At 38.7% G+C, this 129,726-nt stretch overlaps 4 protein-coding genes and 1 non-coding gene across 5 annotated transcripts; all 5 read right to left on the bottom strand.

Annotated features, from left to right (window-relative positions):
- Positions 1-2,202: 2,202 nt before the first annotated feature.
- Positions 2,203-5,004, bottom strand: LOC141655533 (cucumisin-like). The gene is made up of 7 exons (XM_074462609.1): positions 4,878-5,004; positions 4,545-4,788; positions 3,768-4,382; positions 3,454-3,675; positions 3,204-3,315; positions 2,885-3,098; positions 2,203-2,801 (listed from the first exon to the last, which is right to left on the bottom strand). The coding sequence occupies exons 1-7, from the start codon at positions 5,002-5,004 to the stop codon at positions 2,281-2,283; spliced, it is 2,055 nt and encodes a 684-aa protein (XP_074318710.1). The 3' UTR covers positions 2,203-2,280.
- A 50,007-nt stretch (positions 5,005-55,011) lies between these two features.
- Positions 55,012-59,979, bottom strand: LOC141655536 (cucumisin-like). Its single transcript, XM_074462610.1, has 9 exons — positions 59,875-59,979; positions 59,678-59,769; positions 57,689-57,795; positions 57,356-57,599; positions 56,577-57,188; positions 56,269-56,490; positions 55,951-56,062; positions 55,636-55,849; positions 55,012-55,552 (listed from the first exon to the last, which is right to left on the bottom strand). Exons 1-9 carry the CDS (start codon positions 59,977-59,979, stop codon positions 55,032-55,034), a joined length of 2,229 nt encoding a protein of 742 aa, XP_074318711.1. The 3' UTR covers positions 55,012-55,031.
- A 1,563-nt stretch (positions 59,980-61,542) lies between these two features.
- LOC141657559 (uncharacterized) lies at positions 61,543-119,143 on the bottom strand. The gene is made up of 4 exons (XM_074464831.1): positions 118,313-119,143; positions 109,038-109,537; positions 108,642-108,682; positions 61,543-62,445 (listed from the first exon to the last, which is right to left on the bottom strand). Exons 2-4 carry the CDS (start codon positions 109,497-109,499, stop codon positions 61,653-61,655), a joined length of 1,296 nt encoding a protein of 431 aa, XP_074320932.1. The 5' UTR covers positions 109,500-109,537; positions 118,313-119,143; the 3' UTR covers positions 61,543-61,652.
- Positions 85,068-85,176, bottom strand: LOC141658314 (small nucleolar RNA R71). The gene has a single exon (XR_012549206.1). It is a non-coding gene; the product is annotated as a small nucleolar RNA R71 (small nucleolar RNA).
- Positions 119,144-126,257: 7,114 nt separating the features above from the next.
- Positions 126,258-126,782, bottom strand: LOC141655537 (uncharacterized). Its single transcript, XM_074462612.1, has 2 exons — positions 126,715-126,782; positions 126,258-126,654 (listed from the first exon to the last, which is right to left on the bottom strand). Exons 1-2 carry the CDS (start codon positions 126,780-126,782, stop codon positions 126,258-126,260), a joined length of 465 nt encoding a protein of 154 aa, XP_074318713.1.
- Positions 126,783-129,726: the final 2,944 nt, after the last annotated feature.

Here is a 129,726-nt window from a genome sequence, read left to right on the forward strand (position 1 = left end):
CTTCCCTCTCCTGTCCAACCCCACCACGCACCACGCTCGCCACCTCCCGTCACCACCCACAACAGCCGTGGCCCCACCACTCCAGATCCGACCACCACCACCAACCACGCACTCACGGCCTCACCTCCCTTCCCCTCTCCACCTGACGGCAGCCCATCACCACAACCACCACCGCACTTCCACCACCTCCTCTACTCACTGCCGCACTTCCACCACCTAGATCTGTTTTTCTTTTATCAATTTTTTTTTTTTTTTTTTTTTTGTAAGTTGAACGAAAGAAACAGGGAGTCCTCTTCTCCCTCATTTCGTCCGTTTTTTTTTTTTTTTTTTTTAGGTTGAACGAAGGAAATAGGGGGTCCTTTTTTTTTTTTTTTTATGTCTTGTGTTTTGTTTTCTTGTTTTGTTTTCAGATCTAAAAAAAGTTTATGTTTTGTCATTGAGTGGGTCGTTTTTTTTTTTTTTTCTGATTTTTTTCTGATTTTTTTTTTCTTTTGTTTTTACATGTTTTGTTTTTTTATTACGAAGTAGATAGTTTAAATTTTGAGATCTCACATAATATCTAGTTTTAAAAATTATAGATCTCAAAGTTTTGTTGATGTTGTGAATTATTATTATAAATTATATTTTGATTTTAATATTAAATCTACTAAATATGAAATATTTTCTTTATATTTTTTTTCTTAGTTCTTATTTTTATTTTGTGAGTTATTTTTATTTTAGTTTTAGATCTACTAAATAGATCTAAGATTATTTGTTGATTTTAATCTTAGATATATTTAAAATATAGTCTTATTTTTAAGGTATTACACTTTTTCCATTAAAATTACACTTTTTTTAATTAAAATAACACTTTCTTTTGCTAGAATAACACTTTTTTCGGCTAGAATAACACTTTTTTCTGCTAGAATAACACTTTTTTCGACTAAAAATACACTTTTTCTGCTAAAATTACATTTTTTGTTGTTGTTAGAATTACACATTTTTCTGTTAAAATCACACTTTTCTCCATTAAAATTACACTTTTTTCTGTTAAAATTATACATTTTTTTGCTAGAATAACACTTTTTTCGGCTAAAATTACACTTTTTGTTGTTAGAATTACACTTTTTTCTGTTAAAATTATACTTTTTTTTTTTTGCTAAAATAACACTTTGTTTCTCGTAAAATTACACTTTTTTGTTGTTAGAATTACACTTTTTTCTGTTAAAATTACACTTTTTTTTGCTAGAATAACACTTTTTTCGGCTAAAATTACACTTTTTGTTGTTAGAATTACACTTTTTGTTGTTAGAATTACAGTTTTTTCGGTTAGAATTACACTTACCTTTATTGGACTAATGTTACACTCTCCATGGACTTGGTCATATTCTCATATTCTCATTGGACTAATGTTACACTCTCAATGGACTAAAATTATATTCTCAGTGGACTGAAATTATACTTTTCTGGACTAAAATTACACTTTTCTGGACTAAAATCACATTCTCCTTGACTAAAAATAACAATCTCATTGGACTGAAATTACACTTACCTGGACTAAAATAACACTTTTTGTTATTAAAATAACACTCGTAAAATACTAAATTAAAATAACTTGTGATAAAATGACAAAAATTCAAAATATTATTCGTTAAAATCACTCGGAAAAGATTGAAGTTAAACTTGTAAAACGCTAAATTCTCGAAAATATTTCTTAAAATTACACTTTTTGCTGTTAGAATTACACTCGTTAAATCCTAAAATGTCGAAAACTTGTCTCGAAAAAAAAAACGAAAAAAACGAAACAGTCGAAAACTTGTCTCGAAAAAAAAGAAAAAAACGAAAAAACCGAAACATGAAAAATGTTATCAAAATTTTCATAAACTTTGAAGTATAAGACAAAATATGGTGTTAATTGTGTATGATAATGAATTAGTGAATGTATTATTAAAACTAGAGAGAGAAGTGAATTAATTAGTGTTAAGTGTGTTTTTTGCTTTCAATCTCAACCTTCCACCATGCATGATCCAAGGGTTGTGGGAGGGACTTATGGACTCAAAAAAAAAAAGGGACTTAGAAGAACTTTGCTCTATATATATATATATATATATATATATATATATATATATATGTACATCTTGTAATCTCTGATTATCGATACAATTATACACAATCGTTTCATCCTTCACAGAACAAACCAATTATTATTCCATGAGATATGAATCACATAATAAATTAAATTACACACTTTTTCTTGAATAACAAATTAAATGCATCATTTATCACACCCATATATATGTTCTATGACAAATTATATACAACAATTGGACTTCTAACTTGATGTTCACCATCATTCCAAACTAAAGAAGCAGATATCAGACCTCTCAAACCGATTCTCCCGGTTACTTTAACACTGAAGGACAATTTTTCACCTATAGACTTAAATACCAGAACACTTGGTTGCACTGTGACAGCCAATGCCTGCCCTTCTGGAGTAGTCACTGAAGCACTATAGGTCGAGTTTGAAGATCCGACATTAGTGACTGTCCTATAAAACACGGCATTAAAGGCGCCTGCACTTGTAGGGACTGCCATCGAAGGGTAGTTGAGATCCCAATTAGTAGTGTTACTACAATTATTCCTTGTTCCTGATATTAATTCTATTTGAGTTGCAGTCAACCCTTCACTGCACAAAAAGTTGATATAATCGGCTTCTTCAGCATCGTAGACTAGGCCAGGATTTACGGCTTTCAATGGGTTTATATGGCCGGACCCATATGCAAATTCAGCTTCTTCATTGGATGCGCTACTCATCGGAGAGGCTGGTAAATTTGCATACACATAAGGTACATATTAATTAATAGACGCCAATAGGACATTACGGATGTTTGTCTGTAAGACGTACCAGTAGTCATGAGAGCAGATTTGATAGCAGCAGGAGACCATGTAGGGTGAAATGATTTGATATATGCAGCAACTCCGGAAACGTGAGGGCAAGACATGGAAGTTCCAGAAATGATGTTATACTTCACAGACCTTGGGTCATTCTCTGCTCCGGACACTACGGCAATAGGTGAGTATGCCGCCAAGATGGTTAGCCCAGGTGCAGTCAAATCCGGCTAAATTGTTATCCAATGCATATAATAATGTCATTTACATGAGGCTTATATTTCTCAACTCTGAGATTGATTATATTAATAGAATTTATGGTAGATGGTTCGTACCTTGAGAATTCCTGGTGAGATTGGATTTGGGCCCCTGGAAGAAAATGAGGCCACTGTTGGGGAGGATGCGTCTTTTATTGCAACACTAGTTAGTATTGTTCCATATGGCGTACTACATATACAAATGAGAATGTAGTTAATTAATTTCAATACAAGTACCGGAAATAATGTTACTGATTAATAGATTGATTATGAAAATAAAAGTCGGATTGCCACATGTGACATATGCCTCCATTCGGTAATATAGTACCTTGTTAAGTTTCTAGCGTAAGAGAGAACACGAGCGCCATCTTCTGGCTTAAGGTAAGATGCTGGTAGAGGAAACGACTTTGGAGAATCGTGTGAATCTAAAAACTGCATGATGATCCCAGCGGCGCCAGCAATGAAGGGTTCTTCCCCGGTGATCCGAATGTCACATAAAACAATCTTGCCTTCCACCAATGTCTTATCCAATGTGTCTTCACCACAAAATCTATATATAATTGAGTACATAAACATCAAATGTCAACGGATAAGCAAAATGACAGACAAAGTTACAAAGCATAGTAAATATAGTTTTGTTACCTTGAGGGTGAATCACTATTGTCGGATAAAGGATTAGGTGCATCGCCTCCATAAATTAAAGGAAAAGTCTTGTTTTTGGGATCAAAAGTGTTTAATGAAATACCCTGGACGACCATACCATTGCCAAGCTTAACCTCAGTGATAAATTTGCGATCAATGGAACTAGCTGCCACAGTTAAAAACCAAGGAGCGAAATTAAAGACTTTTCCAAGGACGGGCCCATCATTTCCAGCTGAGGCAGACGTCAAGATGCCTTTCTGCATCGCGTGAAAAGATCCGATTGCCATTGTATCCACCAAGTATGGATCCCACCCACCTCCAACTGAAACGGATATAATGTCAACTCCATCTGACATAGCCGTGTCAAATGCAGCCAGAAGATCGGCGTCATCACAATTGTCTGACCAACAGACCTTGTATACTGCAATTCTAGCTGATGGAACGCCACCACGAGCCGTTCCTAAGCCAAGCCCTAAGAAGCTTGTCCAGGCCACTGCTTTACCTGCTACTGTTGAGGCTGTGTGTGTACCATGCCCACTTGAGTCTCTTGGGGATGCTATGTCAATGTTGCTGATGTTGTTGTCTGCTCTGAAGTATTGCGCCCCTATTATTTTGCTGCATCGATCATTACAGTATTGATTAATTATGACTTGTGAGATATCAGAGGCTCCCAGGATTTGAACCCGTGATCCTTTTGTCACGCTAGCTCTGATACCATGTTGAAATATTTCTGCTTAACACAACCTTATACATATTATACAGAGTGAGGATTCTTACTTGTTACAGGTAAAGTTAAGTGAAGTATCACAACGACCCTTCCATTTGGCTGGCGGTGGACCAAATCCTTCATCACTAAAGCTCTCAGATTCCGGCCAGATTCCGGAGTCTATGACCCCCACAATAACATCACTTTCAAGACTACTTCTCTCGACATCCAAAGGGAAACCCATGAAATTCCATGACCTTGTTGTATGAAGCTTCCTCTTTCGACTAGGAAACACGGACACCACTCCAACCATTTCTAGGAATAAAAATAACAGTCTTATAAGAATATCAAAGGAAAGTGAAAAGATTATTAATTAATAGACGTAATGGGTTGAGGCAGCTTACTTGAGAATATCTCTGCTTCCTCATCAGTTATATGTACAACAAATCCTTTGAAGTTCTTGAAAGAATACACAAGATAGTCCGCAGCCTTCTTGAGGTCTAGAAGATTGCTGAAACAAAAAATTGCCATCCGTACTTGTTAATATATACTCCCTCTGTCCCGGTCATTTGTTTACTTTTCCATATTAGAGCTATTTTAAGAATGAACTTGATGGATAATTTGATTATTCTCACTTAATTTGTTCCACTTGTCAATTGGTAATTGACCCTTTCCTCTTTCCTTGGTCTTTGTGCCAAAACCAAAGGACAATAATTGACTGGGATAGAGGAGTAATATATTGATGCAAATGTCAGCTAGCTTTGTTAGTGTCTCGGTGAAGTTATGAACAGTAATACTCATGGTCTGGATTCAAATCCCGTCAATATCAAAATCACCCTTGTACCCCTTTAAAAAAAAGATTAATATCGAGGATTTGAATGATACTTGTCGACAAAAGCCACTAGATGACAAAATAGTAGTTTGTTATGTAAGCTGTAAAGTAGTTAAGGTTAGTTATAACCTGAAATAAGAGGTCAGTTAATGCCTCTATGAAATAGGAAGTTTCTAAACATAATTAAACACAAGTCTATGAGATAACACAAAAACATGCAAGTTGTAATTGACTCCCTTAACTTTATTTAAAAATCTTTTGGGTCTCTTAATTAATGGCTTAAAGAGCTTTTATAAGAGTTTGTATTAACAGTACACGCTGGTTATTACAACAATAACATACAAATATTAAGCCTTACAACTTTTTTATTTCATTAACAAAGTGTTTTATCTTTTATTTTATTTGAAAGAGATATTTTAATCATATTTAAACAAATAATTAGACATAGGATGCAATATTATAACTAAGTTAATTAGCTCGTTACAACACACGGTGTCAAACTAGTTATGCACTAATAGCAATCAAGCCCAATAAATTTAACCAAAAGTGATATCAACCCCGTTTTTTATGTTTCATTAAAATAGTATCGAAAATTCAATTTATATTGATATTATACAACTTATAACAAACTCAAGTAAACAAATTTTTTTTCTCTCTCTTGTGTAAAGAGCTTTTCTCCCAAAAAGGGGAGCTTCTTCACGTCTTTCAATCCCTAGCCTGAAAAACTTAGGCGTCTTTTAATTTTCTCCATTTGATCTTGAAAAATCAAACTTTACTAGCTTATGATTAGTAGTAAGCTCAATTAATTGGCTGTTTTTGGGAATATTCTCTAGAACACCCCTTTTCTGGAAAATCTTTGCTTTTTATCTTTTTTGATCTTTACACTACCCAATTAATTGCTTGATCTTATTCCCTTAAGACACAGTTTTTCATCCTTGTGATTGGGGGTTGAAGGCCCCTAGCTCTTCCGTTTAAGAAAGCTGCTAAAATCATTACTTCTGCATTTTTTCAATTGGGGATGGAAACCCTAATTTTTTTAGGATAAGCTGAAGGGTCGGGGCTTAGTGCGTCTTAATTTTTTCAGCAGCTATCAATCATTACATTAAGTTATCTGTTTATTGGGTATCTTTAAGTTTTTGGTGGCTCAAGGTGTGTTTAATGTATTGATTGGTGGTTTGGAAGCATTGATTAGCCAGACGCTGCTTCTTCCGTCTTGTAACGTGTGCAACCTCCTTCAGTTTTCCCCTATTTAAGCCACTCCTGATGGCTGTTGGTTCACCATCTCAATCGTCTCACTTCATTAATCTGTTACTTTCAAATAACAAGTCAAGATATAAAAATCATTCAAAAAAACCATCTTTTTCGTCATCAAATTCTTCGTGTCTAAGTCAGAATATGGAGGGTGAGTTAGTTACGGGTAACAATGGGAGTGCTCAGGGGTTGAATGGAAATGGTGGTAATCATCACTTGCCTGAGGATGTTCACCCCTCTGAGTTTCATCCCACCAATCCTCTTCATGCTAACTTATGGAGGTACCCACGTTCAGGGGGGGTCATCAACATTGACCCGGCGGAGTTAGGTAAGTCCAGGGAGTTTTGGGGAAGCTGTGTGTTGGGTTTTCTGGTCGATTATCGACTGTTTGAAGCTGAATTGCTGAATGATGTCATAAGACGCAAGTGGACTACTACTGGGACGGTTACGGCCTTTCGTATGGGGGAGGTCTACGTGTTCCACTGTGCTAAGGTGGAGGATATGGAGGCTCTTTTGAAAAGGACTACTGCTACCATTGATGGGGCAGTGATGGTCTTTACGAAGTGGTTCCCTGATACAATTCCACGCACGATCAGATTTCCATATGCTGAGATTGGGGTTCGGGTCTGTGGGCTGCCCTTTGAGTATCTAACGATGGAGGTGGCCCAGATTGCAGGTAAGCTTCTTAGTCATCAGTACCAGATTGAACCTTTCCATCTGGTACCTGATGAGGATTACCTAAAGTTGAAAGTGTACTTAAGATTGAATGAACCGCTTATGCCAGGATTCTTCTTAGCCATGGAGGGGGGATACTTGTTATGGGTCCAATTTAAATATGAGGAGGTTTTTAAGTATTGCATTAGGTGTGGTAAAATTGGGCATAAAGGTTCACAGTGTAGAGAGTCCTTAATGACTGTGGTATCAAGTGTGAATGGTATGTTGGATAGATCAATAGCAAAAGGATTTCCTGTGTATCAAGCAAATAGTAACCATACTATGTTCAACCTAGACCTCAGAGCAACACCTTCCACGACTAAGTTTCTGTCATCCAGGGTTAAACTGGGTACTGGGAGGGGTTTGCCTAGGAGAAGAAGAAGATGGGAGTCCCCTGAGAGGGCAGTTGAGTTTGATTTAGGACTTACTCCAGGGGGTAGGGTGGTGCCTGGGATGATGTTTGCTGTAACTGCCCAACCCTTTGCTGGGCCGGTGGTCTTTCAGGCTGGTAATGGAGGGGGGGATCAAGGGATTGATGTGAGTGGACATGGTGTTGATGCTGGTGGGGTTGGAGGTGATAGGGGTAGTGGGGGTCTGGCATGTAGACCTCCCAATGCTACTGTTAATAATGGGATTGGTACTAGTAGGGATGTTGTGATGATGGAGATGCAGGGAGGGGGAAGTGAGGCACGGGGAGGAGTAAATGTGGAACTGTCACAGGATGTTGAGATGATTCCTGTGAATCATGTTTCCTCTGGTGGGGGTGTTCCTGGAGCAGGGGGGTGGCTGGATGAAGACAACCTGAATAATGAGGAGTTTCACTCTGCAGGGGAGGAGTTGGAAGGGGCTGCTGAACCTAATCTGCTGCAACAAGGGGTGCTGGTGCAATTACAGGCTGAGGACCCCTATGTTGTTTATTCAAGGCAAGATTGTTTGAGTGGCTTGGTGGATAGGGACCAGAGAAGGCAGGATACTATCTTGAACCGAATTGAGGGGGATTTGGACTGGGCAAGGATGGAAGATGAACAGAGAGGGTATAATCAGACTTTTCATTTGCCTACAGGGGGGCTGCCTAGTTGGTACCATCATCCAAATGGCCATACAAGTAGGGAGGTGGGTCAAAGTTCTAGAGCTGTCAAAGTAACCACAACTGAAGAGGAGATGATGGGTATGCTTGGTGGGTCTGAGGATGCTGATATGTCTCCTGCAAAGGCTGAAGAAGGAGCAAAGAGTGATGCTGATGATATGGTTGAAGCTGATGATGAGGCGTCATCAGGCTCTGAGAGGCCTGTGAATCATGCTCTCACTTATAGTGGATTTAACTCCACTCAAGCTTCAGAGTCCAATCAAGACTCAGAAAATGATAGTGATAGGGAGATTATTGTTATCTCCTCTGATGACACGACTGGTGTATCATTGGCTGAGTCTGAGAAGATGCAGCTGTCTGTGGGTGAGGGTGCTGAGGCTGGACAGCAGGACTCAAATGGGACTGCTTTTGTTTCTGACGCTCCTATGCTGACCAATGCACCTCCTGTTTTCAGTTCAGCGGCTATCATCAAGAAGGGGAAGGAACTGGATGAGGGATCCTCTAATCTGGTTCCTTTGGAGGTCTTAATGCAGAATGTCCACTCTAGGGAGGAGGAGCAGATTCAAGTGGCCCATGGTAGAGGTAAAAAGCTGAGAATGTTTGATATTCCGACTGTTGGGAATAAAGCTAAGTTATTTGCTGAGATACCTGTGGGGAGCAGCTCTGATGGATGCTTGGGCTTGGTTGATGCGTATCATTTATCTGACTTACGTGAGGATTATAAGGAAGAGATAGTGGCTGCAAGAAAGAGGAAGTGTTGTTCTGATGCAGGGGACTATATCCTTCCAGAGGAGGCCAAGTTATCTTTGGGAAATGCAATAGCTTATCTTTATAGGCTAGCTAAGAAGAGCAGGGTGTGCAAAGGAGTACCAGGGGCTGAACAAGGCAGGGACAGGCCAGGGGCAGAAGCGTTAAGGCAGTCCTGGGGTTTCAGGGTCAATGTTGAAGATGTGGTAATGGTGGATTCGAGTGAGTCTTCAATGGCTTCTGTAAATGGTGGAGCTGGAGCTGAAGAGATGGATGGCTTTGCGGAGGTTGGGCCTTCACAACCTCCTCTATCGCCATGAGGGGCCTTGTGTGGAATTGTAGGGGTCTCAATAATACGCTCTCCCCTACAATTCCGAAAATAAGAGCGTTGTTAGGTAGTAATTTTTATGATTTTGTTTTTCTTATGGAAACTAAATGTAGTTCGAGTCATGTCTTTCCTATGTTTCGGTCCTTTGGCTTCATAGAGAATTTTGGGGTGGATGCGGTGGGAGATGGAGGGGGTTTGTGGGTAGGGTGGAGAAGGGAGTCAAAGATGAAATTAATCTCGGCTTGTAATAATTTTATTATCCTATTAGTGGAAAAATATAATGGACGATTCTGGTATATTGTGCTCTTTTATGGTGCCCCGAGTGTCCATATGAGGGCATCGGTTTTCTTGAATTTGGAACAATGGATGGATACGTGTAAACTTCCCTTTCTTATAGTTGGGGACTTTAATCAAGTTGACTACCGGTGTGATAAGCTAAGTACTAGTCAACGACCAATTGAAGGTGCGGAGGAGTTTAATCTATGGAAATTACGGAATGAGATCGTGGACATTCCTTTTAAGGGCCCGCGATTTACATGGTGTAATAATAGAAAGGGAGAAAAGAGGGTGTATGAAAGATTGGATAAAGCTATGGGGTCTAAGGATTGGCTCTCTCTTTTCCCGGATACGGGTCTCAAACATTATCCGATTCAAATATCGGATCATGCCCCGGTTGAGATTGATCTTAATCTCACTTGCATGACCGGAAAACGGCCTTTCAAGTTGGATGCCTGGGCATTGGATTTTGAGGAGTGTTTGGAAAAGGTTCGGCTTGTTTGGGGCACCATGGATGGTGGCTCCCCGGCGTACCGTCTAACGAGGAAACTAACTAGAGTGCGGAGCTGCGTTAAAAAATGGACCTTGGATAAGAAAGAGGAATGGAACGCCAAGTGGGACGACTTTGATCGACAATTAGAGCAAGGGATGAATATAGCATGTAACGGGGGAGGGGAGGAGGAGTATATGAGAGTGAACGAGGAGCTTCGGGTCTATGCGACTGCTGCAGCAAAATTTTGGAAGCAACGAGCAAAGATTAAGTGGACAGTAGAGGGGGATACCTGTACAAAGTTCTTCTTTAATTGGGTGAAGGGTAGGGCTGGACGAAATTTTATTCATGGGATAAAAGGGGAAGATGGCCAATGGATTTATGACGATGAAGTCGTCAGTGGTGCTTTCCAAAGCTCGTACATGGATTTATTTCGGGCCTCAAGCAATGGAGCCAGTCCGAGGGAGACAACGGAACTTGATCGTATCATAGGACGATTAAAGTTCCAGGTGACACAAGATGAGGCGGATAGGCTTTCCAGGCCATTCACTGCAAAAGAGGTACGTGGCGCTGTTTTTCAAATGGGAGCCTTTAAAGCTCCGGGTCCTGATGGTATACCTGCTTGTTTTTATCAAAAATGTTGGTCCTTGGTTAAGCATGATTTTACTAAGGCGACGCTCTCTATTCTCAATTCGGGGATGGTCTTGAAGGAACTTAATAGAACTTTTATAACTCTCATCCCAAAGAACGATGCTCCGGAGGGGGTCTCGGATTACAGGCCAATTAGTTTATGTAATGTGATCATGCGGGTGATTACTAAGTGTATTACCAATCGACTTGCAAAAGTTATGGGTACACTTATTAGCGAAACCCAAAATGCTTTCCTTCCGGGCAGGAGTATCAGCGATAATATCTTGTTAGCCCATGAAGCAGTTCACAGTGTTTCGCGTTATAAGAAGGGACTACAAGGGCGATGCGTGTTCAAAGCAGATATGAGTAAGGCATATGATAGAATAAGGTGGGATTTCCTTGAATCGATTCTGGTCAGAGTTGGTATTCCGTCTAAGATGGTGAGACTTATTATGAATTGTGTTACATCTGTAAGTTATGAGATTCTCTTTAACGGAACGCCGCTCCCACAATTCAAGCCTAAGTGTGGGCTAAGACAGGGGGACCCTCTGTCTCCGTATCTCTTTCTTCTTTGTATGGAGGTTCTCTCGGCTAATATTGAGCATGCACAGGAGGTAGGCAGAGTGCACGGGTTTAAATTATGCAGAGGGGTCCAACCCATCACACACCTGTTTTTTGCCGATGATGCGGTTTTCTTCTTCAAGGATAAAGGAAGGTCAGCTTCGCATCTCATGAAGGTTATCAACGAATATTGTGAGGCTTCTGGACAGAAGATTAACCCGGAGAAATCAGGCATCATCTTTAGCCCTAATATGACGCTTGCGAAAGCTCAGAACATTCTCAGAACCTTCAATATACGGAGGAATAAAGGTATTGGCAAGTATCTCGGTATCCCGGCAGAGTTTCAGGAGTCGAAGAAGGATATCTTCCAAGCTTTGGTGGAGCACATAACAAAGAGGATCTCTTCTTGGAATGGCATTTTTCTTTCACCGGCGGGACGCTTAACCCTAATTTCTTCAGTCCTATCCAATCTCTCAAATTATTTTCTATCGGTCTTTAAAATTCCGGTAAGTGTGGCGAAAAAGATCAATTCTCTTTTGGCACAATTTTGGTGGACGGGGTGTAAGTTGGGGAAAAATGTTCACTGGTGTAGTAAAAACTTTCTGAGTCTTCCGAAGAGTGCAGGAGGCTTGGGGATCCGTAACATTGAATGCTTGAATCAGGCGTTGCTGGCTAAGCATGGGTGGAGATTAGCTTCCGGGGATAAATCGCTCTTCAGCAGGGTGTTCCGGCAGAAGATTTTTGGTTCGCAGGTTTTTGACCCTGGGAAATTGCCGGGTAAAGGGACCAGTGGGTCTTGGGGTGTACGTAGTATCCTCCATGGTTTTCATAAGATCAAGGAATTCATTGGATGGAAGCCAGGGCAAAACTCGAGTTTAAATGTCTGGACTACACGATGGGTGGGAGGTGCATACCCGGAGCCTAAGGATAATTGGCTTGGTCACGAAAATGTAAACATGACCAACTTGCAGGTAAGGAATCTCTTAATACCAAGTGGGATGTGGAATGAACTCTTTGTCCGGGCGTTGTTTCGGGAGGAGTTTGCTGAGAGGATTCTGGCAACGCGGGTTAGGCCAACTCCCTTAGGTGATGAGATTTATTGGCCCTTCACTAAGGATGGAGCTTTTACGGTTAAGAGTGGATATGGTCTGATCTTTGAAGAGTATATGACTAGGAAGGGTACGATAAAAGATAAAGCTAGAATTGGCAATCGTGGGAAGAACTTCTGTCGAAAGCAGCTATGGAGCCTTCCGGTCCCTAACAATTGGAAAATTCTTCTGTGGAGAATCGTTACGAATACGCTCTCTGTGGGGAACGAATTTCGGAAGCGAAATATGGATTTGGATGTGTCTTGTGTTTTGTGTGGTACTTGCAAAAATCAGTTGGAGACTATCGAACACTTGTTTAGGGATTGCGAGGTATCCGCTAGAATCTGGGCGGGAACTGACTTAGGTATTAAAGTGGATGGGGCGAAGTCTTTAACCATGTCTGATTGGATCATTGATTGGATTCGGTACCTGGCGGGACAGGAAGGAGGGGTTAAAAGGGTCATCTTTTTCATAGCAATCCTCTGGGGTTTATGGACAATTCGTAACAAAATTAAATTTGAAGGATTGGCTACGAACCCTCACTTTTTGATTGAAAGGCTGTTTGATTTGATCAATGAAAAGGTCCGCATTCTATGTGAACAGGTAGATGGCAAGGGGTCGAAGACAGGATCGTCAAGGAATGTTGGGGTGCCATTGGAAGAGAATAGCGCGGAGTTAAGAGACGGGCACCCTTTTCACATGATTGGGTTGTCGACTCAGTGTATGGCAGTAAGGGTTAAGACAGATGCTAGTTGGGAACGATCTTATAGGGCGGCTATTGGTTGGGTGGCGTATGATGGGTCGGGGAACGAGTTTTTTCGACGGCAGGTAAGAACTAGAGCGGAATCAGCATTGCAGGCGGAAGCGAGGGTATCCGTGATGTTCTTGGGTGGGCTGTTTCGGGGGGTTATCTCCATCTGAGCATATCGTCTGATTGCCTACAAATTATCAATCAACTTGCAGGAGTAGAGAAGACTGATCATTTAGTTTCCAGATTGTTGGAGGAAATGCGTAGGCTCGCGAGTTCTTTTCATTGTTTAAGTTTTAATTTTATTCCGAGACATTTAAATAGTGTCGCACATGGCCTGGCGCGGCAGGCCATTCGTATGTAAAACCCTTTCTTTACAGTTGTCAAAAAAAAAAAAAAAAAAAAAAACAAAATTTTTTATAGTAATTTAATTTCAACTTTATTAATTACCATACAATAATTAGGTGTATATATCTAAGAAAATTTTACATCCATTTATAAAAAAAACTAAATAAAAATTCATGAAATATTCGTACATACTCTCTCCATTCAAATGAATTCCATACACTTGTTAAATAAATATGAGGTATATTTCAATCAAACATATGAAATTCATTTGAAAGGGCGGAGTATATAATAACTTGTCAATAATTGCAAATTATTAGAAACAATAATTCTTGTATGATATTGTTTTACACAACTGATATTTACCTAAATAAGTAAATAACATTACGAAGGTGTCGTTTGGTTGTCCATTAAAAGTGGGTGAATTGGAAAAAATGGAGACTGTTTGTTTACCAAAAATTCCATGAATTGCATTTTTTAAGAAGTTCCCAGTTCCACCAATAGTTTAATTACCTAGCCTCCCCCAGCCCCCAGGTAATTGAAAACTCACGCATAAATCCAACTCACGGATGCCAATCAAATATGTTTTGGCAATTCACGTGTATTAATCAATTCACATGTTTTTTTTAAAATCATGGGAAACTAATTCCCGCATGGCAACCAACACAAACCACCATTTTTTCACTATTTATAAAATTGTAAAAATTGAGGAATTTATTTTTTTGATTGGATTGTAAATTGACTTATTTTTGTGAAATATTCATTAAAAATTAAACAATGGGTTGAATTTCACTTTCGATTAAGGTTATGAAGCTTAATTGTTAAAAAAACTTGATGGGGCCAAATTTCGCCTTTAAGCAAAGCAAAGCGTCTTACTTGTAGCTTGTGACGGATAGTAGCCCTCTCATAATATGCAAGTGGGAGGGCAAGTAGGGCGCTCCATTTTCGTCCAACTTGTCCTCCCACTCGCAATTGTGTGAGAGGGTCAGTATCCGTCATAAACTTTTGACGGAGGCGTTAATGTCCACTTTCTCAAATAATATTAATTCATACATAACAATCTTTTCTCTATATCAATAATTGAAGACTTTTACCGAAGATATCTTAGTCGAGTAATTAAGACGGAGGTATTGTGAACAATAGGTCTCAAGCTCGAATTCGCGTAACCTTCTATTATTGCGCGCTTAGTTAGATAAATGAAAAAAGTAATTGAAGATTTTTGCTATAATATTCCTTCATACATAACAATCTTCTCTTTATTATTCATTCCGATGTCATTTACTTCTAGTATTTTTGACTCTGTCGTTGGTTGGCGCAGTGGTAGCATGGGGCTGCGCTTGGTAGGGAGGTCTGCGGATCGATCCCCCACAACTGCGATTGGGAGGGGTTTAAATACCGTAATCCTTGGACACGCCCCGAAATCCGGCTTAGTCGACCCAATGTGGTTCGGATTACCGGATGGTTTAGACCACACCATATAACCATGGCTTCTTCCTCCTCCACCGCCCCTTGTCGGGCTGGTGTGAATTTTAAACTACCACCTCACCTTTGTGTTGACCTTACGGGGTTAGATTTCAATAAAGTCCTAACTGCCCGGTTTCTAGACCAGCGATATCTGGATATTGACCGGATTATGTATCAGATTGGTATTCACTGGAGGTTAAACGGGTCGATTTCAATTCGACCCATGCACCCTTATTACTTGTTTTCTTTTTCATCTTTGGCTGATTACAAGTACTTCCGCAAGCGTCAGACTGTTAATATTGACGGAAGTTTGCTGGTGCTTCGTCCATGCTCTGCAACTTCGTTCCCAGATAATATGCTTTTTCATATTGTCCCTGTTTGGGTTCGTGTCCTGCATCTTCCATTTCATCTAATGCACTCCTCGGTTGCGGCTTACCTGTTGTCTCATGTGGGAGACATTTGCGAGGAGGAGGTTGTGAACTCTCTAACCCCCTCTCGCTGCTTTGTTAGAGTAAAGGTATGGGTGGACCTCTCGAAACCGTTGATCCCTGGGTGCTATTTGGAGATTGATGATAGAACTCATCAGTGGATTGGGTTTTCGTACGAGGGAGTGTTCAGATTCTGTAAAACTTGTGGAGAAGTGGGTCATAGAGTATCCTTCTGTCCGTCTGGAAAGTTTCATGGGGCTCGCCGGATTCGGGCCCGGATGGAGGAACTAAGTGCAAGTGGGTTAACAGTACTCCATGGCCCGCCTGGTTCTCGCTTTTACACGCCGGAGATTATGGGGCTACCTTCAAGAGTGAAGTACTTGACCTCTAACATTGATATCGCGGACCCTGATGAGTCTGCTCAAGTTGATTCAGGAGGAGATTCACCGGTTTTTTCGTTTTCTTCTTCACCTTCTGATAATGGAGGTGATGAGGAAGCTCCTTTTGCTGCGCCGCCACCTGCGTTTACGGTTCATGAAGATGAATCTCGAGAAGTCTTGCTTGAGACTCATCCTTTGAAACGCTCGCTCCCTGATCTTAATGGCGCTTCAACCTCTGCTGTTCCTGTTTCGCCTGGTTTTCGTATGATGGCTCCTGAGATGGATTTGGATCCTATCATGGATCTTGGACTCCCTGACCCACCTACTCCCCCACGCCATGTGGATGTGGGTATCCTTTTTCGTGACCCTCTGGCTGCTGGGCCTAGTTCTGGGTCTGGCAATTGTTCCGTTCCTATGGACTCGTCTGGTAGGAAATTGAAATTTGTTTTCAAGAGGAAGGTAAACAACGAGCTGCACCATTTGCGTTGTCCTAAGTTTAAACGATCTTTTCGTCCCAAATTTATGGACTTGTCCTTGGATTCGTCCTTGTCTGTCCTTGAGCCGCGTGCACTCCCCCCTGAGTGTCTATTTGTTTTTCTGGGTTTACCAGGTTTCAGTTACACGAAACCTAAATCGCCGGATTTATTTCATGCTGGTGTTTGTGGGCCGCATAAGCGCAAATTTATGGACTCAGATTCGGCCCTGGAGTTTAGTTCCTATAAACGTTTTAGATTTTCTGTTTGCTGTTTGTGGGACTTCCTTTTTCCGTCACTAACTGTTTTTCCGTCTCTTTTCCTGTCTTCTCACAGCGCTGAAGATAGGGTGGATCTGTTAGGTCAGGTGGTGGACCTTAAGTCACCACCAGGGTATCCATGACTATCTTTTGTTGGAATTGTAGGGGCTTTGGGGAAGCGGATGATCCTACAATTCCGTATCTACATCAGTGCGTCCTTAAATATCATCCGCTGATTTTGTTTTTGCAAGAGACTCATACTACTGTTGACATAGCATCTACGAAGACTCACCATCTTGGTTATCCTAACTTCTTTGGAGTGGACTCTGTTGGTCGTAGTGGTGGTCTTCTTTTGTACTGGGATGAATCTGTAGATATCCAAGTTATAAGTAGTTGCCCCCGTTTTATTTTTTGTAAAGTGGGCATAGTTGTAAATCAAGCTACTTTTAATGATATGTATGTAATGTTCCTGTATGGGGAACCTGTTTTCCAATATAGGTCTTTTCTATGGGATAACATTTCTAATCAAATCTCTGGTTGCTCTCCTTTTCTGGTTATTGGCGATTTCAATCAAGTGGAATTACATTCGGACAAACTTGGTGGTTCTTTAACAATAAGGGGTCAAGCTGAGTTTACAGCGTGGAAATTTCACAACAATCTTGTGGACATTCCTTTCTTTGGTCCTCGTTTTACCTGGATGAATGGCCAGCTTGCTAACCACTGTATTATGGAACGACTCGATCGTGCATATGCAACCCAAGATTGGATTGATCTTTTTCCTGCAACCTCAGTCCTTAACTTACCTATTCTTATTTCGGATCACTCGCCAATTATGTTACGTTTTCTGCCGCAACCAAAATCACGTAGAAGACCGTACCGCCTTGATAACTGGTGTCTTCAAATACCGGAAGTGATGACCCTTGTATCTAATGCTTGGAATACTCCAGTTTGTGGCTCCTCTTCTTATGTCCTATCCCGCAAGTTAGCTGCGGCGCGCTTTGCTATTCTGAATTGGATTATTCAACACCGCATCCGCTACGGTATAAACTGGTCTTCGATTGAATATGATCTTCATCAAGCATCTTCTTCTCTTTTGGACTCGGAAGACGCCCTCAGGTATCACAACCTGCGGTCTTCCCACCTTCAGCTGCTCTCCAAGCAACATAGTTACTGGATTCAACGCAACAAGACCCGTAAAGAGATTCTCGATGGCCTTCCAACCCGTTTTTTGTTTAACCGTGTTAAACAACGCTCTTCCAAGCAACGGCTGATTTCTCTTCGCACTTCTCAAGGCACATGGATCACTGACCCAATTGAAATAGAGGCGGAGATTTGTTCTTATTTCCGATCTATTATGGGTAGTCAGCAGGCGTCTCAAGCTCCTCTTGTTCAGTCCACTGAAGATTTTCTTGATGAACTGGATATACCATCGCTTTCGTCTGCTGACTGCTCTATTCTATCTGCTCCTTTCACAGAAGCCGATGTTCTCAGCGTAGTTCGTTGTATGGATGGTTCGAAATCGCCTGGCCCGGATGGTATTACTCCCCGCTTTTATCAGGTTTTTTGGCCTCAGATTGGTCATCTGGTAACTACGGCCATCTTACATTTCCTCAATTCCGGCGTAATGCTGAAGGAATGGAATCAGACTCATATTATACTCATTCCGAAGGTGGAGCACCCTGAGTTGGTCACCCAGTATCGGCCTATTAGTCTTTGTAATGTTATCTACCGAATTGCGTCCAAATGTCTGGCAAATAGACTTAAGCTGGTGATCCCGTCTATTATATCTGACTCGCAACAAGCTTTTGTCCCAGGACGCCTGATGACTGATAGCTGCCTTGTAGCTCATGAGGTGCTGCACTATATTAACAAAACCACAAAAGGCTCGAACTGTTTTGCTGTGCTTAAGCTTGACATGAACAAGGCCTTTGATCGGGTTTCGTGGAGTTTCCTCATGATGGTTATGAAGCGCATGGGTTTCCCAATTTTCTGGCGAAATATTATTTGGGAATGTGTGTCTACGATCTCTTATAGGGTGCTTATTAATGGTGAACCATCTGCATCTTTCCAATCTGTCTGCGGTCTACGTCAAGGGGATCCTTTGTCTCCCTATCTTTTTATTATGTGTATGGAAATTTTGTCCCGCCAGCTGATCAGGGCGGAAAGACTTGGCTCCTTAACCGGCATCAAAATTTCAAGATATGCACCAACGCTTTCGCACTTATTCTATGCGGATGATGCTTTCCTTTGCTGCAAGGCAACACCTTTGTCCTTTGAGACTTTACGGGATTTGTTCAAGGACTTTGAGGTGCTTTCGGGACAGATGATTAATTTTAGTAAGTCCTATATCAAGTTCAGTCCGAATACACCTGCAGACTTCCGAGAGCATCTGACTTCGATTTTGAAGATGTCTCATGTTCCCTCTTTTGGTACATATTTGGGAGTTCCTATTGATATCCCTCGCAAGAGGTCTGCGCTTTTTCTTCCTTTTATTGATGCTCTCACTTTGCGTATTTCATCTTGGTCTGCTCTCCATCTCAGCCAGCCCAGCAAATTGATTGTTATTTCAGCAATCTTGCTTGCTTCTTTGAATCATGTCTTTTCTGCGATACCTATTCCTATTGGTGTGTGTCGCAAAATTGATGCCTTGTTGACGGCTTTTTGGTGGCGTAATGACTGGAATAAGCACTCCATTCACTGGACTTCCAAAAGTATACTGCAAGCACCAAAGGAGTATGGGGGTCTTGGTTTCAAAAACACCCATCTGCTCAGCCAAGCATTGCTTCTTAAGAATTTTTGGCGAGTTCATACCCAGCCGACTGGGTTTTTGGCCAGATACATTTCCCCGAAGTATGCCCGAGATTTGCCTATTCCTCTGGCAACCTCTCGCGTTTCTCATCCTTCTTTTATATGGTCTGGTATTTGCAAGGCTGTTTCTGCGGCTAATACTGGTATTTGTTGGAAGATTGGTAATGGAAGGTTTCTTGACCTTTGGTCAAGTCGTTGGATTAATGGTAAACAGCCTTTTGGCACACCTCCAGTTCCAGTTCCAGAGCCTGCGCCATCTCTCTCTGATTTCTTGCTGGAATCCGGTGACTGGAATCCGTCTATGGTGTTCAGATACTTTTCCTCTTCTTGTGCGAAGGAGATTACTGCTATGGAACCACCAGCTCAGAATTTTGATGACTTTCTCTACTGGAAATATACAGAGGATGGCGCTTATTCGGTAAAATCCGGTTACTCCCACCTATGGTCTGAATCTTCAGCTGCTCTCTGCATACGATCTTTTGTTCATACCTTTCCTTGGAAACGAGTGTGGCGAAAAGGATTTCCACCAAAGATCTCATTCATGTTATGGCGTTTGGCTCATAATATTATGCCAACAAATGATAATTTACTATCCAAACATGTGCCGGTTGACTCCAGGTGTTCTCTCTGTCTTTCTTCCCCTGAAACAGAGGATCATTTATTTCGTACATGTGCATCTGCCCAGCGCGTCTGGAAAGCATCCGCCCTTGGGATTAACGCCATAGCTAACCCATCAACTTCCTTTATATCTTGGCTTGCCGACTTCTTGTCTTATCTTCACAAACAAACATTGGTGACGGATCAAAAATGGCTCTTGCTTTACTTTTGCTGTGTTCTCCAGGCAATTTGGACTACTCGTAATGCAGTGATTTTTCGAAATCACAATGGTGACCCAGCAGTTACCTGTAGACTTATTGAGGATTTACTGCACTCGCATGTTCAGTTACCCAAGGTACGTCCTACACTATTGCATCCCTCTAATGACCTTGTTAAACCATGTGTTATCACAGATCCATCTTCATATCAACGGAGTGCGGTTTCCTTTTCTGTTTCCACACGATGTGTCCCAAAAACGAGCTGTTTTAGTTGCTGCATCATTAGTACTGAGTTAGATTACTCCAAGTCAAGTGTTGTACGCGCAAACTCGCCTTTTGACGCTTCTACCAGGGCCCTTCTATGTGCTATGCGCTACGCCCACTCTCTGAGCCTGAGTTCTGTTTGTTTTTTAGTCACTTGTTGTAAACTATCTGCAGTTCTGGCAACCTCTTTGCCAGTCCCAATTAGTGCACGGCATTCCTTTCGAGAAATCCGTGCCTTGTTTGTCATTTATCCTTACTGGTCTGTACGCCTGGCAACAGGCTAACAATGTATCCTAGCTGTGTTTCCTTTAATATATATCAGTTTATTATTGTCAAAAAAAAAAAAAAAAAAAAAATAAACAATAATAGTTGCAGGCTAGTACATGAACACTAGATTTAGCGAAACATAATATATAATCTTACCCTCCAAGAACATCCAATATCATCTTTAGGTAAATGTCTCCGACGACAGGGAGGTCAGGCATCTCCATATCACCCATGTACACAATATAATCCTATCATAAATCAAAAATTCAGACAATAAACTTTTAAACCATTTAATAATTATACTTGTACCATGGAGTATATTAATTTTTTTTTTGGGATATTCTACATGGTACCCCTTAATTTTTTGACTTTCTACATGGTACCCCTATATTTTTTAAAACATACATGGTACCCCTAATTGTTGTCATTATCACTAAGTGTACCTCTAAACTTTATTGTTCGTCAATTAAACTCAGTTTTAGGCGTTAAGTGATGACTTGGATGCGCAATCAAACATGTCATTTATTATCCCATGACATAAGGACTCTATTAGGCTCAATATTCATCTCGATCATAATAGTTATTGATATATATGGGCTAAATGAGCTAAAAAAAATTTGACGGAAAATTTATTGATTCCCTGCCAAATTATCACGTCCAAAGATGGATGTTGAGCCTAATAAAGTCCTTATGCCATGGAATGATAAATGACAAGCTTGGTTACGTGTTTACGTAATCACTTAACGCCTAAAACTAAGTTTAATTGACGGAAAATAAAGTTTAGGGGTACCCTTAGTGATAATGACAACAATTAGGGGTACCATGTATGTTTTAAAAAGTGTAGGGGTACCATGTAGAAAGTCGAAAAATTGAGGGATACCATGTAGAATATCCCTTTTTTTTTTTTGTTACAAACCACGGAGTATATTATAAATCAAGTCGATTAAACATCTCGTAAACATGATTACCTTTCTTTCAAGTTCATCAGCTTGTACTGGCGCGAGAAGGCATGCGTAAACAAAAAGGCTTAGGACTATAAGATACATTGCGCCAGGAAACCATGCTTTAGCCATCAAAGTTAAGCTTATGTTTACCTGGATAATTAACTTTGAAATATTTCTTGTTAAGTGGCTAATTAGTAGATGGCTTCGTACGTTATTTATACAAAAGTTCAGAAGCATTATGTGCTGACAAGTTGACATTTACATATTACTAGCAATGCAAGAATTTTTCGTATAATCTCAGCGGACTTTAAGCTCCGAATACTTGCATGTCTAAATATAACCGACAATAAATAAGCAAGTAGTCTTTTAAACAATTACGAAGTATTTTTTTGGTGCCAAGTCTTTCAAATAATTATGAATACAATATTCCATGGCTTTGAAGCATCATGATTTATGAATTGGTAGTCAATGTGATTTAGGACAATTATTCACGCACCGATAAGGTTACAGTTATGATCGTGAAATTGGTAGCCGTTGAGTTTATCGATCCGGTATTAAAGAAGGGGAGAGGGTGAATTAAGTACCCTTTTAAAAAGTTTAAACTCTAAAGCGAAAGGATAGCTCTCGTTGATACTAAAACAGTACACAGGCGAATTATACAATCTCGGTGACTGTTCAAACAATACGAATTGTGCTGTACTATTCTGTTCGTATGCGTGGAACAAGATCTATAAGAAAGAACGAGAAATAAAACAAATAAAGAGAAAAGACACGAGACACAAGATTTTTAACGTGGTTCGACCTACTCTCTAAAGGTCTACGTCCACCCTTTCTCTTATTAATATTTTCTTTATAACCAAACCTGATTACAAAGAAAACCCCCACGATCAACCTCGATCGTGCGACTCGAGTACAACCCCGTACCCCAACAAAAACACTCTCTCACAAAAGAAAATTACAACACGATTTGTCTCCTTATATGGTTCAAATGAATTAGAACAATGGAGAACAAAATGTCTTAACGAGTATGACGCTTTGAGTACTTGAAAACACTTTAAGAGACACGGTCATAGTAGTTTTTGCAAAACAAACTAATTTAAATCCACCATAAACACTTTGCTAAAACTACTAAGACTTTTAAAGTTTCTTGTATGAAAAGCAATTTGAAAAACAATGAAACTTGTGTGCTCTCCTTTTTCAATGAAAGACTTGTCAAAGCCTTGCTTTTTATATGAGAGGTTTGATATAATATCACAAAATCTCATTGAAGACGGGCGATATCCGTCACAAAGATGTGATGACGGATACCGCTTTCCTCTCATAAAATGTCCATTGAGAGGTGAGTGGGAAGCACATGGGAGGTGCCCCACCTTGTCCCCTCTCCCTTTTTGTGAGAGGTCACAAGCTTGTGACGGGATTAGCCCGTCACAAGCAAGACTAGTTGATATAATATTGCTTCTATAAGTTAAGCAACAAAAATATTTTGTTGATAAAATAATTTTGCAAATATTTGACCAAATGTTTCCGGAACTTCTTAACCACTTTGGAAGATCTTTTAAATCAAAATATAAGAAGTTGCTTTGAATAAGTCAAAAGTATATCATAAGAAATATTTGTAGAAAATATTTTAATTCAAAAATATTTTTGCCATGTCTTATAAAACGTCAAGTAACCTCAAGCATAATACTCTTACAAATAGCTAAACATGGACCATGACTTGAACCGAATTTCCATCCGTTTTTCGACCAAATGCCATGTCCTTATAAACCTGCTATACCACGTCTAGCATTTTGCATTAGTTAAGAAGGGATATAAAGATCAAGGACTTGTCATCATCAACATAATAAGTGCAACAAATTCCCCCTTTGATGATGGCAAGTCCCTTTAAAAAAAGTTCCCCCTCAACATAAGAATGTTTCAAACAATTTTAAGCAGATATATCAAGACACACATAAATAGAAAGAGGAAACATTAAGATCGGTATATAAATTAAACCACAAGTTTCCGGAACGCAAAAAGGAAAACAGCATAGTCAAAGGTCTAAATCGAAGTAGCTGCTAAGCACTATAAGTCCGCCAATATTTCCCCCTCACTACTACAAATCCGCCACTACAACGCCCCTTTAACAACGTTTATGCACGAAAATCACAATAGACGTAGAATGTATGGCGCGATTTTTACTAAACTTAATTACAACGGGTATGGTTATATAACCGTTGTTATAAGTTTTAACAACGGGTCAAATTTGCACAACCGTTGTTAATAATTTGGCGCAAAATTAGCGCAAAGTTAGTGAAAAGTAATCACAACGGGTATTTTTAAACCCGTTGTTAAAACTTATTTAACAACGGTTGTTGTTTAACAACCGTTGTCAATACTTTCCATACTATAAATCACACAAACACAGATCAGCTACAGCCACAAAACACATACATAACCTAACACAAACACAAACACAAACACAAACACATCAAACACACTTTCTCATCGTCTCTTTCTCTCTTTCTCATCGTCGCTTTATCATTTCGCCATCCTTTGTTGGTTTCATCGTCTCTTACTTTCTCTAATTATCAGGTAAATTTAAATCCTTCGTTGGTTTCATCGTCTTTCATCGTCATTGTTTTCTTTTTTAAATTATTTCATTTGCATGTATATATGATGGGTTTTTATCGATCATTATTATGTTATTATTCGCTTAATTAGCTCGTAAAACAAATTAAATAAAATAAAACAAAGAAGAAGCAAGATGATAGAGAGGAATGCATGATAAACTTAATTAATAATTCATTAATATATATATATATATATATATATATATATATATATATATATATATATATATATATATATATATATATATATATATATACAAAAATTAAAAAAAGAATTACATTTCTAAAAATGCAATTCTTATATTTTCATAGAGAGTCGATTCTCTACTATGATATCCCTCCTCTCCTCCTTAGATATTTGGAGGTTTCGTTCGTGATTGCTATATCGTCATATAGCCGCAACAATCGCCGCTTTCTGTCAAGCCATTTCTTTTGGCGTCCTTGAGTGCGGCTTGAGCATCCACAAGATAGCTCCTAAAACTGTCCTCGATGTGGAGCAACCGGCGGATGAAGCTGTTGTTGTTCTCGGTCATAGTAAGAGTTTTAAGTATGTAATCGTTCATTTTGTTGATGAACTTTGGAGTTGTTTGAAAGATTAATTAGGGTTTGGAGATTGTTTTAGCAGTTAGGGTTTGAAGATAGTGAGATAATGGAATGTTGGTTGAGATAATGTATGTATTTATACTAAGTAATGTGTCCTTTGAGTTGTTTTTTAATTAATATAATATATGCATGTTTAGGAAGTTGTGCCATAATCATCATATCTCCCTGCTTCAAATCTTATGTAAACCCTTCTCATTCCATATATTGTCCATTCATATGCACAGTACAGGGATGGCAGTAATAATGCATGCATCGGAATTATAACGGGCCCCGTAATTATGCATGCATCTAGTAATATTTATTTATTTTTTTTATTTTGTAAAAACAAACAACAACGGTTATGTAGAAACAACCCATTGTCTTTAGTTATAACAACGGTTCTTTGTAAAGTAACCGTTGTTATAACTTTCCCACCAAAATTGAGTCACACTTTCCACAACGGGTTTTGATACTTTAAACCGTTGTTAATAGTTTTAACAACGGGTTGCTTAAGAAAACCAACCGTTGTTAAAACCTTTTACAACGGACGCTTTAACAACGTCCGCTATTTTATATAACAACGGTTTTTAGCCGTTGTTACAGCCTGTATCTGTAGTAGTGCCTCTTGACATCATCAAAAGAAGAATGAAGGTAAAAAAGAGTCAATGCATCCATCCATTGTCAAAGAGACAAAGAAGTAGCTACCGGACACAGTCAGATAAACATCATCATAATAAGTATAAGACAATCTATGAGAGTACCAACAAAAACATATTTAACAAAATGATGTAGGCAAAATAAAAAGGGGCAAGGCAAGGTAAGGATAAGGTTAAGGTAAACAGGCTAGGATATGTGAATGGAGGTAAGTTGGGCAAGTTTGTTTTTGATAGCCACCATTTCTTTCACAACCATCCCGAGACCACAAGCCACTTCCTCCTAGAGAACCAAGCGAGAACAAACAATGTTAATAGTCCCATGAGATGCATCATAACTTTGTCCACGCAAGCCAATCAATAACTCGAATATGTAGCGTAAATAGAGCAATTTCCCCTAGAATACACCTGAGGAGTAATGGTACGACGAATGCAATTGAACACAAATTGTAAGTACCATCAAGGATCCGGGAACGAATGGATGATACAAGCATTTGGGTGAAGGACATTCATAAGCTTCAAGCCCACCCTTTTCACTTCCCCCCCTTTTTTTTTCACAGAAGATTTCGTTTTTTTTTCCAGCCACAAGTTTCTCAATCACAACCCCTTTATGACTTTGGCAAGCAAATAGTAGAGGCATCAGGATGTGTGTCACGATGTTAGGGCCCCTTGATTTCCGTAGCCAGTTTCTCGGGAATGGTTGCATGTGGGGTAGAGATGGTGGTTGGCACCGGTGATGGGTGTGGGTAAATGAAATGGTTTTTGGGTTGAGCTGTTGGGTTTGAGTTTTATGGTGAGTAAAGAGGGTTAGGGTTTGGAGGAGTGTTTAATTTGGGTCGGTAATTGGGAAAGGAAGAGGGAGGCTTAATATAGGTTTTAAGGTCGGTGGAGGTAAATAGGCTGGTTATGGAGATATGGGTAAGGCTAAAAAGAATGAGGTTATATATTTTGCCAAATTTGCACATGAATATGTAATCATAGTAACAACTCAAAAGACATGTCAACTTATTACTAGTCTATTTGAAAGAAATAAACGACTAGAGTAAGTAGACTACAACCAAGCTCAATAACGAAAAGGAGAATTTACCAACTCAATATCACAACTACTCTATTCTAGTCAATCATCGAGGAATTAATTTTAGGACAAAATTGACTATGAGCCACTATTCAATAGACCTAATTCTAATCGAATTTTCTCAAATTGTTCCTTAGCCAATGGTTTAGTGAAAATATCGAACAACTGATCTTCAGTTTTCAAAAATTTTAAGCACATGTTCCCTTTTTCTATATGATCATGAAAAAAGTGATGAACGGGATATTTGAAAAAAAAGATAAAAGCACTCGTGTTATCATATGAAAAATCACGCACTTAATAATCATACCTCAATCCCGTAATTGTTGTCTTACCCATAGGATTTAAGAACCATAATGAGTAGATGCATTCACTTCCTTTGGTGGCTATGGTTGAGCTCTTCTGATTGATATTGGTCAAGATGTTATCCAAAGGATGCGAGATTTGATGCTTCATACGTCGAGGAACAAATGTCTCTAGTTCAGGCGTATATTGAACAATACTGGTGTCTGTTTGGTTCTGCTCAGCTTCCCTGTTTGTGGTTCCTGATTCGCCTGAGCCACTGGTTGTCTGGTTTGTATCTGCATTAAACCGCCTGTTTGTTTGTTCATGATCAGCTGTGCTCGTAGATATCCCTTGATTGAACAGTTCCATGTTCTGTTCAGTTCCCTCTGAATTTGTGGACTCTTCAGCGCATGTTCATTCTAATGATGACGAAGGCTCTTCTTCTAAATCAAGGGGATCATGATCTACAAATCCAATCTCGAAATCATCATCATCCTGTAATTAAACATTAAGAACATTAGTTTCATCAAAGATTATATGCACACTCTCTTGAAGCACATGGTTCTCTTATTGTAAACTTTATAATCCTTGTTTTATTTTGAACATCCTATAAAAACCGCCTCATCGCTTCTTGGATCAAATTTTCTCAAATTATTTTAGCCATTATTGTGAACGAAACATTTTGATCAAAGCAGCGGAAATGTGATATGTTTGCCTTTCACCCTTAAAGAAGCTCATAAAGCGTTTTCTTAAGAATAGCTCTAATAGAAGCACGATAGAAAATGTGACACCCCGCGATAACGCGGAAAACATAACTTATAAATTCAAGCGGAATTTAAGAGATTTTTGAAATTTTCCAAATTTAAAGCGCGGGTTCATTAAAATTCAAAACATAAATAAAGAATGCGGAAATAAAGATTAAATTATACAAACGTGAGGGAAAATATATCCCTCGAATGACAATACAATAAAAGGTGAATCTAAGGAATCCTAATCAACCGACTACAAGGCCAAAGTGCTCCCTAGCTCACACATGTCTTCACCCCCATAGATGCACCAACTAATACCTGTCATTATTCATGTAAACATGAACGCCACATTCAGTGGGGAGTAACTCAATGTTCTCCCAGTCACAAATTGTCAAAATGAACATAACAAAGAACTAAAACAGGTAAATCTTATAAGATACTTACAAAGGATATGAATATCAAGTTTATATTTAAATATGACAATTTAATGAGATAGAACAAGATAGATCAACATTAGCATGATAACGGTTAAACTATTCATGTGAGTCAATTAAATAATATGGAAGAAAAGAATACGGTAATATACACCAAGGCACGTATTTCAAGGAAATATAACATAAATGTGAGATTAGAATCCGAATTATGTGAAACAGTTAAGTAGGGATCAATCAATGTAAATTACAAAAATAGAAACTGTAGCCATTATTTGGAAAACCACTTAGCAAGCATTGCACGGGATGTGGCTATTAATGTCACATTCATACTTATGGCTTGCATCTCACCATAAGAACGGATGGGAACATCAATCCCGACGATCATATCGCAACTAAAGGGCATATAGCTCACCCCTAGTGTCCGATAGGACCAAGACAAACAACACAAGGCATTACTCTTGCCTTGAAAGACAAATACCAATATCTATAACCAAGCAAGACCTTTACTACTCATATATAAATATATAATTCCCCCGGTAGGACGATAATGATACTCCCAAGACTCGGTCCTAGTCTAAATCGCCGGACTCTCGGACAAAGATAGTTCCCGATTCGACATGCGGCGAGAATAGTCCGCATCCAAGACCCGAACCCTAAATCGGAAATCGAGAACCCACAATCGCGGACAGGTCCAAAAGAGGCGGAAGATATGAGCTAAACCCACAATCGGCAGGACAGTCCGAAAGAGGCGTAAAGATAAGTCAAGCAATACGGTATAGCATAAAGGCATTATCATAAGTATACGACTTAACCAAGCGATACGAATCAACTTGGAAAGAGACTACTACGTGTAATGAACCGATGATAATCCAAGTGAGACATTTCATGCCAAATCATAATCATGAATATGAATAAGTAACCCATTTCTTCAATATTTGTCACTTGAATAAAAATGTAAACAAACGGAGATGATCCATTTATAATAAGCAAAACAAGCATCCAATTATAAATGACTCAATTTAATTAAACAAGTAGAATAATTCACTCATATTTGAGATACGATAAATAGATGAGAATGAACGGATTAAAAATTCATATTGTAGATAAATGAGACATTTCATCAAATTTTGACTTGAATAAATAATAAATTCCACATTTATGATTAATGTGAGAAAATATATGAATGAACGATATTTAACGAATTAAGTTATATAAAACACGATACGGCATTTAAACATTTCAAATAACTCGGAATTGGCACCAAAACATCCATAACAAGTGTGGCCCAAAAACATAAAATGCAAACAACCCAATCAAATGAACATTTCAAACCTAACTAATAAAACCTAACAAGCCTCATTGATGAAACATAACAAGTCCAAAAGATAGAGCATGACAAGCCCAATTACCAAAACCACATAAATCACTAAGTGGTGAAAGAAGGGGAAACAGGATGGCTACCCACTACTCAACCCGTGACCACCCTAGCCCGTGACCCTGCTGCCACTCATGCTAAAACGGGTACTAACACAGCCATTTCTCATCTTCAAACGCGCAACAATACCGTCCCAAAACAGCTCGCATAACACTCATAAAAACCCGTCCCACAAATAACCCATGTTCATCATGGGAATTGCTCCAATCCCGTCTAAAAGCAGCCGTAACTAGGCTGTCCACAAACAGTCCCAAAAATATGCATAAGGTCCGTCTATCACGGCTCCAACAACACCCCACAGTCAAAACAACCACCCGACAACCACCCAAAACGAACCTAACCAGGCCGTGACAGGCCATCCAACGACCACCAGTTCGACCACCAAAGATAGAGTATAAAATGTCCTAACACCAGCACTACAAACACCACATTTTACGCGTCCAAAACAGTCCACAAACAATCTGCTCAACACATTATAATAGTCCCAAAAATAAGGCACAGAAACCTCCACAAAACCGTTCCAAGCAACCCATAAAAACAATCAAATTGAGACGGAAATTACCATACCAAAAGAAAAATGTAAAGAACCAAGCTTTATCAGAAAAAGAACATACAAAACGACCCATAAGACAGAAATTTCGACATTTGTCGAGTAACCTATCACCGTTACCTTTAACCTCACGAATTTCAGAGCAAAACGTCCCTAAGTACGAACTGCTCTCGGGTCTTCAACTAAAAAGAGGAAAAGCGAGTTGTATGAGTCAAGGAGCCGAGTTGTCAAAAGACGCCATTTTCGAATCTTAACCAAAACCAAAACTTTCTTACCTTAAAAGAATGAGGAAGGAACGAGGAAGAGAATGGTGTGAAAATTATGCATTTTGGTTGAGAGACGGAGGCGGGATCGGGGTTAGAAGGTCGCGCAAAAATGGAATATGGAGCTTCTGTGTTTTGTTGGTTGTTCTTCATTGTGTTCGAAAAAGAAGAAGAAGAAAGAAAGAAAGAGGAAAGCAGGGGGTGGGGTTCACGGAAGCACTAACCACAACAAAGTATTAATAATAATAATAATAATAATAATAATAATAATAATAATAATAATAATAATAATAATATAATAATAATAATAATAATAATAATAATAGTAAAAGAATTATATAAAATATATAATAATAATGATTATATAAAGGTAGAGTGTAAGAGGGTAGGTGAGTGTGTTGTCGATATAGGATAGGTCGAGAAAAGATTGGTCTCACAAGTGGAAATGTGACGGTCTATAGCGAGACGGAAACTAAGAAGGGAATTATTATTATTACTGTCACTATTATTGTCCGACCAAAAATATGTATACATAAATTCTTATATAAGCTATGCCTCAAAATATAATTTAATAATACGTATTTTTATACAAATGAGCTTTTATATATTACCTTTATAAAAATCGTGTTTGAAATAAAATTAATTAAATTGAATAATTCAAAAATATAAAATAAAGTAATCAAACGGTTTAATAAATTTTAAAATGTTAAACCTGGGAAATTCGCGGGTGTTACGAAAAATATAACAAGTATTCAAGGCTTCTGCCCTTAATTAAGCCTTTTTCATGATAGAACTTGATTAAGTCATTCTATTTCCAGTTTCTTGAGAACAATGTTATCGAAACAGTTGTGGCCTGTCGACAGGCTTCAATCTGGTTTTACTCATCAAATCTTTGTAGGCTTTCTCTTCTTCTTCTTCTTCTTCTTCTTCTTCTTCTTCTTCTTCTTCTTCTTCTTCTTCTTCTTCTTCTTCTTCTTCTTCTTCTTCTTCATCGCACATATACTTAATGATGTTAGATATATCTTTATAACCAAGATGAAGAATACAACATAATAGGTAGTAAGCCAAGAGTTTAAGAATATACATACCAACTACCCTTTTATACTTCCCATGATATTTTTATAACACAAGATTAATAGTTGAGAAGTTCTTACCATCCTTACTTGAAGTGTGAATAAACTTGAAACACTTTACCAATTCATGTTTCACACCTCCACTTTTTAGGCTCTATGTGAGAGGCAAAAAAAAAAAAAATATCGTCCCATATGTATGCACCTTAAGCAACGAAATTTATTATGATCAAAGCATGTTGCTTCCTCTCACTTTAGCCTGCAAAACGAACTATACTTTGGACTTGGGCACCCAAATTAATTTGGGTCCCTTTTGGTTAGTCACTTGTGCTAATAAGTCCTTTCGAATCCATATTTTCTTGACAATCTTAAAATTTTGTTCCAAGTGACCTAACCGCTTCTTACAAGCATTAAATACATGTCCAGTTTTACCACAAAATTTGCACATTATGTACTCAGGTAGACCTACATACTTACGCTTGCGAAAGTCTCTTTCATTGGGTTCAGGTCTATTAAGCCCAGCAATACTAGAGTCATTCTGTTTTGAACAGCCCGGCGATATGTTTACTTTCTGTTCTGGGGCCCAAACAGTACGGTGTGGTGAACTGTTTTGTTTGAAGTCAGAACGAGAGTCATAACCTAATCCAATTTTATTAGTGTTCTTAGATTGATTATAACCAGAAAGTTCACAGTACCACTACCTTCCCATTTAGCAACCACATTTCAGGCATTACTCAAATCGGTCTCCAAATTTCTAACTTTCACAAGTAATTTCTTATTCTTATCAAGGAGAGCGTCATAATCAACATTGAGTCTATCAAATTTGGAACGAATTTCAGAATAAGTGGTTGAACTAGTAACATGTACTCTTTTAATCTCATCAAGTTCCTTAGTTAAATCATGAATCTTATTAACAAGAGACTCGTTATTGGCAGTACGTTTAGAATGAACAGTCTGGTCGGCTGTTCGTTTAGTTATGTCCTTCAGATCACGTTTTGACTGGAAGTTCTCCTCCGCTATACTTTCTATTTCAGATTGCATAGCATCAAGATGCCTTTTTTGTTCATAACTAGTGTCCAAGGTCTCATCAAGTAATCTCAAAATTTTGTTCTTAGATAAAGACCTAATTTGAATTTTAAGATTTGAGATACTTACCTCGTCATCGGATTCGCTATCCGATCCGATGCTTCAGAATTAGCCATGAGGCACTTGAAGAAGTCAACATACTTCTTACGTTGTGTCCTTGGTTTATAAGTAGATCTGAGACAAAGCTTTTCTTCTGATTCTTTAATGGGTTCATCGTCTTCTGAATCAGACTCACCCCAAACTGCAGCAATCATTGCACGTTTGAACTCTTGCTTAGATTTTTCACGTCTATCCTTAGAACTCTCCTCTTTCCATTTGGAACAATTTCGAACTTAATGATCTTGATCACCACATCAAAAACAACCCATTTTAGACTTTGGTCGTGGTGAAGAAGACGAAGAAACAGATTTTTTCGGCTTATAGCTTTCGAACTTTCCTTGATTTTGCTTTCTAATTATTTTAGCAATTCGTTTAGATAGCGAGGCAACTTCCTCCTCAAGATCACTTTCATTATCACTTGAGATGACATTCAAGGCTAGTCCCTTAGCTTTGGGTTTCTCATTGGCATCATTATCAAGAGTTATTTCGTGTGCCATAAAAGATCCCATTAAAGCTTCATAGGTGAGAGTGGTTAAATCCCTACACTCTTCAATGGCCGTGACCTTTTGTCGCCATTTCTTGGCAAGACTTCTTAAAATTTTACGGACAATGTCCTCAGTTTCAAATTGTCGACCAAGATTTTAAAGTTCGTTAGTTATATTTGAAAAGCGTGAAGACATACTCTTTATTGGTTCATCCTCGTGCATTCTAAAGGATTCGTATTGTTGCATTAAGAGATCAATGCGTTGTTTCTTTACTTGCACGGTCCCCTCATAGGCTAGTGCTAGACTATCCCATATTTGTTTGGCCGTTTTACATCCTGCAATACGACTAGTTTCGGATTCGCCAATTCCGGATTGCAGGAGTGATATGGCCCTAGCATTCTTCTCCGCCTTTTTGTAATCATCGGATGTGTAGTCCTTGGGCGCTTTTGCACTAGACACACCATTAGCATTGGTGGTAGTGATTGCTAGGGGACCATTTTCGATGATTACCCAACATTCGTAATCTGTTCCTTGTATGAAATACATCATATGATTTTTCCACCAGCCATAGTCCGTGCCATCAAAGACAGGGCATTTGACAAATTTGGAATTCATTGAGAAAAGAAAAAATAAAACGATAAACTCAAAGGGATCAAACTCTTTGCGGTAAGGCAATCAAGAGCACGAGGCTCTGATACCAATTGTTGAGTTTATCGATCCAGTACTTAAGAGGGAGAGGCGGTGAATTAATTACCTTTTAAAAAATTTAAACTCTAAAGCGAAAGGATAGTTCTCATTCGATACTGAAACAGTACACATGCGAATTGAACAGTCTCGGTGGCTGTTCCAACAATACGAATTGTGATATACTGTTCTGTTCGTATGTGTGAAACAAGATCTATAAGAAAGAACGAGAAATAAAACAAATAAAGAGAAAAGGTACGAGACACAAGATTTTTAACGTGGTTCGACCTACTCTGTAAAGGTCTACGTCCACCCTCTCTCTTATTAATATTTTCTTTATAACCAAACCCGATTACAAAGAAAACTCCCGCGATCAACCCCGATCGTGCGACTCGAGTACAACCCCGTACCCCAATAAAAACACTCTCTCACAAAAGAAAATTGCAACACGATTTGTCTCCTTATATGGTTCAAATGAATTAGAACAATGGAGAATAAAATGTCTTAACGAGTATGATGCTTTGAGTACTTGAAAACACTTTAAGAGACACGGTCATAGTAGTTTTTGCAAAACAAACTAATTTAAATCCACCAAAAACACTTTGCTAAAACTACTAAGACTTTTAAAGTTTCTTGTATGAAAAGCAATTTGAAAAACAATGAAACTTGTGTGCTCTGCTTTTTCAATGAAAGACTGATTGTCAAAGCCTTGCTTTTTATATAAGAGGTTTGATATGATATTGCTTCTATAAGTTAGGGAACAAAAAGATTTTGTTGATAAAATAATTTTCGAAATATTTGACCAAATGTTTCCAGGAACTTATTAACCACTTTGGAAGATCTTTTAAATCAAAATATAAGAAGTTGCTTTGAATAAGTCAAAAGTATATCATAAGAAATATTTGTAGAAAATATTTTACTTCAAAAATATTTTTGCCATGTCTTATAAAACGTCAAGTAACCTCAAGCATAATACTCTTACAAATAGCTAAACATGGACCATGACTTGAACCGAATTCCCATCTGTCTTCCGACCAAATGCCATGTCCTTATAAACCTGCCATACCACGTCTAGCATTTTGCATTAGTTATAAAGATCAAGGAATTGTCATCATCAACATAATAAATGCAACGGTAGCCATTTAGCACTTTGTGACTTCGGTACGTTCACGATTTGATAAAAGTAAAATGACTCATAGATATACTTGTTTATGTTTAGTACACCATATGTAGTAGTCAGTCGATGTTATTTGCAACTTAATTTTCAAAAATCAGACACTAAAATTTGTGAGAGTTTCGGCTGACGCACAGAGTGATAGCCCTGATAGGTTTAACATTGACGGGGTTAGAGCATACATTTTGGTTTGAATTGATTAATTTGACCTATTGTAACGCGAGAGAAGAATAATTACTCGGCCTTATGCGCTCCCACGCACAATGCCACTATTAGACTCTCAAGGAGCCGTTGCAAAGGATCAACATAAGGGCAATCAAATCCCACAAATCAAGCCCACAACATAATCCTTTCCTAGTTTGTCTACTGCACATATTTGCACATATTTCCAAACTTTGATAGATGAACCATCTCAACTAAAACCTTAAGGGGATGGTTGAGGCCCAACTATTATAAATATTCCCATTACGCTCCCTCACTCAAATGCCCATTAGGCTTGAAGAGTGGATGGTTTGCACCGGCTCCCCCGTACCGTGTGCTGGGTTTCCACTTCGAGTTTTTGAGGAGTTTTGAGGTTGCCAGGATTTGAACCCGTGACCTTAGGTCACACTGGCTCTGATACCATGACAGATGAACCATCTCAATCAAAACCTTAAGGTTTTGGTTGAAATGGTTCATCTATCATAGCTTCTGCAAAACGTTGGGTCATTCACCAGATGGACGTTCACAACGCCTTCCTCCATGGTGACCTCCAAGAAGAAGTTTATATGAAACCTCCCCGGGCTTTCTCCCCTCCACTGACGGGAAGGTTTGTCATCTCAGAAAGTCTCTATATGGCCTTCGCCAAGCCCCTCGGTGTTGGTACGCTAAGCTAGCTTCCGCCCTTCGCAAGTATGGTTTCAAACAATGCCCTCTTGATCATTCTTTATTTTCCATCTCACAATCCGATAAAGAAGTCCATGTGCTCGTTTATGTGGATGACTTGGTTATTTGCGGCAACAATGTCCCCTTTATTACGAAATTCAAGGAATACTTGAACAAATGCTTTCACATGAAGGACCTCGGGGTCCTTAAATACTTCCTCGGCCTTGAAGTTGCGAGAAATGACTCCGGCATCTTTATTTTTCAACGAAAATACGCGTTGGATATCTTAACAGAAACGGGTCTCATTGGAACTAAACCCGCCTCCACTCCTATGGAACCGAATCATCGTCTCGCCACATCTAAAGCCGCCTCTTTACAGGACCCGCAACCTTATAGACGACTCGTGGGCAGACTTGTTTACCTAACGATTACTAGACCCGAGCTCACATACTCCGTTCACACGCTTGCCCAGTTCATGCATGCTCCCACCACTGATCATTGGCATGCGGCTCTCACAGTGGTGCGATATTTAAAGAATTCTCCGGGACAAGGTATTCTACTTCGCTTTGACAGTGACTTACGATTGAATGCTTATTGTGACGCGAACTACGCTACTTGCCCTACTACTCGCCGGTCTCTCTCGGCCTATATCGTGTTTTTGGGCTCCTCCCCCATCTCTTGGAAAACCAAGAAGCAAGCTACCGTCTCACGCTCATCGCCTGAATCAGAATATCGAGCTATGGCTGTGACAATTTGTGAACTGAAATGGCTAAAAGCCCTACTCCAGACACTCGGCATAGCTCACCAACAACCAATCCTACTTCATTGTGATAACAAGTCCGCTCTCCACATTGCCCGGAATCCGGTCTTCCACGAGCGCACCAAACACATCGAGGTCGATTGTCATTTTATCCGTGACGAAATACAAAAAGGTGTTATCGCACCTAGCTACATTCATACTAAAGCTCAGCTAGCGGATATTTTAACGAAAGCACTCGGTCGGGCTTCATTCGATGACCTTCTATCCAAATTGGGTGTGTCAACTATCCACACTCCAACTTGTGGGGGGGGGTATTAGACTCTCAAGGAGCCGTTGCAAAGGATCAACATAAGGGCAATCAAATCCCACAAATCAAGCCCACAACATAATCCTTTCCTAGTTTGTCTACTGCGCATATTTGCAAATATTTCCTACCTTGTTTATACTTACCTTAGTATGTATATATATAGCCTTTCTACTATGTAATCAACACAAGTTTGAAAATACAATAAGATCAACTATTCTCTATATGCACCATCTATACGTTTCTAATAGCCACCAATCCACCATGCCGTTTATGTATGGTATAATGGTATGAATATCAAGTTGACTTGTCTTACGTTAAGGCACTTCAAAAATGAAAGGAATACTATTCCACCATTCACAATTGTACATAGTTTTAATCTGAGACGATTAGTTCTCTGAGTTCACTACGCCAATTGAATATAACCACGTGAAATTATGTGGTATTCTTGTGGGTTTTGCTATTTTTCAAACAGTATTCAAAATTTTAGGCTTTTCAAGTATAAATAAGTAAAGCCCTTATGGAGAATGGTTAGTTTGAAAAATAGATATGGACTTATGGAGAATTATTAGTTTGAAAATAGTATGATTACTCCGTTATTTTGATAAAAGACCTCCATTAATAATCTAACAATATAGCTCAAAATAAGAATGGAATACAAGTGATTGCTTAAATAGTGAAGGACGAGGTACGAATTATACATATCAATACATTAGATAAGTACACATAATTAAACACTAGATTAGTACACATAATTAAGACAATATAATAAAAAGCTCGTCATTTGTCGAGTGTCTCCTCTCTTTCTCCAACCCTTAAAGTTGGGATTCCAATTCTCACCCACGATATATGCATGACTATGTGTCATATTTATTATTTAGTAATAATAATAATAAATGCAAAAAAAAAAAAGAGAGAAGAATTAGAGAGGGAAAAAATCAAAGGAAAAAAGAACAAATTTCACAAGCAGAGCAAGTTTTAGTTACTTCTTTGTTTCACCAATAAACGCTATGAGATATTATGAAAGTATTGTAGTGAGTATGGAAATGGCGGGATGTACTCCGGTGGTGATGAGTATGTGAAGACACGACGTTTTGAGAAGCCATTAGATTAACCTTTGCGCATCATTGTTGGAGGAGACAACATAAGCAAGTATGCAACTTTTCTTGTGGGATTCGGAGAAGCAGTTGCCGTTAACTGCTTGTACAATTTCTAGCTTACCTCCTTGGCGAAATATCTATTTGATCTGCCATAAGACAAGTCGCGTCATAAAACAAAAGTCGGGTTCCAGTATTGAAATGCTAAAATCTTCTTCTTTAGCTATTCAAGAAACTTGGGGGCATTTGACACTAACAATGTTGATGATCCAATATGCGGGATAATTCAAGGAGAATATTTATGGTAAGATATCAAAGGTAATTCGGGGTGAGAATTCGGTTCTAAGTTTCGCCAATTTTAAGTATAAAGCGAGATGTGTTCGTATATAAACAAATGATTCGAACAAATAATAGCCTTGATGTCATTTTAGAAGGTAGTTGTTATACGATTTACAGAGATGAATAGCGTTGATGTCATTTTAGCTTTCTTGTCATTTGTTTATCTTTCATTAAAATTTAAAAGATAGACAAATGATTCGAACAAATAATAAACAAATAATAATTGGTTTAAAATAGATAGCAAAATTGCGGTCTCGTGGATGCTAAGGATGATAGCTGAGCTATGCAATTATTATCAACCTTCGATTTCATAGGCAATCAGGACCTTATCAAGCTTGATAGCCGCACGGAATCTTTGGAGATTTGTCGCACAACAAGAGAATATCACGCATCACATTTCGGGTGAGTCCATGTCGATATAACTACATGATAGTCCGTCCACGAAAAGCTACGATTGTTCGACATCTAGACATCTAGAACTGGAATTAGAAAGTACAGATTCAAACTCATAACAATCAATACTACAAGTCCATTTTGTCCGATTACATATAAATATAAATATATATTATACGAGTGGATTTCAAATGAGTTTATTTTAGCCTTACTTGAATTTGGTAGGGATTTGGAAATCCAAATTGAGAATACAATCTTTGTTCCCAAACACACCATAAGGAAGATCTCACAAAAAAGTAAAAGGATAAATACTTGTTCCTACTTCGGATATGACCTTAAAACCTACCTATGTTACTCCGATACTTTATTTAGTTTCCGTATTCAATACTTTTTTTTTATACGATACAATACATTTTTTTTTGATAGCTATGATACGATACTTTGATACCTCATTTTAGACAAAAATATTGAAAATTTCGTACAAAATAGCTGTATTCGATACTCCAATACGTATTTTGTAGAATACAAGTAGATGCGTCTGAGTAACATAGCTTAAAACATCTCTTCGATATTGTATCACGCTTATTGATCTCGAACTCTGCCTTTCCATGTATAGGTTCAATAACATTGTTAATCCCAAATGCACCTAAGTTTGCTTCGATAATAAAAGTTGACTTGGCTGGAACAACAACTATAGATTTTAACAAGGCAATTTTAGAACCCGTCTTTGATTCCACCGCATTGTCCAGTGAGCGGTCAATAAGCCTACTCTTGTAATATAACTTCTCGTAGCTTGTTGAATAATTATGACCACTGTAACAAGCAAGCAATGTCCCATACAAACTTGTAGGAATGTTAAGATCACCATTAGCACCCGGTCAATCTTCGTGGCATCATCATTTAGGGCATTCTTCCAATAAAATTATGCAATTTTTAAATTCCAGATTTAATTTACGTACTTCTAGTTCCGACAATTGTATTTCATGTCACCTTAATAAGAGTCATAAACTCCCTTTTTTGGTTTCTACTTTGCAGTCATCTGCTCCACTTGATTTAATATTTTCCGACTTATGGATATCTCCCATTTCCTCTCCCGACTCTTTTAAGTATTATGTTATATTTGTTGATCATTTTACTCACTATATTTGGCTTTATCCGATAAAACAAAAATCCGATACCGCTCCTACATTCATTAAATTCCATACTATTGTTGAAAAATTCTTGGGTTTTTTTTGTCAAAAACTACCTTATATTTAAGGGCATTTGTAAAAATACTACCTTATATTATTTTTTTTGTGTTCAACTACCTTTGTTTTCTTTATTTTTGGTCAATAACTACCTACGGTAAGAGTCTAGACATATTTGGTCTGTTTTCCGGTTTTAACCTATTTCACATGACTCTTTTATGTTGTAATCTTACTTAGGCCCGATTTTGGGAAGTCATGATGTACTTACACTTAACTTTAATAGATGTTTGTAGTTATTATTGAAATGTGAAATCCATAAATTTTGCTTATCTGAAGTTAAATTGTTGTTTGGATAGAGTTGATCATTGTTATTTGATGTTAACAAAGTCATGTAAGATAGGTTAATGTCACTAAACCAACCAAATCGCACCATACATTCGACATAGGTAGTTTGTGACCAAAAAATGAGAAAACAAAGGTAGTCTAAAACAAAAATAATAATATAAGGTAGTATTTTTACAAATAGCCCTAAATATAAGGTAGTTTTCGACAAAAAACCCAAAATTCTTTAATAAACCAATCCGTCAATTTTACTCCGACAATGGTGGAGAATTCGTTAAACTTACTCAACACCTTCATACTAATGGCATCAATTTTCTCACTTCTCCCCCCACATACTCTGGGACATAATGGTTTTGCCGAGAGACGCCACCGTCACATTGTTAAGACGAATCTCTCGCTTCTTACTCACGCCCAACTTCCGACCTCATTATGGCCTTATGCTTTTTCTACAGCTGTATATTTAATTAATCGACTCCCTACACTCACTCTACAACAACGCTCTCCATATTCCATTTTATTTCAATCCGAACCAAATATTCACAAATTGCATAGTTTTGGCCGTCTATCTTTTCCGTGGCTTCCTCCACATACTCGTCACAAGCTTGTACCTCGGTCAGTCCAATGTGTCTTCCTTGGGTACTCTCAAATCTAAAGTGCCTATTTCTGTCTTGACCCAGTCACTTCCCGAGTCTACACTTCCAGTCATGTTCGCTTTCTAGATGATCACTTTGCTTATTCCGACCTACTTAACCTTTCTCACGCCCCTTCCTCCATGACTCCCTCTGATTGGTGCTCCCTCTCTATTCCTGTTCTTCCCACCGCAACCCCCCTCCTCTGCTTCCTCTGTCGTTTCTTCCCCATCGACCCCCTCTATCGCTAACTCACCCAACACAGCAAACACCCAACCCACCTCCTCCGCCGACAATCCCCCTGAAACTGAACCCATCCGTCTTGCCTCCACGCCTCATCCCACCACTACTTCACATCATAACACTCGATTGTCTAATAATATCCGGAAACGGAACCCCAAATATGCCAAACTTTCCTCTGTTCCCTCCAATTATATTACAACTACCACTGTCAAACAAGCATTGGTCGATCCTCGGTGGAGAGCGGCTAAGCAATCTAAGTATGACGCTCTTCTCCGTAATAAAACTTGGACCCTTGTTCCCCCTACTCAAGCTCAAAATATTATCGAGTGCAAATGGGTTTTTCGTATAAATATAATCCTGATGGTTCTCTTAAACAACACAAAGCTCGTCTTTTTGCTAAGGGCTTCCATCAATGTCCTGGTCTTGACTACACCGAGACCTCCAGTCCCGTTATTAAACCTACTACCATCCGACTCATTCTCTCACTTGCTGTGTCTAATGGTTGATCCATGCGCCAAATTGATATAAATAATGCCTTTATTCAAGGAACTTTGACTGAGTCCGTATACATGGTTAAATCTCCGGGATTCGCAAATACTGATGTTCCGAATCACGTTTTTAAATTAAGTAAAGCTATCTACGGTATAAAACAAGCACCGCGTGCTTGGCACACCGAATTGAAGAATTATTTCTTCTCTTATGATATTCGAAATTCTATTTCAGACACCTCGTTATTTATTTTTGATTGCACTGACACTCGCTTGTTTGCTCTTGTTTATGTTGGCGATATCATTATTACAGGTCCGAATTCTACTGAAGTTGCTCGTTTTATACAAGCTATTTCAACCCGATTCTCGCTGAAAGATTTAAGACCATTATCGTATTTTCTCGGCATGGAAGTGACTCCCACTTCGACTGGTATTCATATCAACCAATTCAAGTATGTTTCGTATATTCTGGCTCGTTTTGACATGCTTGATTGCAGTCCGTCCAACACTCCCACGCTTTCTCATCCTCCACTTATTCGTCAAGATGATCTCCCTACTGTTAATGCTACGATATATAGAGATGCTGTCGGTAGTCTACAATACTTATCTTTGACTCGACCCGATATTGCCTTTCCGTTAAACAAGTTGGCTCAATTTCTTACTCATTCGACTGCTACTCATTGGTGTGCGTTAAAGCGTCTTCTTCATTTCTTAAAGGGTACAATTCATCAGGGTATTCATTTTCCCAAAAATAACGCCTTTAACTTTCAGGCCTACTGTGATGCGGACTTGGCCGGAGATCATAATTATTATTTGTCTACTACTGGCTTTGTTGGTCAGCCTCCTATTTCATGGTCGTCGAAAAAGCAACGTGTCTTATCCCGCTCCTCAACCGAGGCTGAATTTCGTGCTATTGCCGACACCACCTCTGAGGTGCTATGGTTAAAATCGCTCTTCTCTGAACTGCATATTCCGTTACCAAAAGCATCTGTTATATTTTGTGACAACCTTAGTGCTACAAATTACTCGATTAATCCCATTTTTCATTCCCGTATGAAGCACCTTGCATTAGCCTTTCACTTTGTGCGTGAGCAAGTTCAGCTGGGAACGATCCGTATTCAACATATTAATGGTGATGATCAAATTGCAGACACATTAACTAAACCATTACCAAGACCTCGGTTCAATTTGCTTGCATCCAAGATCGGTCTTACACTCCGTCCGTCCGTCTTGCGGGAGTGTGTTAAGAATATCAATATTACTAAGTCAAATGTGAAGTCAGAGTCCAGCAACAACAACTCCTCTGCCTTTCTTTCCTCCTAGTTTTACGAGTATGTTAATAGTTGTTGGGTTCCTTTGATTGATGATAACATGCCCATTTGATGTGTGCTTTCTTAGTTTAACTTTTCAGGATTTATGGTTAAATCAAGCTTGGATTAAGAAGTGTTGAGTTGTTGATCATCCAATTGTATTGAGTCTTAGGCGTCATCTTATGTACAAGTTAGAAAGTAAAGTATTTTAAAGTAATAGAAACAGTCAAGACCACTGTTACTTTCACAAGTAACAGCAGCCTAGACTGTTGCCTCAATTCGTAACACTTGAGCACTTTCTTATCTTTCAAAAGCCATTTACGTGTCTCATATTTTGAAAAATAACTTTCCGATTTTTACAAGGATTTGGCCTTCTAGAAAAAGTGGTTTGAGTAATTATCATTTTCAAATTGTTTCCTCTTTGTGCTATTTTGACCCTTTGGTCTTTCATAAAGAAAGGTTTGCTTTTTGCCATTTTTGTGAAAGTTTGTCATCATGTGACTTGTTTCACATCCTTTGTTTTCTGAAAACTTGTGGTCACTTTTGGATAATCTCAAACACTCTTTCTCTCTTTTGCCTTTTGAATAAGAACCTTCTTTTGTGCAAGTTTGGGAGGTTGTTGAGACTCATCACATGTGATGGTCTTTGACCCTCAAAACCCTAACAACCCCCTTGCTCATCCTCTCTATAAAAGGCGTGCCTCATCCTCTCATAACCCCAAGACTTTTTCTGAGATTTAATCTAAGTTTGCAAATTGTTTTCAAAGCTTAAAACCGAGTCTTTACTTTGCAAAACAATTAAAAGTCTTCAAGTGTTACAATCATGGCTACTGTTACTTTAATATACTAGACTCTCTCACTTATGAATTGTTGATCTTGTAAAGTTGTCCACCTCAATTCTTTTTAAGAATAAGTTAGTGGAAGCTTGATCTTTATAACATTCTTAGTGTGTGTGTAGAGTTTAGGACGGAGTAGTCTTCAACTCTTTGGCAACCGGAGTAGGTTGCGAGTTGACTTGTTCTAGAACGGAGTAGTTCTTGGACTTGTGTTACAACCGGAGTAGGTTGTTGTCCTTTTATTGTACGGTTTTTAGTAGTCGGAGTAGATCACTAAAATAAATCAATAAAAAGTAGATTGGACGTAGGCACTTGAGTTCTTGCTGAACCAATTCAAAAATCTCGTGTTTGATCTTCTTTGTTTTATTCCGCTGCTCTTTATTTTGTTTGCTTTGCTTTGCTTAACTTTTGAAGTAACAGTTCCATATACTGTCACATTTGGTCTGCAGTCTGTACTCCATAAACTGAGACAAATAGCTACAGTCAGAACAGATGCTACTTTCATACTTCAGCAAACATTCATTTTAATACTCGTTTAATCTTGCAATATTATTCGAAGTATTCTCTCATCTCTTTTGTTCCTACAACTCACTTTAAAGTAATAAAGTTGAAGTTAAAATTTTTTAAATAGTACCTAATTCACCCCCTCCCCCTCTTAGGTACTTGAATCCATAAACTCAACAATTGGTATCAGAGCCTCGTGCTCTTGATCGAGGCTAATCGCCTTAGAGTTTGATTCGTGGGTAATGGATTCCGAGAAAAACTCCAAGATCCCGGTCTTTACCGGTTCGAATTTTGGATGGTGGAAACTCAAAATGGAATATTACATCAAAAGCATAGACTATCAATGTTGGAACATCATCCAAAATGGACCTCTTGTTATTGAGGAAACCGATATCTTAAAAGGTTTCACCAAAACGAAAGAGGAAAGAAATTACAATGAAAATGACTTTAAACTTGCCGAAAAAAACTCCAAAGCAATGTCGATTCTTCAACGTTGTGTTGGTGAGGGGGAAGTTAGTCGAATCTCTGGATGTCCTACGGCAAAATCTATTTGGGATTCCCTTGTATTTGCCTATGAAGGGACGTCCCAAGTAAGAAAACACCGTGTTGACCTTCTCATGCAACAATATGAGATGTTTAGAATATCAAAGGAGGAGTTCATAAATAGTTTCTCTTCACGTTTTTCTTGTATTATTAATGAGCTTAAGAGTCTAGGAAGGAATTTCGAGTCCGAGGACATCATTCGAAAAATCCTTCGCAGTCTAACCTCTAAGTGGCAACCCAAAGTCACCGCCATAGAGGAAGCTAAAGACTTGTCAACCCTATCTCTTCATGAACTAATGGGATCACTAATGGCTCACGAGTTTAATCACGACAAGCATTCTAGTGAGTCCCCAAAGGGAAAGAGTCTCGCCCTCACATCCTCTCCAAGTGATGGAGAAGATGAGGAGGAAGACGAGTTTGCTATGTTCACAAGGAATCTAGCCGGGTTAGTAAATGGTTAAGGAAACAAAAGGTTCACTAATAATTACTCGAAAAAACGCTTTCCTAAGAAACGACCTAACTCCACCGTGGGATGCTTTAAATATGGTGATAAAATTCACCAAATTAAAGAATGTCCCAAGTGGGATGATATCAAATCAAAGGAAAGAAGAGAAAAGATTAAAAAGGACTATAAACATAGAGTCATGAGTGCTATTTGGGGAATGTCCGACTCCGAGGAAGATGAGGAACTCATCGAGGAGGAACTAGAGGCTAAAATGTGTCTTGCAAATCATCTTAAAGAAAAAGTCTCAAAAACCTCAAAAATCGAACACTTAAGATGCCTCATGGCTAATCCCGATTATTCCGAATCCGATTCCGACAATGAGGTAAATCATCTAAAGGCCAAGGCTAGAACTTACTCCAGAGAGAAAGTATCTAAGCTTCTTGACCAACGTTTTGATAAGTGTCGGTTTCATAATGATAAGCTTTAGATAATGCAAAATGAGATTGAGGAAATTGCTCAAGAGAACTTTAATCTTAAAAATGAACTAAAAGCAACAGACAGCGTCACTGTCACCTCTGAGGCTTATGATGAAGTTAAAAGAGTCAACAAGTTAAACAAACATTTGACTAAAGAACTAGAGCGTCTTAGGATGATCCCCACGGACATCTCTGACCTTGAAAATGTCAACACTACCTTGGTAATTAATGCAAGTTTCCTCACTAACCAAGGGACGTGATGATCTTTTGAAGGACAAAGATGCTCTCGAAAATGAAGTTTATGACCTTGTGGTTGAGATTGTAGACCTAAGAGAAAAGCGATCGGGGATGCGGGGTGTTGCTTCGACAAACACTTAGACAAGTCCAAAGAGAAAATTGAATGTTTGGTCAATGAAAACAAGTGTCTAAAAGATGAGGTAGCGTGTCTTAAGAAAGAAATAGAGGTTCTTCATGAAAGGCTTACCTTTCTTCAAAAGGGTATGCCCGAATGTAGCACTTTTAGATCTACTCCTCATCATAGATCCGATGAGTTCGTTGATCTAAGCAAACGTCTTGATGAGATGACATCTAAGTATGAAGAGTCCAAAGAAAAGGTCGGATATCTCGTGTCTAAACTCAACAACCACACCCATGACTTCATAGTTGAGAAAAAGTTGTCTTTAGAAAGTGTAAACAATGATGAACTCAAGAGGGAAAAAGAAAAGAATTTGCATCTCCTCTCAAGAGTCAATGACTTGACCAATGAACTTGTAAAAGCCAAAAACATCACTGAAAAATGGGAAGGAAGTCAAACCGTGTTAAACTTTCTCACAAGTCAAACCGAGAGATGTAACAAAGTTGCTGGTTTGGGCTTCAAATGGAACAGTCAGACTGACTGTTGCATCCAGAGGCCTAAAACTGATTTTAGAAGAAGGAAATACGTGGGTCTTTCCGAGTACATTATTTGCCACTATTGTGGTAAGAATGGTCATGTTTTCAATGGTTGTAGAAAAAAATTTGAGGACATTAACAAGAACATCAAAGTAATAAAGCAAATATGGATTAGGAAAGACACCGTAAGATATGTTGATCACAAAAGGGGACCCAAGTTTGTTTGGGTTCCTAAACTCAAAATCTAATCTTGTGTAGGGCTTGGTGAAAGGCGGCCGCAATTGGTACTTGGATAGTGGATGCTCTCGTCACATGACGGGTGATAGAAGCCAATTCCTCTCACTTAAAGCATACAATGGTGGCACGGTAAGGTTTGGTGACAACAAGAAAGGTGAAGTAATTGGCATTGGAAAGGTTGGTAAGTCACCATTACTTTGTGTCGACAACGTGCGGCTTGTCAAAGGTTTGAAGCATAATCTCCTTAGTATTTCTCAACTTTGTGATAAGGGTAATATTGTAGAATTTAGTGCTAATATGTGTCGAATAATTGATGCCACTACTAATGAACTAATACTCGAAGGAAGACGTGTACTTAACTAATTTGAACACTCTATCCGGTCATACTATGTCTTGCATGAGTGTAATGAACAATGATCCTTGGTTATGGCATAAAAGGTTTGGTCATGTTAGTACTAAGACTCTTAATACCCTTAAAAGACTCGACTTAGTTGAAGGCATTCCCAATATGAAGTTTGATTTTGATAAAGTATGTGATGAATGTGCTAGAGGCAAAAATGTTAGAAGTTCCTTTAAATCCAAAAGAATTGTGTGTACATCTCAACCTTTACAACTTTTACATATCGACTTGTGTGGACCAATGAGAACTAGAAGTAGAGGTGGTAGTCGTTATGTGTGTGTCATTGTTGATGATTACTCTAGGTTTGTTTGGGCACTCTTCTTATGCTCTAAGAATGAGGCATTTGATGAGTTTCTAATTTGGTTAAGAAAGATTCAAAATAAACTTGATTTAAAACTTGTCTCAATAAGAACCGATCATGGAACCGAATTTGAAAACTCATCATTTGGTGCTTATTGTGATGACAATGGTGTAGACCATAACTTCTCTGCTCCTAGAACCCCACAACAAAATGGTGTGGTTGAAAGGATGAATAGGACCCTTGAAGGTATGGCTAGAACAATGTTATTATGTAGTAAGTTGCCGAAGAACTTTTGGGCCGAAGCGGTAAATGCTGATTGCTACATTCATAATCGTGTCATGATAAGGAGTATATTGAATAAAACTCCCTATGAATTGCTACGTGGAAGAAAACCTAATATTTCATATTTTAGATGTTTTGGAAGCAAATGTTTTGTTCATAACAATGGTAAAAACAACTTGGGTAAGTTTGATCCACGTAGTGATGAAGGAGTATTTATTGGCTACTCCGATCATAGCAAGGCCTATAAAGTTTACAATAAACGAACCATGTTGATTGAAGAAAGCATCCATGTCATTTTTGATGAATCTAGTGTGCTTGGACAGGTACAAAACGTGGAAGATGATGATGATGATGACGATGAGTTTGAGATTGGTCTTGTTCGAAAGGACTTCGTGTTCGAGGATGTAGAAGCTCCCAACGCTGACTCGCAACAGATACAGGGACTGTTACCTTCAAAGGAAGTCAGCAGCTCAGGGGGAACACGTAGCACACCTGCTACTGTTTCTTCTCTGGATGCAACAGACCCAACGACTGTTGCCTCCACCTCCAGAACTGAATCAACCCAAAACAGTGATGATGAAGATCACTCCAAGCAAAAAGAAACAGTCACTGTGACTGATGCTGTTGAGGGGGAACAAGAAACCGTTGTTCCAAAGAAGTGGAAACATCAAAGCTCTCATCCACTCTCTAATCTCGCAAGCGATCTCAACTCGGGAATTCGAACAAGATCATCCCTCAACAATCTCGCTCATCTCAACGAATATTGTGCCCACAATGCCTTTCTTTCTCAAATTGAACCCTCAAATGTAACAGTCGCTCTGACTGATGCAGACTGGTTGCTTGCCATGCAAGAAGAACTCAATCAATTCAAGAGAAACGAGGTATGGCACTTAGTCCCTAGACCGCCTAATCGTACCGTCATTGGTACTAGGTGGGTCTTTCGCAATAAGCTTGATGACTCGGGAGAAATTGTAAGGAATAAGGCTAGGCTAGTGGTGCAAGGTTATAACCAACAAGAGGGTATTGACTATGATGAAACCTATGCACCGGTAGCTAGACTTGAGGCCATACGATTACTTACAGCTTTTGCGGCTCACAAAGCATTAAACTCTTCCAAATGGATGTTAAAACCACTTTCTTAAATGGATATTTGGAAGAAGATGTCTTTGTAGAGCAACCACCGGGTTTTGAGAACAATGATTTGCCTAACCATGTTTTCAAATTAGACAAAGCTCTTTATGGTTTAAAACAAGCACCTAGGTGTTGGTATGATAGATTGTCTAAATTTCTTATTGAAAATGGTTTTAAAAGAGGCTTCGTTGACAAAACATTGTTCTTAAAGTCACGGTCGATTTAACTGTTGGTTGTACAAGTATATGTTGATGACATTATATTTGGTGCAACAAATGAACTCCTTTACTTATATTTTTCGGAACTAATGAAATCGTAGTTTGAAATGAGCATGATGGGTGAGCTAGGATTTTTCCTTGGGCTCCAAATTAAACAATCAAAGGATGGAATCATGATTCATCAACAAAAGTACATTAAGGAAATGATTAAGAAATTTGGGATGACAAATGGTAGGTCACACGATACACCTATGGTAGCCGGGTCCAAATTAGACAAAGATGAACTCGGTAAGAATGTTAGTGAAAAGGTGTATAGAGGTATGATAGGCTCACTTCTCTACTTGACCGCAAGTCGTCCCGACATTCTCTTTAGCGTTTGTTTATGTGCTAGGTTCCAAGCAAATCCGAAAGAATCCCATTTTAAAGCCGTTAAACGAATTCTTCGGTGTTTTATTGGAACACAAAATCTCTACTTATGGTATCCCTTACATTGTCCTTTTGATCTCATAGGCTTTTCGGATGCGGACTATGCGGGGTGCACGGTCGATAGAAAGAGCACCTCCGGAATTGCAACATTCTTGGGTCCTTGCTTGATCTCTTGGGGCTCAAAGAAACAAAATACGGTAGCTCTTTCAACGGCCGAAAGCGAGTATGTTAGTGCCGCACATTGTTGTTCTCAACTCCTTTGGGTAAGACACAACTCTTGGATTTTGGTATTATTTTTGACTCTGTTCCCATAATGTGTGATAATACGAGTGCAATAAATATTTCCAAAAATTCTATTCAACACTCTAAAACCAAACATATTGATATTCGTCATCATTTCATTCGTGATCATGTGGAGAAAGGACATGTTAGACTTATCTTTTGCAAAACCGAAAATCAAATTGCCGACATTTTCACTAAGCCACTTGCAAGAGAACATTTTGAGAAATTTAGACTAGAAATTGGGTTAATTAATTGCTTGTGATTTTTAGTGTGAGTTTTGCTAATTTCCTTAATTGATTAAACTAAAATGGACATATGTTATTAAGTGTTCTAAGTGCTTTCATTTTATTTTTAGACCAAAAATTGACACCGTATTCGTGAGTCGATAATCACTCAATCTCATATCTAAATTTACGTTTATTTTATGCTATCTTGCTTTTTATTTTGAGTGATTAATTTAATTAAATTGGGCCAACTACCCTTACTTCCCTCATTTATTGTTTGGGCCATTTACTCCCTCAACCCACCGTCCAAAAACTCCCATAACCCACATATCCTTTCACCTCCCAAACTCCCTCCATCTCACCTACCCTATAACTCTTTTATCCACCATGGTCAAAACATCCTTCAATACCACAATACCCATCAAAACCGTGAAAATGACTACCCCATCCATCACATCTGACCCACCACCTACCTCTCAAACCATGTCATCTCAAAAAGATTCCTATGCCTTTCCTCGCCATCAAAACCCATCCACAACTCCATCACCTACCCCTAACCCAGAACCTGTAAACCCTCATCCAACACTTCTTGCCACTATTCCACCAACCACGGTCCCATCTGACGACGTTCCAATCCCCACCATGGTTGGACGTCGAACCAGAGGTGGTCTAAAAAAAATACAACGGTCCCCAGCTCCTCCGTCGAAACTGTGAATGTGGATATTGATGAAAGTGAAGAAACTCCGGTTAGTACAACTGAGAATCCGACTATGTCTGCCGATCCCACTCCGACTCCGTCAAAGAAAATAAATAAAAGAAAGGATAAAGCTTCTTCATTGCAATTACCCCCTATTTCCGAAAGTGTCGAACAAAGTGAAATTGAAACCCCAACAATCAATCATCCTGTTGAACCGTCTCTCGAACCCCCTTCCCAAAAATAAAAACCTTCAAAGAAAAAATTGGTATACCTCTCTCCTTCTGATTCTATATCCCTGATTTCCAAATGGGACATGGCTAGTGTTTGGCAGCAACTCGAAAACCTGGATCTCCCTACCTCCATCTACAAAAATTGTGAAAAATTGATGAACCCCAAAGCCATTCACTCCCCTCGAGTTTATCATCAGTCTTGGTACGAATCTCTTGCTTTTCATTCCGTCCGAGATATGATTGCTGCTCAAGGTTGGGAAAACCTTCTGGAAATTCGTGAACCTGTGTTTGTAAGTGAAGTGGTTCAGTTTTTCGCGACTGTGCATATGGACAAGTCCGGTGATTTCCTCATGACTAAAGTAAATGGTAAACCCCTTAAACTCTTTCAATCTGATTTTGCCACTGCTATAAAAATTCCACCCGGAGGTTATGACAATCTCCTAGCCGAGTCTTGGGTTCCCTTACCATATGCATCTCCTTTATCAGTCGCAAAAGTCGTGTTTCCCAAAGCTGTAACTTGTGGACCCGTGAGTAACACCACTATACCCCATTCTCTTCGCCTAATCTTCAACATACTGTGTCGCTCCCTTTACCCTTCGGGTGATCGGGGCAAATTATCCATAGCTCAACAATACCTCATTTATCACATAGCCACTCACAAAAAGGTCAACCTAATTGGGCTAATGTTCAAACGCTTTGCCCTCATCTCGGCTAAACTCCGAAAACCCTAAAAAAGTGTCCTTCATCTTCCCTATGGTATGTGGTTGTCGGTGGTGCTTAAGGCACAAGGAGTCCTTATTAGCTCTAGTGTGGGATCTTTGGACATGTGTGACACGATGAGTGACGGGCAAATGGGAAAAATGTTGATTAAGGTTGAAAATGATGAACTTATCTCGGTGAAAATCAAAACAGATCCGGAGGGTGGGTCTTCTAGTCATGTTGGTACGGATAGTTTGAGTGAAGTGTTTCAAGCTATTGCGGATTTGAGTGCTTGGGTGAAGCAAGATTCGCTTCAAAAAGATGCGGCTATCTCGGCTCTTGCCTCCACCGTGGACATAATTCGTGGAAAAGTGGATATCATTTCCACTCTTGTCTCAACCAAGGAGCACGGTGACGATGGTGTAGCTGACCCGTTGGACGAAGATCCCTTGGGTGAAGAGTCAGATGGTGACCAAGCCTCATCCCCGTAACCAAACTCCCCTTCCTATGTTATCCTTGCCTTGTTTTTTGTCCCACCTTGTTGCGTCCTTTTTCAAACTTTTTTCACTCTTAATATTTTTCTTGGTGGTGTATGTTAAACTACTTTTAGCCTTGGTGAACTATGGTTAGACTATGTTAAACCGTATGTTTGTGTTGACCTTGTTATCTTGTCACGTTTATATATGTCTTTTTGTGTTTTCTTATGTGTGTTTGCTCTTGAATGTTTTTGACATCCCTGCCCTTTTTGATGATGTCAAGAGGGGAAAAAGGTAAACTCATGCTCTTAATCTCTTTGCATATTGGTTAACTCATAACTAGGCATAACCTTCACAACTTTTACTCTTGTTTTGGGGCAATGTAAACTTGCCATGGTAAGTTTGATCTATGTTCTTGCTCCATAAGGTAATATAGTCCCTTCTCTCATATGATATTGCTTAATTAAAATCTTGAAATAAGGTGTTTACATTGCTTCCATTAGTTTTAGGGCTTGTCATCATCAAAGGGGGAATTTGTTGGGTTCCTTTGATTGATGATAACATGCCCATTTGATGTGTGCTTTCTTAGTTTACCTTTTCAGGATTTATGGTTAAATCAAGCTTGGATTAAGAAGTGTTGAGTTGTTGATCATCCAATTGTATTGAGTCTTAGGCGTCATCTTATGTACAAGTTAGAAAGTAAAGTATTTTAAAGTAATAGAAACAGTCAAGACCACTGTTACTTTCACAAGTAACAACAGCCTGGACTGTTGCCTCAATTCGTAACACTTGAGCACTTTCTTATCTTTCAAAAGCCATTTACGTGTCTCATATTTTGAAAAATAACTTTCAGATTTTTACAAGGATTTGGCCTTCTAGAAAAAGTGGTTTGAGTAATTATCATTTTCAAATTGTTTCCTCTTTGTGCTATTTTGACCCTTTGGTCTTTCATAAAGAAAGGTTTGCTTTTTGCCATTTTTGTGAAAGTTTGTCATCATGTGACTTGTTTCACATCCTTTGTTTTCTGAAAACTTGTGGTCACTTTTGGATAATCTCAAACACTCTTTCTCTCTTTTGCCTTTTGAATAAGAACCTTCTTTTGTGCAAGTTTGGGAGGTTGTTGAGACTCATCACATGTGATGGTCTTTGACCCTCAAAACCCTAACAACCCCCTTGCTCATCCTCTCTATAAAAGGCGTGCCTCATCCTCTCATAACCCCAAGACTTTTTCTGAGATTTAATCTAAGTTTGCAAATTGTTTTCAAAGCTTAAAACCGAGTTTTTACTTTGCAAAACTTTTAAAAGTCTTCAAGTGTTACAATCATGGATACTGTTACTTTAATATACTAGACTCTCTCACTTATGAATTGTTGATCTCGTAAAGTTGTCCACCTCAATTCTTTTTAAAAATAAGTTAGTGAAAGCTTGATCCTTATAATTCTTAGTGTGTGTGTAGAGTTTAGGACGGAGTATTCTTCAACTCTTTGGCAACCGGAGTAGGTTGCGAGTTGACTTGTTCTAGAATGGAGTAGTTCTTGGACTTGTGTTACAATCGGAGTAGGTTGTTGTTCTTTTATTGTACGGGTTTTTAGTAGTCGGAGTAGATCACTAAAATAAATCAATAAAAATTAGATTGGACGTAGGCACTTGAGTTCTTGCCGAACCAATTCAAAAATCTCGTGTTTGATCTTCTTTGTTTTATTCCGCTGCTCTTTATTTTGTTTGCTTTGCTTTGCTTAACTTTCGAAGTAACAGTTCCATGTACTGTCACATTTGGTCTGCAGTCTGTACTCCATAAACTGAGACAAATAGCTACAGTAAGAACAGATGTTACTTTCATACTTCAGCAAACATTCATTTTAATACTCGTTTAATCTTGCAATATTATTCGAAGTATTCTCTCATCTCTTTTGTTCCTACAACTCACTTTAAAGTAATAAAGTTGAAGTTAAAATTTTTTAAATAGTACCTAATTCACTCCCTCCCCCTCTTAGGTACTTAAATCCATAAACTCAACAATAGTCAAATATACTCCTTATTTCTAGTTATTTGTTACACGTTTTTAGCTCTTAGTTAGCTAGTCTTTAGGTGCTTCTAACTCCTTATTGTTATATATATATATGTACATCTTGTAATCTCTGATTATCGATACAATTATACACAATCGTTTCATCCTTCACAGAACAAACCAATTATTATTCCATGAGATATAAATCACATAATAAATTAAACGCGAAAGTGGTAATTAGGCCCCTTAACTCTATTCAATTGTGAAATTAGGCCCCATAAGTTTCAATTTGAGCAATCAAACCCCTTAAGTTTCACCAAAAGTGAAATTCAACCCCATTTTTAAAAATTTCACCAAATTCTTATATTAAAATCACTTTTAATACAATTTATCAATTATAAAATATTTCTTTTTATGATTTTAAAACTTTTATATTTATATTAAATATTGAGAATTATTTTTTTGAATTTTATTGTATATAGACAATTTATGATATATGTATGAATACTATACAAGTTATAAACAATTTACTAAATATGTATGTAAAAGTATTTTTCAATGATTAATAAATTATGAACAATTTCGTAAAGTTATAATTAGTAATTTTTAGTATATAATAAATTGTTTAATACTAATATAAAATAATTTTAATTAAATTTTTTGTAAAAATTTTAAAAATGGGGTTGAATTTCACTTTTGGTGAAACTTAAGGGGCTAAATTGCTCCAATTGAAACTTATGGGGCCTAATTTCACGATTGAACAAAGTTAAGGGGCTTAATTACCACTTTCGCGATAAATTAAATTACACACTTTTTCTTGAATAACAAATTAAATGCATTATTTATCACACCCATATATATGTTCTATGACAAATTATATACAACAACTGGACTTCTAACTTGATGTTCACCATCATTCCAAACTAAAGAAGCAGATATCAGACCTCTCAAACCGATTCTCCCGGTTACTTTAACACTGAAGGACAATTTTTCACCTATAGACTTAAATACCAGAGCACTTGGTTGCACTGTGACAGCCAATGCCTGCCCTTCTGGAGTAGTCACTGAAGCACTATAGGTCGAGTTTGAAGATCCGACATTAGTGACTGCCCTATAAAACACGGCATTAAAGGCGCCTGCACTTGTAGGGACTGCCATCGAAGGGTAGTTGAGATCCCAATTAGTAGTGTTACTACAATTGTTCCTTGTTCCTGATATTAATTCGATTTGAGTTGCAGTCAACCCTTCACTGCACAAAAAGTTGATATAGTCGGCTTCTTCAGCATCGTAGACTAGGCCAGGATTTACAGCTTTCAATGGGTTTATATGGCCGGACCCAAATGCGAATTCAGCTTCTTCATTGGATGCGCTGGTCATCGGAGAGGCTGGTAAATTTGCATACACATAAGGTACATATTAATTAATAAACGCCAGTAGGACATTACGGATGTTTGTCTGTAAGACGTACCAGTAGTCATGAGAGCAGATTTAATAGCAGCAGGAGACCATGTAGGGTGAAATGATTTGATATATGCAGCAACTCCGGAAGCGTGAGGGCAAGACATGGAAGTTCCAGAAATGATGTTATACTGCACAGACCTTGGGTCACTCTCTGCTCCGGACACTACGGCAATAGGTGAGTACGCCGCCAAGATGGTTAGCCCAGGTGCAGTCAAATCCGGCTACATTGTTATCCAATGCATACAATAATGTCTTTTACATGAGATTTATATTTCTGAACTTTGATTTTGATTATATTAATTGGTAGATGGCTCGTACGTACCTTAAGGATTCCTGTTGAGATTGGATTTGGACCCCTGGAAGAAAATGATGCTACTGTTGGGGAGGTTGCGTCATTGATTGCAACACTAGTTAGTATAGTTCCATATGGCGTACTGCATATACACATGAGAATGTAGTTAATTAATCTCAATGCAATTACTGGAAATAAAATTATTCCTACTAATTAATTACTCCTAAAATTCCCTGTGCCACTATTTATTATTCTTCTATAACAAGAGCGCATATTGAGCGGTACAAGCAAGCAAATTTAACAATGGTCGCAACATGTGACATATGCCTCCATTCGGTAATATAGTACCTTGTTAAGTTTCTAGCATAAGAGAGAACGCGAGCGCCATCTTCCGGCTTAAGGTAAGATGCCGGGAGAGGATACGAAACTGGAAAATCGTGAGAATCTAAATCCTGCATGATGACCCCAGCGACGCCATTAATGAAGGGTTCCTCCCCGGTGATCAAAGTGTCACATAAGACAATCTTGCCTTCGACCATTGTCTTATCCAATGTGTCTTCACCACAGTACCTACATAATTTGAGTACATAAACAAAACGATTCATCTGATATTCTGAAGCAAAAACTAACATAGTAACTAGATATGGTTTTGTTACCTTGAGGGAGAATCACTTTCAGATAAAGGATTAGGTGCATCGCCTCCATAAATTAAAGGAAAAGTCTTGTTTTTGAGATCAAACGTGTTCAATGAAATACCCCGGACAACCATACCATTGCCAAGCTTAACCTCAGTGATAAATTTGCGATCAATGGAGCTAGCTGCTACAGTTAGAAACCAAGGTGCAAAATTTTCTAGAGTTACAAGGGTGGGCCCATCATTTCCAGCTGACGCAGACGTCAAGATGCCTTTTTGCATTGCGTGAAAAGATCCGATTGCCATTGTATCCTCCAAGTATGGGGCCTGCCCACCTCCAACTGAAACTGATATAATATCAACTCCATCTGAAATAGCTGTGTCAAATGCAGCTAGAAGATCGGCGTCATCACATTTGTCTGACCAACAGACCTTGTACACCGCAATTCTAGCTGATGGAACGCCACCACGAGCTGTTCCTGAGCCTAACCCTAGGAAGCTTGTCCCGGTCACTGCGCTACCTGCTACTGTTGACGCTGTGTGTGTACCATGCCCATCTGAGTCTCTTGGGGATGCTATGTCAATGTTGCTGATGTTGTTGTCTGCTCTGAAGTATTGCGCCCCTATTATTTTGCTGCATCGATCATTACAGTATTGATTAATTATCACTTGTGAGATATCAGAGGCTCCCAGGATTTGAACCTGTGACCTCTTGGTTACGTCGACTCTGATACCATGTTGAAATATTTCCGCTTGCCACAACCTTGTACAAATTTTATAGAGTAAGCGAAGGATTCTTACTTGTTACAAGTAAAGTTAAGTGAAGTATCACAACGGCCCTTCCATTTGGTTGGCGGTGGACCAAAGCCTTCATCATTAAAACTCTCAGATTCCGGCCAGATTCCGGTGTCTATAACGCCCACAATAACATCACTTTCAAGACTACTTCTCTCGACATCCAAAGGGAAACCCATGAAATTCCATGACCTTGTTGTATGAAGCTTCCTCTTTCGACTAGGAAACACGGACACCACTCCAACCATTTCTAGGAATAAAAATAACAGTCTTATAAGAATATCAAAGGAAAGTGAAAAGATTATTAATTAATAGACGTAATGGGTTGAGGCAGCTTACTTGAGAATATCTCTGCTTCCTCATCAGTTATATGTACAACAAATCCTTTGAAGTTCTTGAAAGAATACACAAGATAATCCGCAGCCTTCTTGAGGTCTAGAAGATTGCTGAAATAAAAAATTGCCATCCCTACTTGTTAATACAGAATATTTTGATGCAAATGTCAGCTAGCTTAGTTAGTGAAGTTATGAAAAATGGTACTCATGATCTAAGTTCAAAGTCCTTGTGCCACCCTTTACACCAAAAAAAAAGAGTAATATTGAGGATTTGAATGATTCTTATTTGACACAAGCCAATAGATGACAAAATAGTAGTCTGTTATGTAAAGTAGGTAAAGGTTAGTTATAAACTGAAATAACACAAAAGGTCGGTTAATATCTTTATTAATAGAAAGCCTGTAAAGATAATTAAACTCAAGTCTATAAAATAATATAACACGCAAGTAGCAATTGACTCTCGGCCGGTCGGCCCTTAACTTTGTTTAATGGTGAAATTAGGCTCTTAAGTTCCTAGCAATCAAGCTCAATAACTTTAACCAAAAGTAGTGATATCAACCTTGTTTTTTTTTTTTTTTTTATGTTTCATCAAAGTATTACCAAAAATTCATTTTATATTGATACGGAGTATTATACTCCCTCCAATCCAATCCAAATTACCCATTTGCTTTTGGTGGTCTTTGAGGCGACTCTTTGACCGCATTTTTTTTTGAAGGGCTCTTTGACCGCATTTTTCTTCTTTTGTAGATAATTTTTTTGTGCAAAAAATATAATTTATGAAAGATATTTTTATTATACAACTAAATATGTAAATTTTATCGTTCAAAGTTTTATATTTTTTTGTGGATTAATGGTCAAACTTGACCTCCAAAAAGTAAGTGGTTACTTTGGATTGGATTGGAGGGAGTACAACTTATAACATACTCTCTCCTATTCTCAAAAACCCTTCTCTTTCATTTTGGTACAAAGATAAAGGAAATACAGTATCCACCATATAATTAAATTTGGATCACACAAACACACTACTCCACTCAAAAAAAATAAATTTCGATCACACAAACACTTTCCAAAAATTGAAATAAGGAAGGTATTGTGAATAGACCGAAAAGGAAATAGAGAGGGTTATTGAGAATATAAAGAAGTTTTTTTTTTTTTATATTAATTTCAACTTTATTAATAACAACACAATTAATTAGGAGTATATATTTAAGAATTTGTTTACATCTGTTTATAAAGAACTGAATAAATAAAAATTCATGAAATATTCTTACATTTTTCCTCCATTCAAATGTTTCATAAGTTTTGTTTAATATATGAGGTATATTTCAATCAAACGAATGAAATTTATTAGAAAAGAGAAAGTATATAATTATAAATGGTCAACAATTCTAAATTATTAGAAACAATAGTTCTTGTATAAAATTGTTTTATACAAGTATTACTGGAAACCAAACTGATATTTATTGATTGAATTGTAAATTGACTTATTTTTGTGAAATATTCGTCAAAAATTAAACAATGGGGTTGAATTTTACTTTCGATTAACATTATGAGGCTTAATTGTTAAAAGTGTTAATGTCCACTTGCGCAAATAATATTCATTCATGTATAAGAATTTTCTATCTCAACAATAATTAGTTTTATCCCGTGCAAAATTGCATAGTATTGAATATTCACCAATTTGACTAAATGCATAAATATTAGAAATAAAATCAAATAATAATTTATATCCAATGTATCAAATAATAATTTATATTCATGTGTAACAATCTTCTCTCTTAACAATAATTGAAGATTTTTGAAATAATATTCATTTCATACATAACAATTTTCTCTCTATCATCCATTGTGAGGTCATCTAGTATTTTTAGCTCCGTCGTTGGTTTTCCGTTTTAAAATATTACTGCTATATGACATAGCTTGCACAAGTAGTAACATAGCAACATTAAACAATAACCATAGGTTAGTACATAAACATAATATAATCTCTTACCCTCCAAGAACATCCAGTATCATCTTTAGGTAAATGTCTCCGACGACAGGGATATCAGGTATCTCCATATCACCCATGTACACAATATAATCCTATCATAAATCATTCATTCAGACAATAAACTTTTAAACCATTTAATAATTACTACTGAGTATATTATAAATCCAGTCGATTAAACATTTCGTAAACATGGTTACCTTTCTTTCAAGTTCATCAGCTTGTACTGGCACGAGAAGGCATGCGTAAACAAAAAGGCTTAGGACTAAAAGATACATTGCGCCAGGAAACCATGACTTAGCCATCAAAGTTAAGTTTATGTTACCTGATTAACTTCGGAATTAAATTTTCTTGTTAATTGGCAATTAAGTAGATAGTTTCGTCAGTTATTTATACAAAAGTTCAGAAGCATTATGTGCTGCCAAATTGACATTTACATATTACTAGCAAGAACTTTTCCGTATAATCTCAGCTGACTTTAAGCTCTGAATACGTACAAGTCTAAATATAACCAAAATTAAATAAGCAAGTAGAGTCTTTTAAACAATTACGGTCTTTTTTTTTTTTTTGGTGCCAAGTCTTTCAAACAATTATGAATACAATATTCTATGGCTTTGGAACATCATGATTTTTGAATTGGTAGTCAATGTGATTTAGGACAATTATTCGCGCACCAATAAGGTTGCAGTTAAGATCGAAAATTGGTAGCCATTTAGCACTTTGTGACTTCGGTATGTTCACGATTTGATAAAGTAAAATGACTCGTAGATATACTTGTTTATGTTTAGTAGTGTAGTCGGTCCATGTTATTTTCAGCTTAAATTTCGTTTATAAATTCATCCATAAATTGTCTTTGTGTTACTTTTATTGAAGCAAGGACGGTTATATCGAACCCCTTTATCGGACACTAACCTTTGTGAAAGTTTCGGGTGACTTACATAGTGATAGGTTTAACATTGACGGGGTTAGAGCATACATTTTGATTTGATTAATTTGACCATTGTAACGCGAGAGAAGAAAAATTACTCCGGCCTTATGCGCTCCCACGCACAATGCCACCATGCCGTTTATGTATCTGATGTGAATATATCATATTGACTTGTCTTACGTTAAGGCACTTAAAAAATCAAAAGGAATACTATTCCACCATTGACAATTGCACATTGTTTATAATCTGAGATGAATAGTTCTCCGAGTTCACTACGCCAATTGAATTAACCACGCGAAATTATGTGCTATTCTTGTGGTTTACTATTTTTCACACAGTATTTAAAATTTTAGGCATTGAAGTATAAATAAGTAAAAACACGTTTGGAGAATGGTTAGTATGAAAAATAGATATGGACTTGGGTGATATGATGTGATGATACGTGACAATAACGTGAAAATTGTTGGCCGGCTCTAGTAAAAGACGGTGGTTGAGGGAATAATAACGTTGTAAGTGTAGGCTGGTTGAAACCGAGTGAGTGTAAGGTGAAAATAAATGTCGATGCAGGGGTGAAGGAAGGGCTAGGGAGGGGCATTGGGTGATCTGACGTGATGATAGCTGAGCTATGCTATTATTATCAACCTTCAATTTCATAGGCAATCAGGACCTTATCATTTATCAAGCTTGATAGCTGCACGGAATGCTGGAGATTTGTCGCACAACAAGAGAATATCACGCATCACATTTCGGGTGAGTCCATGTCGATTTAACTACATGAAAGTCCACGAAAAGCTACGTTTGTTCGACATCTAGACATCTAGAATTGGAATTAGAAAGTACAGATTCAAACTCATAGCAAGAAATACTACAAGTACATTTGTCCGATTACGTATAAATATATATTATACGGAGTAACGAAGATCTCACAAAAAAAAAAAAGTAAAAGGATAAATACATGTTCCTACTTCGGATATGACTTTAAAACAGAGAGGTCACAACACAAGTCAATAAATACTTAATACAGAAAATCAATCTACATAAACATCCATTTTATTCCTTGAATTTAACGTCAATTTCAATACCATAATCTTGTCCCCGAATTCTCTTCGATATTGTATCACGCTTATTGATCTCGAACTCTGCCTTCCCGTGTATAGGTTCAATAACACTGTTAATCCCAAATGCACCTAAGTTTGCTTCGATAATTAAAGTTGACCTGGCTGGAACAACAACTATAGATTTTATCAAGGCAATTTCAGAACCCGTCTTTGATTCCACCGCATTGTCCCGTGGGCAGTCAATAAGCCTACTCTTGTAATATAACTTCTCGTAGCTTGTTGAATAATTATGACCACTGTAACAAGCAAGCAATGTCCCATACAAACGTGTAGGAATGTCAAGATCACCATTAGCAGCGAATAATTTCACATCCACAAAAGCTTCAAATGCATTATCGAAAACTTCATAATGCACTGCTGCATACCCATCCTTACCAGGAACAATCGAACACAGACGCTTGTCGTACATACTGCGACCACTGTATCTTATAGTGAAACAAAATTCACCCCTGCTCAATTCAAGCTTACCAGCTGGATCCGTCAAATTTAGAATTATATAGAAATGATAGTTTTGAATAGGGCGATAATTGACCTCTATACATGCAAGACTGTGATCCCGCAACAATTCAGAGTAGCTCTCATTTCTGTTATAGATTGAGAATTTATCCGATCCATCTTCACCTGAGATGGTTCCACATAAAGCGGAAACTTTTTCATTAATTCCACCAATAAATACAGTAAACACCTCCGCTTTAAGATCTCCACGATATTTTGTTGTCAAGGGTCTGGTGAATTAAAAGTCAAGACAAAAGTTAGATTTCCGGAGTCGACAGTAAACTTCTAATATACGAGCATAGCATAAAAGATAGTCAGTCATGTGAGATCTTGTTTAAATTGTCATATCGAGTACATTATAAATATCAATTTTTTGTAATTTTTAGTGATATGTAACTAAATATATAAAGCAAAAGAAAACGACAATTGATGTACTTGTATAAAGTAAACATATACAATTCACTGGAACGGAGGAAGTATCCTTTGGGAAATGGAAGAGTAATACTCTATATGTGAAAAAATAGGCGCATGAGGTCTATATGACTATATCTATCAGTAATTGAAGATCTCTTTCGGAACTTTCTCTCTCTAAAATTCTAGAGAGTTTTTTCTCTCGTTTCGAGAGCTACATTCTAGAGTTCTTTTACTCTAGCTAGATCTTTAGCTTCTACGGTCATTCCAGTAGGATCATCTTTTTTCATCCACCTTTCAATTAGGGTTCTAGAGTTTTAGCCTAATTGATTTTCTGATTACAAATATTCCCCCAAATATCCTTTATTCCTTTAATTAGATCCACTATCCGTTTTAATTATCTAAATTCTGCCTTAAATGATTGCTCCAAACAGCATTTAATTGGCTGTCTGAAATTATAATTTCCCTGCAACACTAAAGTAATATCGTAAGTCTCTTTGGTAAAGTTACTTTGTAATCATTTTTCTTCAGTGTGTTTAATTGGGGGTTAGGGTTTTTGAGGGACTCGAAATTTCTTCAACCAATCCCAGTTGCTTTGTCTGGATTGGGAGTGACGGTTGCTTCTTCAGCTACTGCAGTAAATCCCCTATTTAAACGAAAGCAATGGAGCAGTTCACTCCATCTTCCTCCAGTTCATCAACAATTACTAATTCAACAAATATTACAAATTCATCAAATATTACAAAATCTTTTATTTATTCCTAAATCAAAAAAGACAAAGCCAGAAAAATGGATTTTGAGTACCAATTTGGACGTTTTGCCACTGGTATTGAGGGGCAAGGTGAGGGTTTGCAGCAACAAAATCATGTTGTGAACCATAATCACCAGACTGTTCATCAAACTCATCAAAACGCTGAGTTTCAACCAACAAATCCCTTACATGTGAATTTATGGCGTTTCCCCAGGTCGGGTGGGCTGATTAATATTGATCCTACTCTTCTCGGTAAATCAAGGGATTTCTGGGGTCAGTGTCTTCTTGGGTTTTTAGTGGATTACCGCAGTTTTGAAGCGGAAAAAGTGAATGACATCATTGAGAAACGCTGGAGTACAAAGGATAAGGTGAAGGCCTTTCGGATGGGGGAGATTTACGTCCTGTACTGCTCTGATATGGAGGATCTACAGGGGTTGCTAGAAAGGAATCGCCACCCTGGATGGCTATTTGTTATGGTATTCGCAAAAGGGTACCAGGACGTTGTTCCCAGAACAGTAAGATTCCCATTTGCGGAGGTGTGGGTGAGAGTGTGTGGTCTTCCCTTTGAGTACCTTACTATGGAGGTTGCAATGGTGGCTGGTAAGGTTCTTAGTCAGAATTTCTTTGTTGAGCCTTTTGATCAAGTACCTGACTATGACTATTTGAGGGTGAGAGTCTGTATTAAATTAAATGAACCTCTACTGCCTGGATTCTTCCTGGCTATGGATGAGGGCTACCTATTGTGGGTCCAATTCAGATATGAGGAAGTGTTTAAATACTGCATTAGGTGTGGTAAAGTGGGTCACAAGGGTTCACAGTGTCGGGAAAGTCTGAATACTATCGTCTCGAGTGTTAATGGTATGCTAGACAGGATTCAGGGAAGAGATTTTCCTGTCTTTCAAACACAAAGTACGCATACCATGTTCAATCTGGACTTGAGGGCTACTCCACCTACTACTAGGTATGTGGATTCCAGAGTGAGGTTAAGGAATGGGAGGGGTGTGAGAGGTGGTAGAAGAAGGGAGTCCCCTGAACGTGTGATTGATTTTGACCTGGGTCTTACTCCAAGAGGAAGGGTTGTGTCGGGTATGAAGTTTGCTGTAACTGCACAGCCCTTTGCGGGCCCTGTGCTGTTCCGTTTAGGTAATGGTAGTGCAGGGAGGGTGCAACAAAATCAAGGAACTATATCTCCTGTCAATGGGGATGTGGTTATGGAGGATGTTGCTGGGACAAGTAATGTTGCTGGTCTTTTGAGGGATAGTGTGCCCGTGTCTGGGATTGGGAATGCTCAGCTTCAGAACCAGATTGTTCAGGATGCTGTTATGCAGGAGGGTAGTAATGCTGCTAGGAGGGTAGGAGGATGGCTTGATGAGAGTGAGGCTCCTGTTGAAGAGTTCCACAGTGTGGAGGAGAACTTTGAAGAAATTAACACCACAGGGGTTAGGGGTGGAATTCCTTTGGGGCCGATTGCTCATCTACAAGAAAATGATCCATACTTACTGTATGCTGGTAATGGTAGTACTGATGGGATTCTTGATCATGACCAGCGTATTCAGGAGGAAATATTGAATAGGCTTGAAGGAGACATGGAGTGGACTAGGTTGGATGATGAGAATAGGGGTTTAATCAGACTTTTGATATGCCCTTAGAGGGGATACCTTTAGTCCAACATTATTCTAATGGGCCAGCTGCTCAGGTGGGGGATGAAGCTCTTGTTCAGGGGGAAGCTGCTGCCCAAGGCAGTGAACCAAGTTTGATGGGTAATGGCGCAGCTGCTTTGGAGCAGGTTGATCAATTTTTTATGAAGTTATCTATATTAGTAGTGATTCTGAAGCAGACTATAACATGCCTGATCACTCATCAAGTCTGAGCCCTATTAATTGGGACAGTGATAATGACTCATTTGAGTTTAGCCAGGCCATCAATCTCATTACTCCTGAGATTTTAGAGGAGGTGAACCCATTTGCTAAGGAAAGTCATGAGAGTGGGAGTGCACAGAAGGAAGCCATGAACATTGCTGTGTCCAGTCATGCTAACCCAGATCAGAAGGAGCTTAGCCTCCCTATGGACCTTAGGTCAGTGGCCATTGAGTCAAAGGGAAAGGAGCTGCAAGAAGCTTATGCCTCTGTGATGCCATTGCCATAGGTGTTTAAAATCTCAGAAGGTTTGGCTGCAATAGATAAAAGGGTTGGTGCTGCTGATCAGAGAAATGGGAAGAGGTATGGGAAAGGAAAATCTTTGGTGAAGATGTTTGATGTTCCTGAAGTGGGCAACATGGCTCGTATGTTCTCTCAGTTTGATGTTCAAAGCAACTCAGATGGCTGTATGGGACTTATGGATTTGTATCACAAAAATGAATTTGGAAAGCAGAATAAAGATGCTATTGTCAGAGCACGGAAGAGGAAATGTTGCACTGTAGTTTCTGAGGTGCTGGTTCCAACAGAGGAGGTCTCAACTCTGATGAATTCTAAGGAGTTCTTAAGGCAACTGGGCAAAAGATTTTGTCAGGGAGAAGGCATTTATGCTAATCAGAGCAAGGTTGGTGAAAGCGGTTTCCATCTTAAGATCTCTGACTCTGATATGGAGGAGTCCTGTGATTCCTCTCCTGGACATGATGATGGCGGCTTTGCGGAGGTTGGCTCTTCTCAACCTTCTCTATCACCATGAGTGGTCTTATTTGGAATTGTAGGGGTCTTAATAATGTGCTCGCCCCTACAATTCCTAAACTTAGGGCATTTAATAATAATAAGTACTATGATTTTCTTTTTCTTATTGAAACAAAATGTAAGATACAAAGTATAAGTACTATGTTTAGATCCGTAGGTTTTGTTAGATCGACCGGTGTTGATCCTTTGGGGACGGCCGGTGGCCTATAGGTAGGTTGGATAAAGGAAGCCGGTATGAGTGTAGTGGAGCTATCCTCTAATTTTGTGATCCTACTAGTTGAAAAGTATAATGGCCTTCCTTGGTATCTCGTGTTGTTTTATGGTGCGTGATGCGTGCCTTAAATATGATGTTTTGCACCCTATTTTACACGCATTTCAGAGCTCAATTATGTAGTTTATGCTACTATTTTCCCTATTTCCGTCTACTTTCGTATTTTTGTATAATATTGCAGAAATGTGAAGAATCCAGCGGAAATCGAGCTGAATCCGTCCCTAAGTACTTAACATTGCATTTGACATGGAGTAGTGACTCGAGAGATGAACTTGGTGCGATTTCAAGGCCTGAAAGATATAATTGCGAGAGTTTTAGAAGCGGATTGCCAGCTACAGCAGTCTATAGACTGACCTACGTGGTCTATAGACTGTCAGAATATTGAACAAGAGTCTGCAGGAAAGAGAAGCAGTCGATCGACTGGGGTTCATGGTCGATCGACCACCACGCGAGCTGACGCAAATTAAAGACGAGAATTAGAAGCCCATTTGTAATTAGGTTTCGAGTAGGGTTTTACGTGACATTCTTATTTAACGTAACCCCTTCCTACCTTTTGAGGACCATTCATTATCATCTAGTTCCTATCATACATCCAATATTCATTACTTTTAGTTTAAAATTTTCAATAAAGTTCGCATCTTACTTTCGGATTCATCTTGTTCCTTTGCTTCGGTAATTCTAATCTTTTAACTCCAGTATTGTTATATCGTTTTATTAGTATTAATTCTTGTTAGATAGAATCCCAAAGCCCTAGTTATATTTTTATGCGAATTTATTCATCAATTATTTCAATTATGCAATCCTTTATGCCTATTATCAAATTAGTTCTTGTTATTTGCGTAAGTATGGGTAGCTAAATACCCTTTGCTAAGATGTAGGTGTTGGAGCTGGTGTCCTCCACAAATTAGTGTGATAACATTTGTAAATCTCTTACAGGTTCACATGGGTATACTTCGTATATTTAATCAGTTGATTAACGTTTACCTAATAACGGTTGGCTTGCTAGAAAGTTTGACGTTATTATCATACATATGGCGGTGATCAACTGGTCCCTAAAGGTCACACCTATAGGACGTATTTGAGAAATGTGATTATAGAAATATAATTACATTGATGCCCAAAATGACTAAAAAGTTAGTCAATGTGTTGATGAGATAATTATTTAATGAAAATTAAATAATATTAAGTTGAGACGAATTAACTTTCAATTCGTAAATTAAATATAATAAGTTATATTTAATTAAATATATATAAGGTTAGTTTGAAAGAATTAATCTGTTAATTCGTAATTAAATATAATCAGTTGTATTTAATATCAACAAGTTGAATGTGTCATAGTGGTAATAGTGAGGGTACACAAGCCAAGAGGTCATGGGTTCGATCCTCACTAGATGACAATTTAACACACTTTATATATTTTTGGAAAGACCAAAAATAAGGAAATTTAATTCCTTATTTTCGGATCACATTGGCCGAAATTAGGAGATGTAAATCTTTCCTAATTGATTTCGGATTTCGGTCTATATAAAAGAAAGGTGGAGAATTACTTCTAACCTAATGCTTTTTCTGACCTAGCCTCTCTTTCTCTCATCACAAGAACACAAAGACAGTTAAATTTTACAGAAAATTTTAGATTGATTTCTAGCATAATCAAAGGGCATATCTCAGATCGTCTTGGGTGCAACTAATAGGTGAATACCTACTTTGGTATTGTTCTTAGGCCAATTTTGCTAGGACCAAAGGTTATTTCTGAATCTTTTACCTTTGTTTATGTATTTTATTTTATGACCTTAGATCATCTTTATTAAATCGTTATAATCCTTTTAGTTTAAGGGAAATATACAGATTTATTTTCCACAAGTGGTATCAGAGCACTAGGCTACGATTTTAATCTTGATAATTTTCATAAAAATTGTATGTAAACATAACCTGATTTTCGAAAAAAATTAGGGTTTTTTTTTTTTGATTCGAAAATTTTGATTGTGCCGTTTTTTTCTTTTCTGTTTGATGATATTTTTCCCTTCTATTTTTCATATTATAGTTTATAATCAGTTAAAATTATCATATGAAGAATTGGTAGTTTTTTGATTTAATGCAGATTAAGTTAAAATTAAATGGAATTATCATGTTTATGATAAAAGGATTGTTTTTGCTATATAGTTTTTGGCATATAAATTGATCATGTTTATTATTTCATATGCTAATCATGTGCTTATAGCAAAGGTAAACAATTTATTCATCAAATCTTGTTTTAGGGCATGTTTGCCGCAAAAAGAAAAAAAAAATTAGGCATTAGGGTTCCTGTTTTTTTAAACCGTGTTTTTTTTTTCCGTTTCTGTACTGTTCACGTACAACAATAAAAAAAAAATTCCGTTTATGTACTGTTCACGTACAGCAATAAAAAAAAATTTCTGTTTCAGTACTGTTCACGTACAGCAATAAAAAAAAAAAATTTTTTTTGGAATGTTTTCCTAATTGCCGAAGGAAAAACTATATTTGGAAAGTTTTCCCTTTTGTTTTCCTAATTGCTTAATAATAAAAAAAAAGGGGCTGTTTTTCAGCTGGATTTTAATATAAAAAAAAAAGTTTTTTGTTTATTTTTCAGCCGAGTACAATTAAAATTGGTTTTTGTTTTTTTTTTTGGCCAATTAGTTATTGTGAATCGGTTCACAATTTAAAGATACCGAGTTACTTTAAAGCAGTTTAAAATTTTGACGGATAGAATTCATATTACAAGTTTAATATGGATTGAGAATGAAATTAATGTGATTAAATTGCGGAATTGTCACTTAATTTAATTTAAATAGGTGGTTTGGATAAATTAATCAACATAATTAATTTATTGTATTATGTATGTTTAATTTATTTTAGTTGATCCTTTTAATTATGTTGAATGAATCGAATGAATGAATTTTATTTACGTATTTAATTTTGCAATCGGTTGTAATTTGTAATACTTAGTGTGGCCTTAGTCAATTATATTTTCGTAATGAAGGAAACATAATTTTTATGTAATTATGAGATCTCGAATCTCCTTTATTTTAGTTTTGGGTTTTTGAAATTAGAATGTAATTAATAGGTCAATTATGTAATTTTATTTATTGTAATTTCAAAGAAGACTAAAGATGAAGATTCAAGCTCACTCCCGCTACATGGATCAAGATGGAACATCAAGACAAGCTTCTCGGGTCCAAGGATGGATTCCAAACTTGTATTTATTGTTCATTTTGATAGGATAGGCCACACTAGGACTTTTATTTTTTTTACGTTTTTCATTTTATTGCTTTTCATTCACATGCTAGTAATTGCATCATATTCCGCCTAAAACCAAACCACCTACTACTAAAATGCATGAAAATTGACTCATATAGGTTGTATGTTAGTTTTCATGGACATGCAGATGTCACAGTCTTTAAGCCATCACCTTAGTTTAAATCATTCTCGCATGCTAGATTATAGTTCACTTAAAATGAATCAAAAAGTTGATGGGATCTTCCTCTAAAACGGAAATTGAGATTAGTCTTTATAAGGGCAAACATCTATGAATCCCTTCTTCGTCGGTAGGCCTAATATGACCCCTTCTACGTTGGGTAAGTAGTTGTGTTGACTTAGTTTACCTCAACATTGTAGTCCGAAGAGTTTCACGTGATTATGATGGACTAAAGATAGTATTTACAGAAATTTATCGACCAAGAATTCTAACGGTAGAATTAGCTAAAAGGTTAGCTTATCAATTTACAGAGAATTGAGTCTTGGGGTCATTTATATAATTCTTGAGGGAGGTCAATTGTATAAATGTCTTTGAGTCTTCGCGTTATGACATTAGTTCATTAGACTTAAAATAAAAACGATGCATGCTTATTATTTTATTCTTCTTTCGCAGTGTAGAACACGCTTATTATCAATAATACTGTTACAACAAATGGCTGGAAATAACACAATCCCACTGCCTAGTGCCACACTAGATCGTTCGTCCTGGCTTAAAATGTTCATGGACCAAATGAATCAGTCCACTCGACTGAAGAATGATGGGTCCAATTTTGCGGACTGGGAGGCGGCACTACGGAATGCTGCCACTGCTGACGGTAAACTCAGGTATTTAATTGAGCCAATACCGGTCAACTCAGGCCTAAATGCAGGAGCCAACGAGTCACTCGCTTATAGTGATTTCGTTATGGAAGCGGGTGCGATAAAGAACGTACTCATCTTTGCAATGGAAACCAATTTGCAGAGACGCTTCATTGCCCAAGGTGCAAACAAGATTTTCACCACGCTCACTAATGAGTTCTCAAAGGCACCGAGAATCATCACATATGAGCATACCTGTCGCTTCTTTGATGCGAAACTCCAGAAGGGCCAACCGGTTAGCCCACACATTCTTCACATGATCGAGAATGTCGAGAAACTGGAGTCACTGAATTGTAGAATCAGTGAGAGCATTGTCATTGACCGAATGCTTCATTCTCTTCACGATGGTTTTGCCCTTTTCAGGGCGAACTACTACATGAATGACTTGAAAAAGAGTCCTCATGAGCTAAACTCCCTTCTCGTACAGACCGAGAAGGATATGAAATTGAGTGGGAGCATGAAGCAGGATGTTCTCACGATTCACAACAAGAGTAAAGGTAAGGGCAAGGCTCATGCCGACCTAGCTGTAGGTAAGCGAAAGTTTAAGAAGCCAGGAAACGATAAGAGTGCGCCCGGTGAGACTAGTGGCTCACAAGGCAAGACAAAGAGCAAGGGCGGTGACATAGAATGCCACCATTGTCACAAGACTGGACATTGGAGGAGGAACTGTGCCGTTTACCATGAGGACATCAAAGCAGGCCGTGTCGCTCCTGTTGGTATGTCATCTTATATTCATATGATTGAGATTAACCATGCAAGTTTCGGAACTTGGGTACTAGATACTGGTTGTGGTTCTCATCTGTGTAATCATTTGCAGGGCCTAAAGAACATCATACCTCTCGAAAAAGGTGATGTGGACCTGCGAGTCGGGAATGGAGCACGAGTAGCTGCTGCCTCGAAGGGACCATATGTAATCCAACTCTTTAGTGGTTTTGAGTTATCATTAAATAACTGTTACTATGTACCCAGTTTATCTAAGAACATTATTTCTGTTTCCGTACTTGCTAAAGACGGTTTTACATTTTCAATAAAGGATAATAGTTGTATTTTCTCTTTTAATGAAATGATTTATGGCAAAGCAGTTTCCATGAATGGAATTTATATCTTAGATCAAACCACGGAAGTATTACACATGAATAATAAGAAATTAAAGGTTGGTGACAAAGATCAAACCTATCTATGGCATTCTCGAATGGGACACATAAATGAGAAACGCGTAAAGAAACTCGTCGATAATGGGACTATTCCCTCATTCGGATTTTCTGCATATGGCACGTGTGAATCATGTCTCATTGGCAAGATGACTCGAATTTCCTTCAAAGGTGTTGGAATGCACGCTAGTGACCTATTAGGACTCATACATACGGACGTATGTGGACCTATGTCAATTACCGCTAGAGATGGCTATAGATATTTTATTACTTTCACGGACGATTTGAGTAGATACGGATATGTCTACTTAATGAAGCATAAAAGTGAGTCCTTTGAGAAATTTAAGGAATACGAGAATAGGGTACTGAGAACCAACCTGGGTAGAAAGATTAAAGCACTCCGTTCAGATCGGGGTGGCGAATATCTTTCAAATGAGTTTGATCAACACCTGAAAGACTGTGGAATCGCTCTACAGTTAACTCCACCTGGAACACCTCAATTAAATGGTGTGTCCGAACGGAGAAATCGAACCTTACTTGATATGGTTCGATCCTTGATGAGTCACACGGTAGTGCCTGATTCATTATGGGGTTATGCTCTTTTGTCAGCTGCTCTTATACTTAACCGAAGTCCGTCTAAAGATGTCGACAAGACTCCATATGAAATGTGGAAGGGAACGGTACCTAACTTGTCCTTTATTCGGGTTTGGGGCTGCGAGGCTTATGTCAAGTGGAGACACGAGGATAAGCTCGGCCCGCGATCGGTCAAGACATACTTTATAGGTTATTCAAAAGGAACATTTGGTCATTACTTCTATTCGCCAACCGAACATCGAGTATTTGTTGTGGCTAGTGCGACGTTCTTAGAGAAAGAATTTCTCGAGAATAAGTCGAGTAATAGAACCTTCGAGCTGTCGGAGATTCCAGAACCAACAACCGAGGAACAGATGGAGGAAGCTATACCTCCAACTGATGATACGGTTAATATTCCTGAGGAACCTAGGAGGTCGGGTAGAGACTCTCATCCTCCGGACAGATACATTGGTATGGTCGAGGAGAATGATGTTTTACTTCTAGAAAGTAATGAACCCGCAACCTATAAAGGTGCTATGGCATGTTCCGACTCAAAGCTATGGCTCGAAGCCATGCAATCCGAGATGGACTCCATGTATGAGAATAATGTATGGGATCTAGTTGATTTACCTAATAAGGTAAAACCTCTACAGTGCAAATGGCTTTACAAAATAAAGCGTTATGTAGACGCGCAACCAGATATCTATAAGGCACGACTTGTGGCAAAAAGTTTCACTCAAGTGCAAGGATTGCATTATGATGAGATTTTTGCACCTGTAGTCATGCTACGTTCCATTCGGATAATCTTAGCGATTGCCGCATTTCATGATTATGAGATTTGGCAAATGGATGTGAAAACCGCCTTCTTAAACGGTTATTTGGAGGAAGAGTTGTACATGGTGCAACCCGAAGGTTTCATAGATCCTAAACATCCTATGAAAGTATGCAAGCTTAAGCGTTCCATTTATGGACTTAAGCAAGCTTCTCGGAGTTGGAATCATCGTTTCGACCAAGTGATAAAAGAGTATGGTTTCACTCGATCGGTCGAAGAACCATGCTTATATATCAAGTCGAGTGGGAGTAAGATTGTATTCTTGATATTGTATGTCGATGACATACTCTTGATTGGGAATGACATTCCTCTCCTTTCTTCGGTTAAAGAATGGTTGAAGAACCATTTCCAGATGAAAGATCTGGGTGAGGCACAGCGTATTTTGGGAATCCGTATCTACCGAGATAGATCACGACGGACGTTATCACTTAGTCAGGAGTCTTATCTAGATAAGGTTCTTGAGAGGTTCAGCATGACCAACTCCAAGAAGGGGAACCTTCCTAGGACGACTGGGATGCAGTTGAGCAAGTCTCGATCACCCACGACGCCTTTGAAGGTATTGAGCGCATGAGTCGTGTTCCTTATGCTTCGGCAATAGGATCGATCATGTATGCCATGATATGCACACGTCCGGACGTGGCATATGCATTGAGTATGACGAGTCGGTACCAAAAGACTCGGTGAAACACCTTTGGATAGCTGTTAAAAATATCCTCAAGTACCTACGGAGGACTAAGGATTGGGTATTGACTTATGGAGGCGATACTAAGCTATGCGCAACCGGTTACGGAGATGCTAGCTTCCAAACGGATCGAGACGATTCAAAATCTCAGTCCGGGTTCGTCTTCACTCTTAATGGTGCTGCGGTCAGCTAGAAGAGTTCCAAACAGAGTGTTGTAGCAAATTCTACTACTGAATCCGAGTACTATGCCGCTTCGGAGGCAGCAAAGGAAGCGATTTGGATGCGTCAATTCTTACAAGGGCTTTCGGTAGTTCCTAGTTCGAATGATCCGATCACCATCTATTGTGACAATAGAGGTGCCATCTTCCAGGCTAAGGAGCCAAAGTCTAGCAATAAATCTAGACATGTACTACGGAAGGCTCACCTAATCCGTGATTACGTGGAGCAAGAAGAGATAGTGATTGACAAGATTGCGACGGATGATAACATCGCAGATCCTCTCACCAAACCATTGAATTATGATAAGCATGTAGGGCATGTTAATTCCATGGGAATTAAACATGTTCCTAAGTTGTAGTACTTGATTATGGATTTGATACATTATCTTTTTCATATATTATTTATAACTTCATCGTTTTATATATATATATAATATTTTGTTTTTCATGTGGATTGTATTGACAACATTGAACGCCACAAAGTGAACTGAATTACATTATATTTGTTTTTGTCCGTAATCGCCAAATGTGAGCTGATAACTCCGGCTATTATATTGTGCAGTCGATTGATGGTGGGTTCAACGAGCCATAAGTTAAACGGTTGACTAATCGATCACAGATACGAGATTATGACGATACCTCGTAGGACAATTTTTATTTGTGACAACGTAATGGAGTCCTAAATGTTCTATAACATTCGGTGCCAGGTCGTGGATAGGACATCTATTATGTACCTAGAGTCGATTCTTTTGACTATCAACTGTCTCTTGAGATTAAGGCAGTTTTTGGGTGACTTTGGTTTCTTTCTCACGGTCTACGTGAATCTGGGGCTAAGTAGATTTTTTCCGGGTCATTTCATACTTGTGCTTATACGCAAGATTTGAGTTGAGGAAAATATCCATCCCTTATCGGGTATAGTTATTTCTCAGGGCCACTCGAGGAGTTGAATCGAAATGCATGGCCATGCTCGAATGTTGATTCGTTTATCGGTTAAGTTACTCTCTAGTCGGGAAAACCACTCTTGATGCAGATCGCTTGTAAAATACGACCTTTGTGAATTCGGATTTGCAAATTGTTTTACATTGAGTGGGAGAAATTTTAAAGGATATGAGAATCGGTTATCGCACATACACTTGTGAGGACAAGTGGGAGTTTGTTGGAGCTGGTGTCCTCCACAAATTAGTGTGATAACATTTGTAAATCTCTTACAGGTTCACATGGGTATACTTCGTATATTTAATCAGTTGATTAACGTTTACCTAATAACGGTTGGCTTGCTAGAAAGTTTGACGTTATTATCATACAGATGGCGGTGATCAACTGGTACCTAAAGGTCACACCTATAGGACGTATTTGAGAAATGTGGTTATAGAAATATAATTACATTGATGCCCAAAATGACTAAAAAGTTAGTCAATGTGTTGATGAGATAATTATTTAATGAAAATTAAATAATATTAAGTTGAGACTTAATTAATCATTGTCAATTCGTAAATTAAATATAATAAGTTATATTTAATTAAATATATATAAGGTTAGTTTGAAAGAATTAATCTGTTAATTCGTAATTAAATATAATCAGTTATATTTAATATCAACAAGTTGAATGTGTCATAGTGGTGATAGTGAGGGTACACAAGCCAAGAGGTCATGGGTTCGATCCTCACTAGATGACAATTTAACACACTTTATATATTTTTGGAAAGACCAAAAATAAGGAAATTTAATTCCTTATTTTCGGATCACATTGGCCGAAATTAGGAGATGTAAATCTTTCCTAATTGATTTCGGATTTCGGTCTATATAAAAGAAAGGTGGAGAATTACTTCTAACCTAATGCTTTTTCTGACCTAGCCTCTCTTTCTCTCATCACAAGAACACAAAGACAATTAAATTTTACAGAAAATTTTAGATTGATTTCTAGCATAATCAAAGGGCATATCTCAGATCGTCTTGGGTGCAACTAATAGGTGAATACCTACTTTGGTATTGTTCTTAGGCCAATTTTGCTAGGACCAAAGGTTATTTCTGAATCTTTTACCTTTGTTTATGTATTTTATTTTATGACCTTAGATCATCTTTATTAAATCGTTATAATCTTTCTAGTTTAAGGGAAGTATACAGATTTATTTCCCACAGTAGGGGAGCTATAGCGTAGATGACATTTGAATAGGTGATCCCGCATTAGGGCTTGGTCGATCGACTGGCTTCTCTGGTCGACCGACTGAGCCGGTCTGTCAATCGACTGGGGTAGCCGGTCGATCGACCGACTTCGTGTCTGATTAGCATCGTATAATTCGTTAAGTGCAATATTTAACAATGAGACCGAGAGGAGACTTGTTAGATGCTTAGTTTTGACCAACCCGTAGATCGAAAGATAGGGAAGGGCATTAATTAATGAGTTGAGACGACTAAATTGCTGAGATCGAGAGATAATGTAATTTAGGCTTTAGGAATCACTTTTCAGGGCGAGAGCTAGTATTAGTGAGACTTAGGGACTGGTAGCATAGGCCGAAAGGAGCTACTAGTTAACTTGGACCGAGTGGACTTGTTTTACCCATGCTACACGATTGTATTTCGGACTTACCAAGGATTATGTGCCATCGCAGCTATAGTGAACCGACCGTCTTAGCATTTCTTTTATCTTTGTTTACATCTATTGCTACTTTTATTTGTTTATTTAGTTTATGTTATTAGATTTAGTTATAAATCATATCAAAACCCCCCTCACTGTTACCGTTAGACTAAAATTAAGAGCAACTATTATCTCCCTACCTCCCTCCGGATCGACCCTGTTACCACTAGCTTCTGTTAGTTTTAATAGGTTTTATAAATATTATTTTTGGTGCACACAACGACAGGCATCAAATTTTGGCGCCGTTGCCGGGGAGGCAGCGCTAGTTTTAGTTGTTATTTATTTTAGTCTTTTTCTTAGTTTAAGAAACTTTTTGTTCCTTAAACTTTTCTCATCTTCTTTTTGTAGTTTATTCTTATGCGCAGGTCTCAAAAAGGCGAATTATTTCCCCTTGATCTCGAGCTAGAGAGGACCCTGCGAGTTAAGAGAAGGCTATTTCAAAAAGCACAGTCCGAGGAAGAGCCTAGTTCTCGGTCTAGTTTTTACGAGAACGAATTATTTGAAGAAAATCCACCACCATCTCCAATTTCTTCCACAGATACCGTTACTTCTCCAGATTTTCTAGAGATGGCTGAAGAAGCGAGTATAGCTAGTCACTCCGAGCCGAAAGCTGAGAATCTCTATAAGGGATTCACCTTGCCGACCGGGACGGAAAGAAAATTTGAACCGAAACCGTCTTATATTAACTTGGTTGAGAGAAACCAATTTGGGGGAGCTGCAAATGAAGATGCGGCTAAACATATGGAGACATTCATTGACTACTGTTGTTCCATACCCCCACCAGCAGGTGTGACCCAGGACCAAGTGAAAGAGACGATGTTCATATTCTCACTCCGTAACGCTGCTAGGGAGTGGTACCGAGATCTGGATCGAGCTGCTAATGGGATCACTGATTGGAACTCGCTGGCTCTGGCATTCTATAAAAGATATTTCTCTGCATCGAAGACCAATGCGATTAGAGCTCAGATCACGAGTTTTAAGCAAGGACCTAATGAATATTTTCATGAAGCTTGGGTCCGTTTCATGAGGCCGGTGCGAACTATCCACACCATGGGTTCGAGCAATGGAGCCTGTGCAATCAATTATATAATGGGCTTTATGACGATCAGAGGGCTATCCTGGATGCTGCAGCTAATGACAGATTTCAGGAGAATGTTGGAGAAACTAAGGGGTGGAAAATTATTGACGACATGGCCACCCATAAAGCTGAGCATGGAAACTCTAGGGGAAATCAAAGGAGAGCCGCTGAATCTCCTTCTGTAGCTGCATTAGAGGCTCTTACGACAATATTTGATAAGTATGAGCTAGGAGTAGGATCTCAAAAGGGAGGTATTTACCAAGTGAACGCTGTTTCAGACGGTCCTTTTTCATGCAAGAGGTGTAGAGGAGAAGGACATGTTGCAGATTTCTGTATCAGTCCCAACGAGGTTTGTGCTGCTTTTCAACATTACAGGCAGACCAACACCTACTTTGATCCTTCTAATGTGCATCCAAATTTGAGGTGGAGTAGCCAGAATGTCCAAAATTTGACTCCAACTCCGCAGCAGCAGAATTATGTGCCCCCTCATAAGCAGCAGCAGCCATACCAAAAGCCTCCGTATGTCCCTCAGCAGCAACAACAGTTCCAAGGTTCCGATTTTACTGAGTTGAAAAATTTGTTGCTAAACGAGTCTCAAGCTAGAGAGGCCGGGATGAAAATGTTGGAGTCTCAGATCGCTCAACTGGATAGCAAGAGTGCAACTCGAGTTCCGGGGCAATTACCGTCGCAGCCGGATCAGAAAGAGACCTTGAATGTGATTAAATTGAGGAGCGGAGCTACTCTTGATGGACCCAAGAAAGCTGCTGACAAAGGAAAGAAGAAAAAGGGCGAGAAAAAGACGATCAGCAGTGATCACGGTCGATCGACCGCATCACCCAGTCGATCGACCATCCCTAATTCCTCAGCGACACTGTCTGACCTTTCTGATCATTCTGGAAAAAAGGAAGACAATCGATCGACCGACCTCACTGGTCGATCGACTGATGACGCAGCTGATGTCGAACCGTTTCGCCCTCCAATGCCAGATAACTTGAGGGATTTCTTGTTTCGGGGTGTGATGACTCCAAAATTATCAAGACAAGATCCAAATGCTGATGGCTCCGTTCCGATTCCAAAGTATGACCCTACGACGGTTAATGGTTCGTTCCTGAGACAGTCTGAAGAAGGTTCGAGTTACAACAAGGACAAAGTAGTGGATTTTCAGCCTAAGTCCACTGATGCAGGTATGAGAGACCTAGAGGAAAGGGCAAAGCTACTTCTGACAGCCCCTTATCCGGAGAGACTGGTGCCAACCAAAGATGAGGTAACATTTGGTAAATTCAAAGATTTAGTACGTAGTCTTAATGTACAAATACCTTTCTTAGAGCTAGTTAATCAAGTACCTGCATATATGAAGTTCATGAGACAATTGCTAGCTAAGAAAAGGTCTTTGAATCTTTGTCGAGTCCAGTGCAATTAAGTGAGGAGTCTAGTTCATACTTAACTCACACTGCTACTCGTAAACTGTCTGACCCAGGTAGTTTCTCTGTCCCCTGTAATATTGGTACCTTCTCAATTGAGAAGGCATTATGTGATTTAGGGGCTAGTGTCAGTGTTATGCCTTTGAGTCTGGCTAAGAAGTTGGGATTAACTAGATTTGCTATTACTGATATGACTGTGCATATGGCTGACCGGTCTGAGATGCGGCCGATAGGTGTTTTAGAGAATGTGCCCGTGCAAATTGGGAAGTTCTTTTTCCCCGTTGACTTTGTTGTTTTGGACATTCCCGAAGATGTCAACACCCCAATTATTTTGGGAAGACCATTTCTGCAAACTGCTGGTGCAGTAATTGATGTGAGGGAAAGAACTTTGACCTTTAAGGTAGGGAAACACTCTATTATGTTTGCCCAATCCCCTAGGAAGAAAGATCCTATGTGGCCAGTTACTTGTAATGTGATTTCTGAAAAGAAATCTTATTTTGTGCTTTCTAATATGCCCACTTTAGTACCTGTGCCTATTCCTGTTGTGACACCTCCGCCCCACATTGGGAGCAAATTGGAGGACAATTCTTCTGTTTGGATATTGCAGAAATGGTTTGGGAAGGAAGAGCCGTTCATAGCTCCAGCTGTAAAGGAGCCAATCGTTCAAAGAGGCAGTCTAGGATGTCTTAGCTATGGCACAGATGAGGAGCCAGATGAGGAGCCCAAGAAGGCATCAGTCCGAGTTACGGTTTCAGACTTGGAGCTTGAAATCAAGAGGATGTCCAAGTGTGGGAAGATGCTTCGATGTTGACCCGTCGGACAATGTGGTGGATTGGAGTGCTAAGAGGTTGAGCACCGCGGAGGGTACTTCATGTAGCCAGAAGCCATGGTCGGAGATTTTTCGCATTTTTCGCGGATGAAAACTTTTTATTTCATAAGTTTTAGACATTTTATTGCTTTTGTTAGACTATTTATTGCTTTGGGTTGCGCGAGACTTCGCTTTAATAAGTTTCCTTAGGATTTAAAGACTTTAGACTGTTACATTGGGTTTTGCGCAATTTTGGGCCATTATTATGTGTATTTGCAAGTTCATAGACCCTATTAGCTCAATTTATTGAGCTAAATCGAAGAAATCAGAAACTTACAGCAGGTATTTCAGTCGATCGACTGGCATTGGTGGTCGATCGACCGAGCCGCGACTTCAGAAGCTTCTGTTCCTGTCACCCTGGTCGATCGACCGCCTGCTATGGTCGATCGACCGCCTTCCGCTGCTGTACCTGCTCACGACTATTTCCCTGTTGTGTTTGGTTAATTTGCGGAGTTGAGGGAGTCTTTTCTCCACTTTATTTTCCGATTCATTTCCGTTTTCTTCTGTTTTCTTATTTTGCACATAATTTTGCATTTCGTAAATTGTTTTTTCGGAATTATGCGTGGTACTTTGGTTTCTTTTCAGGTACTTATGGTAGCACTGCTGGCTACTAAAACCTCCTAGCTCACGCTGGTTTGGGGAGGTTTCTTTCTGCGCTTAAAGTCTTGTGAGTTTCCGAATTTAACTTCATGTCTTGTTTAGTTATAATTGTTAGAAATCTATATCTCATTATTTAACATATTCATATATGTTTCATTTTAATTTAGTCATAAAATTAAAACTAGATCTTATGCATGCAAACTAAAACTAAAGAGATAAGAAAATCAATTTCTCACCAAATAAATTTCGGTCAAATGGGCACCAACAAGATCTCCTTCTTGTTAGTTCTTGAGCTTTCCAATATTGGATGAACATACATGACCTCAAAATAGAAGCCCTCCAATTAGTAGCACCCAAAACTATCCCTTAATCCCACAAACTAATATGTACTAGATATTTATATTGTGGTTTACCTTAAAATTGATTACTAATACTCATATATTACATTAATAATTTTAGTAATCTTTTGAACAAATTTGAATCAAAAACTCATCTTTTTGATGAAGATTAAAGAGAGAGAAGAGAGGAAAAATACATGAACTTTTTGCATGTAATATTAGAATGAGTGATAGTAAAAATTCCAATAAATAAAATTCTCTACCAACACTACAAAAACCGGTTGGAGGAGTCCTCTAAGACCAATGCATGGTCTTTGCTTTTTATTTCTGTTCTTATTAAGTAAAATAGGTGTAAGACTACCCTACATTGTAGGTAATCATAGTGTTTTATTTATCCATTAAACAAAACACCCACTCACCCATACTACCTCCAATATTTCGGTTTCTATAGTGTAATATAGAGTCCATTTTATTTTTGTCAATTGCACAATTGTATGTCATGTGACATGTGACATGTCTTATGTCATGTTTTAATTTTAAATGCATATTTAACAAATTAAATATCATTTACAAATTAAATAAATCATATTTAACAAATTGACTAGTAATATAAAATTACTTTCTCATAAAATGGTCATTTAATTACTAGTTAGTATAATTCACAATATCTTGTAATTATAACTAACTTATCATTCTCATCTCGCGTGTTTCGCAAACACCGATTAATTTTAGTAATATAACTTCTTAAATCACTAAATAAAATCTTATTTATTCACATTAGAATAAGATGTCATTTTCTCTCTTATGATAATGATTTGTTCAATTTTAAGGAATTAATTAATCTGTATCGGCATACAATTAATTAACCTTTTCAATTAAGGGAATCGTCCTTTAGGTGTGACCTCAAGGGATCAACTGATCACCACCGTCGCACGACAGTAATGTCAAACTCTAGCCATCCAATCATTACCGATATGTGTGGACCAGTTGACTATATATATTATGTATCATCCCTTCCGTATTCTTGAAATGAGATTTAATGATGATATTTAAATCATGTGATCGCACTATTGTTGAGGACACATTTCCCAACAATCTCCCACTTGTCCTCAACAAGTGTGCGTCACCAATTCTCTTTTCCTATTACTATCTCCCACTCAATGTAAGGTGTCTTTCGGGTCGTACTTGCAAGTGATCATATAGAGAGTGGTTTCCTCGATCTGGAGAATAACTGATTGACCGGAATTTATCCACCATGGATACCTTCCGAGCGTGGCCACGCATTTACAGTTCATTACTCCTTGACTGGCCCTGAGATATTATTTTAACCACGACAAGGGGTGGATAATTCCTATCGCACTTATTCCCTTCGACTAGCCACAGCCATCATAACCCAAAATATGCCCATTTGACCCCATTTACGAAGGTCGTAGTAACACAAATCAAAGTTAATCTGAAACTGTGCCATCTTAAGCGAACAATATTTAGTCTAAAGAATCGAATCATTAGAATACTATAGTAGCTCTCGCCACAACCAGGCTATATAAATTTGCCAGAACTCTATAAGCGGTCACTGCCCGACAAAGTGTTCCTAACAGTCTGCCTATGTGATCGACTAGTCATCTCACATGACTCTATAGCACTTGAACTTGCCATCAATCGCATCACACTCTAGCCACTTCGAGACGTCACCTCATACAAGCGACTATGGGCTAATACTATGTTAATGCGGGTTCACTTTAACGGGGTTCAATGTTGTCTCTACAACCCGTTTGGGTGTAACAAAGTATAATAAAAGAGTTTTAAAGTAAAACTTGAACGACAAATGCGATTATCACATATGAATAGTCAATGCCTGATTACTATTTCATATTCTATAATCTAATTTGATCTTGAATGTAGTTGTTCATCTCAATTTAATTGAAATGACATGACTTATCATGTTAAGCCTATGAGAAGGCTTTGGTTAGTAGGTTTTATCAACTTCTTGTACCTTACTCAACCTTACTACATACTCGTTTTCCTTTGTAATGTATACATTTTCATTACAAAACTTTCTGAGTACGTGTCGAGATCCAATCAAGACATAGGCCCTGTAGCCTAAGAATAGCTCCCACTGTTTTCACAGTGTGCGGGACTCATCCTCTTGCACATCTCATGATTGCAAGTGTACTCAATTTCCGTTATAAATATCTCTCATTGTTCTTTATTGCCTAAAACGATTCTAGAAAATCTATTTCTTAAATAACATAGCCACAATGGTATCTTTAACCATCCTGATGTGTTTTGATTATGGTTTTGTCGGAAACCATGCGCAATCTCAATTGTCAATTGTCATTTGTGTAACACCCTTACACAAAATTGCATCATAAACACTTTGCTTTACTTCCTTAATGCTTTTGCAAGCACTTAAGGGTAATTGATGTATCACTTTCATATATACTTTTACAGCTCCCTTTATACCGTTTTACATACCGTTTCGTGCCTATTATATCATTTATATGCTTTATTTCAATGAATTGTCGATACTGCCGCTATTTTGTGTTTTGATGCAGAAATGACTCGTTATGAGTATAATCAAGCTAAGATTAGCATGGCGGAGACGGCATAGAAGAATACACGAAGCATGGCACGGGAAACGAGGAATCATGAAGACTAGAAGTGAAAGAAGAGAAGAAATAGCCTGTGAAGCAAGTTCCTCGATCGAGTCACTCACGACTCGATCGAAGAATTAATCCTCGATCGAGTCACCCGACTCGATCGAGGATCCCTCTCAGCGGGTTTATTTCCAGAATTTCCTAAAACGTTAATCTTTTGTTATAAATTAAAGACTCGTGTTTTATTATTAGAATACGTTATATTTTGCTTGGATATTGCTGGAAAACTCTCTTAGAACCCTAATATTTCCTTTGTATGGTACTAATCTTTCCTCATTAATTAAATCGTTATTGTTTTATGTTCTTCAATTATTCTTTCATGCTTTCAATCATGCTTTCATCTTTAATCATATTTGTAGTTGTTATTATAATTATGAGTAGCTAATCCCCTCATCTAGGATGAAGGGGATCTAGGTTAATTAAAAGGGAAAATCAATTAGTTGCTATTGATATCATTAAAGTTGTTGTTTGATTATTGTAATTCTTCTAGTTAATCAACTTGAGGCCTGAGTTATATTAATTAGTGTAGCGAATCGATCCTATCGCCGACCGGGTTAGAATTGATATAGGCTGCGATAATCAAATAGAGAGTATCTAATTATAGCGACCGCATGTTAGAATCGATCTAAAGGGCATAATGGAGTCGACCGATCTTATGACCTTAAACAACTTGATAGATTTAGTAATTGATTGATAATCCCCGACTGATTGACCTAGTGAACTTAATTCCTAGCCTTTTAATAATATTGTTAAACCTTCATTTAATTACTTGCAATTAGTTTGTTAGAATCAACTCAAAACAAAACCCCCCGAAATCGGTTACTTCTAGACAACTTAAATACCCTTAGACTTAGCTTTTACCGCCTCCCTGTGGATTCGATACCTGTCTTATCACTAGCTATTCTTGTTAGTCCTGATATAGTTTTACTTTGATTTGGTAATACGACTTTAGCCACATCAAATTTGGCGCCGTTACCGGGGAGGCAACAGGTCCGAGATTATTCCTTTTGATCCTGAACCTGAGAAGACTTTTCGCTACAGACGGAAATTTAATCTAGAAGTGGGTCAAGTAGAAGACTTGAGTATACTTGACGTCGAAACGGCGAGCTCCACTGAGTCAGCCGGTCGGTCCTACGAAGAGGAGGAGGAAGAAATTCCTATTCCTGATATTCCTATTCCTGATATTCCCGAAACTATCATCATGCCTACTCTAGCCAGTCATTCTGAGCCAACCTTGGCTTCTATTCCACAAGGATTCAAGCTCCCCACTACTACCAATGGAACATTCGAGATTCGGCCATCTTACATCAATTTGGTGGAACGAAACATGTTTGGAGGGACATTTCTTGAGGACCTGCGACGCATATGGAAAAGTTTGTCACTTACTCTTTGTTCTATTCCATTATCATTTGGAGTGACACAAGATCAAGTTAAGCGGGTGCTCTTCCCTTTCTCTCGAAAGATGAGCTTCTTTGAGTGGTTAAGAGATATGGATATGGATCTTGAAGGAGTTCTGTTGGAATTCCTTGGCCCTTGCTTTCTACAAGAGGTACTTCCCACCTCAGAAGACTAATGCTTTTAGGAATCAAATTACTAGTTTCAAGCAAGGAGCTACTGAAGATTTGAATGAAGCTTGGACTCGTTTCAAGCGTTTAGTTCGATCAGTTCCCCATCATGGTTTCCCAAAGTGGTTCCTTTGCAACCAGTTTTATAACGGGTTGTTTGACGATCATCATGCCCTTTTGGATTCATCTGCGAATGGGAGGTTTCAAGATAACACCAATGATGGTGACGCGTGGAAGTTGATTGATCATATTGCTACCCATACCGCAAGGTATGGAAATCCTAGGGGAAGCACGCGTGGTACTAGAGTTGATAGTGCTTTGGCGGCACAGCTGGAGACTATTTCAGCCCAGATTGCTGAGATAAAGACTACCCAATCATTGGGTAGCAAAGAGAGAGTTCATGCTATGAGTCAGCAAGTAGAGGAGTCTTGTACTAGATGCGGTTTAGATGGTCATGGTGCGGTGATTGTATGAGCACATTGGAGCGGGTTAATGCCTTTCGGGCTTACGGACAAGGTGCACAAGGTACACCTTTCTCTAATTTTTACAATGAAAGAACGAAGGAGCATCCGTTCCTTCAATGGTCTAGCCAGAATGTGCAAAACCCGCAGCGATCACAAATGAAAAGAATCCTTATATCCCTCCTAACAATTGCGGTAATCAACAACAAGGGGGATATCAAAGGCAAAATCAAGGAGGCCAGCAGTTCAACAATCAATATCACGGCCTCCTCAAAGCAAACTCTTCAACAAATTCCTCAACAAGCTCCGAATAATGATATGGCGAGTTGCGCGATCTTTTGCAACAAACTTTGTCGATGCTGCTGACAGCGACGGCTCAAATTACGAGTGATTGCCCATAACAAGATGCTAGATAATCAGGTGGCTCAGATGGCACTTCAAAATCCATCAAAACAGGCCGTAGGTCTTCCTCCTCAAGGTAAGCAAGCTCATGAGCAAGCTAATGTTATTCAGCTGAGGAGCGGTACTTCTTATATGAATCCCGACCTACAAAGCCTTGAGAGAGATGTGCCCATTATTGTTGATGAGGTCCCTTACATGCATCCCAAAGGATTGGGTAATTTGGAGCTTAGTGATGACGAGAAAGAACTGTGAAGTTGAAACACGAGTGACGATAAAAGTAAAAAAAGACGAAAAAGTGAACTCGCAAAGGTTCCTTGATCGAGTCGAGGCGACTCGATCGAGGATCAGCCAGCTCGATCGAGTCACCCCGACTCGATCGAGGATCCCAAATTGACAAGAGACGGTGTTTCAAAAGTTGTTTCTAAGGAGAAGCAAGCCGAGCCCATAACCATTGCACTACCTTTTCCTCACCAACAACAAAAATCCAATTTGGATAAGCGATTCGGTAAGTTTATGGAGGTCGTGAAGAATTTACAGGTAAGTGTCCCTTTTACTGAATTAATTACTCAAGTGCCGGCTTATGCAAAATTCATGAAGGAGATTTTGACAAGGAAGAGATCCTTTAACGCGGTGGAAACTATTGCTTACACTCAGAAGTGCAGTGCCATGTTGCCAATTTACTCACCACCGAAATTAAAGGATCCAGGAAGTTTTTCTATCCCTTGTCAAATTGGTCACCTTTCTATTAGTAAAACTCTTTGTGATTTGGGAGCTAGTGTCAGTGTTATGCCGTATTCTATCTGTAAAAAGTTAAATATGGGTCCGTTGATAGTTACTAATATGACACTTCAGATGGCCGATAGATCTGTTAAACACCCACTGGGAGTATTAGAGGATGTTCCCGTTCGAATAGGGAAGTTTTTCATCCCCGTTGATTTTGTTGTCATGGACATGGCTGAAGACAACCAAATCCCTATCATCTTGGGCAGACCGTTCTTACATACTGCGGGGGCGGTCATAGATGTTAGGCAAGGGAGATTGACCTTAGCTGTGGGGGATGATATGATTATTTTTAACTTAGAAAAAGCATTGAAAAACCCCATGATAGAAGAGACTTGTCATAGTATAGATGTTGTTGATTTTACTATTGATGAGTGTCTTCCTATGTGTTTGGACAGGGATCCTCTGGAGATTGCCCTGGTTTCTGATCCAGTTGATCAGACGGGTTCATGGAGTCCAGAAGTTCATCGAATTGAGAAGCTTCTAACTGGAGAGGAATGCCCACATCAGAACGTATATAGTTTGGGTGTCACACCTAAGGTAACTGAGGTAAAGAAACCTGAATTAAAACCTCTTCCCTCTCATCTCAAATATGAATTTCTTGATGATCGTGAAATGAACCGGTGATTGTCAATGCTAACCTAATCAAGGTCAACTATCGCTTTGTTGTTTGTTTTGAGAACTCATAAAAAGGCAATTGGGTATAGCATTGACGATCTCAAAGGTATTAGTCCTGATTATTGTATGCATAGAATTCACTTGGAAGAAGGCCACAAGCCTAGTGCACAAGGTCAGAGACGACTAAATCCTCCAATGCAGGAGGTGGTAAGAAAATAGCGCTGTGAGGAGAGCAACCTTGTTCTCAACTGGGAGAAGTGCCACTTCATGGTTACTGAAGGGGTGGTACTCGGTCATTTGGTGTCAGGTAAGGGCATTCAAGTGGATAGAGCTAAGGTTGAGGTAATTGAGCAACTCCCGTACCCGGTTAATGTTAAAAGTGTGCGTAGTTTTCTTGGTCATGCAGGGTTCTATCGCCGCTTTATTAAGGATTTTTCTAAAATTGCTCAACCTCTAACTCAGCTTCTTCATAAAGATGCTCCTTTTGTGTTTATTGACAAGTGTGCTCAAGCCTTTTGAGGATCAAACAAGCACTTATCTCGGCCCCTATTATCCGATCTCGGATTGGAGCCTTCCTTTTGAGATTATGTGTGATGCCAGTGACTATGCAGTTGGAGCTGTTTTAGGACAGCGAAAGGACAAGGTCTTACATGCCATTTACTATGCAAGCAAGACTCTCGACGATGCACAAATCAACTATGCTACTACAGAGAAGGAGCTTCTTGCAATTGTCTATTCTTTAGACAAATTTAGAGCTTATCTTGTTGGTTCTAAAGTTATTGTTCACACTGACCATGCAGCTTTAAAATATCTTTTAACCAAACAAGAGGCTAAACCTAGACTTATTAGATGGATTTTACTGTTACAAGAATTTGATTTAGAAATCCGTGATAAGTCCAGTCTTGAAAAATGTTGTTGCGGATCATTTGTCAGTTGCGATTTTAGGAAGAGATATTTTGCCCATTGATGACTCTTTTCGGATGACCGGTACATTAGTTGTAGCTGCAAATACTCCATGGTTTGCAGATTATGCCAATTACTTGGTAGGAGGTATGCTTCCTCCTGATCTTTCCTATCAGCAGAAGAAGAGGTTTTTGCATGACGTGAAGTGATGTTTTTGGGACGACCCATATCTGTTCCGGGAGTGCGCAGACGCTATCTACAGACGATGTATTCTAGAGGGTGAGGTACGTGCCATCCTTTCTCATTGTCACTCTTCTTCTTATGGAGGTCATCATGGTCCTTCTAGGACATTTGCTAAGGTAATGCAATCGGGTTTTTATTGGCCTACTATCTTGAAGGATGCTACTACTTTTGTCCGTTCTTGTGATGCATGTCAAAGGACGAGCAATATCTCGTAAAGGCATGAGATGCCTCAAACTGGAATCTCCGAAGTAGAGATTTTTGACGTTTGGGGCATTGATTACCAAGGGCCGTTCCCTACATCTTTTGGGAACCAATACATATTAGTAGCTGTAGATTATGTTTCTAAATGGGTGGAGGCAATTGCCACCCCCACTTGTGATGCTAATCTGTTGTTAAGTTGTTTCAGAAGACTATCTTTCCACGGTTCGGAGTGCCTCGTGCAGTGATCAGTGATGGAGGCAAGCATTTCAATGAGCGTCACCTTAATTCTCTCTTGAAGAAATATGGCGTTACACACCGAAGAGGATTGGCTTATCATCCTCAAACCAGTGGACAGGTAGAGATTTCCAACAGAGAGCTGAAACAGATCTTGGAAAAGGTAGTAAGCAAGAATAGAAAGGATTGGAGTCGGAAGCTCGATGATACTTTGTGGGCCTACCGTACTGCATTCAAAACGCCGATTGGAACCTCACCATACCGACTTGTCTATGGCAAGTCCTGTCATTTACCTGTGGAGCTTGAGTATAGGGCTATGTGGGCCATTAAAGAGCTGAATATGGATCCCTCACTGGCGGGTGAGAAACGGCGATGCGGATTGAATGAGCTAGATGAATTTCGACTGCATGCCTATGATAGTGCTCAAGTTGACCAGGAGCGAACGAAGAAGTGGCATGACAAGCATATCTTGCAAAGAGAATTTCATGTTGGTGAGAATGTTCTCTTGTTTAACTCTCGTTTGCGCTTGTTTCCAGGTAAATTGAAGAGTAGATGGTCTGGACCGTTCATCATTCGATGTGAACAAATTTGGGTCAGTTACACTGCATTCTGACACAGGGAAGACCTTCAAAGTGAATGGGCAACGCTTGAAGACATACTATGATGGTGCTTTTGTGGGGATAATAGAGGCTCTTGACCTCTTCCCCATTGATTTTTCTTCTTTGATGAAGAATTACGGTCGTGCGGGACCGCAAAAACCGAGCGCTACCGAGAGGCGCTCGGATTTTGTAAAGCATTTGTTTGTAATTAGGATTTTAAATTCAAGTTTTGTTTTTGTTTTCATGTTCCTTGAACTTTGAGAGATGAGGAGAGGACGCTTGATATGCTTTTAAGTGTCTTTTGCAGGAATTTTGACGGGATTTGAAGCTAGGAGTAACAAATGACGAGAAACGGAGCTGCAGCCTACTTCCTCGATCGAGCCAATGGCGACTCGATCGAGGAACCCATCAGCTCGATCGAGTCACCTGCGACTCGATCGAGGAACCTGTGAAGAATTTCAAAAAGTTTAAAACGAAAGTTGGGTAGTCAGGAATTTGGTTCCTCGATCGTGCACTGCGACTCGATCGAGGATCCAAATTGGACCGGGTTCGCGTTTGTCTTTCATCGGTTTTATTCTTTTATTACTCTAATTTCTTTCAATTCCCTTCTTCTTTGGTAACTACTTTCCTGCATTCTACCTCCTCTACTACTCATTCTCTCTATATTCATCATCAATCATCATCAAAACTCACTTAAAACTTGTGCTTACTTGCTTATTACTTGTTTGAATCATTCTCTTGTGCTTATTTTCTCAATTCCATTGTTTAAATTGCTCAGGTAAGTCACGATTTGGCCTCTATGTGTCTCGAAAATTCTGATTTTTCTTGCTTAATTATTGAGTTTATTGTATTAAATCTTCCATTGCTAGTATACAATTGCTATTTCCTTGCTTTCTAGCCCCTTAATTGTTGACATTCATGCCTAATTTGCTAATTTAGGAATTAGGGTTCTTCAAAATCCGGGTAGAAATTTTGCATTAAATTGGTTAGAATTGTATTATATTGCTTGGAATCTCCCATATTTGATACATACTCATGTTCCCCTATGTTTTTGGATGCTTTCATTGTCATTTGGAGTCTTAAAAATTGATTTTTCGGACCCATTATTGCCAAAAACGGGACTGTTTTTATGCTGAGGTTGAACTTTAATTTTCTACTTGCTCTTATGTAGATAATGTCGACTTCTAGGCAAGGAAATAAGAGGACTAGAGAAAGGAGAGCCCCAGTTCAGCAACCCGAGGTGATTCCTGAAGAGATTGTGTCTTCGGAGGATGATTTGTCTCCTTTAGACGATTATCCATTTATCGAATTTCGTGACAAAGCACAGAAGGACAGGTTTGAGTATCTGTTAACTAAGTCTATGAGTGCCACTCGATGTGTTGATAGGAAAATTTTGCACACTTTGAAGATAGACGACATTATGTTTGGCATGTTTAATGAAATCGGGTTACAGGGTCTTTTCACGCTCCACGAGTTATCTTACCCTGCTCTCACTCTCGAATTTCTGAGCTCTTTTACTTATTTTCCCAGTGATCATCTAATCAAATTTCGTTTGCTTAATATTGAACGGTCTTTAACCTTTGACCGTCTTTCTGAAATCCTGGGATTAGATAAGCATACTGACGGGGATTTGTATGGTGTTGGTGGGTTGTCTGCCGTTCGCTATTTTCCATTATTTACTGGTTATATGGATGCGGACGTCAGTGCTATGGCTTTGTTATATGTCCAACACGTTTGTCTTCGTATGTTTTTGAGGTATTTGAGCTATTTGTTGTATGGCCGGACCGATAAGAGCAAGACCTCCATTATTGAGGTCTTAATACTTGCTAGTTACTTGAATCCTTATAGGGAGGAGACATTCCAATTCTCTCCCCCTGCTCTTGTCTGTTCGGCGTTTGATAGGATGATCGGGAGGTACGGGAACCTTGATTGTGGTGCTCTTGTCACCAAGATTGCTAGGGCCGTTTGTGATTTTGAGGGTGATGACCCATATGAGCCCATGGTCGACTTTGAGCCACTTGTTGATGATGACCACCTTCGTTATGATATTTCTTATCTTGATATTAAGAATGGGAAAGACCATTCTTTGGAGGGTCCGAGGTGAGTCATACATGCTTCTTCCTTGCGCCCGTTTACTGTTGTCGACCCCCTCGAGGAGAGTACGGCCGTGGAGCGACCCCCACCCGTTACTTATCGATTCCGAGGATCTTTTGGTTACTTTTCCCGGGTCTAGTACTACCACCACCACCGGCGGGCGCCGGAGACGTCGTGCACCCACCGCCCATCCGCCGGGCTCCTTCCACCGCTGCTCCTCCTCCACCTCCTTGACCTATCCCACTTGGGCTATGCTCCAGGTTACCATTTTGATCCCGTCGTTGAACGGGAAGTGAGGATGCATACGGGCATCAACACTGCTTTTGACGAGAGAGGAGGATGTGGGAACAGGATGGAGGCTATGTCTTTATCTTCCGAGGGGCAGTATTGCGGTGTGTCACCTTCTTATTACACTACTCCTGGTGACGACAGCCGTGTGTTCCATCTTTACGGAGTGACTCCCACTGAGTTTGGACAGTTTAGCACCGACTTCGGTGCATTAGGCCGTCCCTTTTACACTCCAGTTCGCCCCCCTCAGCCTACTTCTGTTTTTGCGGAGGACACCGGTATCCCTTGCTCCCAGAGAGGCCCGTTTGGCCAGTTTGGTGCTTCTACTTCCACTGCTGCTGCTACTGGAGGCACTCGTGGTCGAGGCCGTGTTCGGAGAGCCACTCGTGGTAGAGGCCGTGGCCGCAGTGCCGTTCCTGATCCTGAGCTTATGTCCTTATATGCTGAGATCGATGATTTTGATGATACTGGTGGAGCCCAGTAGTGACAGCTGGTCACTACATCCCTCTTTTTCCAGCTGGTTTGGGGGAGGCTACTGCATTACAGCTGGTATTATCTTTCTTGTTTTGTTTTGTTTTATTGCATTTCTTTTTACCCTCTTTCCTTTATTAGTAGTGTCCTATAGGTTGCTGGTTTTCTGTGTGATTGCTATGCTGTAGGCGTCACAATGAGGACACTGTGACATTTAGGTTTGGGGGAGTGTGTTTATTTCTGTTGTGTGCTTTTACTTATTGTTGTGTGAAAAAAAATCAAAAATTCAAAAAAATTGAAAAATTATAAAATACAAAAACATGTCTTTTATTTATTTTTGTTTATTTTGAGTCGAGTCTTGGTGAATTGTATAGCAATGATGATAACTTGCTTTGTCTTTGCATTTGAGTCTCATTTAGTTGTTCATGTACATTGTTTTGACCTGTTAGCTATGATAAACAAAGCTCTTTACTCAAGTCTTGACCGTCACAATATGCCTTATGCCGAGTAGACTTGACTTTATTTTGTTGGTAAACCACTTAAATTTCTGAGGTCTTTAAAGCTTTCTAGGCCGGGAACATTAATAAACCGGTCTCATTGTTATTTAGGCTGATGAGTGTGGTCTCCTTGTGGTATATCTAATATCAAACTGCATAAGTGTGACATTAGTTTCTTAGCTTTTGCGCGTTCATTTGATTAAGTACATGTGGATAGGCGACTCTTATTGTTCAAATAAGCCTTACATTGCCCAGTTTTCTCAGCCCGTTTGAACCATGTAGCCACTTTATATCCTATTTCTTAGCTACATTCTAGAATTTGCCTACCTTTTTCGGGACAGTCGCAGTTGTTTGAGCCTTATTGTTATAGCTACTTTGGTTGGGTTGGGACTTTTATTGTCATGTGGGTAGTAGCTATCTTTTTGTAACAATTGTGTGACCTCTTATGTTGGAAAAAAGGAAGTATTATGAAGCAAAGGAAAAGAAAAAAAAAAAAGAAAAAAAAAGAAAAAAAAGCTTTGAAAAAAAAGAGTTCAGAAGAAAAAAAAAAAGAGAAAGAAAAGAAAAGGAAAAAGAAAAGATGAATAATGTTTGCTTCATTGAATTATGTTAGGAGGTCGTGTGTGGTAATTTCTGGAGTCTAATGCACATTTGGAGAGCTTCTTCATTTCTCTCATATGTTGTCAAAGTTGAGATTATTTCTCCAGTTGGATGATTGTTTAATTATTTATTAGATTTGGCTATTGGTTTAGCGCTGCGACTACCGTCTGAGCCTCACATTACCTATACATGCTTTTGCACAAGCCACTTCTATACCCATGCCACTTCACCACCATTCTGTCCTTGATACATGTACTTGGTCTGTTTCGTGAATGCGTATTAGTTGGAGAATCTCCTGTCACATTAGATTGCATGCATATCTCATAAGTTGAGTGAGAGTCTTACTTCTTTCTATCTTACATATATATCACCCATTATGAGTGCATGAGTGAAACCGCGAGAATCCAATGAATTGTCTTGCAAGGTTGAAAAGTATTGGTGAGTCTCGGTATCATGTCACATCTTGAGTAAGAGCTGCGTGAGTCTATTACCCGTGCTTTTGAATTTGTTTTATTAGCACAACTTCGGTCATTACTTCGTTATAGATATGGGTATTTGAGACTTGTATATGCTTAGACATTTGCTCGAGTTATTCATTCACCATATGTTTATTGTTCTTTATTTTGGCTTGATTGCTTTGCTTGAGGACAAGCAAAGGTTTGGTTTGGGGGAGTTTGATGTATCACTTTCATATATACTTTTACAGCTCCCTTTATACCGTTTTACATACCGTTTCGTGCCTATTATATCATTTATATGCTTTATTTCAATGAATTGTCGATACTGCCGCTATTTTGTGTTTTGATGCAGAAATGACTCGTTATGAGTATGATCAAGCTAAGATTAGCATGGCGGAGACGGCATAGAAGAATACACGAAGCATGGCACGGGAAACGAGGAATCATGAAGACTAGAAGTAAAAGAAGAGAAGAAATAGCCTGTGAAGCAAGTTCCTCGATCGAGTCACTCGCCGACTCGATCGAGCAAGCATTATCCTCGATCGAGTCACCTCGACTCGATCGAGGATCCCTCTCAGCGGGTTTATTTCCGGAATTTCCTAAAACGTTAATCTTTTGTTATAAATTAAAGACTCGTGTTTTATTGTTAGACTACGTTATATTTTGCTTGGATATTGCTGGAAAACTCTCTAAGAACCCTAATATTTCCTTTGTATGGTACTAATCTTTCCTCATTAATTAAATCGTTATTGTTTTATGTTCTTCAATTATTCTTTCATGCTTTCAATCATGCTTTCATCTTTAATCATATTTGTTGTTATTATAATTATGAGTAGCTAATCCCCTCATCTAGGATGAAGGGGATCTAGGTTAATTAAAAGGGAAAATCAATTAGTTGCTATTGATATCATTAAAGTTGTTGTTTGATTATTGTAATTCTTCTAGTTAATCAACTTGAGGCCTGAGTTATTAATTAGTGTAGCGAATCGATCCTATCGCCGACCGGGTTAGAATTGATATAGGCTGCGATAATCAAATAGAGAGTATCTAATTATAGCGACCGCATGTTAGAATCGATCTAAAGGGCATAATGGAGTCGACCGATCTTATGACCTTAAACAACTTGATAGATTTAGTAATTGATTGATAATCCCCGACTGATTGACCTAGTGAACCTAATTCCTAGACTTTTAATAATATTGTTAAACCTTCATTTAATTACTTGCAATTAGTTTGTTAGAATCAACTCAAAACAAAACCCCCCGAAATCGGTTACTTCTAGATGACTTAAATACCCTTAGACTTAGCTTTTACCGCCTCCCTGTGGATTCGATACCTGTCTTATCACTAGCTATTCTTGTTAGTCCTGAGATAGTTTTACTTTGATTTGGTAATACGACTTTAGCCACATCAGTAATCTTTATGGCTTACTTGGTATAGATTACATAAATTCGATTTTGAAAACAATTCATCATACTCAAAGTATATGAAGTGTTGTACATCATTACTTATTTAATTGATCCGGCAGCGGAAGCAAATGGAAACAATCAAATATGTTCAATTTAATTGAACTAGTCATGAATCTTATCAACATAAGACTTCTTATTGACGCCAATATCATGTGGATTTATCTACATAAATCTAGATATTAAAGATGTATTTTAATACTCCATAAGTCTTAAATCATTCGTAATGATCAATATGTCTTCCACATATAAGACTAATTAAAATTTCCGTAACTCCCACTAAATTCCATGTATAAACACAACTTCTCGACTTATCGAGAAAAGTTTTATAACATGATCAAAACATTGATTCCAACTCACTGATGTCCTACTTAAGACCCTCTCTTAAGTTTCACATTATCTTAGGATTGCAAGAATCTACAAAACTCAAGACATGTATTGAATACATTCCTTCTAATTGAAGAAGTCGGTTTTTAGATTCACTTGCTATGTATTTCATAATAATGAAACACAATCCCTAAGAAGATCCAAATAGACTTAAGCATTTCAACTGGTGTAAAACCCTTTGCAACCAATCAAGCTTTGAAATCTGTCTTTATTAGTGCAAAACCCTTTGTCACTAATCAAGCCTTTTATTTCGGATTTTCATGGCTCTCTAATCAAGCCTTTTATTTCAGATTTTCATGCCTCTAAGCCTTGTATTGAGTTGTGACTTAAACACTCTTATGTAAGTCATTTGTTGATTACTTTCCAGAAGTAATCAACTTGAATCAAACAATTTCTTTTGTAAGTTATAAGCTCTTTACTTTCTTAAAAGTAGCATGAATTCATCATCTTTAACAAGTGACGAATTTAACCTCCTAGGTTTTAACGAAATAATGTCTTACACAAAACGTCTCATGTAGCCAAGAAAGACCAGTTTCTTGCGACATAACATTCTTTGTGGCTCTTGAATAATTTCTCCCACTCTATCTTCTAGAAATAAACTTGTATTTTTAGAAAGACAGCTTCACGAGCCGCAAACCCGTCGTACTCGTGATAATTGAAAGGGAAAAATGAGCATTTGTTTCTTGTGAAAACTTACAAACATGGTACCCTATCATTTCATATCTCATATGATTTGTTTTAGATTTAGTGGAAAAATAACTTAGACAAAATATAAAATCCCCAAAAGGGTCAAGTAACTCAAGGTAACTTGATTGAAATCCAAACCACATCGAATAGCGTTTGAATTCTTTATCCAATCGCACATTATCCCATAATGTATGCTAAGAGAGATTAACTTGTGATACTATATCACATTTCCTTTGGTTTATATCAAAGTCTTGACTTTGATAATCCTATCACGACTAAATCGTGATTCTTTTAACACTTTGAACTTCTTCAAAGATTTCTCTATTTACCTTATTAAGTGAACATATTAGCGTCAACTTAAATCGTTGGTAAAAGAAAATGATCAACCTATTTTGGATCAATGATTTACAACCTCGATTTCCTTTTCAACCAAAAGGCACGAGACATCTTGCTTTGAATACAAGATACGCATATACCATTAACAATCTAATGGTTTCAAGAGTACTCGATAACTCTTTGCGTTAATCATTCCAGAATTTAAGTTTTAATCTTGGGTTACCAAATTGAGTCTTGCATCATCTTTATGATATATCATTCTAGTTTGGTTTAGAATATAATCACCTTGATAATGGGCTAGCCATACATCAAATCGTGGTGTATAGGGTCACAAAAGTGAAACCTCTTTTGTATCTTAACAAGTTTGTATTCTTATTTAGAGTTTATGTACTTAATAGTCACAATTAAGTACAACTCCAAATCCAAAAACTAGATTGATTACACAATGACTCTATCTCTTGATATCATTGTTGCTAGTCGTCATATTCTAATCATCCTATGTGTCGAATACAAAGATGAAAACCTCCACTGGTTTCTAATATTGACGAAGTGGTACTATCAAAATTTATGTTTAATCAAATAAACATTTAAAGAAGAAGGTCCCATTAGATGTCCCACAACTAACTTGTTGATTCTTCAATAATTTGGGGTAGTTTCCTTTCTTGTGTCCAACATTTAAGACAATGGAAACTTTATCGGTCAGGATTGATAGGTTTAGTATCGCTATTCTCAACAACTTTACTTTTAACATTACCTTATATCAATTCCATACTAATTTTAATTCTTGAACCTCGCCCTTTTCTTAACGGTTTAAGATAATGCTCCCACTCATTTCAATGAGTCTTTGCTTTGAGAAGCAAAATTGAATTCATGAAGATTACTCTTCATTTGTTCGTTTTAGTCTTAAAACTTTCATTGAAGTGGTTGCGGTATTTTGGTCAATTTTGACTTCCAACAAATCTAATTACCAAAACAATTTATCGCTTCAAGGTACTTAATTTAATTAAGTATATGAAAAACAATCCATTGTAAGTAGATGTGTTAGTCAAGAATCAAAAAACCTGTTTGATAATGAATAACTTTAATCTATACTCTTTTCAAGAGATCCTTAGCAATGGTTAATTCGAGGTTTTTAGAAGAAAATTCATATTTGTCTTTAGTTACGATGTTTTAATGGAGATTTGAATCAAAAACGAAATGATATCGTATAAAAATGCGGTAAAGAAATAGAACAATATGATAACGGAATAGTGGAAAACTCAACATTTATCGTTTTATTAATACTTGTAAATAACAAGTAAAGCATTTACATAGTGACCTCTACCCAACTATGATAAATAATTCCGAGATCCAAATTCATATTAACTTGGGCACGGGATAACGATGGAACCCTTATCAATATAACTCGGTGGACTAACTCTTTAATCGATTCTACTTTTAAAATTCTCGGTCGATAAAATTACTCTAATATTTATCTATAGCCCGGAACACATGCGACTACGGTCACGAATACTTCCGTTGAGCTCAATCCAAATTTCGAATAAATTTGTCCATGATCCAAATCCACATCAACTTGGGCACGGGATAGCCGATGAAACCCTCATCAACACGAATTCGGTGGATAGACATTTATCACCCACTTTCCCTACGCAACAAGGTTTGTACCCCAGGATGGCCGAGTGCACTCCCTCATGAAATAGGTTTTCATGGTTTCTACTTTTTGGTAAGACTATGTCTCAATTGATTGTTAGCGAGAGGTCATGTCAATTTATCATCTATTACGTTTTAAGTGAACTAAAGCGGTGAACTACGATAATTATAATTGACACGGTCGATTAACTCGATTAAAATGATAATGCATGTTTTAGTTATGGAGATTTAGCGATGCATGCGACATATAAATAAAATGCAAAGCATAAATTAAATCCTAGTATGGCCTTCCAAAAATAGAAAATCTAATTAACTATTACATATTCGGAAACCAACTCCATTGGTCCCTTGAACTTCGGTTTTGGCACGCATCTCGAGGTAACACCGTCTTTATGTATTATTAGTCTTGAATGAATCCGTCTTTATGGAACTAGGAATAATTAAATTACATAACAAATTACATAATTTCCTATTATACATATGTAATTAAAATAAATAAAAATCTATTAAATTACAAGACGGTGATACGAGATCACAATAAATTACAACCGAATCGATATTCCCATACATTTCGGGTAATACCAATTAAAAACTAAGGCCATACTAAGTAAAATTACATAATTCAAAATTACATAAAATAAAATTATGACAATCATAAATAAAATGCATCATTATAATATGTATGAACATGCTCAATTTTATGCTAAATCGCCTTTAAGGAGCCAATATCGTATATTAATCGGTTTTTACGGATTTGCGTGATTCAACCTTTTAAAATCACAATAAATTACATAAATTCATATTTATGCACAAGTTAATTACCCTAACCTCTTAGGATACAAAATTAGTCTCCACTAACTATTTGACCATAATTAACTCATATTTCTAAAATTGTTCATTAATGGATCTAAAATTACAATAAAAAGCTATAAACTTCAAATAAATCACAAAATTCCAAATAAATTCAAAATTCAAAATTTAAACTCATGAACATTCTGGAAAAATACCATGACACTCATAATGTTCAAAAACTTAGGTTAAAATTTTCGAAAGTTATCGGGAAAAACAATGTTGCGGTTTATCGGATTTATCAATAAAAATCATAAAAACATGAGAAAAATTATATTCATCAACTTTTCAATTTTAGATCTGAAAAAGATAATAAAATGCAATATGTGACGTTTTTCCTTAGTCATGAAGTATGTTTTAGCAATTATTCACTAATTAAGTCACTATTTATGCTATTTTTCATCAAAAATCCATAAATCATGCATGAAGACTTCATTATAGCCTATTATTTTACACACATCTTGTAAAATTGTATTTGACAACATACTAAATTTATATGACCAGATTCGAAATATTTCTCATATTAAACTATTTTTCATTTAAATTCGATTTGTAACATAAAAAATCCATATTTCGAGCATAAGAACTCATAAAAATGTGAAAGTTTCCAGATCATATAAAATTAATATATGTGAAAACATATCCAAAAACCACTGGAAAATTCGAAGTTTAGCTAATGTTCGTCCAAAATTGACATTTTTATCATAAAAATCACATTTTAATGTCAATATTAAATAAAATGAACAATAAAAATCCATAAATTAACCAAAATATCCTAAATACAATTTAGGATCAGAAACTTTAACATGAAAAATTATTTTCGTGATATATCATAATAACACAAATTTACAAGTTTTATATGTTAATCGTATAACTCGGAAAAACTATAACCGATTTGCATGCAAACAACCTTGTGCTCTTGATACCGCTTGTTAGAAATCTATATCTCATTATTTAACATATTCATATATGTTTCATTTTAATTTAGTCATAAAATTAAAACTAGATCTTATGCATGCAAACTAAAACAAAAGAGATAAGAAAATCAATTTCTCACCAAATAAATTTCGGTCAAATGGGCACCAACAAGATCTCCTTCTTGTTAGTTCTTGAGCTTTCCAATATTGGATGAACATACATGACCTCAAAATAGAAGCCCTCCAATTAGTAGCACCCAAAACTATCCCTTAATCCCACAAACTAATATGTACTAGATATTTATATTGTGGTTTACCTTAAAATTGATTACTAATACTCATATATTACATTAATAATTTTAGTAATCTTTTGAACAAATTTGAATCAAAAACTCATCTTTTTGATGAAGATTAAAGAGAGAGAAGAGAGGAAAAATACATGAATTTTTTGCATGTAATATTAGAATGAGTGATAGTAAAAATTCCAATTAATAAAATTCTCTACCAACACTACAAAAACCGGTTGGAGGAGTCCTCTAAGACCAATGCATGGTCTTTGCTATTTACTTTTGTTCTTATTAAGTAAAATAGGTGTAAGACTACCCTACATTGTAGGTAATCATAGTGTTTTATTTATCCACTAAACAAAACACCCACTCACCCATACTACCTCCAATATTTCGGTTTCTATAGTGTAATATAGAGTCCATTTTATTTTTGTCAATTGCACAATTGTATGTCATATGACATGTGACATGTCTTATGTCATGTTTTAATTTAAAATGCATATTTAACAAATTAAATATCATTTACAAATTAAATAAATCATATTTAACAAATTGACTAGTAATATAAAATTACTTTCTCATAAAATGGTCATTTAATTACTAGTTAGTATAATTCACAATATCTTGTAATTATAACTAACTTATCATTCTCATCTCGCGTGTTTCGCAAACACCGATTAATTTTAGTAATATAACTTCTTAAATCACTAAATAAAATCTTATTTAATCACATTAGAATAAGATGTCATTTTCTCTCTTATGATAATGATTTTTTCAATTTTAAGGAATTAATTAATCTGTATCGGCATACAATTAATTAACCTTTTCAATTAAGGGAATCGTCCTTTAGGTGTGACCTCAAGGGATCAACTGATCACCACCGTCGCACGACAGTAATGTCAAACTCTAGCCAGCCAATCATTACCGATATGTGTGGACCGGTTGACTATATATATGTAATGTATCATCCCTTCCGTATTCTTGAAATGAGATTTAATGATGATATTTAAATCATGTGATCGCACTATTGTTAAGGACACATTTCCCAACAATAATAACGCAAATTCCCGTTTCCCTTTTACTTCATTACATGATTTTGCACAATGGGGACATTGTGTGATTTGGTTTGGGGAAGGATTTTGCATTGCATTCACATGTTTTATTTCATTTCTGTTTCACGTTTATTGCACTTCAGTTTGCATTTGTTATTTCATTTCCTATATATATACAAAATCCAAAAAAATTCAAAAAATTAAAAAATTTTCACGTTTATTTTAGCATATAGGTTGAGTCGGAACGGTAGTATTTCAATGATGACATTGCATTTTCATCTGTTTATGCCTAAGCCTTGCTAATTGACATGTTATTAGTAGAATCATATGCATAGTCTACGAGTTTTCATTAAATTTCTTGCTGAACTTTAAACTTGACTTAGATTTTTGGCAAACTACATCATTTGCTGAGGTTTAGAGCTTATAACTGGTGTCATTCATGACCAGTTTATCTAGGAATGTGAGTAGTTACTCCTTTTAAGACGTGTTATATCAATATGCATAAATATGAACTTAATCTGCTTAATACCTGTATGCATTCGGTTTGTGGTTTGTTGACACATGTGCATGGTAGAGGTCCCCTTTATTCCATTCTTACCCATGAGCCCCTCATAGCCAAATTTAGCCTTTTGTCCCTTAACTACATCCTATATTTAGCCTGCCTTTGTCAAGCTAGTAGTCTTAGTTTTTGGGAATGTGTTTATTGCGGTTTGGTTATTTTACTCTTTATTGAGATGTTGGTGAAATGGTGAAATGGAAAGAAAGAAAAAGGTTTGAAAAGAAAGAAAAAAGAAAGAAAAAAAAAGAAAAAAGAAAAAAAAGAGATTCGAAAAGAAAAAGATCAGTCTATCGACCGGACACATTGGTCGATCGACCGTTGACTGCAGTAGTGAAAGAAAAATTCGAAAGTAACATGTTGCAATTGTTATAAGTTGGTGATTTACACTCCCATGTTGTATTAATATCCTTTGGGGAGTTACATCTATTGTGGTATTGTGAGATTAGTGCTTGATATTTAGCACCGGATTTATTGAAAATCTTGAGCAAGAAGTTGGATGTTGTCATATGGTTTTGTTTAGGTACTAGCTTGGCCGCCTATACCTCCACATTCCCATAATTATTTTGCCCTTCTTACCCATTACCTCACATATCCATATTTACCTCGGCATGTGTCATGGTCATCTGTATGGTTGGAATGCATATGCACGGTTGTAGAGATTATTCGCATATTAGATTGCAGACATGTTCTTATAAGTCGTAGTTAGGTGAGTGTCATTACAAAATTACTTCTTTCTATCTTTTACATATACTCGCCTGTATTTATTGAGTGATTTGAGCGACCCGTGAGAGTCCATGATGATAAGTCTATATAGTTGACAGTTCAGCAGTTTTTGACGACTGCATAACTCGTTTGCATGATTCATATTGCTAATTGATTGTTGATTTGTAGCATTAAATTGGTTTAGGCTTTGCAGTTTGCATTTCGCTCTGAGATTGAACTCGTTCCATTAGGTTTTAAGATCGAGTCTAGTTCTTGCTTGGGGACAAGCAAGGGTTTGGTTTGGGGAAGTTTGATGCGTGCCTTAAATATGATGTTTTGCACCCTATTTTACACGCATTTCAGAGCTCAATTATGTAGTTTATGCTACTATTTTCCCTATTTCCGTCTACTTTTGTATTTTTGTATAATATTGCAGAAATGTGAAGAATCCAGCGGAAATCGAGCTGAATCCGTCCCTAAGTACTTAACATTGCATTTGACATGGAGTAGTGACTCGAGAGATGAACTTGGTGCGCATTTCAAGGTCTGAAAGATATAATTGCGAGAGTTTTAGAAGCGGATTGCCAGCTACAGCAGTCTATAGACTGACCTACGTGGTCTATAGACTGACCTACATGGTCTATAGACTGTCAGAATGCCGAACAAGAGTCTGCAGGAAAGAGAAGCAGTTGATCGACTGGGGTTCATGGTCGATCGACCACCACGCGAGCTGACGCAAATTAAAGACGAGAATTAGAAGCCCATTTGTAATTAGGTTTCGAGTAGGGTTTTACGTGACATTCTTATTTAACGTAACCCCTTCCTACCTTTTGAGGATCATTCATTATCATCTAGTTCCTATCATACATCCAGTATTCATTACTTTTAGTTTAGAATTTTCAATAAAGTTCGCATCTTACTTTCGGATTCATCTTGTTCCTTTGCTTCGGTAATTCTAATCTTTTAATTCCAGTATTGTTATATCGTTTTATTAGTATTAATTCTTGTTAGATAGAATCCCAAAGCCCTAGTTATAGTTTTATGCGAATTTATTCATTAATTATTTCAATTATGCAATCCTTTATGCCTATTATCAAATTAGTTCTTGTTATTTGCGTAAGTATGAGTAGCTAAATACTCTTTGCTAAGATGTAGGGGAGCTATAGCGTAGATGTCATTAGAATAGGTGACCCCGCATTAGGGCTTGGTCAATCGACTGGCTTCTCTGGTCGACCGACTGAGCTGGTCTGTCGATCGACTAGGGTAGCTGGTCGATCGACCGACTTCGTGTCTGATTAGCATCGTATAATTTGTTAAGTGCAATATTTAACAATGAGACCGAGAGGAGACTTGTTAGATGCTTAGTTTTGACCAACCCGTAGATCGAAAGATAGGGAAGGGCATTAGTTAATGAGTTGAGACGACTAACTTGCTGAGATCGAGATATAATGTAATTTAGGCTTCAGGAATCACTTTTCAGGGCGAGAGCTAGTATTAGTGAGACTTAGGGACTGGTAGCATAGGCCGAAAGGAGCTACTACTTAACTTGGACCGAGAGGACTTGTTTTACCCATCCTACGATTTGTATTTCGGAATTGCCTAGGATTATGTGCCATCGCAGCTATAGTGAACCGACCGTCTTAGCATTTCTTTTATCTTTGTTTACATCTATTGCTACTTTTATTTATTTATTTATTTAGTTTATGTTTTTAGATTTAGTTATAAATCATATCAAAACCCCCTCCTCATATTAGTTAGACTAAAATTAAGAGCAACTATTATCTCCCTATTTCCTGCGGATCGACCACCGTTACCACTAGCTTCGTTAGTTTTAATAGGTTTTATAAATATTATTTTTGGTGCACACAACGACAGGCATCAGTGCATCTTAATTTAGTTTACGTTTCCCAATTCTACAAAATTTAGAGGAAAGTTTGGGTAAACTTGAGTACCCTTTTCTTATTGTGGGGGGACTTTAATCAAGTTGCGTATACTTCTGATAAGCATAGCTCTAATACAGGTCAAATCCCGGCGGCGTACAAGTTTGTTAACTGGAAAGTTAGAAATGAATTGTTAGATATTCCTTTTAAAGGACCCCGGTTTACATGGTGCAATAATAGACAAGGTAATAAAAGGGTGTATGAGAGGCTTGATAAGGCTTTTGCTTCGAAAGATTGGTTCACTATCTTTCCGGATATAGGATTAAAACATTTTCCGATTCAAATTTCGGATCATGCTCCTATTGAGGTTGACTTGAATCTTACAAAGAATATCAATAAAAAGTCGTACAAACTTGATGCTTGGGCTCTTGACTATCCGGATTGTTTGTCATGTATTAAGGAAGCATGGTGTCTAAGGGATATGGGATCACCGGCCTTCCGGGTGGTTAAAAAATTGTCGAGGGTTAGACAACGGGTTAAAAAAAGGACTCTGGATAAGGGGATGGAGTGGACCGGAAAATGGGACGATTTTGATATTAGACTTGAAAAGGGTATGGAAGAGGCTATCAATGGAGGATCGGAAGAAGAATATACGAGAGTGAATGAGGAGGTATGGAATTTTGCTAAGGCTATTACAATTTACTGGAAGCAACGTGCAAAAATCAAATGGATGGTTGATGGGGACACTTGTACAAAGTATTTCTTCAATTGGGTCAAAGGACGAGCTGGGAGGAATTTTATTCTAGGCATCAAAGGAAATGATGGTACCTGGATCTACGACTCGGATGAGGTGAGAAACTCATTTCAAAACTATTTTGTCACCTTGTATTATGCTTCACAACACACACATGAGAGCAATCTTGAAGGTCTATTACAAAATGTAAATGTTAGAGTAGCGGAAGATGATGTTGATATGTTGAGGCGAAACTTTACTGCCAAAGAGGTTCGACGTGCTGTTTTTCAGATGGGTTCTATGAAATCGCCGGTCCCTGATGGTATTCCAGCAATTTTTTATCAGAAATGTTGGCATCTGATCAAGAAGGATTTCACGACGGCGGTCTTATCTATACTCAATTCGGGTATGATCCTACGTGAGGTAAATAGAACATTTATTGCCCTCATTCCGAAATGTGATAATCCTGAGGAAGTGAAGGATTACAGGCCTATAAGCCTTTGTAATGTTTTTATGCGAGTCATAACAAAATGCATAACTAATCGTATGACCAAAATCATGGGGTATCTTGTGGGGAATTCTCAAAATGCGTTTATTGCTGGACGAAGCATCAAAGACAATATTCTTTTGGCGCATGAGGCAATATTCAAAATAAACTCTCAGAAAAAAAGGAAAAGTTGGAAGTTTTGCTTTCAAGGAAGATATGAGTAAGGCATATGATCGGGTCCGATGGGATTTCCTTCAAGCTGTTTTGTACAAGTTTGGATTCCTTGAAAATACGATACGACTTATAATGAACTGTGTCTCTATGGTCTCCTATGAAGTTCTTTTCAATGGTGCCCCTCTTAAGCAATTCAAACCAGAGTGCGGTCTAAGACAAGGAGATCCCTTATCGCCTTATTCGTTTCTATTATGTATGGAGGTCTTATCTTCCAATGTAACCTCCGCTCAGGCTCATGGAACTCTTAAGGGTGTTAAGATCTGCAGAGGTGTACAACCACTAACCCATCTCTTCTTTGCGGACGACTCAGTGTTCTTTATAAGGGACAAAGGAAATGCAGCGACGGTTCTTAGGGGTATTATTGGCCAGTACTGTAACGCATCAGGTCAAATGCTGAATGAGGAGAAATGTGGGCTGCTATTTAGCCCAAACATGACTCTTCGTAGGGTTCGGAGGTGTCTTAAGACATTCAACATTAAAAGCAATAAGGGTATTGGGAAATATCTAGGCATGCCTACGGAATTCCAAGGCTCTAAGAAAGAAATTTTCAAAGGCCTGCTGGATAATGTTAACAAGCGGATTTCTTCATGGAATGGGGTCTTTCTATCACCGGTGGGGAGACTCACCTTGATCTCATCTGTTCTATCCAACATCTCTAATTACTTTCTATCGGTGTTCAAAATACCGGTAAGTGTGACGAAGAGGATAAACGCTCTTCTGTCACATTTTTGGTGGGCAGGGTCTAGATCAGGGAAGTCCATACATTGGTGTAGCAAGATGTTTACCAGCTTGCCGAAGAAGGAGGGCGGACTGGGTATTCGTAATGTTGAATGTCTCAATAAAGCTTTATTATCTAAGCATGCTTGGAGAATTGTTTCGAAGGAAAACTCTTTATTCACCTTAACCTTCTGAGAAAAAATCTTTGGTGATTCTTGTTGGACTCATTCTGGATAACTTGAGTTGGCAGCCTGATTTTTCTTCTAATCTGAATGTTTGGACCACCAAGTGGGTCAATGGACAATGCCCGGATCCGAAGGATGATATCTTAGAACAAGAATTTGATTTTCTTAAAGACCTCACTATCAAGGATCTTCAGCTAAATTCTGGTGGATGGAATCAATAAGTCATACAATTGCTTTTTCCTGAGGATGTCTCAAATAGGATCTTAGCCACGGTACCTAGAACTAACCAGATTGAGGATGTTCCCATTTAGCCCGCCACACAACATGGATCATACACGGTTAAAAGCGGTTATGGGATGGTCTTTAGTGAATTCTTCAATCGAACAGCAACTGTGCGGTATAAAACAAGATTGAATGCTAATAAAAAAGAGTTCTGTGGCTCTCGCCTATGGCATTTACCTGGACCACGAAAATGGAAAATTTTGATCTGGAAGATTTTTTCCAACTCACTGCCAGTTGGGGAGGAATTCAAGAAGCGCCAGATTCCATGGAACGCTTCATGCTGCTTATGTCATTCCTTCTGTGAGACTATCGAAACTGTGGATCACATTTTCAAGGATTCTGCGATAACGGCCAGGATATGGGCAGGCTCACCCCTGGGGGTGAACACCGCTCAAACGAGACACATCAGTATTAGAGACTGGATTATCAATTGGATCCTTTACCTACGCACTTTTGATGACGGGGAGGTAAAAGTGATTCAATTTCTTGCTATTATTGTGTCTATATGGAACTTGCGTAACGATGTCAGATTCAGGGGAAAAAGGTTCATTCCTGAGGTTTTCTTCCTGGTTTATAATCGTCTGGTTGGAAACGTTTTGAACGCTACCTCAGAATCTAAGACTTTGGTAGGACGAGAAGTTAATGCAATCCAAGAGCATGGACAAACGGATCAAATGCTGGAATTGAATACCCTTCGAAATGGAAATCCAGTATATGTTGCGGGGACTTTTGGGTCGTGTTCCATGGTCAGGCTTATGGTTGATGCAAGCTGGCGGAAGTCGTGTGATGCGTCATGGGGATGGGTTGCTATGGACTCGGAAGGTCGAGTGATTTGTAATGGTAATGGAAGTGGTTTTTCAGAGAACCCATTACAAGCCGAAGCTATAGGAGTTCTAAAGGCTCTTATATGGACTAGAAATGGCGGATTCCTTCATGTGGAAGTTTCTTCAGATTGCTTACAACTTCTAATCCAATGGGCAGGATATGGAAAAAGACATTATCTTCTTGTAGGCATCCTTGATGACATCACTATCCTGTCGGCTAATTTTCACTGTTTATGTTTTAGTTATGTTTGTAGGGAAAGAAATGGTGTGGCTCACCAGTTAGCACGGCGAGCCATGACTACGGCCTAGGAATCTTTTTTGTCGGTTGCCAAAAAAAAAAAAAAAAAGACTATATCTATCAGTAATCTACTAATCTAAGATATATAACATAAAAGCGTCTTGAATAAACGGCGATTTTTATCAGTATAAGCAACATAAGTGAATTACGCATGAGATGAACTTGTAAAAACAGATGGTTACTTAAAGAGAGCCACTTACGCTGGGACAAAATTTGCTAAAAGATGTTGATCGTGCAGTTCCTGATTATAAAAGATCACAAAGTGAGATTGGACATCCAAAAACAGAACATTAAATCAGTTAATGTATTATACAACTGGTTATATATACAACTTATTCAATATAGTTGAGCTTTGTTACAAAGTTGTCGAGCTTTGTTAACAAAATTGTCGAGCTATGGTACAAAGTTATTGAGCTTAACAGAATAATTATTAAACTCAATAACTTCGTAAAATAGCTCAATAACTTTTAAAATAGCTAAACAACTTTGAGTAAGAACTCAACAACTTTGAGGCGGTTGTACATTGCTATTATACAACTGGTTGTAGGATAATATTTGTGACATTTAAGCACATATGGATGATGAGTGGCCGTCACCTTTGGTCTTTCTCGCACCATATTTGGATCCAGATAAGCATTTTGCCATTTAATCTGCACTTTAACACAAGCATATTGTGTTTGAATATAGGCGGGATCTTCGGATTGTAAGTAACCTGGAAACAGTAACCGATGATTAGCGATTTTGCCATTCAAATTCCACAAGCTTACTTCGATGGCGAGGGTAGAATAAGATGGCACAACCACCACAGTTCTAGACATTTTGATGCGTGTCCCAACCAGGACACGCAAAGGTACACAAGACGGATGGTAAAAAAGATGTGTTGCCAATCGCCGGATCATCCTCTTCATCACCGCAATAGATCCTACCATTATCATAACTAGCGACAACACTTCCATAAATATCCGCAGTATCACAATTGTTGTCATCATTATCATTTTTGGTAACTGTAACATGCACATAGCCATACAATGCAAACCGGAATACCACATAGTACACATACACAGAGTCGTGTGCTCCTTCGACGACACCCTTCAAGCTGTCATGTAACGCCCCCATACTCCAAGTGCCTTACCGGGACCACTCGGGTATGAAGACATTACCATCTCGGTTACCCGAGGCAATGATAATCAAATAAACAATGAAGAAACAACGTTTAAATATAAATACTTAGCGAAGAGTTACAATTCTCAAAACCAAACCAAATGTATAATACATGTCCTCAAACTGACTGTTCCAACTGAAATGTAAATAACTAATAGGCTACAGCGGAAGACTCATATCATCATGTCGTGGCAATCCCAGCTATCCCAGTACTCATCTCAATACCTGCTCAATATCTGCTCACCATCCCCGAATGGATCACCGCAGGTTTACAAAACAACACCGGGGTCAGTACTAATCACACAATTCAATATATATTAACAATAAGATAAAGCAGACGACTTAACTGTCACACACACACACAATCACGCCAAATCCAATCATCTCAATCATCGATCGTCCACTTTGGACCAACCCGCCGAGTGGGGGACCGCAGCCGTACCCACCAAATCCCCGCTCCACATAGTGAGCGACAACCCTGTCCATTAATGTGCACATCCCTTCTGTGGCGGGTTCCACAGAAGGCGAAACTAGGGCGTGAAGTAGGGCAGAGTACGGATCGGGTATTTGATCCAAAGTGCTAGTTCGGATCGGATATCCATATTAGAAATCTTGAAGTTAGATATCCAATATCCAAACCAAATGTTTCGGATATCCAATGTTCGGGTATCCAAATAATCGGATCGGATGCGGATATCCATCGGATATCCATACTTTTGAATTTACTTTAAAAGTAAGTTTGAACCACGATTATATTCATAGTCTTACATGATGATTTTCTTTAGTATTCTGATTCCAATGTTCTCGACATAAAATTTAAGTACTACCTAGATATTTCTCTAATATTTTAAATATTAATTAAGTTGTTGTATCAAATGAAATTTTATTTTCTCGAAAATATACTAGAAAACTATAGTTTCGGATCGGATCGGATATCCAAATGTTTTAATTCTAATATCCATATCCAAACCAAAACCAAAGATTTCGGATAAGATATCCAAACCAAACTTAACTTTTGGATCGGATATCCAAAAATTCGGATCGGATTCAGATCGGATATCGGATCAGTTTGGATAATCGGATTTTTTGCTCTGCCCTAGCGTGAAGCCACTCCCGCAAGTGACCCCACTCAGCCGAGGCCACGCCTCGCGAACCATAGACAACGATCACAACCACAATCACAATACAATTACTATATCAAACAACCAAACACAACACATCAACCAATATCCCATTATGGGACTAATATGCGAGTAGGAAATCCTTCTGGTAAGCACACAATCGACGGTCTCTCTTCTTTGAATCAAAAAGCTTCCTCTATGAACCCTCCTCCTATCATACAACATATAAAGGCTACCAAATCACATACTACACATAAACCCCCAAATCTCTAAATTAGGGTTTAACCAAATCAAAGGAAAGACATTAAAAAGGGTACATAGATCTTACCCTCGACGCAAGGAACTCAACGGTATAATCAACGCTAAGAACTGACCTTCCAAACTCCGGGTATTGCTAATAATGCGATTAGGATGAAGAACTTGCTTGCTTTCTCTCTTAAACAGTAATTTAGGTTTTGCAAAAGTGATTTAGAATAATGATGACAAAGCTTATATACCTTAATCGCATAATTAACAAAACCCGAGAAAACCCCCCGTAAAACCGGCTACTCGATCGAGTACCCGAGGTACTCGATCGAGTACCCCTTACTCGATCGAGTGCCCCAGCTACTCGATCGAGTACCCAACAGGTCAGAAACTTTTCTAAAACGCAACATACTCTTACTCGACTGAGTAAGGCCTACTCGATAGAGTACCCCAAGACTTATAAATACGGAGTATTACAGTCTTCCCTCCTTAAAAGGAACTTCGTACCCGAAGTTCAAACCACTACTAAACAAAGGTACTCCCATACATTCCCGACTCAACAACCAAAACAAAATTCAACATAAAACGTGTTACTAACCCAACTCTTCCCGACACACATACCGACACATCATACAAAAAGGGTATGAAACTCTTAAAAACTGTTCGCGATCATCTCCTACCCCCCTAAAAGAAACAAGGTTACGTCCCCGTAACCATACATACCTGATCAAAAAGGAAAGGGTAACGCTCTTTCATAGCCTCCTCTGGCTCCCATGTAGCTTCCTCGGTCTCGTGGTTAGACCAAAGGATCTTGAGCAGAACTGTCTCACCACTCCTAGTCTTTCTAACCTTTCGGTCTAGAATCTGCTTAGGCACCTCCAGATATGATAAGGACTCATTTAGCTCTAAGTTCTCGGCCTCTAACACATGTGATGGATCACTCACATACTTCCGCAGCTGTGATACATGAAACACATTATGCACTCTCTCTAATGCAGCTGGTAAAGCCAGACGATATGCAACTTCCCCAACTCGCTCTAAGATCTCATAAGGCCCGATAAACTTCTGACTCAACTTGCCTTTCTTCCCAAATCTCATAACCCCACGCATAGGAGACACTTTCAAAAGAACCTTGTCCCCACCTTGAAACTCTATGTCCTGCGATGTAGATCTCGCATAACTCTTTTGCCTATCCGAGCGCCCTCATCCGTTCCCCGATCATCTTAACTGTTCCACCATCTCATGCACCATCTCTGGTCCTAAAACCATTGCCTCAAAGACGTCGTCCCAAACAAATTGGACTCCTACATCTCCTCCCAAACAAAGCCTCAAACGGTGCCATACCAATACTAGTGTGATAGCTGTTATTATAAGAAAATTCGATCAAGTCCAACCTCTGTTCCCAGCTACCACCAAAGTCCATCACACAAGCTCGCAACATATCCTCAAGAGTCTTGATTGTTCTCTCAGTCTGTCCGTCTGTCGCAGGATGAAATGATGTACTCATCTTCAAGGTTGTTCCCAACGATTCCTGCAACTCCTTCCAAAACCTCGATATAAACCTCGCATCTCTGTCAGACACTATGTCCTTAGGGACTCCATGTAACTTAAGCACGTTCTTTCGATAGGCCATAGCCAATTGTGCCTTAGTCCATGTATCTTTCATTAGAACAAAGTGAGCTGACTTGGTCAGTCGATCCACTATTACCCAAATCATGTTGTTACCTTGTTGACTCTTTGGTAAACCCACAATGAAATCCATGGAAATGGATTCCCACTTCCACTCAGGTACCTCTAAAGACTGAATCTTCCCTTGTGGTCTTCGCTGTTCCCCTTTAACTCTCTGGCATGTCAAACAACGGGACACAAACTCAACTGTCTCTTTCTTCATCCCAGGCCACCAAAACGTTTTCTTCAAATCCTTGTACAGTTTGTCACCACTCGAATGTACTGAGTATGGTGTACAATGTGCCTCTGTCATGATAGTCTTTTTCAACTCCTCATCATTAGGGACACACCACCTACCATCGAACCTCAAACTACCGTCTGTATGAATAGAAAATCGGGACGTTGTCCCTTTTTCTACCCCAGCTCTCCACTCCACCATCTTGGGATCCAACGCCTGTTTACCTCGAATATCGTCATAAAACTCAAGATGTACCGTCATATCACCCATGGCGTCTCCTTTCTGCATCATATGTATCCCAAACCTCGCTACCTCATCTCTCAGCCTCATCAAAGATAGAGCTGTACACAGAGAATGTACACTCTTCCTACTCAAAGCATCAGCAACAACATTGGCTTTCCCTTCATGGTAGATGATTTCCATGTCATAATCGCCAATCAACTCCATCCACCTCCTCTGTCTCATGTGCAACTCCTTTTGAGTGAAAATGTACTTGAGACTCTTGTGATCAGAAAATACCTTAAAGATTGCTCCATAAAGGTAATGTCTCCAAATCTTGAGAGCAAACACCACCGCCCCCAACTCCAGATCATGAGTAGGGTAGTTCTCCTCATAAGGCTTCAATTGCCTAGAAGCATAGGCAATCACTTTACCATTCTGCATCAACACACATCCCAACCCATTCTTCGAGGCATCTGTATAAACCTCAAAGTTCTCGGTCCCTTCAGGCAATGCTAAGACAGGAGCTGTGGTCAAACGCTCCTTTAATGTTTGGAACGTCGTCTCACAACTCTCATCCCAACGAAACCTGTTCTCTTTCCTCATCAACGCTGTCATAGGTCTAGCTATCTTGGAAAAATCTTTCACGAACCGTCTGTAGTATCCAGCTAAACCCAATAAACTCCTAACCTCAGCAACATTTTTCGGTGCTTCCCACTTTGTCACTGCCTCAATCATCGCCGGATCCACAGCTACCCCATCTTTAGAGATCACATGCCCCAGAAAAGAAACTTTCTCTAACCAGAACTCACACTTGGATAGCTTAGCATACAACTCATGGTCCCTCAAAGTTTGCAACACGATCCTTAGGTGCTCCTCATGTTCCTCCTTAGTCTTAGAATAGACTAAGATATCATCGATAAACACCACTACAAACTAATCCAAAAACGGTCTAAAGATCCTATTCATCAAATCCATAAACACTGCCGGTGCATTAGACAACCCAAACGGCATCACCACATACTCATAATGACCATACCTTGACGTGAAAGCCGTCTTTGGTATGTCCACCTCTCTAATCTTCACCTGATGGTACCCCGACCTCAAATCAATCTTAGAAAAGACTGATGCGCCACTCAACTGATCAAACAGGTCATCTATCCTTGGCAAAGGATACTTGTTCTTCACCGTCACTCGGTTCAGCTCCCTGTAATCTATGCACAACCTCAAACTCCCATCTTTCTTCTTAACGAAAAGAACTGGTGCTCCCCACGGCGATACACTAGGTCTAATGTATCCCTTCTCTATCAGATCATCCAACTGCTTTCTAAGCTCCTCCATTTCCTTAGGACCCATGCGGTACGGTGCCTTAGAGATTGGCCCCGTCCCTGGTTTCAACTCTACTATGAAATCTATCCCTCTTCCCGGCGGCAACCCCGGAATCTCCTCTGAAAAAACATCGGCAAACTCTCCCACCACTGGTATCTCATCCACTGCCGGACTCTCTATCCGGTCATCTGTCACATGGCACAAGATCAAAGGACATCCCTTCCTCAGATAAGACTTCAAAGTAACAGCTGCAATCAACTTAACTTTGGGTTTGACTAGAAACCCACGGTAAGACACACTAACGCCCTTAGGACCTCTTAAAGACACTTTCTTTTGATGACAGTCTATCTTAGCTTTATACTTTCCTAACCAATCCATCCCGACTATCATCTCAAAACCGTCAAAAGGAAACTCTAGCAAGTCTACAGGTAGATCAACTTGCCCAACTATCATAGATACATCTCTAAACAACCTCCCACATGATACAGACTCACCCGAAGGTATAAAAACTTGCTCACTAACAGACTCATATACCGTCAAACCCAACCGCTTAACATGACTCGAAGATACAAACGACTGAGAAGCCCCCGAATCAAACAAAACAAAGGTATGAACACCATTAACAAGAAAAGTACCGGTGATAACGTGAGCATCCTCCTCACCGCTTTCTTCTCCATCATGAATAACTTTCCATCGGTCTTCGTCCACCTCCTGGACAAGATCTTGGCCGAGGTGGTCGGCTTAGCACCCGACCCTTGATTGTTGTTGTTGTTCGTCGGTGGTTTCTGATAAGAATTACCGCCGTTGCGGTTGCCTCCACTCGGTAACTCGACTTCCCGGTTTGGCCATGATCCAGCCGGTCTGTTGCTCGCGTAGCTCTGCGCAGGTCTCTGGAAAGATCCCGGTGCACTTGTGCACTCATGTCTCTTGTGGCCCACACCACCACAGCTATAGCAGGTCACACCCCAACTACCACTAACACTTCCTCGACCACGCCCAAAGGAAGCCCCAGCACTGAATCCTGACCCAGAAGAAAACCCCTTAGACTGATTGTGGTTGCCTTTCTTGTGATTAGATTGGCCACCACCCTCGCTCTCGGACTTCCTCTTCTCACCACCTGACCTCTCCTGAGCCATCTCTACCAACCTCTCAGCTCTCCCAGCCCTCTCATAAGCTTCCTTAACATCAGTAAGGACTCCCACGGGTAACTTATCCATAATCTTAGGGGTCAACCCTCTCTCAAACCTCAGTGCCAAATTCTCTTCACTCAAACCCATATCCTCAGCATACCTAGACTTATCATTGAACCGCCTGTAGTACTCGGCCACAGACATCTCAGCGGTCATCATAAAACTGTCAAACTCTTCTCTCAACTTACTCCTCACATGCTTCGGTACAAACTCCTTCCTCACAGCCCTACGAAATTCCTCCCAAGGTATAGCAGGTAAGCCTTGGTTTGTATATATCTCCTTAGCACTCACTTTCACTGTATCCCACCACTTGCCAGCTGCCTCCCTCAGATAGAACGCAGCCTGTTCCACTCTCATCTCATCAGGACAGTGAACCAAATCTAATATCTTCTCCATCTCTCTAAGCCAACTATCGAGAAGGTTAGGCTCCCCAACTCCCTTATACTCTTTCGGGTTAAACCTCGCTATATAGAGGCTGATTTTAGAATGATCAACCTCCTTCTCCTTATCCTTATCCTTATCTTTCCCCACAGTCTTTAAAGCCTCAGTGAGGGCATCCTGATGCTCCAACATCTTAACGATGTCATCTATGTTCATAAGCTCAGCTCTCGCATACAAAGCGGTCTTCTTGGGCGGCATCTTAAAACTATATATAAGAAAGGGGTAAACATAAACACACGTACTAAAACCCAAAACACGAAAACACGCTGCCCAGAACCTACTCGATCGAGTTCCCAAACACACTCGATCGAGTAACGGGCTACTCGATCGAGGGCCCAACATACTCGATCGAGTAACCAAACATCAGACCTTAACAAACCTTCTGATCTCTAACATACTCGACCGAGTAGCCCCTAATCGATCGAGTACCCCTAGTTACTCGATCGAGTACCCAAAAACACGATTCTGGACTCAAAATCGTCAAAAACCCACCCGATCGAGTCAGTCCCACTCGATCGAGTCACGCTAACTCAGAAACGCTACCCGCATGCTATATCATATGCTAACATGCTAAAAACTTTATATAACCACATATTATATCATAACTAAGCATATAATGCTACGCATTCTTTCGTACGATCTACAAGATCATTATATCATGCTATTAAATGCCACCTTATAAACATCCAACAATTAACACACTTCATCACATTCTTACACAAGCTAACCAAACAACACATATGACCTTGAAATACACCCCCCATGTGACCGGTTCAAAATTGTAGGGCAAGTTCGCGACTTTAGGACGTCTCCCAAGCCTTTGCATTAGCTCCTACAACTTTTACCCCGGGTTCATTTTAATTGACTCCCTATGTTCATTAGGTTCATTGGTTACAGGTTTCAGGATCGTCGCTCTGATACCATTTGTAACACCCCCATACTCCAAGTGCCTTACCAGGACCACTCAGGTATGAAGACATTACCATCTCGGTTACCCGAGGCAATGATAATCAAATAAACAATGAAGAAACAACGTTTAAATATAAATACTTAGCGAAGAGTTACAATTCTCAAAACCAAACCAAATGTATAATATATGTCCTCAAACTGACTATTCCAACTGAAATGTAAATAACTAATAGGCTACAGCGGAAGACTCCTATCATCATGTCGTGGCAATCCCAGCTATCCCAGTCCTCATCTCAATACCTGCTCAATATCTGCTCACCATCCCCGAATGGATCACCGCAGGTTTACAAAACAACACCGGGTCGTACTAATCACACAATTCAATATATATTAACAATAAGATAAACAGACATGACTTAACGTCACACATACACAATCACGCCAAATCCAATCATCTCAATCACCGATCGTCCACTGGACCCACCCCGCCGATGGGGGACCGCGGCCGTACCCACCAAATCCCCGCTCCACATAGTGAGCGACAACCCTGTCCATTAATGTGCACATCCCTTCTGTGGCGGGTTCCACAGAAGGCGAAACTAGGGCGTGAAGCCACTCCCGCAAATGACCCCACTCAACCGAGGCCACGCCTCGCGAACCATAGACAACGATCACAACCACAATCACAATACAATTACTGTATCAAACAACCAAACACAACACATCAACCAATATCCCATTATGGGACTAATACTGAGTATGAAATCCTACCCGGTAAGCACACAATCGACGGTCTCTCTTCTTTGAATCAAAAGCTTCCTCTATGATCCCTCCTCCTATCATACAACATATAAAGGCTACCAAATCACATACTACACATAAACTCCCAAATCTCTAAATTAGGGTTTAACCAAATCAAAGGAAAGACAATAAAAAGGGTACATAGATCTTACCCTCGACGCAAGGAACTCAACGGTATAATCAAAGCTAAGAACTGACCTTCCAAACTCCGGGTATTGCTAATAATGCGATTAGGATGAAGAACTTGCTTGCTTTCTCTCTTAAACAGTAATTTAGGTTTTGCAAAAGTGATTTAGAATAATGACGACAAAGCTTATATACCTTAATCGCATAATTAACAAAACACGAGAAAACTCCCCGTAAAACCGGCTACTCGATCGAGTACCCGAGGTACTCGATCGAGTACCCCCTTAATCGATCGAGTGCCCCAGCTACTCGATCGAGTACCCAACAGGTCAGAAACTTTTCTAAAACACAACTTACCCTTACTCGACAGAGTAAGGCCTACTCGATAGAGTACCCCAAGACTTATAAATACGGAGTATTACATGTCATACGAATCTTCAGTCGAGAGATCCAATTTGAGCTTCTCATTCACAACATCGACACCACGAATCATATCCTTAAGCTCGAATTTCAATTTGGTTTTCATAGAGTGAAGGATAGCACCATCATAAGGGCCAATTAAAGATAAGTGGCCGCTTTGATATATGGTCTCGGAATCTTCAGGGTCGCAATCATAGAGATGAAACTGACAGTCAGACCCTTCAAGTACTCGAATTGAGCCGTGGATTTCACATGGTCTCCCATCATCAAAATTAGTGGAAACGCGAACATAAAACACCTGAACTAATGGTGTTGCTAAAAAGCCATCATAACCATAAACTTTCTCATAATCAGCTCTTTCCTTACACACAATTTGAGGAGTTAAGATGAACGGGCTCGACGAAGTGGCATCCCTAGATTCTCCCATCTATGTGTAAAGTGTGAACAATATTTTAATCAATGGTAAACAAATGATTCGGACCGATGAGTCTGATCCAAACCACAAATAACAATACAATCTAAATAAATCAAACACAACAATTTAAAAATCTAGTGACCTTAAAATTAATACTTGTGGTCATCATGTTAGTAGAGGTAACTAAATCATATACTATATCTTCGTCACAATTATTTATTTACCCCTTTCATTAAAATATCAGTCGCAAATAATAAAATACTCCGTATTAGTCAAACAAATAATTAGGACGAAGCAATACAACCAACAAATAATAATAAAAGTGAAAAGAAAAACAAAACAAAAAAAAAGTAATTGGAAATTTACAGCTTGAAGATGGAGAGAGAGGCGTCGCTTTTAAATTAGGGTAAAATTATTGGTAATCTTTGAGACAAGACTTTTAGTAAGTCTATAAGATAAGACTTAATCAAAACCTAACAATCCCCTCCTAAAAGATTAACAAAGCTAGAATTTTCCCGCGTAAGTTTTGCGCCTAGACACAATATTATCTCCTAATTAATTATATACCATAAATACTTTATGCTTATATTATAACTAGTTTAAATGCCTGTGCGTTGCAACGGGATAATTAACTTATTTATAATGCAAAAAAAAAAAAAAAAAAACGTTATAAGGGTTTAATGTTCACATTCTATGTCTAAGATTAATATATATGTGGGTTTAACTATTATTAAAATAGCTCTTTCAAAAAAATTAAAAGATTAATATATACGTGGGTTTAACTCTTATTTATAATCATATAATCACCCCACCTTATACTCAGAATTACACCATCTTTTTTGCACTTAGTTCGACATCCAACCAGATCCCGAAAACCGAATATGGACAACTGCTACTCATTATATCTAATAATTATTAAATTTAATAATATGATCAAGTACTCTCCATTAATATTTGTACGGTGTTTTTCTTCTAAAAATTTTTTTATCATGTTGAGATACAAAATTTTCCCGTGGTACCCCTTAATTTTGTAAGATTTTCCATGTTACCCCTACTTTTAAAAATATGTCTATGGTACACTTGAGGTTCCATTTTTTTTGCTCAAGGAACCCCTTAATGTAAAGGTTGTTAAATTGACGTTAAGTTTGATGGTGTGACAATAAAATAACAATTAAAAAATAATACCTCCTTTATTGTTTTATTGGTACGGATATCTCTCTCTTTAAATGAAAATTTAATTAACTATATCATTTGGAAATTTCTCAGGGTAACCTTGAACTTTGATAGATTACACATGGTACCTCAAATTTTAAGTTTCTACAAATGGTCCCGTTGTGTTCACCTTTTTCTTTCCCAGATTACCATTTGACAACTTCCGTCATAACGTCATTACCCCTATGACTTGTGACGCCTTTCTCTTTTGTTATCTATTACGCAAACACTTCATCATCTAATTCCTAAATCCATATTTTATTTAATAAACTAATATTTAATACCTAAATAACAAAACATAAATAGCATGGCATGCTCAATTACTCATCTAGTTACTCATACGAGTAACAACGTTATGAAAAAAGTAAACACGGGGGTACTATATGTAGAAACTTAAAATTAGGGGTATTATGTGTAATCTATCAAAATTCGAGGGTACCATGAAAAAATTCCGTTATAATATTGACCATTTTATCGCTCTTTCTCCCACCTAAAAAAAATGTTACAACTTTAAAAATTTAACATTTAATTCAAGATTATGTTTAAAGTCTCTTATATAATAAGTATACTTTGAGGGATTCAATATATTTGGGGTGATACCTAAGTTTCAAGGATAAATCATATTTATAATAATCATGAGATCACCCCACCTTATGATAATCTTCTGATGTGGAACAATTCAACTATTTATAGGTAGTATATATTTATCACACCTACATTATTTTTCAATGTGAGACGAATAACTGTTAGAAATCTATATCTCATTACTTAACATATTCATACGATAAGTAACCTTTTGAATGTTTTGGCTACCGATTCCAAAATTTCAGTTTTATTTTTTTTTATATAACCTTTCATTCTACTTTCAAGTTTAGAGGATGAAACTTTTTAAAAAGATGGGGTGATTGTAACACCCGCGGATTTTCCATTTTGACATTTATAATTTAATTAACCATTTTACTGTCTTATTTAGATATTAAATTATTTAATTTAACTAATTTCATTTTTAAACACGATTTTTATAAATATTATATTTTTAAAAGCTTATCTTATAGAAAAATAAATATTTTGGTCTGATAATAATAATAATAATAATAATAATAATAATAATAATAATAATAATAATAATAATAATAATAATAATAATAATAATGGTAATAGTGAGGATCGAACCCATGACCTCTTGGCTTGTGTACCCTCACTATTACCACTATGACACATTCAACTTGTTCACCTTTGACTCAGACTGGGTTGGCAGATTTTGTGCCGGGCCGGGTTGTCGCTGATGCTGCTCAGCGAAAGTGTGCTAAGTATGGGGATTTGTGCGCGGTAGCGGGTTATGGTTTCCTACCTTTCTCTTTCTCTTCACTCGGGGAGTTGAGTTCGGATGCTGTTGCCTTGCTCAAGCGGATCCAGAAATTCTCGGTATCTCAGGATGCTGGGGCTCGGGTAGCCGCTTACATTTTTACTCGTATTAGCTTTACTATTGCTAAGGGTGTGGGAGCCCAGATTGTCTCTCGGCTCCCCACCAATTTCATGTAAACATTTTGTTTTTATTATAATGAAAGCTGTGCGCATTTTATAATAATAATAATAATAATAATAATAATAATAATAATATTTTCCGTCTTGAGTTGTAGTGGGCTTGAAACGTAAATTTTGGTGTATATCGACTCAATTTTGCATGTTGGGCTTAGTATGACTATGGGGCTCACATACTACTTTTTCCTCCTCATAAAAGTCATGAAGAAAACCCTAACTACATCTTCCTCATCAAAATTTCAGCACACCTTCAACAACAAACACCATTTTTACACCTTTCTCTTACAAATCTTCAAAACTCCATAACTTGCTCAATTCTTATCCGAATCAAGTGATTTTCGCGTCTATCTCTTCCTCTCATCGCCCTCCATCTTTCTAGGTAAGAAAGGAACCGACTTTCCTCCATAAATGGGGCTGTCGACCCATTTTATACATGGTACCATTTTTCTAATTTCGATTCTTAGTCTTAATTTGTGTTTTCTTATGTTTAGGAGAAAGATTAGTTAACCCGGAAGTGGATTCTAGAAAGGTAGACGAGTCTATTGTGGATTTAAGTGCAAAAAGGTAACGGTAATGGGTTACTCGACTTATATGTCAAATTTGTGTGTTTTATGTGTGGTTGGATGCATACAAATGTTAAAGTTGGTAACTTTCATGTTTCATTCCATTATTATGTTGAATGAAGTGGTTTCATGATCATTTTCATATGTTTGAGTGACATGCTATCTTAATTGAAGGTTCAGGATTGATGTCATATGTTTATAATATCCTAGCATGCCAAATTTTCTGAGTATTCATCATATTAGAGAAGTATGAAATGATTGAATTTAAGATGATTGAAATTGAAGAACTTTGGATGGTCATTTGTTGGGTTTTTCGTGTACAGGGTGTCCCTGCCGGTGGGCCGGCAGCCGGTCTCCCCAACCGGCAGTGTCACATTGTAATTCTAAGTTGGAAAAAAATTGGGAAAATAGCCTTTGTATGTCCCTGCCGGTGGGCCGGCAGCCGGTGTCCCAACCGGCACCGAATACATTGATTTCATGTGTCTTTTTATAATAGGTTGTGCTCCCTGCCGGTGGGCCAACAACTGGACCGGCAGAGAACACACAATGTACAATGTTGAGCTTGATTGACTATAGCAGGTGTTCCCTGTCGGTGGGCCGGCAGCCGGTCGACCGGCAGAGAACACACATTGAGTATTGTTGACCTTGTTTACCTTGACTAATATTTCCTGCCGGTGGACCGGTAGCCGGTACACCGGCAGAGAACACACTTTCAGCCATTTGGCCTTGTTTTACCTTCACATGTATCCTCTGCCGGTGGGCCGGCAGCCGGTGCCCACACCGGCATAGAGCACCTGATATTTGTTATACTCTTATACTTATACATGCTTCACATGAATTGTTTACATTATGTTTGTGCAATCATTTTTACTCGTATTGGTGACTCAAGTGTGAAGTTTTACATGGTGTGACTACTTGACATTCCTTATTTACCCTTTCGGACCTTTGATTACGGACTGTGGTCCATGTTTTCGATTTGGGATTACTCGACCTTTGGTTACAGACTGTGTGCCATGTATCGAGTCTTGGATGCGGATAGGTGACCGCATGTCGAATCGGGTGACGTCCATCCCGAGAGTCTGGTTCCAGGTATAGACTAGGACCGTATTATTATCGTCGTGCTACCAAGAAGTTGGAGTCTAGGTGTTTATCTTGTGAGTCCATACTACGTAAACGTCTTGCTTGATTCTGGTCACTGGCATGTCCTTATATACGAGAGTTCACGTCTTATATGATTGTTTGTGAGAGTCTTGGTCCTATCGGATACTACTGGACTAGTGGTGAGATGCAAGTGCGTAGTTACGATATGATCGCCGGGATCGATGTTCCCATCCGTTCTTATGGTGAGATGCAAGCCATAAGTATGAATGCGACATTAGTAGCCACGTCCCGTGCTATGGTTGTTAACAAGTTTTTAAAGTAATGGCTATGGCGTCCATCCATGTATTTTCTATTTAATTGATCCATTGTTTATCTTCTTCATATGATTCGATGCCTAATCTCATATCCATGTTATGTTTCCTTGAAATGCGTGCTTTTATCTAAACGACTGTATCCGTGTCTTCCATTTTATTTAATTATCTCACATGAATAGTTGAGTCGAGTTAATATGAAATCGGTTGACTTAGTTATTCTATTCCCTCGAATGCATATTTAATATTATGTATCATGCTTATCTCATTATGAATGCAATTTGCCTATCTCATTATGATAATCATTTATACCCCTTGTTCATTATTATTCAAGTATAATGTATGATCAATATGTTTAATTAAGTGCTTGTTTACTTGTATTTTGACATATTGTGGCTGTGAGAACTCTGAGTTACTCCCCACTGAATGTGGTGTTCATGTTTACATGAATGACAGGTTTGTGATGTAGATTATGGGGAAGACGTGTGAGCTAGCGAGAACGTTGACCCTTAGACTTTAGTTATCGTTTTTTAGACTCACCTATCTTTAGACTTGTGCTTATTCGTGAGATATCTTTTCCCCAAAGCACTTTGTTTTTAATTGTAAAACTTATTTATCTTACTTTTCTTTTTCGTTTGATCACTTATGGTGGATTTCACACTTTAAACTTTTAAAGGTTTTAAAAATCTCGTATTTTCCGCTTAGATTTAATAGTTATTTTGATGCCTCATTGAGGGGTATTACATTTAAAGCCAACAGGGGCGTACCTTAGGCAAGTTTATCGCCATTCTAGGACCGATAAAACGTTGCAGGATTCTGATAGCTCGGAGATCCCTGCGCTTCATATATATATGCATGCATGCTGGGGCCCTGATTAATTGCGTTTATTGCGAGCTACTTCCAGGGGGTGGTATCAGGGGTAGCTGGATAAGCTTTCAGCTGTCAGCCAGACTCCCTTTCGTATGTTCCACTAGCCGCCTGGTGAGGGTGCTCCTAATGGAGAAATGTAGGTTAGGCATGTTGGAGTACCGTGTGCCTTGTCACCCCACTTTTGCAGTTGACAGTCTTGCTAGCTACCCTTTCAAAGTACCATAGACATTAGGATTCAGAGAGAAGCACTTAGAGAAGCCTGAAAATTGAAATTTATCAGAGCGATGTGAAGTACTTGATGCCGTCTCATGGGGAACAAGAGAAATTGTGGTCCCAGGAAGCTTACAGGCCACACAACTCCAATAGTTTTTAAATTTTGAAAGAAATAAAAGGAAAAAGTAAATTGACACAAAATTGGTAGTATGGCTACTATAGTTTTTTTTTTTTTTTTGTTGGCTTTTCTTCACATACTACTTTGTACACTAATTTCTACTTATTATTAAAAGTGATACCTCTTCAGGTGAAGTATATTACATGGTTTATGTATGATATGACCGTCCATAGTCATTAATCTGTACGCACCATGGCCAACAACTCTTTCTACCTGGTATGGTCCTTCCCATTTATAGGCAAATTTGTCTGCCTTACGATTCTTTGTGTTTTGAAACACTTCACGGAGGACTAGGTCTCCTACCTCCAGGAGCCTGACTTTCACATTCTTGTTGTAACTTCTGGCGACTGACTGCTTGTAGGCAGCCAGCCGTATTTTTGCATTTGTTCGCAGCTCGTCTATTGTGTCCAGGCTTCTGACCATCTCTGCATTGTTCTGTTCCCTTGTCATACATTCATACCTGTGAGTTAGAACTAGAACTTCTGATGGAATGACTGCTTCTGCACCAAACACCAGACTGAAGGGTGTTTGGCATATTGCCGTCTTTGGGGTCGTTCTGTCTGACCATGGCATTAGTGGAAATTCATCTGCCCACTTTCCTCCTAACTGTTGTAGCCTCTCCTCAAGTTGTCCATGATGATTTTGTTATTGGACTCAGCTTGTCCGTTGGACTTTGGAGTCCTGGGTGCTGCTTTTTTCAGAGTGATATTCCATCTGGCACAGTATCCCTCGACATCGTTTGAGATTAATTGTGATCCGTTGTCACATATGATTTATGATGGGATGCCAAACCTGCAGATGATATTACATTTAATGAAAGAAATGACATGCTTGTCCTTTACTTCTGTGAATGCTTCTGCTTCTATCCACTTGGAGAAGTAATCTATCATTGCTAGCATCCATATTCTGTTTCCTGTGGCTCTAGGCAGAGGACCCACTATATCAATCCCCCATGTCATGAATGGCCAGGGATAAATCATGGGATGCAGGGGCTCTGCCGGCTGGTGGTTCATTGGCGCTGAACGCTGGCAGGCGTCACATTTGCGGGCATATTCTGCATAGTCTACCCTCATTGTGGGCCAGAAGTAACCTTGTTTGAGCGCTTTGGTTGACAGACTCCTGCCCCCTCCATGGTTTCCACATTCGTCACTGTGGAAAGCATGCAACACAGTCTGTGCTTCTTGCTTATCCAGGTATCGTAGGTACGGTCCTGCTGCTGACTACTTGAAAATTATGTCATTAATTAGTATAAATTTTGAGGCTTTTATTTTAAAACCTCTTATCTTCTTTCCGTCGTCTAGCACCTTGCCATGTCACAGCCAATCTAAGTATAGTGTCCGCCAGTCCCAGTCATCTGCCTGACCAGCGGGTTGATCGTCTGTCTGGGCAGTCATCCTGCTGGTCTTTCAGTTCTCCTATGTCCACTTCTTCTAATTTTTGAATTGAAGGTTCGAGCATATGAGCGATGGGGATATTGGATAGTTCGGTTGGTTTGAATGTTGCCCCTAGGGTTGCTACGGCATCTGCCTCCTCGTTCGGTCCCTAGGATCGCTTGAATTTGCAATCTTTGAATTTCTGCTTTAGCTCATTTGCCAGTTTCAAGTAGGCGATCATCTTTGAATCCCTGGCTATGAATTCATCATTCACATGGTTAACTATCAGCAAGGAGTCACTGTATACTTGCAGGTTCCCGACTCCCAGTTCCGGGGCTAGCTGCATTCCTAGTATTAAGGCTTCATATTGTGTTTCATTATTAGTCGCCTTAAATTCACATCGTACTGCTTGGGCTATCAGATCTCCCTGCGGTGATCGTAGGATCAGTCCTACGCCTGCCCCCCTCTGGTTGGAGGCTCCATCGATGTGCATCTGCCAGATTTCTAATTCCCTGCTCCCTTTAAGGGTCAGAATCTCCTCGTCTGGCAGATTCTGGATAGCTGGGCTGAAGTCTGACACAAAGTCTGCCAGTGCCTGTTATTTGATTGTTGTCCTAGGGTCATACCTGATGTCATATGCACTAAGGTGTACGGGCCACTTTGACATTCTGCCTGATAGCTCAGGTTTCCTCATTATGGATTTTAATGGGTAGTTAGTCACGACATGTATGATATGGGACTCGAAGTAAGGGTGCAGTTTATAAGATGCAACTACCAATGCCAATACTAATTTTTCAAGAGATGTGTACCTGGTCTCTGCCGGCAGCAGAGACTTGCTTACGTAATAGAATGGCTTCTGCTCCTTATCCTGCTCTCTCACTAGAACTGCGCTTACTGCTACCTCTGTGACAGCTAAGTAGAGGAACAATGGTTCTCCTGGCTCCGGCTTTGATAACAATGGTGGGCTGCTGAGGTAGTGCTTTAGCTCCTTGAACGCCTGCTCGTGGTCTCCAGTCCACTTGAACTTCTGGCTCTTCCTTAGTATATCTTAGAATAATCTGCACTTGTCCGAGGACCTCGAGATAAATCTGCTCAAAGCTGCTACCTTGCCAGCTAGTCTCTGCACGTCCTTTGGTTTTTCAGGTGACTCCAACTGCAATACAGCCTTGATCAGCTCGATGCTGGCTTATATCCCCCTCTGGCTTACAATGTAACCTAAGAACTTGCCGGAGGATACTCCAAAGGTGCATTTAGACGGGTTCAGCTTCATCTTGTATTCTCTAAGGGTGCTGAACGTTTCTGCTAGATGCCGCATATGGTCCATAGCTTTTTCTGATTTTACCACCATGTCGTCAATATATACTTCCATGGTTCTTCCTATCTGCTCTTTGAACGTCCGGTTAACTAGTCTCTGATATGTGGATCTTGCGTTCTTCGGGCCGAATGACATTACATTGTAACAATATATTCCTCTTTCAGACATGAACGTTGTCTTTTCTTGATCTGCTGGATCATCTTAATTTGATTGTAACCACTCCAGGCGTCCAGGAATGTCAACATTTCATTTCCAGCTGTCGCGTCCACCATTGCGTTAATGTGTGGTAGCGGTAACGGATCCTTGGGACATGCCTTGTTGAGGTCCGTGAAGTCCATGCACACTCTCCATTTTGCATTCTTCTTAGGTACCACTACTACGTTTGACAACCACCCTGGGTATTTCACTTCTCTTATTTTGTTTTCTGCTAGAAGGCTGTCTACCTCCTGGTTGATCACCTTATTTCTCTCAATTGCGAACTTCCTTCGTCTCTGCTGGATGGGTTTGCATTTTGGGTCCACACTGAGTTTATGTGTTATGCTAGACGGATCTATCCCTACCATGTCTTCGTGGGACCATGCGAAACAATCCATATTGGCTTGCAGGAACTTGACTAGATGTTGTCTGAGGTCTCTTGTGCATCCTGCCCCTATTAGTACAGTCCTTTCAGGGTGCAGCTTGTCCAGGTTGATTTGGTCTAAGTCCTCGGCAGGAGGTTCAATGTATTCGTCCTGGACAGGCTGCTTCTGTGATTGCTATGCTGGGGGCTGGCTGTACAATTTAACGCTTTTTTTGTAGCAACCTCTAGCTTCCTCCTGGTCTCCTCGTATTGTTTCTACTTCCCATGGTATAGGGAATTTTATGCATTGATGATATGTTGAGGGAACTGCCTTCATCAGGTGTAGCCACGGTCTTCCTAGAATGATGTTGTAGCTAGAGGGTCCATCTATGACTAAGTACCTAACCTGCTTGTTAATTCCACCCACATAGGTTAGGATTACTATCTCGTCCAACGAGCTGGCTGTCTCTCCACTGAACCCTACTAGCGGGATGGTCTTCTTCTGCAAATCCTTCTCTCTAAACCCCATGTTTTCTATGGTCTTCAACATGATCAGGTTGACCGAGCTACCAGTGTCTACCATGACCTTTCTGACTGAGCAGTTGGCCATTGACAGGGTTATGATGAGTGCGTCGTGGTACTCCTGCTCGTCACGTATATCTCCTTCGTCAAAAGCAACCGCAGATAGATCACTATGAGAAATTCTGCAAGAAGTCTCTGGCCTATCTCCTTTGGTCTCAGTAGCACGCCTTTTGGCTGCTAAATATGTTAACCCGCTTATCTCTGAGTCGCCTGTTATCACGTTTATTATTTTGGTGCATTTGGGTGAAGTTGCAGGTTTTGTGGAACCCACCTTATCCTGCTACTTGCCCCCACGTGGTAATAGGTGGCTCAAATCTTCTTGTTTGTACAGGCGTCTGATCTCCCTCTGTAGTGTGTAGTAGTCTTCTATGTTATGCCCGATGTCACATTGAAACTCGCACTTCTTCTTGCTGTCTTTTCGCCATGCATGTTCTTCTACTGGTGGCCTGGGCCATCTTACCCTCTCTCCCATCTCTCTGAGTGGTTTTAGGATTCCCCGACGCCAATTGTGAATCCGTATTCTGCTAGTGTGGGGAGTTGTTGATTTTCCTCTCTGTTGTCGACCTTGTTGACTCCCCTCCCATATGGCCTGTACCTCTCATCCTTCTTACTAGTTGACTGCTTCCTGCTTGATTTTTCCATGGCTGATGTGCTTGATACACTTGGCGTACTTGGTATGCTGGCTCTGGCTAGGGTGTCCTCGTCTAACCTGATTGCAGCAGCTGCTTTCTCCTGTACTGCCTCGAAACTATGACAAGGATGCATAGTTAACTGCTTGTATATGTCAGATTCATGATGTAGGCCTCTTCTGAAGGCTTCTACTGCCGTCGATACGCCACACTCTCGTACTGCCACTTTTTCATTGTTGAATCTGGTGTTGTATTCTCCAATGGTTTCACCAGCTCCCTGGACGATTCTGTACAAGTCTTCTGCATGCTTTTGCGGCTTCCGGCTGCTTGCAAATTGCTGAGTTAATGTGTTTACCAGGTCGGCAAACGTGGATATCGACCTGTTAGGCAAGCCTACGAACCACCAGAGTGCTGGCCCCGTCAATGTGGATCCAAACCCCTTACACATACAGGCTTGTTTTACTTGTCTTACTGCCGTTACTGTCATCATTTTCTGTTTGTACTGGCTTATATGGTTAAAGGGATATGTGGTGCCATCAAAGGGAGGAATGTT

This window comes from Silene latifolia, chromosome 5, assembly GCF_048544455.1.
Source record: "Silene latifolia isolate original U9 population chromosome 5, ASM4854445v1, whole genome shotgun sequence".
Lineage (NCBI taxonomy): Eukaryota > Viridiplantae > Streptophyta > Magnoliopsida > Caryophyllales > Caryophyllaceae > Silene > Silene latifolia.

Bases quoted from the DNA above. Each gene is read 5' to 3' on its own strand.
- LOC141655536 (XM_074462610.1), bottom strand. From the start codon at position 59,979: ATGGCTAAGTCATGGTTTCCTGGCGCAATGTATCTTTTAGTCCTAAGC. The intron at 57,796-59,677 runs GTAAGAGATTAT...TTTTTATTTCAG, and splicing joins ATACTGGATGTTCTTGGAGG to CAATCTTCTAGACCTCAAGA. The intron at 57,600-57,688 runs GTAAGCTGCCTC...TTTTATTCCTAG, and splicing joins GGAAGCAGAGATATTCTCAA to AAATGGTTGGAGTGGTGTCC.
- LOC141655537 (XM_074462612.1), bottom strand. From the start codon at position 126,782: ATGAGGAAACCTGAGCTATCAGGCAGAATGTCAAAGTGGCCCGTACAC. The intron at 126,655-126,714 runs GTATGACCCTAG...GTCAGACTTCAG, and splicing joins CTTAGTGCATATGACATCAG to CCCAGCTATCCAGAATCTGC.
- LOC141655533 (XM_074462609.1), bottom strand. From the start codon at position 5,004: ATGGCAATTTTTTGTTTCAGCAATCTTCTAGACCTCAAGAAGGCTGCG. The intron at 4,789-4,877 runs GTAAGCTGCCTC...TTTTATTCCTAG, and splicing joins GGAAGCAGAGATATTCTCAA to AAATGGTTGGAGTGGTGTCC. The intron at 2,802-2,884 runs GTACGTCTTACA...CAAATTTACCAG, and splicing joins ATCTGCTCTCATGACTACTG to CCTCTCCGATGAGTAGCGCA.
- LOC141657559 (XM_074464831.1), bottom strand. From the start codon at position 109,499: ATGTGTACTATGTGGTATTCCGGTTTGCATTGTATGGCTATGTGCATG. The intron at 108,683-109,037 runs GTGACGGCCACT...TTTTATAATCAG, and splicing joins TGGTGCGAGAAAGACCAAAG to GAACTGCACGATCAACATCT. The intron at 62,446-108,641 runs GTAAGTGGCTCT...TTAATTCACCAG, and splicing joins TTAGCAAATTTTGTCCCAGC to ACCCTTGACAACAAAATATC.